The following is a 144,179-nucleotide window of genomic DNA, read 5'->3' on the forward strand; positions in this document are numbered from 1 at the left end:
TGAGAAAATACAGATTAAGAAATAAATCCAGTTTGTTTAGGAAACACTAGACCTTATATAAATCAATTACACTGTGAATACTTTGCAGTCTTTACCTGACTCTGAATGAAGCTCAGCCAGCTAGATATGTTGAGCACCACTTGAAAACGTATGTTTGCTTGCAGATTGTCTTACCACTTTCCAAAACCACTTAGAAGGGTTTGTAATACATAGCTAAGTTGGATTTCAAAGCCTTAGTTGTGCATTCATTGAAAATCAGTAAGAATGAACACTGTATTTCTTGAGCATTTTCTAAAAGAAGTCTTGTATGGTTCAAAATTAAAAAAGAAAAAAAGAAAGAAATAAGATAAAAAAACAGAAAGAAAACCCAATTTAACATACGATGCCAAATGAACTGATTACATTACACCTTCCAATCCAAACCATTCTATGGTTCTGTCACAGAAATACAAAAATATCCAAGATCTCTCTAGCGTAATAGGCAAGACAATACCTCTCAGGTCCAATTCCCTTATATGAATGCAATAATTTGTGCTTTAATGAACAGCAAATATATAATGAGTTTTCTTTGTCAGCAAAGTGTGTGGAAATTGCATGTAATAAATGACGTGTGTTTTTTTTATTCCAGTAAGGAGATTTATTATTCATGATGTAAAACAAAAGAAACAGTGATTGAGGACTGTAATCCAGATGTATATTAGTTTTTCTTTTTTTATTTTTATATATTGGCAGTTCCCATGGACAGTTAATAGCTTCCATGCTACAGTGCTGCTCATATGCCCTAGTTTTATTTCACCTCTTCTGAAAGCCAAGATTTTACACTTAGAAGAGTCAGCACTTCCCAGGTGCTAATAAAATATATCAGTGTTAAAAATACCTTTTTCAAGTCAAATGAAATATTTCTCACTACTGAACAAACTAAAGGAGCTACCTCCTTTTAGCAACAACTTTACCCTTTAAATATGCACGAATATGTAGATGCACACCAATGGCCTCAAAATTAACAGCAATGCTTTCCCTGTCCTGCCAGCACTGTTAAACTATTCACATTTTTACTAATTATAGCAAGATGACTACTGAAGGAGCACTTGTACTTTGCAAGTAGTGCAGGATTCACTGGCAGAGCCTCTCAAATCTGGTTCTGGGTATCTCCAATGTTTGTCCTACTATCACAGAGATGGTCTCTATGCTGCTATTTTGTTTTGTTTTGTTTTACTATTCTATCAATTTGAGTGCAATCAACAGCAGCACATGACAAAGTCTGACTGAATCCTAGCCAGAAATCCAAGCCTGAGAAATTTCTCTCCCTGTCCCAATTCCAAGTGTCATCTTAAGCCTCATTCAAACAATTTCCCCATACAGAAAAGGTGTTTATACAGAGAAGACACACCAAAAAGTATTTTTTCCTCTGGGCAAGACATAGTTATTGATAATAAAAGGAACTTCACAGTCACTTGGACCAAAAAATTTTCATTTGTAGCTCTCTCACCTCTCAATAAGATGTGAATTAAATAGAACTCAAATCCAGATGTGTAACTTTGGTATAACAATCTATTACTCATTCAGTTAAGTGGTCTAATAATAGAATTCAAAATAAATAATTTAATGTTTTAAATAATTATGGAAATTCATATTCCCATCAGCGAAAACAAGCAGGTGTGGGTCAAACAACAGCTCATTGTATTTCCACACAACTTTTGCAGCCTTTTAACAGTATGGAGTATCATTCCTTTTCAAAACCTGCTTTCCATTTCTTTGTACCTTCCCAAAGAATATGTGCATGAATGTGTACCCATATATGCATCCATAACCATGGCTGTTATAGCTTAATGCCAAGTGATTACAAAACAACACACTGCATGATGGAGACAGTGGAACAGGCTGGCCAGGGAAGTTGCGGATACCCTATGGCTGGAAATGTTCAGAATCAGGCTGAATAGAGCTTTGAGCAACCTAATTTGGTGAAAGATGTCTCTGTCCACAGCAGTGGGTCTGGATTAGATGATCCTCCCTTCCAACCTAAATCATTCTTGTTACTCTGTGAAACACCTGGAAATACCAGAACAGGGAGTCAATCAAGTACAGCTGGTTGTTTTCAACACAAATACTGCACAAGCACAAGTGAGGATGGAAAATTAGGTCCACAATCTAAATATATTAACCCTTGCAAGATTATTTGCTTAAAAGAAGTGAAGAATTTCATAAAGAATCAGGAATCAAGCCTGCAATTGTAAAATAATCTTCTGCCTTTTCTACAATAACAAACCCAGCCTTAACTCTGCTCAGGTTTGAACTAATTCCACAAAAAAATACAAACAGTAATTGCCATCATGCAAAATCACAATTCTTACAGGCCCTAGACATCTGTTACATGTATTTTTGGTATACGAGAACTGCAGATGTACAAAGGCCACCAAGTTGCTAATCAATTACTTAGAGCAACATGACCATGTTGTTCTGGTTGTGCTCAATGCACAAAGACATTCTTAAAAAAAAACCAAAAAAACAAATCCAAACCCAACCCCAAAGTAACAACTTCCATCACCTAAAGAAATAAGACAAAAACAACAAACTAAACAAATCCAAACACAAGCTTAGGCTCATGCATAAGACTTAGGGGATGTGAAGGGAATGTAGTAACTGTACCAAGTGTAGTGTCACCTCACTCCCTTCAACTACCAAACTAGTTTAATTTGAATTCCAGTTTATTCTTCATCTGCATATTAAGACCAATCCAAAAGAGAAATGGTACATTATTAAAAGCATCTCAGTATCCGTAATTTGTCTGACAATGGCTAGTTTGGGAAGAAAAAAAAAAAAATCTCATTCTGCCAGTCTTCACTTTCCCCTATGGGAGACATGATATTTTTTTGGCTCCCAATTCAGAAGCTTCTTAAAAATCCTACTTCAGTTCTTGGACTGAATTTTCGAATTCCATGTAGCTTTGCTGGAAATTGAAAGCAAAAACATGGTCATAATCAAAACCAATTTACAGAGTAATAGGTACACTCACACTTAGGTATTAGGCTCTGAAATATTTCCTTAATGGAGTATTGTACAATACTCATTCTGTAGTTATCATAGAATACAATAATAGAATAGTTAGGGTTGGAAAGGACCTTAAGATCATCTAGTTCCACCCCCCCTGCCATGGGCAGGGACACCTCACACTAAACCATATCACCCAAGGCTTCATCCAACCTGGCCTTCGATACTGCAAGGGATTGAGCATTCACAACTTCCCTGGGCAACCCATTCCAGTGCCTCACCACCCTAACAGTAAAGAATTTCTTCACTATATCCAATCTAAACTTCCCTTGTTTAAGTTTGAACCCGTTACCCCTTGTCTTATCACTATACTCCCTGATGAATAGTCCATCCCCAGCATCTCTATACCCCCCCTTCAAATACTGGAAGGCTGCTATGAGGTCTCCATGCAGCCTTCTCTTCTCCAGGATGAACAGCACCAACTTTCTCAGCAAGTCTTCATATGGGAGGTGCTCCAGGCCCCTGATCATCCTCGTGGCCCTCCTCTGGACTTGTTCCAACAGTTCCATGTCCTTCTGCTGAGGACACCAGAACTGCACACAATACTCCAAGTGAGGCCTCACGAGAGCAGAGTAGAGGGGCAGGATCACCTCCTTTGACCTGCTGGTCACGCTCCTTTTGATGCAGCCCAGGATACAGTTGGCTTTCTGGGCTGTGAGCACACGCTGAAGCTCGCTCATGTCCATTTTCTCATCAACCAACACCCTCAAGTCCTTATCTGCAGGGCTGCACTGGATCTCTTCTCTGCCCAATCTGTAGCTGTGCCTGGGATTGTTCCAACCCAGGTGCAGGACCTTGCACTTGTCATGGTTAAACTTCATGAAGTTGGCATCAGCCCACCTCACAAATGAGTCAAGGTCCCTCTGAATGGCATTCCTTCCCTCTAGCGTATCAACCGAACCACACAGCTTGGTGTCATCAGCAAACTTGCTGAGGGCACACTCAATCCCACTGTCCATGTTACTGACAAAGATAGTGAACAAGACTGGTCCCAGCACTGATCCCTGAGGGACACCACTCGTTACTGGTCTCCAGCTGGACACTGAGCCATTGACCACAACTCTGCGTGCGCCCATCCATCCAGTTCTTTATCCACCTAGTTGTCCACCTATCAAATTGATGTCTCTCCAATTCAGAGACAAGGATCTTGTGTGGGACAGTGTCGAATGCTTTGCACAAGTCCAGGTAGATGATGTCAGCTGCTCTACCCCTGTCCATCAGTTCCATAGCCCCATTATAGAAGGCCACCAAATTGGTCAGGCAGGATTTCCCCTTAGTGAAGCCATGCTGGCTGTCACCAAGCACCTTGTTGTTTTCCATGTGCCTTAACATGTCTTCCAGGAGGATCTGCTCCAAGATTTTGCCAGGCACAGAGGTGAGACTGACTGGTCTGTAGTTCCCCAAGTCATCATGCTATGTTTGTGTCATACAAGGAGTTACAGAGTGTTTCAGGGACATGACTATGATTGTCCACCAATTAAGTGCTGAAATTAAAGCCCTTCACCCTGATTCACCACTGTTCTATACTCTCTGAACTGTTGACCAAGGAAAGTAGGTTTTTCTACTTTAATTAAAGCTAGTGAGATTTACGTGCTGGATTACATAAACCACTGTAGGCAATTTTGGGGTTTTCATATTATTAAAGATTATGGTCTTCATATATGCACCACCTTCCTCTAGGAGAAGATGAATAAAATCTCTTCCATAAACAGGATCACTTTATATTGATTTGCCACTTTTATTTTGTATTGCCTACGTTGCTACATGTCATAATGGCTGATGTAGCTTAGGCCCCTTTGCAGGACAGGTCCACCAGAGCTAACTAGCTGTTCACTGTCAGAGCAGGAGCTCATGTTCATCTGCGTGGAACAGATGACTCACTGGTATTCAGCTGCTTTGGTTCGATCTGATTAGAGTGATAATTTTCAGCACTACTTGCATTAACAGAAATGTAACTCTTAACCAGAGCAGGAGCTTGCAGACATGGAACAGGATTTTTCATACCCTTCAAGTTTCATTTATCAGCCTGAGATATAGGCTGAAGTCTTCCATACAACCATAACGAGCAACTAAATTACTTACATTTTATATGTTTCTTTCTAGTTATTGATAAATATCCAGTCCTTACTGAAACCAGTAAGTTCAGAGACAAAATTATATTTAAAAAAAAACAAAGAAACAAACAAAAACAACATAAACCAAACAACAAAACCAAAATTATAATAATGTTTAAATACAGATTGTTCCCTGAAGGTTATTACATAAATCTTATGTACCACAGGAATGTCAGTACTGGTACAGTAAAAACTGCACCTTTCTGGCATGCACACATGTGCTCACACATGTTTGTTTTGGATGACAAGACATTTATCCCCAGTTGTTTTGTAACATCACCTATGTTCACCAGGACTAGCTAATGTTCACCATGAGTTAGCACAGCACACGCCAACAAAGAGGCTGAGTTAGAGTGTCTGCATTGCAGGACAAAATCTCTAGACAACAATTTTAATGCAGGTAGTTAAGAAAGCTGCCCTCAAATTAAATAACCTGGGGAATTAAACTAGTGAAAGTGTAAAAACTTCAACTGGCATTTTGTCCTAACAGCAGGATTAGCACTCCTGTCCTAGTGAAGACTTACAGGTTCTTTAACACCCACAGTGGAAGCCATTTAGTTTTGAATTTCATCTGTAAATGGGTCAGTCAGCAACACAGTGCCCTCTAAGCCACACTTGTGCACTGGATCTGCTCCTATTTAAACATAAGTGCTGTCTGACACACAATTTCTCCTGTCATTTTTAGAAGGTTCAGGAAACAGCAAACGGGTTGATTTGGTTATTGGTGGTTGCTTTTGTTTTGGTTTTGGATTTTTACCTCCCCTCCCCCAAATTGCTTGTCTGTTTTGCCAAGTAGAAGTCACAGAATTATAGATGAAACAAAGTTATCCTTCAGAGTCCTTAAGCAGGATGACCAGTGATTTTAACCAGCTGCAAAAGAAAACTATTAAAACTATTACATTGTTTCCAGGGGTCCATCTACATTTGTTTGGTTTTGTTGGAGTTTTTTGTTTGTTTGTTTTTAAAGCCACACCTTAATTTGCATTAGGACAATAATGTACCATATCTTCTTCAGAAAAGTCTGAAACAGCCTGTCAATGGCAGTGGAGTAGGCTAGGGAAGGCTTTGGGTTATTTCTCTAAATCAGTCTTTTCACCTTTGCATTTAGGCAAAATGCTAAACATATGCCAAAGTTTTAAATTAATTTATTATTTCCCTTGAAGACAAACACTGTCATCCAGGAGAAAGACAATTATTGCAGACAGAAGGCTCCTGTGTTTTCACATAAGTGTACCTGATTGACTGCAGCATGGAAGTAAAGCTTTGGAAATTCAGGAGCTATGCTTAGTGTCTTGGAATGAAAAACAGCATCTGTACCTTGAACAGAGGCAGTGATTTTATCACCTGTGTTTTCTACCGTATTTCTTTTGATCCTGAAAAACTAATGGGGCATTGATGTTCAAGAAATTGGATTTATCTGAAACCCTAATCTGAATGATGAACTACATTAAAATGTAAGAAATGTTCATACTGCTTTACAGAGACACACTCAGAGAAACACATGCAAGGGTGTACATTTGCCACATTTCACTGGCTTCTGTACCCTGTTCTCCTTGTATCTTGTCACTCGTGTACACAACCCAGCCTCTCTCTTTAACAGGCACACACAGACACACGCATAGAGGGAGGTTCAGGACCACCTTGTTTTCAAAGGGACACATTAATGAAGTCATGCTGAGGAACTCCTTGCTTGCAAAAACACTGGATTCCAGACCACAGGCAGTGCAATTGGTGAAAATGTGGTATGAACTAAAGGCACACGTTCACTAGGAAGGAATCCACGGGGGTATGCTAGGAGGAAATGAATAGAGGATTCATTTCTGGCTGTGCATTATTTACAGCGTCCTTTACACAAAGTAAAGTTGGGTCACTGCTTAAGCTTTCACAAGCAGCTAAAGGTACATCTGCAATTGGTCTTTTCTGCTGCCATTGCAATCCTTGGTTATCATGCAATATTATAGACATGGGGACCAACAAGATAACAGAAAATCCAACTCGGATACCAAGCTTCATGTTCTTCACATACAGTTTAACACGACATGCTTTTTGTACAGAAAGGCTCACCTACGTGAGTTGAGCCCCAGGATTTGCCTGCCATTCCTATTAGAAGGCATCTGCAGACCATTCTCACACGCACAGCGGGCACTGCCAGCACGGCCGCACACCACACGTTCACAGCGCGCCGCTGCCTGCCCTGCCTCTGCTCTGCAGCTCCCTCCCGCACTGCTCCCTTCGGGGAGCATCGCGACCCCCGCCACCGCGGGGAGCAGCCTTGCCGAGACCTGCGGGAACTTTCACACACACAAATGGCCCCACTGCCACAGCACTACAGCACACAGTACTCCGCACTGCTCCGAAGGCGGCTGTGTTAGCAGCACCGCTGCCCACCAATATCCACGCTGCCACGTATTTATAAAGTGTCATTTTATTTAAGCCTTACCTTGGCTGACTTGCCCTAACTGGTGACAAGGCACTTTAATCTAGAGGAAGCACTGGGGACTTTCCGCGGTGCTGGCGGCACGGCTGCTCCCCGTCCTTAGAGGCACCGGCACCGGCACCAGCCCGTCCCCGTCCCCGGTCCCGCGGCCCTCCCGGCCCGGCCCGGCCCGGCCCCGCCTCGCCCCGCCCCGCCGCTCCTGCAGCGCCGCCGGCCCCCGCCATTGGCTGCGCCTCCCGCCCTCCCTGTCCCCCGTCCCCCCCCCGCCCCGCCGCATCTCCCGTTCCCCGGCACTTCGGGGCTCTGCCAGCCCCAGAGCTTGAGAGAAGGAGCCATCCACCCAGCCCCACATCCATCCCTCCGTCCGTACCGATCTCATCGGTCCGTACGCGCACAGGCGCATCTTTATCCGAAAGCCCCCTTTCCGTGGTACAGCTGCTGAAAAAGGACGGCTCCGACTCGGCGACAGCTGGCCTGGGAAGGGGGTTCGGAGCCGGGAAGTGGGGCAGAGAAGCAGGGCCGGAGGCAAGACGGCTGGGCGGGCTGCGGGGAGAGCAGGGAAGGGGCGCACCGCCGAAAGCGGGTGGCGCGGCACCGGCGTGCCGAGCCGGCGGTAAAATTCCCTCTTTCCGTGCAAAGTCGTCACAGGCTGCTGAGCAGCGAGCTGCCGGCTCACTGTACAGCAATCCGCACGATGCAAATCCAACGATGCCTCTCGGCGCCTCCTTCCAGCCCCGCCGGAACACAGGAGGTCCCACACTGGCCACCTGCCCCGTGGCAGATCAGCCCCACTCCTTGAAAGATTTCCTGCCTTGTAACACCCCTGTATTTACATTACTACATCTTATACTGTAAGTTGGTGGAAAATTTATGCCCTTTCAGGCTGGTGTGGTTCAAGGCAGACTGGCTGATGCAAAAGTAATTTAAAGAGCTGGACCTCCTGCAACATCTTTGCTGCAAACACACCTTATGTGGAGTTAAGATTAATGGCATTCTTCTGGTTCAGGGTCTTGGTAATGGAGCAAGCATGTCAGACTCTTCTTACCCAGCCTGCTAAGGCAGCGTATTAAAAAGGTAATGAACATCCAAGTGAAAGCCCCAGCACATGCCCTGTTGGTGCAGAAGTCTTCTTTCTGGCAAGCAGTACAGGTGCTCTGGAATGAGCCCCAGAGCCCTGTCAGGATGGAAGAAGAGAAATCTACTGGTTACCAGTGCTACAGGTCAGAAGCAGTACCCAAGGTATAAATGATCTAGGTTGGGAAAGAATAGCTGGAAAGAGTAATTCTACAATTTAACATAACCAGAAGGGAAGCTGTTACACCAGATAAGGTGGAAGAACAAGACTGCTCACTGAGATCACTTGAATCAACGTCAGAATAAAATATAGTGCTCAGTTTTGAGGAACTTCTCAAACAAAATCACTCTGAGCTGTTCAGCTACACACATTCAAAATGATTTTGCAAGCAGGATAGGGAACTTAAGGCAAGAAGCAGCTAGTTGTTTGAATTTGGGAGATGCAAGCTCTGGAGAGAATGAAATAGAAGCTGTTTCAATTTGCTATTTATATGTCCTCTGGCTTACAACTGCAGCACATATGAATCAATGCTTTAATACACAGTCTTCAGAATGTTCTCTCTCCTGCAACTTCTGCTAGTTTTTGCATAGCTCCGGATTCAGATCTCATGATCTGGGGGATGGGTTCCTTTTATCCAGATGCTTTCACTATTTGACTGCATTAGAGGAGAAGCAAATTTTGAATCTCCTTATCAGGGAGGTGGTTACATTTAGTAACATCGAAGGGAAAGAAAAAAGGGGGGAAAAAGGGATGAACCAGCTCCCGTTTCCTTTCATTCTTTGAAGGTCCATACAATTTCACATGGAAAAGAACTCACGCGAAGCCACCCCCCAAAAATGCCCTCCTCACTACTGAAAGAGGCAAAACACAGGGTTATCTATCAGCCTACCAATCACTGGATGAAATGCTGCTTAAGTGTAACAATCCAAGAATACAGCTGAAAACAAAACATTTTTTTTTTCAGCAATTTTCAGTGAAATTCTGAATATTCACCAGATACTCGGTGTGTAAGTCATCAACTCATTTGTTTCTGCAATAAGAAGTATGACAAGCAGAGGGAAGTGTTGATGCTCCAAAAAAGCATTCAAAAAGTAAAAATCTATAGAGCTCTTTCCTCTTTTATATATATATAATAAATACATGCATATACATTAATATCTACATATTTAAGAGACTTCTCTTAATTAAGAGAGAAGAACATCAGTGTAAAGAGATTCTAACCAGTATTGCAGGCTGATATGGTACAAAATGGTCACAGATTTTATTAACAAATCAAAATTATGCCACTTCTCAAGGAAGAAGCTGGCAATTTGGAAAAAAAAGTAGCTTCACTGAACTCTGACATTTCTTCTAAGCTTGTATCTTAGAACTAAATACTGAGATTTGGTGTTACTGATGTTAGGTTGATCCTTTCATCAGTTTGAATGCTAAAAGAATCTAAATGTGTCATAGGGTAAAAAAAGCTTCATGAAAAGAACCCCAAAAATGAAATTATTGTCTGGATCTGCAGCAGTATTGCCAAAGGAATTCCAGAGACATATCAGTATAACCCTTGAAGTCACTGTGTGCATAGGGTTTACCTCAGGAGCCCAGCAGAATTCTAGCAGCATATCAAAACACAGTGCTTTGCCAATCACATTCAGAAAGTTCTCTTCCTAGACTTGAGAACTTGTGACTGTAATTACTGGGGGCATAAAAACAGAAGGGGCTTTTTTTAGTACCTTCCAGCTTGTGGACTTGTATGTTAAAAAGCAATACTGATGTGGAGGTGGACTAGTTATGAAGAAACATATTTAGCTATACCAAAAAAATAATCAAGTTTCTACAGATTTAAAAGAAGAAACAAAAAAAAACTATTCTGTATCTGCTGTTGAAATTTTCCTTATTAGATAACAGCTCAAGTTTATCATTTTTAGGATATACCTGCAAAGTCTCTCTTTGTTGGTGCTTAACACGCTAAATGTGTATTGATCATCTTGCAGGTAATGGCTAGAGAAGTGATCATTCAGCTAACATTCAACCTGTTATAAAAAGACTACGTGGTTCATTAATAGTAATGAAAAATCTAGGTCATTTATAGGTTACAAATTTCTTGTACCCTAAATGGTTAATCCTTATCCCTTATCAGGATAAGGATGCTGCCAAGTTCAGTCCAACTCTTCCTTGTTTTTAGGCAAGTGCACTCTAACAGCTGCAGTTGAAGAAAATGAGCACAGTTGCTGCCAAGAACCTCTTCTCACACACTGAGAAGAATTGTACCGGGAGTTTTCACGTTCTTGTTCAAAAGCACCAGGGAATATCTGAGTTTCCCCCACCCCCAGCAGCAACTTTCCAGTCTTATGAACAAATGATGTACAAACTGCTTCCCTTTTTTTTGGAGTGAAAGGGTAAAAAAACTTATTCTACCATTGTGTGCCACCGATTTCACAATACATGACAAAGAACAGCACTGCCACTGAAAACAAGTAGCAGTTAACACTGACTGCATAGCTGCTTGTGTTTTCTTTTGTTTTTTTCCTTGTTAACTAGATTAAATAATTACCTTTGTTCTCAGCTGCAGTGCAGAAGAACCAGTCCCAGTAATATGCCTGAGAACGATGACACTCCCTCCAATCACTATTTCTCCTCTTATTCGATAAATATTTTTTATTCATAGTTATTACTATTCTTACTACTATATACAGAGATACATTTTCTTCAGTGTTTGTATGTGATCTACTAATGACAGCTCTTTACAAACTATAGCCTAAAAAGGTTTCAGTAAGTGCAGTCAACAGTTTAAAAATAAAATATGTCAAGTAGGATTTAAAAATAATGTGTATAGTTTAGTGATGCCTCATAATTGGACATAACTGAATCACCATATCACTGCTATTTCTATGTAGAAGATGACCTAAAAGTAGTAAAACATATAAAATGTAAGTAATTTAAAAAGTAATTTTGAAATCAAATGCATTGAGAATATTGTTACTTTCCTATGTTTAGATTTATAATAGAAAAACATGACAATATTGATCACAGCAGTCAAAATTTTAATTTTTAACCAAAAATGGTTAAATGGTGGGACAGGAATTTGTAACTCTGTCTGGTGGAAGAACACACAACTAAGTCACGCTCATGTTCCTGATGAAGAACTGTAGGTTCTCAGATCCTGCCTACTGTATATTGGATTTGGGTTTTTTTTTCTTTGGTAATGTAATGTGCACAAACATTCAGAGGGAGTAGGATTAAACCATATATATTCTCTAAAAAATTAAGAGTCAATTAGAAAAAAATAAAATTTTCATACAGGTTAGCAAATTCTACACAATAGGAATGGCAGAGGGAATGGCAATGCTGCTGATACTGCCTTGGCTCCATCTACACTAAGCATCACTGGAGTATTTTCTAATAAAACAACAACAGCTGTTCCTAGATAGATGATGCCAATAACAGTTGCCAGTCACAGAAAACCTGTGATAATATAGTCATTTGCCTTTAGTATTACATGAAATGACAGGTAAAACATACTGACAGGACTTGGAGAAAACAACATAATACCTGGCATTTTGTTGTTACCATAAAACTCTGAGCTAATCAGTCCCTTTGCAAATGCAGGAAAGCACAGAAAATGCAAAAAGGGCAAAAAAAGAGTAGCATATTGTTTCAGTCTCTCAGTGTCTGCATCACACCACCAAGGGAAAGAAAAAAAAAAGAAGTATCAGCTAAAGGCAATGCAGTGATTGACTCCAGACATTAGTAGATCTTTCTGCCCATGCTGTGTAATTTCTCACTAGCATATATAGTAGACACCATTCAATCAAGAAACTTACTTAATTGGGATCTTTCCTAGGAAACCAATATAACCTCGTCCGTAACTCTATATAATGCAGTGATCACTGTAAAATGAGATGCTTCCTGGTAACTATGTAAGGTTTACATGCAACAGGCAGCATTTTTCTAAGTTCAAGCCTGATAAGGAAAATATTCTGATGTTTCTGAAACTACTACAGACAAAAGTAATCTCTTTTTCATTCGCAAGCTGGTAGTAAATCCTGACAGGTCAAGATTCTCTCTGGATAGTTGCAAATGGTTATTTATATACTCTGTTTTTATATATCATATCAACTGATTACAAAGATGTCTCATTTCAAATTATAAACCTTGTATTGGGTGGAATTTGATGGCTCTTACAGCTGATAACAAGATCCTGTCTTCTTCCCCACTTTAACAGGAGCTTTAATATTTTTTTTTTTTCTTAAAGGTTGGTAAATACCAACAGGCGAAAGCTTCTGAGACATTCTAAAGACATATTTTTGTAACATCATCATAAAGAACATTATTTCTGGGGCATGTTATGTAGTTTTTGTCTTTATTAAGATAAAGAAATTGCTTCTAAACTCATCATTCAGTAGGCTAGCAGCAGATCAGAAAAGAGAACCCTAATATGTTACAAGATCATGATGATGATATTTTTATTGAAGTGAGAATATGCTTTCCATTGAACCATAATGCTAAAACATGCTGAAGCTATGTTAAGGAAGATATGAGTAATTTTTGATATAGAGTCTCCACTGGAACTCAGTTGTCCTCCATGCTTCATCTGTACTGTATGCCATATAAGCTATTATTTTTTACCACTTCTTACTACTATGAGGATGCATCCAGATGTTGTTTTGCTCCTTGAAAAAATGTACAGGATCAATATATTTAAATATAGCAATATGTGCCCACTGCTTCATGCCCTGACAGTGGGCACCACTGGCTTCCTCTTCTTGACCCTCACCCCTTCACTGAGTGTTTATACATGCTGTTCAGACTTACCCAGCCCCTTCTCCAGGCCAAACAGTGCCAGCTCTCTGCTTCACCTGACATGATGGATGTTTCAATCAGCTAATGATCTATACGGCCCTTTGCTGGACTTGCTCCAGTACATGAATATGTGTCTTGTACTGGGGAGCCAAGAACTGGACTTAGCACTCCAGATGAGTCTCACCAGGGCTGAGGCAATGGATGAGCTCCCTCAACCTACTGGTCATCCTCTTCCTAATGCACGCCAGGATGCTCTTGGTCTTCTTTGCCACAGGGTACAAACCTGCACTGTATTTGTAGTAATTATATTTTATAGCTATATTTATATATATATATTTATATTTCATAATTATATTGAGCACTAACATAAGACCAAAGTTGAATTTTGAAAATTACTGCACTATTTAGCAGAGCCAAATCACCTACAGCTTGTGGGACAACTGTATTTAGTACAGGGTTGTAGAGTCAATTGACGTCTAATCCCAGTGCTTCTATTAACTGGATTAACCTAGTTTCTGATTAGATCAGGAAAAAGGATAAATCTGGGTAGGTTTCTGAAAGAGGAAGAAGCTGAGGATAAACTCAGTCACTTCCAAATTCTTAGATTGTCAGTATTTTAATTCATAATGTCAAATGAGAAAACAAGGTTAAAGAACATACAGCATAGTTCCCAAAGGCAGGCTTCCTGCACTGTAGCCAATGGGGATTCTCTGCCAGTAAGGGCTGCTGTATAGGCATAGTGCCCTTCTTATTCTGCAATGCCAGGCTTGGTGCTAGTATGACCTCCTCTAGTGTGATTAGTGCAAGTGGGAAATTTAAAGATTTTAGTGAAGTTTTTTAAATCTCAATGGAGAAAAATCTCTGATATCACCAATGTAAAAGTTCCCCCTCCATCCCTGTTGTACTCCTCTAGCCATGCAATGAGACAACTGAAAAAATTGAAACAACAGTCAAGAAACAATTTGATTCTTATTCTCTGTGTTTTTATTTGAAGAAACATACCAGTTCCACCAACCAACTACATTCTCATTTGGGAAATGCCATGACTGCCATTTATTTAGAGTTTTTTAAAAACAACACCTACTGGAATGATACTCAGGATGTGCTTTTCTTCTGCCATGTACTTATACTGCTCACTAGAATTCTTTAGAATTAATAAAAAAGAAGAATATCACTAGTATGATCTGTTCCATAGGCTAAATAAGCAACAAATAAAACACTTATGCTAGATGAGGCCAAACAATGAAGCAGAGACATATGTTTGTTCTGTTCCCCAAGCATAAACAGAACACAGAGTTTCCCTGACTAATAAATTTACTTTCATTTTAATTAAAACAGAACATTTAGTTACATTTCCTCTGTTCTGTCAAAGAATTAAACATATAAATGGCTAGCAGGGGAAAAAATGACAACATTTTCTTTAGTGCCCCAATTGTATGCATAATCGATTACTACCCATCTGTTCACTAGAAGGTGTAGGAGACACATCATATAAAGCCTTATTTCCATAAAAAGCCTTGCTAAAGTACTTGGCTTTTGGTCCCATATCTTCAAAAATGAAAGGAATCTTTCACAAACCAGAATCTGTCAGCTCTCTTTTGGTTTAACATTAGATAAATTATTATTGTTTTTATTCTTCTGATTCTTTCCACCATTAAATCAAAACTACTGAAGAAAACTACTTTCTCACTCTGAGAAAACAATCACAGCAGTAACTCCATGGATTGTAACCAAGAAGGAACAATTAAGTAACAGAGTCATGTGCAAGACAAGACAGAAGATTCCACTCACTTTCTCTGGTAGCAAGCCTAATGACCTAGGTTTGATTAATGTGTATGGTCCAGGAAGGGACTAGCTTTGCTTTAAGGAATTAAAGAAATGGATTATCAGCCACTTCCCTTGGCAGTTTATTCCAATGGTTAATGGCTTCTGTATTTGACAATCTTCATTTACTGGCTTTCAGTAGTTTTTAAGAACATCTATTCAATTTACTGATAATATATTCTTACTTCTCTTTCAGATTTGTTAGAGATATGTAGGTAAACAAGAAATACAAAATAGAACAGGAAGCATTCGGCAGTGTTGAATGGAATGACTGCCATCACTGGGGACATACTCCCTGCTAGAGGATCATAGAACAGTTTGGATGGAAGGGAACATTAAAGAACATCCAGTTCTAACCCCCCTGCCATGGGCAGGGACACCTTCCACTAGGTCAGGCTGCTCAAAATCCCATATAGCTTGGCCTTGAATGCTTCCAGGAATGGGACAGCCACAAATTCTCTGGGCAACCTGTGCCAGTGCATCGCCAAGCTCAAAGTGAAGAATTTCTTCCTAATGTCTTCTCTAAATCTACCTTCTTTCAGTATAAAGCCATTCCCCCCTTGTCCTATCACTACATGCCCTTGTAAAAATATCCCTCTCTAGATTTCCTGTAGGCCCCTTTAAGGTACTTAAGGTTCAGCCTTCTCTTCTCCAGGCTGAACAAGTCCACCTCTCTCAGCCTGTCTCCACAGGAGAGGTGCTCCAGCTCTCTGATCATTCTCATAGCCCTCCTCTGGACTTGCTCCAACGGGTCCATAACCTTCTTCTGTTGGAACCCTAGAGCTGGCCATGGTACTGCAGGTGGGGTCTCACAAAACTGGAGTAGAGGGTGCTAGAATAACCTCCCTTGACCTGCTGGTCATGCTCCATTTGATGCAGCCCAGGATACAGTTGGCTTTCTGGGCTGCAAGAGAACATTGCCAACTATTTAAAGAAGAAGAGGAATTCCCAGCAACTGAAGAATGGCAAACTGTGTCCATTCAAAAGAGAATAAAGCAAGATCCACAGAGATACAAGGCTGGTAAGCCTCACTTTAATATCTATCAGGTTTATAGTGCAAATCCTAGAAGAGATTTCCAGGCTCAAGGATAGCAACAACGTCACTTGGAATAGCAAGAATTGATTTACAAAGAGAAAATTCTGCCTGACCAATTTGTCATAGAATCATAGAATAGTTAGGGTTGGAAAGGACCTTAAGATCATCTAGTTCAAACCCCCCTGCCACGGGCAGGGACACCTCACACTAAAGCATGCAACGCAAATCTTTGTCTAACCTGGCCTGGAACACTGCCAGAGACAGAGCATTCACAACCTCCCTGGGCAACCAATTCCAGTGCTTCAACACCCTTACAGAGCTTCCTCCTTATACCCAATCTAAATAACCCCTGTCTAAGTTTTAACCTGTTACCCCTTGTCCTGTCACTACAGTCCCTAATGAATAGTCCCTCACCAGCAAACCTATAGCCCCCTTCAGATACTGGAAGGCTGCTATGAGGTCTCCACGCAGCCTTCTGTTATTCAGGCTAAACAGCCCCAACTTTCTCAGCCTGTCTTCATATGGGAAGTGCTCCAGTCCCCTGCTCATCCTCGTGGCCCTCCTCTGGACTTGTTCCAACAGTTCCATGTCCTTTTTATGCTGAGGACACCAGAACTGCACACAATACTCCAAGTGAGGTCTCACAAGAGCAGAGTAGAGGGGCAGGATCACCTCCTTCGACCTGCTGGTCACGCTGCTTTTGATGCAGCCCAGGATACGGTTGGCTTTCCGGCATGCGAGCACACACTGAAGCCCGCTCATGTTCAGTTTCTCATTGATCAACACCCCCAAGTCCTTCTCCACATGGTGATCTGAATCTCTTCTCTGCCCAGCCTGTAGCTGTGCTTGGATTGCTCCCACCCAGGTGTAGCATCTTGCACTTGTCATGGTTAAACGTCATGAGGTTGGCATCAGCCCACCTCACAAGCGAGTCAAGGTCCGTCTGGATGGCATTCCTTCCCTCCAGAATATCAACCAAACCACAGAGGCTGGTGTCATTGGCAAACTTGCTGAGGGCGCACTCAATCCCACTGTCCATGTCACCAGCAAAGATGTTGAATAAGACTGGTCCCAACACCGATCCCTGACGGACACCACTCATTACTGGTCTCCAGCTGGACATTGAACTGTTGACCACAACCCTTTGCATGTGGCCATCCAGCCAGTTCTTTATCCACTGGGTGGTCCACCTATCAAATTGATGACACTCCGATTTAGAGACAAGGATGTCATGTGGAACAGTTTCGAATGTTTTGCACAAGTCTAGGTAAATGACATCAACTGCTCCATCCATGGCCATCAGTTACGTAACCTCATCATATAAGGCCACGAAATTGGTCAAGCAGGATTTCCCCTTAGTGAAGCCATGCTGGCTGTCACCAAGCACGTTGCTCTTTTTCATGTGCCTTAGCATGCCTTCCAGGAGGATGTGCTTCAAGATTTTGCCAGGCACATAGGTGACAGTTACTGGTCTGTAATTCCCTGGATCATCCATTTTCCCCTTCTTGAAAATGGGGGTTATATTTCTCTTTTTCCAGTCATCAGGAACTTCACCTGACTGCCATGGTTTTTCAAATATGAAGGACAGTGGCTTTGCAACTTCATTTACCAGCACCTTCAGGACCCGCAGATGGATTTCATCAGGTCCCATGGACTTGTGTACGTTCAGGCTCTTTAAATGGTCTCAAACCAGATCCTCTCCTACAGTGGGCCCAAGGTCTTAATTCTCACAGTTCCTGCGTCTGCCTTCCAAGACTTGGGAGGTGTGGTCAGAACCTTTGCCAGTGAAGACCGAGGCAAAGATGTCATTCAGAACCTCAGCCTTCTCCAAGTCCTGGGTAGCCAGTTCTCCTGATAGCTTCTGGAGGGGGCCTATGTTGTCCCTACTCTGTTTTTTAGCTGCTACATACCTATAGAATCCCTTCCTGTTATCCTTAACATCCCTAGCCATGTTGAATTCTAACTGGGCCTTAGCTTTCCTAACCCTTTTCCTAGCTTCCCAGACAATGTCGCTGTATTCATCCCAGGCTGCCTGTCCTTGCTTCCACCTTGTATAAGCCTCTTTTTTTCCTTTTAATTTTTCTCAGCAGCTCCTTATCCATCTAAGGAGGTCTCCTGGCCCTCCTGCTGCACTTCCTTCTGGTTGGGATGCAACACTCCTGAGCTTGTAGCAGGTGATCCTTGAATATCAACCAAGAGTCTTGGGCCCCCTTGCCCTCTAGGGCTATATCCCATGGAACCTTACTAAGCAGGTTCCTGAAGAGGCCAAAGTCTTGTCTCTTGAAATCCAGCACACTGAGCTTTTGAAAACAAAAATAGTAGGATCTTGCATTTATTACTAAAGGTGCCAGACACAGCTATATGCATATGATAAAAAAGATACTGGGTTTACAATATTGATTTTTGTTGTATTAGAAAATTATGATCTAAACCCATAACAATATTTAAGATTACATTTGAAAAGGAAGAATTATGATTGATAAGGAAGAATTAACCAGATGATATTTGAAGAATTTTTAAACTAGAATTATTTAACAGCAAGTTTTTCAAAGCAGTAAGATTTTGACTATTTCCTTCCAGTCTTTTATAATACAGGGATATAGATTACTAATCCTTTCTCATTACTCTAAATGCTTCAATAAAAGTGAAGTTCTTTGCTGTAAATGAACACTCGGTATATAATACGCATTTATGTATCTCACATTTCACTGCTTGTATTTTAACACTTGCAGTATGTGGGCTGGTTTATGTTCAGATGACTCAAGTTATTACTTGTTAATATTAATTTAATAGTAATTTCATTTTGACCTTACTTGCATGCTACATTGTACCAAGTCTAAAAATATTTATATCAGTGGCATTTAATGGAATCAGTACATCACCATAATTTAAATGAATAGACTAAAACTGACCTTTGCCACTTTCCTGTCTTGTCCCAATGCAATATCACTATTAATAAATGGACATTATTAAATTCCATCACAGACATTATTAAATTTAAGTTTTTATGTCATTGGTCAAGACCTAAGTCCTTTAATATGCCTTTTAATTAATAATGCATTTTCTAATTTCATTGCTTGTATTGTAGTGCACGTTTCTAAGCCTATCCATTGTAAAAGTTTTGTAAGTATTACTGTGGTTGGAAGATGAACTGCTCCTTGGCTAATATTATACTTATTAACATGTTTCTATTGCTTTTACGAAAATCTAAGTCCAAAGAGCCTTTAAGAATATACATTTTCTAAATTAGTTAGGGCAACTCAGACTTTTCTGTTTGGAAACAGCATAAAGTTTTCTCTAAAATACTCTTACTCCTGAAGAGAAAGAAGAAGGATCCAGAAGTAGAAACACTCCTTGAGAGCAGCTGCCTTCCACAGCTGTCCAAACTTTTCCCAGACCTAAAGGGGTCAGCTGGAGGATGTGCTAGGTGCAGCACCCAGCTGCACTGGGATGATCCTGAGGGGCACTGCAGGAAGCCTTGAGGACAGCAGGCTACCCACAAATCACACAAACTGCTAGCAGTGCATGTATTACACCAGCTACCACAGTCTAACCCAGGAACAAGACACATACAAGCAAAAGAAGCTTGAACTTCAGTGGCTTATATATGCAACACAATCATCTGATACACAAAACTTTTATTCTTCTTTTCTTTTTTTCTTTTTAACCTGGTCACACCTCTACCTCTGAGCAGCACAAAAGGACAGGGAAACAGGCAGCCTTTGGCATCTTTGATGGGTGAGCAAGTGCTGAGGTCTTGCTTTGGGGGGAACCTAACAAAAGGCAAAACTTTCAGACCAGCAAAGACCAGCTTCAGAACAGATACCTTGGTTTTAAACTGCTGATGGTACTGATAAACATTTATATGAATTGATGAATTTCAAAATACTGCAGAAGACCAAAAGCCTTGGTAGAACTTCAACAAGGATTAGAAAACGGAATCTGAATTTTTTTTTCTTCAAAAAAAAGTCTAATTTCCTTCGCTAAAATCTTCTCTCAAACAAAAGCAGTGATATATAATGCAATGAATTTGTAAACAAAACCAAACACTAATGCCTGATACAGATAATAGAACTATTTTATTATTAAAATTACATTCATTTAAGCATTGAGAAAATCTTAAATGCAACTAAAGCATAGTAATAACTGCATAGAAATCCCACCTAAACAGCAAAATCTGCAAATGGAAAAAAAAACCCCAAAAAAACCACTGAATAGTTTTAATAAACACATTTGTTTTTTTTTTAAAATAAATCACGAACAATAACCTGAGAAACAGGTTTCCTTAGTTATACTCAAGGCAAATGTTAGGTTTATTCTGCAATGGAAAGAAAGCCAATCATCTGTATACTGCAACTGGTTCTGGTTTTGAATCCACAATCTCCTTATATGTCTTCTCTCTTCAGTGTTGTACTGTTATAACATCTTGTATGTTGCATGGCTTATAAAAACAGTATCACGCGTCTTCATTGTTGATACTATCTTGTAAGTTACCTAAAACTTTCTAGAATAGACCAAACTATGAAAAAAAAGGGTGATAAATGTTTATTGATGCACAATATGCCAAAAATTAGGACTACTAAATTGATGACCTGTGTCAGTTTACTGTGATTAAAAACTGTTGATTGACTTGTAAAATGGGCAGTATTTCATTATGTCAGGGAAATAGCAATAAGTAAGAAGCAGTCATGACTGATTATTTTTGGAGACTGAAAGCTCATTAATGTCCCAGACATACCACCATTCTTTGCGCACACCGAAGTGACATCCCATGTGGCTCATATTTCTTGAAAGAAATTTCTGGCTTACCTTAAAAAAGAGAAAATTTCTTTATCACACGTTGCAGGTTTCAATACAATTTAAGCACCTGTCTGTCTTTTAAGCTAGTACATTTTATGTGAAGAGTAACATGTTCAACTGATGTTTTGAGTGAAAGGTTCTAGAGATAGAGTGATCAAAATGCTCTTAATTGACAATGCTTAAAGGAACAAAACCACACTGGAATGATTATAGAGATTACATTCCTGCCTTGCCAGGTAAACTGGATATAAATGCCAAAGTTGAAAGATAAAAAAGTTTAGTCCATGTCAGAGATGTCATCTTCAAGATTTAAGATACTCTCCCCTATGTTTCATAGTTGACAGCTGAAAGATGTATGAACATCAACATTTTGCTCTTTTAGAGACAGTTTGCAGATAAACTCTCTGAAATCATTTTCTTTCCTCTGATTAAGGAAGAAGGCAAAACACACTGTAAAAACTACAGTTATGGACTTCTTATTTCTATGCCACACTTTGCTTCCTTCTCTTCCATCCTTGGTGGTATTGTTTGGTTTATCAGAGTATCTTTGGTATCTCCTGAACTCCACTGCTTAATAGCAAATGTGAGCTTTAATATCAAATTGCTTAATGGAGCACATAGTCATGATATTTACCACTTTAGGGTTTTTTTAGTTTGTTTTGGCAATAAAATGAATTTATATGCATTCCACTGATTTCAATGCAATTGAAATGCCTTCTGCATTTCAATGTACAAGGGGCATGTACTTTTGAAGACTGATGCTTTACGAAGTTTTAAATTTGTGATCATAAAACTAGTTTAGCCCTCAGATTCTGCAAAGATTTGTATGTACAGACTAATTACAGTGAACAGCTTCCATGATTACAGTGGGCAAAATTGGGTCTCCATGTCCTTTTAGGATTTTTACAATGTTACTGCTGATCTGCTTGCAGTAACACATTTTTAGAAGTCTATATATAGTAGATTTCACAAATATTATCACGTACTTCAAGTTTCAGAAACACACCTTTATTTCTCAACTAATTACAATACTGTTTTCTTTAGCAGGAATCAACTGTGATAAAAATGAGTTTTTATTGGAATATGTGTATTTCCTGCAGTGCTAAGAGAATAATTAATACACTCTCCAGCAGTAATCTGGCGATTGTTTGGCAATCTACACTAGAGATATACTAAATTAATTTATGTTAAATGTTTCACAAACTCAAGATCAAGTCCTGTAATGTATTATTGCACTGAGGAGCCTCATAGCACATTCAATTCTCTGTTAATTTCACTAAAGCTACAGTAAGCAAGAGCTTATAAATTCTTTACTTCACAACCAAGATTTAAGTTATCTGCTTTGAACTGTGTCAACATGATTAATTACATAAACAACTCATTAGTGGAACCTTTTAAAAATACAAAGATAAAAGGAGTGAGAATTGGGAATTAAATTCTGCTACTGTTAACAACTTTCACTACTGTTTCCAAACACTACAAATTTACATTACAGTCGATGGCCATCTAGCAGTTGAATCACTACAGAAAGATGGCAATTTGCTAGCAGATTAAAGATAGATGAAACAACACTTATGCCTTCAGCATACCATTTGGATGTAAAATACTCCTACTGTGGAGACTTATTGTCTGTGTGTGAAAATATTACAATGTTCTGCACATTCTAGGAGTAAACAACCGTCAGTCAAGGTAGCTCTGGAAGGGTATATATGTATCTGGCTGCTGAATCAAGAGAAAGATGCCTGGTCACCACAACCCATTAAGAAGAAGATTTCTTAGATACACTGATACAAGTGATTCACTGAAAGATTCAAGTTCACTTCTCTTCATTGCTGTCAAAGGCTATTATGCAAAACAAAATATTTATTTTTTTTCCATCCATTTTAAAATTTAAGCTTGAACTGGTGTTTTGAACTACACACTCCCTTCTCTGGTTTTATTTCATATAACCAAAAAAATATTTTTAGAAGTCTCTCTCTGCAATTTCTCTGTCTTTCAAGTGCGTCATATTGTGAGATTGTCCATAACACACACATATATATATATACACACGCATATACATATGCATGTCAAAAAAAAAGCTCCTGTTTGGGAAACCACAGGATTAGACCCCTCTATCTCTCAGGATATGATTTTTTTTTTATTCTTGTCTCATTTCTAGGGTTGAAACAGAAAACCTGTGATATATTTGTATTTTATTCCCTTGAAAAATTATCCCATTCAATTCCCTAGCCTTTCTCTTAATGGCTTCTTTTTGACAGAAATAGTAAGACCTTATTTCTAAGCCTTTTTGTCTGACACTAGCTCTTGCAGAATAGTAGTGTACTCCATATGACCTTACCAATAGTATTTTACCTGTATCTTTCAGCTTTGATGCATTTAGTAGGTATTAGATAAGGTAGGTTCAGAGTTTTCAGGTATTATTTTTATTCATACTATACCCTTTTTGTCTCTTTTCAATTTAACTTCAAAAGTATTTGATTTTTTCTCTAAATTTTTATTTTTAATTCTTTCCTATTTGCATTTTCCCTTTTGTTTTCAGTATGGAAAATGAAAATTTCAAAATATTTACTGGTTTTTGGCCATTTCGTATGATTTTACATTTCTAAATTAATGTAATTTCTTAAAATGCATTTGCACTGCTGGTACAGTTTTTACGTATTTTGTTTCCTTCCCACGTAAGATTGATATAACACTATTATGTTCCTTGAAGATCAAGAAAATGCCTCTTTTCACTATAAAGGCTGTTTTGGAATAAAAATCGTATTTTTAGCTTCTTACATATGGTCTTCATTTTCAAAGGAATTGGTAGATTAAAAAGTTAAAAGAAAAAGGTTCAGTCCCTTTTCCCTCTTTGTAATTTTTGCTTCAAACAATTATTGCTGAATACTGAGATTCTTTAAAGTTGCCTATCCTGAAAAGGGGAAGAATGTGATTGACAATGTCCCTTTCTACTGCCACAGTAGAGCAGATTCTCTGTGGTCTGTGCAGAGCTTTCTTGAGTATTGATGGCGACCATAAACTGAACTACTACTTTTATTAAATTGCACTTCAAATGCAAGATGATTTTTTTTAGCTACATCTTCTCTAATATAAACATAAGCCTAAATTTACTTGTGCATTTCTACACAAAGTAGTACATCACATACATGTTTGCAAGATAATGAGCGACAAAACAGCAAGAAAGACTGCTTTCTGGTGTAAGTGTAGGCTAATAAAAACATAAACACTTGTGAAATTAGTTTAGGGATAATGGGTTTTGGAAAATGTTCTGACTGTTCTCTATCAGAAAAACATATAAAAATTGCCATGAATTCAGAAAACATTAAAATTTTTCAAGGGAAATAACTGACTGATGAGACAGGAATGATACATATTTGTTTCAAAGGAAAGGAAGAATATTTGTTTACAATGATCTAAGGAAATAAGAACAGATTAAGTCACCCCATATGAAACATTCTCTGAAACAAATAGAAAAGCGAAGATCCCAGCTTCCTCATTGTATTATTGTTTCCATTGCAACTGAACGTGACTGACCACTCAGGCTTGAGTATCTGTTGCCCACTTTACACATATATAACAAAAAGGATAAAAAATTTATGATAGAACAAACCATTCCGATTTAAATGGAATAACTGAAGAGTATGCCCTTTGATAGTGTGGCTTACCCTGTTCTTCAGATGAAAGCATGCAACTCAGATGGTTTGGGGTATGTACTATCGCTTAACTCCAAGTTACTAAAGCTCATCACTTGAAATAAATTGGATTTAAGTATTTCTTTAAATTCTTTGTTGAAAATGCAAATGCATGTATTTTTTTTAAACATACTAGGAAAAACATCAGAAAAGGAAAATAAAAGGCATCTTCAAGAAAGTCTTTATCAAAATGAGTGTTAATTCACAACTAGTTATACTTAACAGGAGCTAGCTGAAACAGCTAAATGATATAGTGATCAGTAAGATGATATAGTCATATTTTAATAAGTAGTTTTTGGAAGTTTTCATGCTTCCAAAGCTCAAAGTTATCTTATCTATGTATATCAATACCTGGACAGAAGGTGCAAAGAAGACACAGCCACACTCTTTTCAGTGGTGTCCAGTGCCAGGACCAGAGGCAATCGGTGCAAATTGAAACACACAAAGTTCCCTCTGAACATCATGAAACATTTTTTTACTGTGAGGGTGACCAAGCACAGACACAAGTTGATCAGAGAGGTCATGTAGTCTCCATCCTTGCAGACACTCAAAAGTTGTCTGGACATGGTCATGGGGAACCAGCTCTAGGTGGCCCTGCTTGACCAGGGGAACTAGGCCAGATGACCTCCAGAGACCCTTCCAACCTCAGCCCGTCTGGGATACTGTTCTTTGATCTACAACATATTATTTCTGTTTGTCCCAAATATGATCCACTCTAATCAGTCTTAATGTTCTATTTATTTAATGAATTTCAGCCATCATATTAAAGACAACCCCCTTCTGGGACAGTCCCATGACCTGTGGTGTGGTCTGTGTCTGTTTTGCCTCCTTGTTCAGCTACTATCTTGTCTCTTTCCCAAATATGTAAGGAAAGAACTTCAGCAAGTATTCCACTGCATACTGGTAAACCACTACCACTTCCTGACACTCCTCAGCTCTCATGATTTCAATGCATTCGCACACCACTGATGCTAGCCAGTCCTTATTCTTTATTAATTCCTCCATTTCCAGCAGTGCTTATCCATCAGTTTCCCTGTAAAATCCACTCTCTTCTCTCTTCTCAGGTCACTTGCACATAATGGGAACACCTGAAATTCAATCAAATTAGCATACCAGTTCCCATACTGCAGATGAAATGCCAATAGAGGAGGTATTTTACAGTGGGTATCTAACAACATTCCTTGCATGCCCTATTAATTAACGCACTATTGACTGCACTGGGGGCAATGAGGGCACAGACAAACAAGGCACCTCCTTAAAGCTGAGTAAGTGAATCATAAGCTTAAACCTGAATCTTGAAAGTGAAATACTAATTTTGAGCTTATTCTCCATATTCTTCCCTCTGCCCTACTGACCTGATATTAGGAAACTCCAGCAAAATGTTTTGAGAAAGAGATATGTCCTCAAAATTTCTGTTTTGCTTCAGTGGGGAGGTATTTCCCAGTCTCTCTTTTCAGGACTGCTACCAGCTCCCTTGACCAAACTGCCAGCAAAAGTTGTCCATTACCTTTTAGTCTTTAATCCATAATCTTTTTCATACGTTCTGTGTCAAATTTTATTAATTTAAAATATTTTATATATAGCTGTATGGCTACTGCACTCTGATGGAACAAGGACAATTTACAAACAATAAACAAGACTAGGATGGAAGGTTAGAAAGGGATTGCTTATTCAGAAAATCTCCAGCTGCAAACATTCCCTCTTATCCAGCTCTTGAACAATTAAGAGGGTGTGAATTTCACACAATCTGAAAGGAAACTTGAAATACGGCACTGGTTCTTTAGGAAAGCTACACCATCTTCTAACAGATGGTCAGAATACTTTAACAAGCAAAAAGCTCTTACAGTAGAGAAAGTGAAGAAAAGCAAAAAGAACACAGAGATTTGGGGCACTAGTCAGCCATATTCCGTATTTCAGTGATGCTGCTGTAATGACTATAGGTTGAAGAGCTGAAACCTGTGGGCTCAAGCTAGCAACCAAAAGCACAATAGGAAAAAAAAAAAAACAAAACAAACAAATTAGAACTAGTGCAAACAGAGAATGAAATACTCACTAAATTGCATACTCTGAGCACACTATGGCTGCTTTGTAGATCTGCATTGTCACAGTCCAAAAGGAAACATTTGATTTCATAATCCGACCTGCTGTAAACTGCAGATCAGTGAGTGCAGGATGAAGCACAGGAGTCTGAACTCCTATAAAACAGAGCAAAAAGGGGAGAGCTCTGGGATCCACCAGGAGCTTGATAAGTTCACTGCACAGGCAATTGATTAGATATACTCGGATAGCCCATGAGGGCAATCCATATCTGGGCTGAAGAATGCAACTATTTATTACTCCCTCAAGGTTCTTATACAAGATGAGATGAAATAAAATTATCTTCACTTTCTAGCTGTAAATCTGGTCGTTAGCATGATCCTGGATATAGAAGAAAGATACAAAAATGGAAGATTTGCCATGCCACTTCAGAGTATGGGACCAACCTATTCCATGGAGATTCTGTACAAGAAAACCATGGAAAGTCTTGGGGAAAACATATGTCCGTGCTCAGAAAAAAATGTCTTTCATTGGTTGTGCTTTAGAAACTAATCCTCCTTGAATACAGAAAATAACTGGCTAAAGCCCTGAAGCCTAGACATGTGATTACGGTGTTCTTACCTAATGAGAGTTGGAAGTGTTTTGATGAGCACGCGGAGGCAGAATGGAGTGAAACTGTTTTTGTCTGGGCTTTTGAAGAATGATTAGAGTAACTCAGATACTTGTGAAGTTCTAAGTCTAGAATGATAAACAGCGCTATCCAAGCCAACCATCTGCAACATTCAATTCAGCAAGACTTTTCAGAAAATTAAAAAAAAAAAAAAAGCATGTAGGAAAAATCAAGGAAAAAAACCCCGTAATTACACCCCCCCCCAAAAAAAAATCCCAAAACCAACAAAACAGAAGACACAAATAATAGATCAAAGCTTTTTTTTTTTTTTTTTTTTTAAACATGCTACATCTTTATGGTAGCAATATGCTTTTTCCTACCTTTATTAATTGAATTTCATTAATTATCCTGAGAACTAGAATGCATATGGTAGTAATATGGTAATTTTTTACAACCTTCAATCAAGAGTAGTTACACTTTTGTCACCAAGGCTGAGAAAAGCCTTTAATTTTCAGCTATCTTGTCTTTTGATATTGTACCTATATTGAAAACAATGTTGAAATAAATTGAACTCTTCAACTCTCATTTCAGAAGACTTGCTTTTGTCATCTCGGTTAATTCTTTTGCCTTCTTTTTATAAGTATTGTCTAGCTCTCCTCACATCTTTTTGGCAATAAAACCATCTGAACTGGTATGATAAAAGCAGTCATTCTATGTGTACACAGACATAAGGTCACCTTCTCTTTTCTTTGGTTCCGTTCTTACACATTCAAGGGACAATTCAGTCTTTTTTGCCAAAGTAAGGTAGTAAAAATTCTTTTTGATGCAAGTTTTTACAATGATTCATTAGCAGTTTACTGAAAGGGTATTTTCAGAAAAAGGGCTGCCACTATAACGAAAAACTGGATCATAAAAGAACTTAATTTTGCAGTATTAAACTTCCTTCTGTTGAATTGCTCCATTTTCATTAGAAGATAGATTAGAGCACCATGCTATAAGCTATGCCTTGCCTTCCTCATAATTTACTATATAACCAATATATATTTCATCTGCATACTGTCCCAGTATTTATGTGATCTGCAAACTACCATTACAAGATTATGGACTAACCTTAAGTATTTAGACTTCTACTAAAAGTTATAAAGTGGCCTTGACCCTTAGGCAAATTTTTTTTTTCTCTTTCCCCTCAGGTAGTCCTGAAGTCACCCCTTTATTGAAAAGCTTTTATTATTTCATTTTTTAATCTGCCTGATATGAGACAACAACTCCATATAAAACAAGGTTGCTTGAACCAAAATACTGCTGGTAAAGCAAGTAATTAAGAGAATTTGAGTATGCTGTATAAACTCATACACATGTATTAATCAGATGTTTGAAATGGATAGCAGAAAGCCTTCTTTATGAGGACTAAATTTTACACAGCTACAGTGGGTTCATACCAGTAACATGCATACAACATTTTCTAAACTGCAGTATGACACACAAATGATTTCCTGGAATTTGCATCAGACTAACTAGTCTATACAGATCCTAAAGCTTTATTCCTTTCTATACTCTCCCATCTTTTAAGTATTTAGCTTTGCTCAAAAAATACTATCAGTTTAACAACATTCGAAACACTCTTGAAAGACATGTTCTCATGGGCTCTTGTTCTGAATAGCATCCTCTTTTACTACAAATGAACCTTTTCAGTCATCCAAGAAAGAGAAGGCCTGTGCTTGTGCTCCCATATGTTTCTGCTTAAAAGAATGAGCAAGGGGGGATAGTCTACATCTGACTACTCAGTCTACGTAACAATTACGGGATCAGAGTAGACTCTGGGTTTCCCTTGGTTTGTCCAGCATCAGTGCAGTAAAGCAAAATTTAATCTTGGCCTTAGGCAGGAAATAAGACCAGCTGTCAGTGCAGAGATGAAATAAGGATTTCTAAGTGGGAGTCAGTTCCTCTTCTGTTTGAAGAAGACTGCTGTAAAAATATCCTAGTCCAACATATTTCTGTTCCAAGAATGCATAGTTTTTAAAAAGAGCTATCATATGAAGTTGAGAACACAGTTCTATACGAATTTAAGTAGGCAAGCAAACAATGCAATTAGGATTTACAGTTAGGATAAATGTTATGAATGGCACATCTGTTTTCAAAATGTGTTGACACTTTGAATGTAGAAATAAAAAAACCTGAAATCACCATATGTATGAATGCTATATTTAGGTGAAACATATTTCAGATTTCAATAAGAAGAGACATAAAAAGCTGAAATTAAATTTTCTGAAGAGATTGCCCCCTGTGCTATTAACAAAAACCAAATTATTTTTAATGTGAAGAGTTCTGTAATTTTTTTGTAGTAGAACTCAATTCAGTCTTCAGTCAGCTAAATGATATTTAAAAACAGGATCTGCAATAATTTTAAAATTATAATGAAGTTCCACATAGTAAATGTTGTTTGTACCAAGCTTGAATGAAATTAAGGATTAAAATATGTACAATAGCTGAAAAAAACACTGCAAAAAGGGGATGTATTGGACTGAACTATCAGGGTTTCTCTTCTCTCTATTCAACTTCTATAAGCCAATTTCTGCCTGTAAAATATGAAACACTGAAATCCAAATGGACATCTCAAGATGAGTGCTGGATTACATATTCCTAAATACAGACTCAGCTGTTAGAGAAACTCAAACTTTAAAAAAGTATGCATGCACTTGGATTTTAGCCACAGTTCTGTTTTATTCCAGCACTTCTTAAGACACATTAGTCCCTTTCCTGCAATTTATTTTCTTGATCATCTCTCACATTCAGCTTCATATTTCTTAACTTCTTGACTTTGTGTGTTGCAAGAATAAATACTTTCAGGCCCATTTGTTTGTATTAAGTTTATTCTACATGGTGAAATTTACACCATCAGCTAGGAGAATGGTGTGGGTTTCTAATATCAACTGTCCAGTTGCTTGTGGAACTTCTTTTGGTAGATTCAGCTTTCATTTTTATGATATGGAATGTGTTCACCTTTCATAACTTTTGTGTGCCAGATATTTTTTCTTTTTTTTTTTTTTTTCCCTAGATCAGAAAACACAGTTATAATAGATGACTTTTCAGGGCTCCTTAAACATTGTAGGTTTTCACTGTACTAATCTAGTGTCTTAATGTTGGGGTTTGAAATTATTATTATTATAATTAGTAGTAGTAGTAATATTAATGTAATTCTAAGAATAATACTGCAAAAGCAGTAGAGGGTAGGTTCATTACCTCTCAGCACAAGTAAGGGTGGTTGTTACATATTGCTAAGCACCAGATGGTAGCTGGCTTTTACATTTGTAGACAAGTGAGAAGTTATTAGGAGCCCTTGTTCTCTAGAGAGCACAAGGACTGTCTATCACTGCAGTGCCTAGCTTCATACAAGGAATGACATGAAGATTCAAACTTTCCCATTTAGGTGGAAAATAGAAAAGATATGAAAACTCCACTGCAGATTGGTTTGACTAAAGTGTTCTGATCCAAGCAGACAGGACATCTTGCTGGACACTGACTTCAAGATTAAGAAAAAGAAGACAAAGAGAAAAAGAGAAAGATTATGTTCTTACAAAAGTAACAGAGTCTTTTCAATGCTGCACTTCCCCATTTAAAAAAAAAAAGGCAATATAGCATACATAGCAGAAATGTTCTAAAACCAACGGGCCTTCATCGCTTCTCAGACGTGAATCTGCACCCTACAAGCCCAGCTGACTTCCTAATATTCTTAAGTTTATTCCTTCTCTTTCTTTCCCTTCTGGTATCCTGTAAATGGAGAAAGTGGTGAGGAAAACTGTAACACATCATCTCAAAGCAAAAACTGCTGCTAGATTAATTTGCAAAAAGACTTGAGTGTGCTGTTGTAAAAGGTACTATTCTGAGTTGATACAGAATAATGACCACCTTTTAGGCATTCATTTCATCAAAACCCAATGTTACCAAATGTTCATACTACTTTAAGGCACAGGAACTACAGAATCTGCTGAAGTTGTGGCTTAATATTGTGCCAGTATAGACATCAAAAAATAAAAACAGGAGAACAAAGAATATCAAAGTTCTGAAGCTTAACTAAACAGCTCTAGTCCAAAATTAAAGAAAGCAATACAACATATAACCGCAATTACAGAGAGGTCTAAAGGCACATAAGAAAACTTCAGATAATTGGAGAAGCCAGCTGGCAGCCCTTTACATCCCCCAATCCCAAACATACAGTTCACACTTGTTAAACAGCTTCTCCTTCTGCTACGTTGCCAAGGCTCAGTGAAAGGAGCTGCATTCATCTCAAGAGTGCATGCTTTGAAAGGAGTATCTAATTCAGATATTATGACTTGAGCACATAAACTTCTCTACCCTCATGTCCGACTAGTCCAGCCTTATGCTCTGGAGTAAGCCATGAAGAAGAGATCTGCTTCCTACAGCTTCTTAACACCCTGAAGATCAGGAAGATATCAGGAAATGTGAGAATTTAGGAAAGCAAGAGTATGCTAAGAAATTACAGCTAAAATTACAGCATTATTTAAGTGGATGCTATTTCTGACACCAACAACAATAGAATGGAGATTGTACTTCTGACCATCATGGCCAAACTTGATTAACGGTTAGATATTTACACAAATATCTCGATTTGAAGAGGTACCAAATACCCACTGACATTGAATACATCTGTCTTGATATGCACATGATCCCTAGTTCCACAAGGTGTCATCTTTACAGTCCTCTGTGCATTTGAACAGTCTATCAAGCTTTGCCTGTTCCATTTGGTACATAGGTAACAAGATGATAAAGGAAGACAGAAAGGTGAAGCATTTGTGCAAAGTTCAAAAAGAAAACCTAAGGAAAGCCTGTTCCATCAATCCCTCAGCTAGCTTTCTATCTACCAGTTATCCAGTTTTTAGTGAAGAATGCTCAGTAACTCTTAATACATACAGTTGTAGAGATGTTGGTTTAGGTTTTAATGCTTTCTTTAAAGTATAACCAGCTCCAGTACTAATTTTCTATTATTTGGGGTAAATATCCTCCATGTTTCCACAGTGTCAGGCTCCTGCTAAAGAACAGAATTCTTCAGGCAAATATTTTTTCTTCTCCTGAAGGAAAGCTGGAGCTTCAGTGTTCCTCAGGTACTACCCAGAATCAATTTAACCTTAAGCTTCTCTTGCTCCCTCTGACTGATAACTCTTGTTTTTTGGCTGAGAAAAACAAACAAACAAACAAACAAAAATGAAACAAAATGTGGCTGATTGATAGTCATGCAGGTTTATTTCATGTCACTGAATTCGGAAGTGGCTTTTAATCCTTATGAATTTATAGTGTAAAACTGCAAGGATGCCCAAGTTGTTATATGCACACTTAGTAAATAAAATATAAAAGCATGCTGATCTGTGCCACTCAGTGGTATAAAATGTGGAGCAAAAATTCTCCCCTTCACATGATAATGATGCAACCCCAATGCTTTGATACAGTCATGGTGCAGCTGAGGAGACAGGCTGCACATGACAGCTGGGATTGAGGATTTAGGGAAGACTGCTGAACTGTGCTTGGAATAAATGGATTGCTAATGCTCAGCTCAGAGACAGAAGTTGGAGGTTAAAATCCCTATAGCTCCTTCCTAAATTATCTTGTCCAATAAATGTGTATCTACATACAAAACCTCAAATATGAGGAAATGAAGAATAAAGTTTTATCACCCAGGTTTGCTCCCAAACACTCCTGAGAGCTCCCAAATTCCTTCCCAAGAGAGTAGCAGACTTCAGCAAATCTATCATGTACAATTTAAATCTCTGCTCCCTTCCTACAATTTCTTTCTCAAATCTAGTGAAAACCAAAAATTATGCTTGAATAATGTGATTTTCAAAAAAGTTCCAAGAAATTAATAGAATTTTCTAAGAATCTGAGTTTGAAAAATTGCAAGAATGTTCTTCCACCCTCTTGCTATTTTTTTGTCATTTTTCTAGTCCTGAAATTGTTAGAAATGTCCCATTTGATGTATTAATTGTGAAGCTCATACCCAGTACACTTAAGCACAGCTAACACTCAGAAGTGCCATTGCCAGAAGATAAGTATCAGAGCATGAAAAACAGCATGTGGAAGCTGTGATGCCTCTGCTTGCACAGAAACTTCTTCACAGGACTGAGCCAGTAGACAGCTCTGCTGTCTTTGGGGACAGCTGAAAATTAACCTGTGCCAAATACTGGAAAAGACTACTTTAGTTTTTTCAAGGTGAACTTCAAATGCATTTTAAGATGCAAACTGTCTGAACCAAACTAAAAGTAACTACTTTTTCTTCCTGCATAACTGGGGCACTGTCAGTGTTAAGTGAATTAAAGGCATAATTTATTAAGTTGTCTCTCTGAGCACTAAAATCTATCAGAATTAAAACAGTTCCAGTTTGCCATCATTACTTTGGAAGGAGACTGCAGAGGTTAATTTTATTTTTTTTCTTTTTTTCTGTTCAATGCTGTCCACAGTACCATTTTCACAACCAGTGTTGTGTAAAAAGCTGCTCTTTTACAAGGGAAACTGAAGTATGTTTTATTCCCAGGATGCAAAATCCAGGGAATAACCTCAGAAGAGCTCAAGGAAAGCATTCCCAAAACATTTTGTGGGCATCATGTACTGATTGCCTCATTCAAAAGTAGCTATGTGTTGAAGACTGAGGTTCAGAATTTACCCCAAATTCTTACTCTATCTGATTCTCAAAAGCAAATTTTAGCCCTTACTCCCACAAGCCAAAGAAGGTAACTTCAATGGAACAACTCTTGAAAGCAATAGGTTTCACACTAACCCCTGCTGACAGTGGCAGGAGTAACATTCAAATAAATGTAAAGACAACGCAGTGCCTTGAGCCATGTATTGTTTTGATGTAAACAGCTCTTACAAGAGACAAATACTGCTCACACTGATGGCAAGAGAAATGTTTATTACTGGTTTTAACTTCTCTAGGATTATTTTGGTCTCGCTGTCACGTAGGTAGACCCTTGCTGGTGCTTGCCCTCATGAAAGCAAATACTTTCCCACAGAGGACTCCCTGCAGAGGTGACATGCTGGGGTCAGCAGCTAGCAAGAGGAAAAGAAAGAAGGGAAACATACTAATTCAACACACATCTTAGTTTCCCTTTGGGTGGCACCCAGGAGGGCTGAAATTGCCTTCCCTTGCTGAAATCCCAGTCTTTCTGCTGTTGGCCTTTTGCCACCTTAGCTGATAGAGAGCAAAACGATGAGCTCAGATCACTGATCTGTTTTCTAATGTCTCAAAAAAGGCAATAGATTTTTGGCCTTTAAGACAGACAGTGAAAACAGGCACTTGGTTTGAACTTAAAAGTTAAATTTCTCAGTGCAAGCTCTAGCTTTAAAGGATATGCACACAACCATACACCATTCTTTCTGAAGAGAATCCCATTCACATTTTGAGGTAAAACCATTCTATGGAAGAAAAATATATGTGAAAAGGAAACTCAAATGCAAGCTTAATATTGTGTGTAAAGCTGTCAGACTACAGAGCTCAGCAGTTTTTTAAAAAACCCCACAAAACAGAGCAGAGGAAGGAGGACCAAAGGCCTCAGAAGTTGCATTTAGGTGCTGTCTCTTTCTTTCTTTGTGCTTATTATATACAGCCTTCTTCCATTGCCTGGCAACACTCCTCAGTATGCTTATTAATGGGGCAGTCAGTCCTGCAGACTCAAGTCAACTAATTGTGTGGAGACAACTGCTGCTTACAACATCTGCACACACCTCTGGGGTTTTATAAATCCCTCTCAGGCGAGTATCCCAACTTCCCAGATGAAGAAATGAATCTTGAGTGCGAACAGTTCTTATGACAGAGGCCATGGTAACTTGCTTTGTTGTGTAGAACAGCCACACATTCTGCCCTAATTACAAAAAGGCTACCTTTACCACACAGTTATCATGTTCAAAAAACTTCTACAAGAATTAATGGGTAAGAGGAGGTAAAATACTTCCCCACCCACACTTCTCCCTCCAAGAGATGCAAATGCACTGAAATTTATACTGGCTTTTACAGTGTGTTTTTACACCAAATAGAATAGTTGGAAGCTCATATTTACCCACTGACAGCCCAAGGCAGCATTAAAAATGTACCAGTCAAGCAGAATTGTGACAATACTCTTATTATGCCCCAAACATGATAAAGCAACTTCTGTAACCTCCTCCTCTACCCCTATCCCTTACAAACACAAAGACATTATCTGGCATTTTGTTGGTAGAGAGCTTCTCCTTATTTTGAGGACAGCAGGAAAACAGGGTTGTGGGATTTTTCTTTCTGTTGTTAAAAAGGGAAATCTAGAGGACTCTACAAGGGCATTTAGAAAAAACCCAATAACCTTCACACCTGAAGATGAAGGCATCTGAAGTTTTAGCAGAATTTGTGAATTATATAGAAAGAGCAAAACATTATCACCAGGTTATATTCAACTGGCTAAAAAGTAATCAAGTATTTGTGTGTGTGTCTTAACTACATAAAATAACAATATTGTTATGAAGTGATCTTTCATTTAGGCAACTTTGGACTATTTCTCTCCTGTTGAATTCCTCTAAAGAGGACAACATCACACCCTCTGACTCCTGTCAATTCAAGCTTTTTTTCTTCAATACTTGACCAACAAAGTACATGTACTAGCTCTTACCTATAAACAGCCATACATACAAAATTAAATGCCTTCTCTTTCTCCCACAAAATGCAGCATTTACACAGAGCCCAATCTAATTTCAGTGACAGATTTCTCCTAATTTTTCTGATAAGCGATTTTATGTCATTAAATATACAATTTTTTACCACCATTTTCACTTTTTTGTAGGCAAATGCTCTTACAGTGTTTAATTAGAACCACAGCTGTAAAGGGATGAGTGTCCAAAAGTACTATTACTTTTAGACCTGGGGGCTATTAAACTCCATAAAATTTGCATCCAGACACTGTAGCTTTTAACACAGCTTCTGATTATCTCTCTTCCATACTTTGTGAGAAACTGACTGAAACAGGAATCAATCACATATTGCTTCAGTTACATTGTCACCAGCATGCCACACCATGCTCTGGGCTCAATCAGCTCCATCACATAACTTGATAAAGTACAAAATACTTCAATTCATGTGAATTTTACCATCAGTCACTATTCACACTGAAAGAGTTAGAAAAAAAAAATCAAGAAAAAAACAAAATTCAGTCAATTATGTATGTCAAAATCACAGTGCATTTTGCAGTGTATTTTGCAAAACAACTATTTTTAGAGCATAAAGCAGTATCTTCTATGTAACATGAACTCTGTAGTGACTTATGAAGATATCGCACAATTAATTTTCTTTTACATTTATCTCCCTGATGTATTTATTTAACCAAATAAAAACATTTTTGACGTTTAAAAACTGAATAGTTAAAAAACAAAACAAAATAAAACAAAATCAGTGCACATCCTCTGAGATACAGCGTTTCTGCTATCAAGTAAAGCAATAACACTGTTATGAATTTTAATAGACATTGATTCAATAAACAGTAGCATTCCAAATTCTGGATGCAGTGCCGCAACTGTAAAATTAAGCAATAGATGTGAAATATGCTTTTAAATTTCCATGTATTAACCTATGGAATGCTCTTCAGAGATATCAGAATGGTGAAGCTTTGCCTAGTAAAATCTGAACTTCAAAAGAGAGTTGAACCATTGCAATTGCTTAGAACTCTACAGCAGCCCCACAGTCTGCCCATCTGCAGAACAGAACACTAAATGCCTGCCCCAGTGTAAGAAAATATGGAAATAAAATACAAAGCAGCAGTCTGGTAACTGAGACAGAAGATACTGAATATCACTCTAAGCTGTCATGTGACAGTTTAACACAGATTGTCAAGATTTGTAAAATCCTTTCCTGGGAATACATAATCACATACATGATTTTTTTTTTTCAGGCAAGGAAACTCTGATCTTTGAGCTGCTTCTGCTGCTGTTGGGCAGTTCCTGCTGTCCAGTTTTCTCTCTGTTCCTGTGTAACAACCAACAGACACTATCTGAACCATGGTGACCGAATTTGCAGAAACAATCCAGAAAAAAAACAAAATTAAATTGGGAGGGGTGATAGAGTTTAGTTTTTTTTTTCAGTTTAGCTTTTAAACCATTACAGTGTGGTGCCAGAGGAATACCAAAGCCAGCAATGAGGAAAGTAATGCAAGAATGAATATGAAGGAGGAATAGTAAACTACTTGTTTTCAGCAGCAGTGCACAATTTACTCTCAGTTGTGCTGTAGAAGTACACCAGAGAATGGTCAAGTACCAAAAGACAGAGAAGGAGCTAATGTTAAGGAGAAATTTCTCATGTCAATTCCCATGCTTTTACTACTTCATTTTGCCAAACTTAAACATATATTTATTTAATTTTTCATAACTAGGCTCTACATTTCTGTGTTAGCAATTTAATTATTTAACTGTATTTTTACAAATTATCGCAGTATTAAAAATGTAACATTTTCTATATTAGTGTTTACTTCAGGCTAAGTAAATTTTAAATGCTCTGAGCACTGAGGCATGAGTAGAACTTTCCTGAAAAAGGTCTTATATATATGTTTTATATAAAACTAGACATGTCAATACTTCATTTTCTCTATGAATTGACTGATGTAGCATACAAAGAAAAAGATCATAGTAAGTAATATGAAGCAGCTGACTTATGAGGAGAGCAGGGGCTCTTAGGTTTGCAGGTACTTGGCAGTGGGTGGACACAACCACAGTTCACCAACTTGTGAATACAGTGTGTAAGTTGAATGCATACCTGTTACATATCCCATCCTTACAAACCAAAAGAAGTTGGTGCCTGACAAACTGATCCAGCTAACACGTATTGATGCAAGTGTGGAGGGGAGCAGCCCACAGGAAGTGGCCAGGTTCACTTGCCTTCCTCTCTTGCCTCCCAGATTCATTCTCCTACTGTCGCAGAGAAAGCAGTGGTACAGGAAAACACTGGCACCTGTCATGAGCCCACCCTCTGGAGGTAAAACACTTAGTTACAAGGGAGCAATGGTCTGGCACAGCACAGCACATCATGCTTTCTCATCTTGTTCTACACTGCTTACCACACCACTGGATTACTCTTTAATTGTTAATTTTGTCAAAATGCTTAAATGTTTTGAGATGTGAAGAAACAGAGAAAAAAGACTGGTACTTTTTTGGTAAAAAATTAAATTAAAACTTTTTATTGTGAAGTTGAGAGGCCAGCAAAACTGCATGATGTGTTCCTATTTGCATTCAATTAAGTAATTTCCTAAATTCATTCATTGATAAGATGCTGCTATAAACTGATGAATAGTGAACTATTATGACCTTATGTTTTACATTGCAATGCCATGCCATGGCCAGAAGATATTCTGTTCCCCTGCTGTAAGATATGACACCATCATCTAAAATACAAACCTTCAATACTATTACTGTTTTTAGACATATGTAATTTACTCATCTTATCAAGTTAATATATGTTCTTGTACAGAATTTAAATTTATTAAATGAATACCTACCTATGACTGAATTGAAGCTGCTTTTGAAGTGGCTGATCTGGTAGAACACTGAGCTGAATTGTTACATAATCTCAGTTGCTAAAAATGACATTATTTTCTAGTTCTAAATTTTGTCCCAAGAGTGATTGGACAAGCATATAAAGATAATGCTTGTCGTGGTTTAAACCGCACAGCTCGTTCACTCACTCCCCCCCCTTGCTCCCCCAACTCCTGCGGAGTTGGGAAGGAGAATCCAAAGAGTGTAGCTCCCACAGGTTGAGATAAGAACACTTTAATAACTAAGGGATAACACAAATCACTACTGCTACTACCAATAATAATAATAATGGGAAAGGAAATAACAAGTGAAGAGAATACAACACCTCACCAGCCACCGACCCATAACTCACCCTACCCTGCCTGACCGAGCACCGACCGATACCTCCTCCATCCCCCAGAGTCCCAAGCCTTCCGGATAACTCTCGGTTACATCCTGGGCATGACGTGCTATGGTATGGAATACCTCTTCGGCTAGCCTGGGTCAGGTGTCCTGTTTCTCCTTCCTCCCTGCCTCCCCTCCTCCCTGGCAGAGCATGAGCTCAGAAAAGGCCTTGGACAAACCAAGCATTTGAGCAGTAACTCAAAACATATTTGCTCTCAGCAACCATTCCCAGCCCAAAAGTCAAAACACAGCACTGCACCAGCTATCAAGAAGAAGAGAAAATGACTGCTACTGCTGAACCCAGGACAATGCTCAATTTCCAATCCTGATTTAAACACATTCTTACAAATTTCTTCAAGCACAGGAAAAGTGTGAAAACTTCTTCCCAGAGGTCACATTTCTCAGTCTTCCAGAAATACCCAGGAATGTCAGCACTGTTTTTCTAAGGCATGTTTATTACTGTTTTACTGTTCTCAGTTAGAGTTAATGATTTCCGTTTACTTATACCCCCCCCCCCCCCCCCCCCCCCGGGCCATACTTACCAAAGGTATCAGAATATGACAAAATTAAGCATAAAAAAAAAAAAGCATCTGAAATATACTTAGAAGCATTCCAATACAATTTTTTCTGCTTATCTATGAAATTCTCAACAACTAAAGGACCCAAAAATAGCAATTAAAACCAGGGTCTGCACTGCAGATGTCATACCAATAAATAAAAAATATTTGCCCTGCAGAGTAGGACTTGGGGATATCTTGAGGGAAACTTAACATGAGTCTGCAGTATGTACTCGCAGCTCGGGAAGCCAACTGTAATCTAAGAGTACAGCAAAGGCTGGGATCTATCTGGCTAGAGAGCAGCTTTGTGGAAAGGGACCTGGGGGCCTTGGTGGACAACAAGGTCAATATGAGCGAGCAGTGTGCAGCTGCAGCAAAGAAAGCCAACAGGTTGCTCAATCACATCAGCAAGGGCATCACCAGCAGAGGTAAAGTCATTATCTCACTCAGTGCTTGTGAGGTCACGCGTGGGATACTGTGCTCAGTTTTGGTCTCCACGATACAAAAAAGATGTGAGCAGGCTGGAGAGGGTCCAGAGAAGGGCCACAAGGACGATGAAAGGATTGGGAAGCCTGGCATATGAGGAAAGGCTGAGAGAACTGGGTTTGCTCATCCTAGAGAAAAGAAGACTCAGAGGAGACCTATCAGTATGTTACAGTATTTAAAGGGTGGATACAAAGATGAAGAATCCCTTTTTACAAGGAATCACATGGAAAAGATGAGGGGTAATGGGCACAAGTTACTCCTGGGGAGATTCCAGTTGGATACAAGAGGCAAAATTTTCACAATGAGACCAATCAGCCACTGGAATAATCTCCCCAGGGAAGTGGTGGATTCCCAGTTCTGGACACCTTTAAGATTCATGTGGACAAGGTGCTAAGCTATTTTATCTAGGCTGTGCTAGATGAGGTTGGTCCAGATAATCCCTGAGGTTCCTTCCAACCTGGTACTCTGATTCTATAAATTCAAATGTCTAGAATAACCAGCATATGAAAACACACCTAAATTTTTATTTCTTGAAAGGAGAACGACACATTAATTGTCTGCATGCTTTTTAATTTACAATATATTATGAAAGTAAAAATCCTGAAATGTTATTTTAATTCAGTAAAATCATAAAATGCTAAATTATGTTTTCTTGCTATAATTTACTGTTTTGACAATAATGAAATCTTTAATGGAAGTTCATAACTATTAGGAGCACTTAGCAACATTAACATAGCCCAGACAGGATAACCTATAGAAGAGCAGGAACTCCAAGAATGTATTTTCTGTGTTTTCTGAAGTATATACTCAATATGCCAACTGAAAGTTGGGTTTTCCTCACTCCTTCTTTCCCACTGATATTTATATACACTATTTCCAAATCTGCACACCTCAAGGACTCCACCACAGGTTAAGGATTATTTCTGCATCTAATCCTTGGTACTGTTTATATTATAGAGTACAATTCTTGTATGAGTTGTAACATGTAAATTTCTATGAAACCACAGAAATTGTGACAAACTGTGTCATAAGTAGTACTCATAAGATGAAAGCCATTGCCATAAATAATAGTTGAACAGCTGAACCTTCTTTTGGTATGTATTTTCTTCTGTCAATGTGCTGCAGTGAATTACGGTGCTCAAAGAAATATGCTGTGAAACTATGAAGCCCAAATATAAAGCCCAGAAGATATAACTGAAGCAGGCCATATTCTACACACAAGCTTAAGTCACGTAGAAAATTCTGTCTCCACTGCTGTAGGAGGTAATACAAGGTAACATAAGGGAAAAGCAATTAAAAAGTATTCCACTAGCAAATTCAGCAACATGACTGCCTATATGGCATATGTGCTGCTCAACTGCACTTTCAACAGAAGAATGACCAGAAGATACTAAATGATAACCCAAAATGTCTCAAAAGATTCAGAAAACAAGAATTTAATTTTCACCACTTTTACTGTGTTTAATAATTACACTCAAAGTTGTCCAAAGAGATTGAAGGTCAAATATCAAAATAAAGAAGGGCGTTTAATCAATAAATTACCCACAAAATTGCCTCAAACCACTGCAGACTTCTGTATTTTTCTAGATCATTAACGAAATGCATGTTAGTGATCTGAAACAGTTAACTGGCATAAAACAAACATTTTCAGAAGTTTTATAACATTTTGCTGAATATTTCAATAAAAGCAAGAACACTTACTTCTGATATCAGCCAAATTCTGTTCTTGCTGAGCTCTAAAGGCAAGCTGTTAAATTTTGTCAATGTAGTGATTCTGACTATCAAAAGAAATTTACAATCTAACTAAGATCAGAAAAAAAACTTTTGTTAATGGCATTCCTTTAAACTTGTATTGATACAACAGGATTAGAATGTGATCCTAGGGTTTATGATCACCCCAGTCATCATTGGCAAAAAAATTTCCTACACAATATAATTAGCATGAATCCAATACCATATGAGAAGACTGAAGTGTATAAATATCCATTTTCTTCCACCTCTCTAACCAAACCACAAATCTGAGTTTTAAAAGATGATTGCTGAAATGACATCTCCTGCAATGATAGCCTTTCTCAGGTGAAATTATGTGTATAATGTCAGAAAGCAGCATCCTGCATGCTTGAACTTAAAGTAGTTTGATGCAAATGGTAACCTGTGTCTTCACTGCTGTCTTGTGATCCACAAAAGCTATGTCAGTTCACATCTTGTGATTAAATTACATCTGTGTATCTACAGATTAATATGCCAACCTGATCTGTTTTACTGGCTTACATTTACCCACCATCCAGTTGCCATGGGGATCTCAGTTAAACTACAGCCTCCATCAAAGGACCAAAACTTTACACTGCAATAGGGGTAGATACTGCCAGAGCCCTGCAGGCACCAACAGGCCTTAATTGCCCTGACCAACTTCACCAGGGATCCCAGGACACCTACGCAGCCATCCAATGCACATAGGTCCAGTGGCACTCAGATCCAAGCTATGCTGGAGGAACACCTCTTCCCAGTCCTGTTCCTGCACTGTCATTAGGATTTCCCAGACTCACCTCAGACCTGACTTGTTAGCTCACCTTTTGCTGGATCTCTGACTGCTGCACTGTCAGTGGGACCTGCCACCAGCCCTGCTCTGCTTGCCCAGCTCAGGTACTACAGGTTGGTGTCCCACTGGCAATGGCCTTGCTCAGCCTAAGTGGGGGTCGCATCCAGACACCCATAGCTAACTCCCAAGCCCATGTTGGAGCAACATGGAGCTAGATGGCCTTCCAGTATAGTCTATTTTGTCATTGCCTCACAAGGTCTTTCACCATTGCTAATATATCCTTATGCATCATGTTTTCAATGTGACCTTTCTTGATACAGAAATCCTCATTCACTTCTGTGTAAAAAAATCCTTTCATAAGGGAAGGTCTACAATATTTGTGAAGTCTTTGATTTGTTAAAATGTACTTTTGATTCTCACTTTACATCAAATATTGATGAAGTACATGACAGTAAATATATAATATTTAAGCCCCTTGAAATTGCAAAAGAGATTTGCAGCTATTTTCACATAAACCCCACACTGAAAGAAATTGAAAGTTATTGGTGACCTTGAGCAAATATGTATTAAAAGGTTTTCATGCAAACTGCATAGAAGTTACAAAGAATTATATAAGCACTTAGAATTTTTTATAAGTGCACTTAATAGATAGTTTAAGAACATCTATATTCAAGAATCTAAGCTACTTTTATGATGATGAATAAGAGTTCTAGTGAAAGAAAGAAAATGCTATTAAGATTTGCCAAACTTGCAAACTCTTTGTGTCCTACTTTCATATATTACAAGTATCTAGCATCACCTTACAGCTGAGGCTAATAAGGACCATGCAATTCATGAAATAAATTCATTTGGAGAATGAAACAAATTTAATTCTGAACAAAACCCACTAATTTCATACAATTTACCAGAAATTGAAGAAGGGAAAACATAAACACTAGAATTCAAGTTTGATGTCTCTGTACAACTACTCCCAACTCCACCATGCTGTTCTCTGGGCACTTTCATAGAAGGAAAAAGGGATAAATCTTTTTAAGACACTGTCCCCAACTTCCCAAGATAATTTCTCAGCACAATCAGAACACTAGTGAAGAACCTTCAAATGTGACTATGGAGAAGCAGACAATACTAGGTGGTAAAACTGTCTTATCTGCAGGAAAAGAATGTGAGATAAATAGGCAAAAAAGATATGTCATACAACAGATGTATGCACTGTGATGCTTACATTTCTGGGGTGTACAGAAGCATCTTCCCTGTCTCTACCTGCTCATGCGAATAGACTCTAGAAAAAGACGATGTTTTACGGTCTAATCTATCTCTATGTTTTCACAGATGTTCTAAATCCCTTACAGCTTTCTTTAAAGACAGGCATACCTAGTATGCCAGGGACTGTAAAATTTCTGTAAGATTTATTGGGCATTTATGAGCATCCTGATCAGACATTTCAATCATATTTTGTAGTAATGGTAAGGAACATCTCTAAAAGAAAAACCAGCAACTAGGTACTTAGTTCCTACTTCTTGCATTTGTAGATACAGTGTTCTAGAGGACTAGAGAAAGAACATCATCCTACTAGGCTACAAACACAATTTTTCTTGGGGTACCCAGCCCCTGAGCTGGAAGACAAGAGATGGAAAGCATCATCAAGCCCACATAATCCATGGGGAAATGGTCAGCAAGCTGCTGACCAGGGTTCAGCTGCAGCAGTCATTTTTCTCCTTCTTAGTAGCTGGTGCAGTGCTGTGGTTTTCACTTTCAGCCTGAAAACAATGCTGATAACACTGATGTTTTTAGTTGTTGCTAAATGATTACTCCAATCAAGGACTTTCTGAATCTCATGCTCTGCCAGGGAGGAGGGAAAGCTGGGAGTAAGCAGAGACAGGACATCTGACCCAAACTAACCAAAGAGGTATTTCATACCACAGCACATCATGCCCACTATATAAACTGGGGACAGTTACCTGGAAGAGCTAGATCACTGCTCAGGTCAGGATGAGTATCAGGCGGTTGGTGGTGAGCGGCTGTATTCTCTTCCCTTGTTATTTCCCTTATCGTTATTATTATTGGTGGTAGCAGTAGTGGTTTGTGTTACACCTAAGTTACTGGTCTGTTCTTATCTCAAACCCGTGGGAGTCAGATTCTTTTGATTCCCCTCCCCATCCCTCCAGGAGCAGGGGGGAGGGAAGAAGAGCAGGAGGGAGCGAGGGGCTGCACTGGTCTGAGTTAGCGGCTGGGCTTAAATCATGACATCTGCTAACCATGTAGACACACAAAAGTGTATAGGTATAGGGCCAGATGGGACTGACAGGCTTGACAAACCTGATCTCCTCCTATGACAAGGTGACCCACTCAGTGGACGAAGGAAAGGGTGTGGATATTGTCTACCCAGACTTCAGTAAAAACCTTTGACATCATTTCCCACAGCACTCGCCTGGAGAACAGGTTGCTTGTGGCTATGATGGGTGTACTCTTTATTGGGTAAAATAATGGCTGGATGGTAGACCCCAGAGTGATGGTGAATGGAGTAAAATCCAGTTGTGGCTGGTCACAAGTGGTGTTCCCCAGGACTCAGTACTGGGGCCAGTTGTTTACCACTTACGTGGATGATGGGATTGAGTGTATCCTCAGTAAATTTGCAGATGACACCAAGTTGGCTGAGAGTGTAATCTCCTCAAGGGTAGAAAGGCTTTACAGAGGGATCCAGACAGGCTGGATCAGTGGGTCAAGGCCAGTTTCATGAGATTCAACAGGGCAAAGTGCCAGGTCCTGCTCTTGGGCCACAACAACTCCATCCAATGCTACAGGCCTGGGGAAGAGTGGCTTGAAAGCTGCTCAGCGGAAAAGGACCTGGGGGTGTGAGTTGACAGCCAGCTGAACATGAGCCAGCAGTATGCACAAGGTGGCCAAGAAGGCCAACAGCATCCTGGTCTGTATCAGAAAGAGTCTGGCCAGCAGGGCAACGGAAGTGATAATCCCCCTGTGCTGAGCACTGGTGAGGCTGCACCTCGAATACTGTGTTCAGTTCTGGACCTCTGAGACGCTGAGGTGCTGGAGCATGTTCAAAGAAGAACAATGAAGCTGGTGAAGGGTCTAGAAAACAAGTTTTATAAGGAGCATCTGAGGGAACTGGGGTTGTTTAACCTGGAGGAAGGAGGCTCAAGAGAGACCTTACTGCTCTCTACAACTGCCTGAAAGGAGGTTATAGCAACACAGGTGTCAAGTCTCTTCTCCCAAGTAGTAATAAGTGATAGGAGGAGACAAAATGGCCTCAAGTCGCACCAAGGGTAGTTCAAGTTCCTTCACCAAAAGGGTCGTCAAGCACTGGAACAGGCTGCCCAGGGAAGTGGTGGAGTCACAGAATCCCAAGGGTTGGAAGGGACTTCAAAAGATCATCTAGTCCAACCCCCCTGCAAGAGCAGGGTAACCTAGTGTACATCACACAGGAACTTGTCCAGGTGGGCCTTGAACATCTCCAGCATAGTATTTAGAAGATGTGTAGACATGGTGCTCATAGACATAGTTTCGTGGTGGAGTTGGCCATGCTAGATTAACAGTTGGACTCAATCTTGTAAGTCTTTCCCAGCCTAAACAATTCTATTATTCTATGAGGAAGCAAAATAAAATGAAAAAAGGTTGTTAGTCACCCTTTCCTCTTTTGACAATCATTTCTTCTCTTAAATCTATACTTTCTTTTAGTGTTTCGAATCCTTGAGGATTTTCTGCGAGATCATTCCAATACCATCTCCAAGAAAAAATTTACAAGCATGCTGTGTTCTGAAAAGTTGTCCTGAATTCTATATGAAATTAATTTTGTCATAGAGATTGTTTCAATTTATAGTCTCCATAGTTTCAAACATACTGAAATGACACTGTGCCACTGCACTGAGTGATTAGCAAGACCACATGATGCTTAAAGTCAAGCTGGTAACTGTCAGGAAATAACTTGGCAGTCATTACCACATGTAGTAACTTCAGCAACCCATTAATGGAATAATCATAGAATAGATCAGTTTCACACTTCTATCAGCCTGGAAAACATGACATGATCTTCACACAATTACTAGATACAGAAAATCATAAAAAGATACGGGTTGGAAAGGACTTCATCAAGCCTGCCCTCTGCCCCCCAGCTCAAAGCATAACACAAAACATAAATCAACCACAATTAGTGATGGAAATGAGGACAACAGAGCATTTAGACTTGCATTTTGAAAATGTTATATTCTACAGATGCAAAATAGTAACAAGAATGTAAAATCTATCTTCCTAATTTAATCAGGAAGTGAAAGTCCTATCCTGATCTCATTAACTGGTTAACCCTGATTGTAAGAGCAGAGAATGCACTACACTGTGCATCTTCAGTAGAACTGAATATGGAGAAAGGATCTAACTCTTCCTTGGAGTACCAGAGTCAGCTAAACAAAGAAAGATAATCCCACTGGAAATAGGTTCCTACTGCTCTTTTAGTACTTATGCACGATTCCCAGCTCAGACTGCTTCTGATTTCTTATAGAGTACATACTGCTGGTTAGCTGAAATTAAATTGAAGCAATTTAACAATTAATGGGTAGTTTATTATTTTTTTTAAATCATGAATCCCTCACTAATAGATAATAATATGTGACTACCAGCACTTAAAAAAAAGTCCAGTCTTAAGCAGATGTTTTGAGGCAGCTAATGCTTCAGTTTCTTCATTATGCTTTTATCCACTGAGTTCTGTTCACTGACTGCTAATACACTGGCTCTACTGCTGGTATTCTTCCAAGCTTATTTTACTTTTACTGATAATGCACTTTAAAGCAAGACCAAAAATAAATACAAATTCCAAATTTTTTATGCAAACTCTTAAAAAAAAAGTTCAGGAAAGAAACTTATAGTGTCCTAGGGAAAAAGTTTAAGATTAAAACATTTACTAAACACTACTTGCACTCCTCAGAATGATGATACTGTGAACACAGAAACATTTCAGAGATTTGTGTCTTTAAAATATGTCCAATCCCAAGTGGATGCAATATCATAGCAAAATTGAATTTTTAATTTACAGTGACAATTTTAGTCTTCGTATGTGAAACAGTTACTGAGAAACTAAAACATCAAAATGCCAAATGAACAAACCAAGCAAACAGAGAAAAAACCACAAACAAACACCGAAATACTCCTTGAAATTTGTAGTGTGTGGTAGCAACAGTAAATATTCAAAATAAAAAATTTAAAAGATGCTATTATTCTCTAGCAAACAAATGATTATCACTTACAGTATAAACATATGAGCTTCAAAAATATACCAGAATTATGCTTTATGTATTATCAGCAAATACAACCAATATTTACAAACAAAATAAAATTTACAAAAAAAAATTAATCTGGTTATTCAAAATTAGGATCCAGACAATGTTTCTACATAGAAATGGTTGCAAATTTGTTTACTATTTTATTTAATACAAAGACTAACCGGAGTTATCTGCTGCTGCTCTTGATAAAAACTTTCAATGAGTAAGAACATAAAGGAAGCTCACTTCTACTGTAGCACATCCATAGGCATCTATAGTTGAGGATTTCAACTGCTTTTGTTATCAGTCAAGCAGTAGTATGAAAATAAAATTCATCACTGGAAAGAGGTTAACATGAAGCAAAACACAAGCCTAATAGAGGTACCTAAAAGGTATTCATATTAAATGGATAATACATAACCAAAACCCAGCAAACCTTAGTCCCTAGCATTTTATTCCAATGCACTTGCAGAATGTCTCCTATCATCGGTAGATGGTCAAGGTCTACAAAACATGGTTACCACAAGTGGTCCTTTTACCAAGCCCAGTCATCGCCTTGCTGGTTGAAGCACAATGTATTAAATACTCAAACTCATGTATCCAGGAAACAGGAATAAAAGTATCTGTAGTTACACATACATTGTGATTAGAAAGCACTTTGAGGTCTGTAAATAAGGATCCATTTGCTATAGCAATTTAATAATAGCATGGTTATGGCAGGGAAAAAATGGGGATGTTCAGGCCAATGAGAATTGATGAACATTGTACAAGGGAAATAAAAGCTTTCAGTAGTTAAGGAACTTCACTTACAGACTGCATGATAGATTCTTAATTAATTTCTAAGACCACCTGCCTGGAGGGTGTAATAGTAATAACTGCAAATACTGGCTGCATTAGATAATAGAATAGAAGCAGATCACAGAGTGAAGGTATAAGCACTGTGCTACCTAGACACATTTCATGGGATCTACTTTTAATCTGGTCCGTGAATGAAGGGTCTCATAACAGCCCGAAAATATGAGTCCATGTGCTCCCAGAGCTCATCTTCTGGTTTATTGTTCTTTAAGAAGGAATAACCTTGAAAGTGAATAGTAAGCTGATACCTACCTCGAGTAAATTTATCTGTAATTAGTGGGACTGAATTCTGTCATTTTTGTAAGAACAAAAGAAAAACTATCTATGAAGACAAAAAAATAAGGAAGTTGATCATGTCGAAGAACAGATCAAGGACTACCAAATTATCAGTAGATTTGTGCTTAAATTAGACTGAAAATGCTGAAATGTTTTGCAATGACTGCAACTGATCTCACTGATGGCTTGTAGTATTCCAATTCAGCCACTGAGAGGAATAATGTAAAATATATAACACTGCCAATATATTTAAGAAATCCTGGAAAAATAGTCAGAATTATTTAAAATTATCTTTCTATAACATAGTTTAGAAAATTAATAGACATAGCTGGGGTTTTGCAGATGCTGAACATATGAATACTGCCTAGAGGTTTGCAATGTCTACAGTAGAAAAAAATCTCTGATAATTTTTTACATACTTTTTATGATGAACATTTTTATAAGACAAGTTTAAACCTAAGTTAAGACTTTAAGACCTAATAAAAAAAAATAAGTATTCTACACTACAGGAAATTTCCATGCACTTCAGCACATACCTTTTGCTATTAACAAACTAATTTTAAAAGCAGAATGTAGAAGCCTAGATAGTATGGTTATTATGCATGACACAGGAATTCTGCAGAAGATTCAGGGAAAACCTACTATCTAAAATCAAAATTCCAGATTGCACAGAATCCTTAGAAGTAAAACATTAAATAACACAGAATTTTAGTTTTGATCTAGTTTTCAGGTCCTGATCGATTCGATTTTGTTAATAGTGACTCTGAAGGTATGTTCATTCACCTTGGTTATATGGTTTCGCATCTATATAGTTATGTTTTGGTTTGTCTATAATAAAACTATTTGACTATGTAAATATCATATTTTTAATTATACAGAAATACAAAGCATTCTGCACTCGTATGCACGTGTTTCACAATTATCTGTGAAAATGTCACATTTTCACAAGTGAAACAGTGCCATCTTGTGTATTATGTACTTTTTTTTCTTGCGAAAGTAGGAATAGTCTTCCCTAGGGATGTTCAGATTTTTTTTTTTTCCCCCTGAGGAAGATATGAAGTGCCACAGATAAAGTTTGCAATTTACTGATGAAAATAGCTGTTCAAGTAATTCATAAAGCCTGTTAAAATAACTTAATATCTTCCAATGATGCAAGCAAAATGAAAAACAGGTTTCAGATGAAACATCACCAGAAAGTAGATGCAGTTCTCAACAGATATTTTTTTTCTGTAATATCTTAGACTCAAGTCTCTCTGTATAATGGTTTAGATTCAGTTATAACAGCTTTAGAATTTAATTTATATTGGCTGAATCTCCATCTGTTTAATGCCCCTGAGTACCTAAGTCCACATCATACAGTTTTAAAAGTATTGACGACCATCATTAAAATGAACAACATAGCTTACAAAATTTTATTTTCATTTTATAGATACTACTCAACTTTTTTTTATAACTGGAAATAATTATTCGGTATTATAGCATTCTAATCATATAAGAATAAGCAAGTAACAATTTTAATTAACAGTTCACATTTGCATGCATTTGAATGCTTGAAGAAAAAAAACCAGGAGAACTGTTTAATAAACACTAATATGGATATAGAGTAATTAATAACTCTAGAGCAGCTCTTTATGAATGATTTCATAATTTTAATATTATGGTGACATGTAATGGCTATAAGTTGGGTAGGCACATACATAAAATGCAGTTCTTTTATAGCTGATAATTCAATGCCTTTTGCATCTACAAAATCATCAATTCCTACTGTTTATCTCTAATTTTGCTCAGAAAAGCAGGCTGAAGGACATCACTGTTTATAGTACAAGAAACTCAGCAGCAGTGATAAAACGTATATTCAAAGTCCATTTTTTAAATAATGACATTTATTTGCTTATTTTTTGTTAAAGAGTATGTCCCAGCCTTTCTGTAAGTTGGCACAAATATTACAAAGCTTTTAAAACATAAATAGACAATTTCTGAACTCACAGATAAACACACTGGATTATGCAACCCCATACCTTAAAAAAATAATAAGCAATCAGTTGATAAGAAGACTTCGGGGGAATAAAATACTAGGCACATGGCAACTGTCTTCTATGTAAGATTTCTACTTTCTATGCTGATAATGATACAAACATCACTGTAAGGTCATAATAATTCTCACAAAAATCTGTATTTCAGGGCCAAATATAATTTGCTACACAGTAAAGAATTTTGTTGAAATTAAGGAATAAAGGATAGAAAACCCTATATCTTCTACCTATTTCCCATGAACTGTATAATGTTCCAGACTTCTTACAGCTATTTATACGAGCAATTCCAAACCAATGCAACTAAGGCAACCAAGACTCATTTTCTGCTCATACCTTAGTTTTCACTCACAACCCTGAAGGTGTTCTAAATTTTTTAGGGAATAAATGTATCATCTCACTAAGGAGAATAAGCTCTCCAAAGGTTCAAACTGCTATTAATAAACTTCAAAATATTAAATATGTCACTCAGCAGCTAGAACCACTCCTGGTGGTGGGAGTCCCAAGCCCCAGAACTACAGAAAAGCCCCAGTACTGAGATGGAATATTTATATGTATAAAAAAAATATAGAGGAAAAATTATATAAACCTAAATTAATCTTCTCTGTGCACAGACTGGCACTAGGGAAAAAATATACTGAAGCAGAGTAATGCTGAAATTAATAGCAAATGCAGTTAATAGGGGGAGGGTTCTTAGGCTAGGTAAGTAAAATTGCTGCCTATGGAGGAGATGATGGACTTCAGGAGACATTTTTCTCACTACATTTGACAAAATCACTCTGTTTATTTCTACATATATGTAGATTTGCACATACATACCCATGCACAAACATATATATACACATCTGTTTTCTGTGTATATGTAACATATGAAATTAAGTCACAACATTGGAAATTAGAATTTTCAAGCAGAGCTCATTCACTTGAGCAGAAAACCACTGATCATAAGAGTTCAACGTGGTTCGGATAACGAGTCTGGTATTTTACCACCCTCCCTGTCCTACCTGCACCTCTAATATCTGTTTAGTTAATTATTTTGGTGTGTGTGTGACTCCAACACAACTGTCATAGTAATCTTATGCAAATTTGATGATAAAAATGAACTACAATAATAATGAAAAGGCAAACAAGTCCACAAAAAAATATACTTTTAGACAGGGAAGAACAATTTTTAAAAAATTGTTTTGCGCATGACTAGATCAAATCAAAGAGTGGTCACTAAAAAAATTATCCATTAAAACAAAGCAGAAGCTCACCTGGAGAAGTATGATTTTAATTTTAAATCACATTTAAACAACTTCCATAGAGGTGATGTGATTGTCAAAAAATATTGTACAAAAATAAATCATTAAGGAGTAAAAGACAACTAGGTAAACAATGCGGATTGTTCTAGCTGTACTGCATGTAGTGTCGTCCACTCCATGCTTATCTACTCAAGCCTCTATAAGCAAAATAAAAAAAATATTTCTAAAGCTTTTAGTCTTCCAATATTATCAAACACTCTGCTTATGTAAATAAGTTATCTAATGAATTGCATTTTAAGCACATTATTACAATATGCTTGCTTAGTTTGCATGCTACTGTTTGGAAGTCACAGAAATAAGGGTAATTCAATTATCTGACTATCTGTGATGCGTAACTTGACAAACGTCAAAAGTACATTAGAAAATAAATAGGTGCTACTCAGTAAGCATGTAGTGACTGCACTCAAGACTTCAGACAAGCTAACACAAAAATGAGAGCTCCACGTTATAATTATAACACACAATGTTTCCTATATCAATCAGCTGCAAAATAAGACTCTATCAAAATAATAAGCAGAAGACAATATTTTAAGCTCAAAGAAAAGCGAACACATAACTGGGACCTCAAAACATGACATCCAAATATTTGCACAGTTCCTGATCAACCTAGTGGTTCTGTATCTGGTATATCTGTTACTTAAATTTTCTACATATTACCTGAAACAGCATCAGCCATTCCTTTGAAATAAGTCAAAATATTAAAACGGATGTGCAACAGCTACTCAGAAACTCAAGCTGTATCTTTAGAATTGTATTATTCTCTTTTTTGTTTGTCTATCATGGAGTAAAGGCTTCTGAAAGTAGAAACTGATTTTGCTGTAAGAGGAATTTGTATATACTTAGGTTACCAAGGATCATTTATTAGTAATTCCTAGATAAATAATTCAGGTATTAATCTAATGTTCACAAAAAAAAAAAAAATCTCTAGGATTTCGAAGTTGATTTAAAAATAATTTTCAAAAAGTTCCTATTATTTCTTAATTTTGTTTTACATGTTTCAAAACATGAAAAAAAATCCACCCTGAAAATTCAGGGCACTTAAAGATAACCTATAGTAAAGCTGGTGTCTGTCTCTTCTCCAAAGTAACAAGTGATAGGATAAGAGGAAATGGCCTCAAGTTGCATCAGAGGAGTTTTAGACTGGATGTTAGGAAAAAATTCTTCACTGAAAGAGCTGTCAAGCACTGGAACAGGCTGCCCAGAGAAGTGGTGGAGTCATCATCCCTGAAGGTATTTAAAAGACATGTGGATGTGGCGCTCAGGGACATGGTTTAGTGGTGGTTTTGGCAGTTAATGGTTGGACTTGATGATCTTAAAGGTCTTTTTCAACTTAACCAATTCTATGATTCCGTGATATCAAGGTAAGATGAGGCAAATTGCATCAATTTAAAAAAAGTAAGAATGCACCATCTGACTTCTCTGTATCTTAGCTACTACATCTGTTTGTGCCATCTCATACATCTTACATGAAGAGTTCACACAAGCTGAAAAGGTGTGATAGTAAAGGAGGAAATGAGGCTATACCAGCTAATGGAATACATCCTCCTTTGTCTTAATTTGAATGGCAAGTTATCGGTAGATTGACTTTTCAATGCAGTTTAAGCATTGAATGATAAAGAAAGATTATTTACCTCCAACTAATTTAGTAACTACACACATCCACTGTGCTCATGGCTAAGGCAGACAGCTACTCTTTCTCACATTTTCTAGGTTTAAGCTCCAGTAAAAACAAATTTTTTAACTAGAAGATTTTGGGCAGGAGGTTAGTAGGAGGGAATGCTATAATATTTTTCACATGTAATGGAAATGTAATCTTCTTTTAGCCACAGCATGTAAGAGCTCAGTTAACAAAACTGTACTGCAGATATTGTGAAAACAGATTTCAGTGCAGACTGGAAATAAAACACACATTTCAGATGAAAACGTGTAACAACACTGAAATCCACTATATTTGGAGGAGAAAAATATTGCCTGTAACCTCACCTAGCAGTCCTAGGGGTACTGATTAATGAGACTCAGTTTTAACTTTTAGATTTGGTTACTTATTTATAATTAAATTATTCATTATTTACAATATTGTTGATAAACAAAACCCTAAAATTGTTTTGAAGTCTGTGAAAAAATAAAGATATGAAATAAGGAAGGCAATTTATATACTTCTAATAAATAGTGCACATTCCTAAGGAATTCACTGAATAATTGCTGGAATGGTTTGTCAGAAACAATATCCACTGAGAAGACTCCTAAAATTATAATAGAAATAGCATCCAGCTTTTCATATACGGTTTTTCTTCAATATTTATCTTATTTCCCCCTTATGGATCATAAAGCACTAAGAAAAAAAAGAAAATCCTTTTTTAAAAAAAAGAAATCCTTCTGCGCACTGATAGTCTACTCAGTAATGATTCTGCCACACCAGTTTATATAAATTGGCCCCATTTTATTACCCATCATTAACTCCTTTACCCAGCACATAACTCCTTTAAATTTAGCTCATTCATCCAGAATGGAACGTTTTAGAATCAGGCAGTTCTGTCATCAGCAATGATTCCCAATATTCATTGCTATAATACCAACAGAACAAGAACTGTGTCTGAGATAGATAAGAAAAGTTGTACAGAGAGTAACAATTCACGTGTAGAGATACTTAAAGAAAAAAAGAAAAAACAATCCTAACCAAACAAGAAAAAGCAAACAAAAAAGACCCCACACCCCCCCAAAAAACAAGAAGCCCATTGTCAACAGATATAGCCTAGTTTGAATGGAAGATCAGCACTCAGATTTACTGCTCTTTCATTAAATATTTTCCTGCAGGAAAAATGATGAAGTTGCTTTTTCAACCCAAATAAAATCTTTTTTATCAAAATCAAAATGTGTAAGCTGGATGACTGCTATATTACTGAGCAATGAAGTCAAAGTGTGTGAAAATCCAGTAAACATCACAAATGACTACTGGGGAAGACCCACTTCAAGAATTATCAGTGTGATTATTAGGGTGAGAGGGAAAAGACTGGTAGCAGTTCCAGTGTTTTACTTGTGCAGGAACCTGACCTGAGCTTCTCAGCCTTCCTATAGGAAGTTCACCTCAGTAAGTCCACTATGTATTGATGAAGAGCACAACACCAAAGTTCCCTTATTTCAGCTAGATACTGTCAGCTTTCTGTCAGCTATGTCTGTCATTTCTGTCACTGACCAGCAGGTTGAAGGAGGTGATCCTGTCCTTCTACTCTGCTCTCATGAGACCTCACTTGGAGCATTGTGTGCAGTTCTGGTGTCCTCAACATAAAAAGGACATGGAACTGTTGGAACAAGTCCAGAGGAGGGCCACGAGGATGATCAGGGGACTGGAGCACCTCCCATATAGGCTGAGAAAGTAGGGGCTATTCAGCATGGAGAAGAGAAGGCTGCCTGGAGACGTCATAGCAGCCTTCCAGTATCTGAAGGGGGGTTATAGGAATGCTGGTGAGAGACTATTCATTAGGGACTGTAGTGATAGGAGTAATGAGTTAAAACATAAACAAGAGAAGTTTAGATTGGATATAAGGAAGAAGTTCTTTACTGTATGGAATACTCCATCCCTGGTGAGGCTCAAGGCCAGGCTGGACAGCGACATGATTTAGTGTGAGGTGTCCCTGCCCATGACAGGGGGGCATTGGAACTAGATGATCTTAAGGTCCTTTCCAACCCTAACTATTCTATGATTCTATGATTCACCTTTTACACATAAATATCTTTCAAAATGAAGAATAATCTGCACATAAACCTTATTTTCTCTCTGGATTTGTCTTTTCACTAACACAGTTATCAGCCAGTATTATGGTACATTTGATCTGACGTTTAAAGATTTTCATGAGATGCCATAGAGCTTATACACTGAAGATATTAAACATAACTGAGTCACTATTTCCAATCTCTTAATCCATTATTTGCTACATATCGTGTGATGCAAATATGGCACAGTATTATACATATAAATTAAACAATTAAGATCAGATTAGTTCTTAGAACAAGCACACAAACAATTAGAACAAATATGCTGATTATTTGAAAAGTATCTGGGGGGGGTGTGAGGGTGGAAACAAGTCATGAAATAAAACTCTACGTAATCGTGTACTTCAAGCATTTTTGGCAGACAAAATGAAAAACATACACACAGTAAGCCTGAGACCAGTACTTCTCTTAACTTGAAATAAGTATCTTGTGCCTCAGCAGAGGCTGCTGGGTTATGTCACTGAATACTATTTTATCCTTTGTCTTTCTAAGGAGACTACTTGTATAGACATTACAATGAAGACAAAAACCTACTTATTTTAGATGCAGAGGGAAGCAAAAATCCCCAAGTTACTAAATACACTTGTTAACATAAAGTCTTTTTCATCTTGAATAGATATACTTGAACTAAACCCAAAGAATTTCTCCTCTTACTGCTTAATTTGAGGAAAATAGGTCTAGTTTTTAAAACTGACATTTAGAGTTGCTCTTGAAGTACACAGATGCTGGGGTGCTTAACACAGAGCAGAAGTCATTCCTCTGGTATTTCAAACTGTGATCATTATTTTTAAACATAGGCCTTAACCTCATATGAATTGTAAAATAATACTGATACAGCATAGATGATGTTTTGAGAAGGGTTCAATTAACTTGAGCATTTCGTAATATCACTTCTTGGACTCAAATGACTGACATTTATCTTCTGCAGCTATGAAGCTGGTTCATCTTCTATCATCTCAAGAAATTTGCTTCTCCACAACTGGAGAAGCCAGATTTTTTTCTAGGCTCATCACACATCATGACACATTCCTGAAGAATGATGCCAGAACAGTATCTTCCAAAAAGAAGTGCTATTTAACAGAAAACCAGAAGGATGAATCTCAAAACATTAAGTGAGATGTTGGGGGTGGCAGTGTGCAGAACAGAGAAGGGAAAAATATAAAAAGGTGATTCAACTTTTGTATTAGAATTAAAGGGACTAGCAGCTCCAGAATATATAATGGAGATGAAAAGAATAGGTGAAGGAAACTGAAATGGGGTAAGAGATGTAAAGAGGAAGATACTCTTCACACTGATGCATTTCAATTACAATTATACAATTTTATTCATTAAAGAAGAGCAAGCCGGTATTCTACCTGATATTCAATTGTGTCTCTTAAATGGCATTCATGAAATGCTATTATTCAGGTTCTTGTAAATATTCCAAATACATGTTGCTTCTAAAAGGATGCTTCTGCCACTTTATCATCTTTGTACAGGATTTTTTTTTGTATATTTTAGGGGCTGAAGTTAATAAAGCAGGCCTCTAATACACCATAATCTTCAAGTTCTCAAAACATATTTGAAGAGCTACAAAATTACCATAAACAGGTTGTTTGTTCTACTTCACAAGTAGAAGGGGTTCAATTATTTCCTTAAACATACTATCATAGCCCTTGTTGGGGGAAGTGTGTCTTGATACTCAGCTTTGTCATTCATATTTATAGAACCATAGAGTAGTTAGGGTTGGAAAGGACCTTAAGATTATCTAGTTCCAACCCCCAACATTTCTGCAGTGTGCCTCAGTGTTTAAATATCAACCTTATTAGTCCAAATGACTGCTTGTTAAGAATCTGTTGTGCAAATGTAACTGCCTAAATCCACACTTATTTATCTCATTCCTGATTAAGGCAAGGGACTGCTGGCACTGGAACAGCTCTAGCAGGCAGATCTAGTAAGATGAAGTTCAACAGATCTACCCATTCTTTGGGATCACTGAAAGCCAATTTTAAAATACTCTGAGGTATAGTGGCATGTGACAGAACACAAAATAAATCCACTACACACGATCAACATGGCTTCTGCAAAAACTTACAAACTTAATTAGACATGTTCTGATGTGCAGCAGTGGCAAAAGCACATTGTGCTTCATTATAAATAGTTAGGAGTAGTAATCAGAGGATAAGCACATTCTGATCAATTTTACGCACTGTGTTTCTATTTCATTAAATCCTTCATACCAATACTTGAGGAACAATTAAATTTCCAAAACACAGGTATTATCAACATTTCAGCTACCCAATGTCTCAGAACTGCTGCTCCAACAGGGCACGGCCACACACAGACCCTTTGTCATTTTAGTCCCTCCCTCCCCTGTGTGGACGTGGATAACTGAGGGTGCCCTGAATGACACTCAACAATAGCTAAGGATCAATGATCTCAGGGGATCAATGCATCTCAGTACTGGTAGGGAGGGTAATGAAGAAGACATTCTCATAATTCTCATAATAAAGAAAACAGTACCTGGCTCTGTTCCTTGATGCCCAGTGACAGGCCAACAGGCAATGGACACAAGGTGAAATACAAGAAATTACATTTAAACCGAAGGAAAAAAAAAGTGATTGAACACTGCTATGGGTTATGGAAGTACTGACATCCTTGGAGATACGCAGAGCCTGAGCAAACACAGCCCCAGACAACCTGCTTAGTTGACCCTGCTCTACATTTTCTATTACACTTTTTCTCCTTATCCTCTTTGTGTTTTATTATGACTCATAAGGAGATTTGGGCACTAGCAGATGTGAAACTAAAAACATAGGAAAGGAATTCCTGGCATATTGAGAACTCCTGAAGCAGTATGTGAACATTAGCTAGCTTAATTCCATTACTCTAGGAGGTGGTCAAACCAGGCAAACAATGTTTTTATTGCTTCTTCAAGACAAAATTCCCCAGCACTGGTACCACAAAACACTCTTCAGAGTGAAGAGCTGTAAATTTAGGCCTTGATGACATAATTCTGTAAAACATATGACAAGAACTTGTCAGTTAATATTTGCCTTTAATCTTTATCTAATTTTTATCTAATAAATATCTAATATTTATCTAATCTTCTTATCTTCTTCATACAAATAATAGAATGGCATTGCTTAGAACCTAAATTATGAGGTAATAGGTTTTGGTAGCTTGTTAACAAAGCTATTGCACAAAGACAGGCAGAATGAGGCAGAATGTGATTTTGTTCACTTTATTTCAGTGAAAACCTTTTTATTTTTAATATTTTCAGAATTCAGTAACATGTCTCTAATACAGTGGTACCCCACCTCTGCTTGCCACTGCTTTGAAAACTCACTAGCATTTTAAATGTGGATCAGTGAAAAACAGCAATGTATCATGTCAAAAGGACATGTCTGGTGAATGCTGCTGGGATGAGTGCTGGGTCATGTTTTAATTAAATTTCTCATTAGTGATTTGAGAAAGAGTATAAAGAGCATGCTAATGAGATTCACATATCTAAATTGGAAGGTGCCTCACAGTCCAAACAACACAGCAAAGTTTGAAATGTGGGGGAGGAAAATCTCCTGCCCTTAATTTGGAAATTTTTCCATCTGACAGGCTTAAAAACAAAAAACAAAACCAAATAAACAAATAAACAAACAAACAAACAAAAACCCAACAAATAAATCAAGTGCAGAAATGAAATTTGATCTCAGATGTGGGTTTGTTTGTTTGGGATTGTTGTCTGGTTTGAACTCAGATGTGGATTTGGTTTTGGGGGGTTTTTGTTTTATTTGGTTTTGTTTTGGGTTAGTTGGTACTGTTTTAGCTTTGTTTTAATGAGAAATGGAAGGCTGTTGTAATAAATGGTATCTTGGGAGACTGTAGTGGTGAACAAAGTTAGGCATGATTTTTTCAGTGCCATTACATTCAGACCTGGACACAGGCCAGACCACAGTAGAGAGAGGAGGGACCAGCTCACTGCTGGTCATATGCCCTAACATTATGCAATTGAGACCATGCATACCCTAAGAGAGTGGTACTGTGCAGAGATTAACCTCCAGAGTCACAGAACTTATTAGACTGGAAGGGACCTCTAGAGGTCCACCTAGTCCAGCCTCCACTGTCCTCTCCCACCCCACTGATCCCCAAATCTGCATCACAGTAGCCAAAAGGCAAAAAACCCTATGCACAGGCATATGGGCACATGGACAGTACTGCGGAACACATAATTTGAGACAATTCAGCAGAATTCTAAAGTCTACCCCTATTAGTTTAATATATACTCAACAGTAATACTGTATTAAACAGGAACTTACAAACTGAACGAAAGTAAAATGACCAAGAAAAATGGTTAACAGAAGGGTTAGTGTAACTTAAGTATAAGGACAGCATAAAAACTTGTCGTAGATTTAGACTGACATCATTGAACAGAGCAAGTTTATAGCAGTTTAAGCAAAATCCTATTACAGATTTCAACGTCTTTTTTAACCTTACAGGGAAGGCATAAAATACTTTTGGGAACTGTTTGTCAAAATATGCTTGAACATAATCATGGGAGAAATGCTATGGGAACGGTATGAAAATACTGTCAAAGGTTAGGTGAAAAGCATTTTGTTCTCATTCAACTGTATCTAAGTGTATATTTAAAGTTACAAAATCAAACCAAACCAAGAATGAGCATTTTTAAGAGACTAAACAGAGCATCTATATTTCCTTATCATCAGTTCATTACGGTATCCAAATATTACTAAAATTGATGGTGACATTTTAGCTGTGCTGAAGTCAAGGGTAAAGCTTGCTGGCTATTTGCTTTTTGTAATTTTCTGAAAGTGGTAATTTAGATGAAATACTAATCTGGGCACTAAGAACAATCAAAGGCGATTCGTTTTTTCCGTATATACTAAGCATATATCTTTTATCTCAGTTCAATTTAGGAATTTTAATGAGAAAAAAATAAAATTTGAGATAACCTAACATCCATGTCAGTTTTATCAGCATTTGTAATCATATTAACCTTTATGTCTAACAAAATGAATTACGTAAGGTATGAATCTGTATGAATTTTAACAACTACACTGAATTATTTAATGTGTGTTTACTTTTGCATGTTTTGTACACAGTTGATGAAAATGAATGTTAGAATTTGTCAGTTGGAATTTAAGCAATTTCTTTCATGCTACAGGACTATGGTAAGTGCTTAATTTACCCTAAGTAGCAGCTAAATTTCTATAAGCTTTGCAGTTCTGTTAACACTTTTTTTCTAATCAGGAATCTTAATGTATTTCTCTTTCTACTACTAAATTACATGGATCTGAATTTAATTATGGGAGCAGTTAATTTCTAAATGAAATAGCATGCAAATGAACTCCCATTTAACCTTAACACTGCTTGAAAACTATAGATGTCAAGGATGAGTAGTAAGTGTTCAAAGCTTCGAGCTTCTTCCTCTAGAGCTGCTAAAGCCACTCTATTATGAAGAAACACAATGAAACACTGTTAGGATTTGGAAGACTACACAACTGTGACCAAATTATTACTTGCTCTTCCTTGAGCGATTGATCGTTAACCATGTAACCTATCAAAGCTTAGAATATACAGGCAATTAAAAAGTACCATGCCGCAGAATTTTCTGATCACCAGAGGAAGACCTTGGTGAAGGGTCATTTTACCTTGTTCCAATATATACCATGAAAATGGAAGCCTGGACATTCTATGCTAATCAGAAAGCTCTCCAGTAACAGAGTAATACAGAACTTTTAAGAAGTGATTTCATTAAGCTAATTTAACTTTCAGAGGTTTTCCTTAGTATGTGCATATTTTACCTTTTTCCTGCCTTTGCAGTAAACATAACAAAATAACTTAAGCAATACAAAGTACCACAGATGAGACAGAATGAAATAGTATTGCTGAGAACATGGTCTTCAATTCCTTGGACTTGTTTTATTCTCTGTAAGGTAATTATTTAACTCTGCACCACTATCTCATTGTAATGTACAGATGTTCCTATCTTTAAAAAACCTGAGATGAAAACAGACACTCCTGGCATGTTACACAAAGAAAAAGCCAAATCTAGTCGAATGGAACATACAGTTACTGTCAAATTCCAAAATCACTGACCTTATAAAGAGAAACTTCCTAAAATACAGAAATACTAACAAAAAGGTTTCAGTACAATAAAAGTTTTTTTTTTCTCAATTAGAAATTATCTTTATACATGACATTAATAAACAACAAACAATATAAACAAATATATCAGAACATGCTTCCTTCAAACTCTGTTCCCTTCTAAACCAAATACCTCATTGCAATTTGCAGGGTTGGGAGAATAGGAACTAAGAAGGCCTCTGCATTGTCCCTGGAATACTAACATGCTCAAAGTTCTCAAACGAAGAAAAAAAAAACAAACCACAAAACCAAATAGGGATGTAAACAACCCCCCTTTATCATCCATCACTTGCTAGCAAGCACCTCACCTATAATACATAGTCATTTTAAAAATGATATTTGAATGTTACCTGTAAACAGTAATAAATACATTCCTGAAAGATTTCTGAGATGGACAGATACTCTTTTTTCTTCGAGCACTTCAGCTACAATGTTCAGTCAGTTGTCAATTATCAGCTGTCAATTATTGTTGAAAGCATACGCTACCTTGGTTACAGGAACAGTGTAGGTATGTTTCTGCAGCAAAACTTTACAAAACCTTGAGTAGGTGCTCTCTTGGGGATGTTAACATTCTACCCCCATCTGCATCACTGACCTTCTGTTTCTCTGTTAAATCCTGTATGTTTATTCTTACAGACTTTAGTAATATGCTATTATCCATGCTTCTGTGCTTCTTGAATTATCAACATACTCCTTTATCCTTTGCAAAGATTGATTAGTCTCCCAAAAATATAGCCACTCAACCTTTCCCCAAAAAGAGAGTCACAGCTGTAAGATGCTATATAAATCGTCTTGGACACATGCTTTAAACATCGGTAAATCTTTTTTTCTTTTATTTATTTATTTATTTTAAATTTACTCTAAACATCCAGAGTAAAACCAACTTTACATCACATTATGGAAGACCCCAAGAATAATTATTTCTTGTAAAATTTAGAAATTCAGATTTACACTACAGGATCATTATCATCTGCCAATGCTCAGCATAAATCTATTTAATAGGGACTACACGTCTATCAGTGGCAGAACAGAATATTAAACACTTTATGAATAATGCTTTTTTATTTTTTCAAATCTGGATGATTTATCAGACTCCTTTTGAAAATTATTACTTTTGTGTATCCACTTACTAGTCTTGAAACATGAGGTCCAGTTGAATGGAGTGGGACTAAGAAGATGGGAAATTCGGTCAGTGGCTTCCACCTTCCAAACATCAAGAACTGTTTCACTGGTGCTATATAGTATATTGCAGGGCTGAACACTGAGTCTCCCAATTCAGGCTCACTGAGGAATTTTAGGAACTAAACCATGAAGAACTAAAATTCCCTACATACTCTGAAAAAGCTGACAAGAACAGAAATAAGAAGTTCCTCACTGCAACTATTTAAAAACCAAAAACCAAAAAAAACACACAACAACAACAAGAGCAAAAAAAAAGCAAAAAAAAAAAACCTTGTTCATGAACAGATCACTGGTTTCATTCAATTTAAAAAAGGTATTAAAACATTCAGTGAATATTTTGGCATGCACTTTTTTCAACTAGAAAATCTTCCTTGCAACAAGGAGAGATGAATTAAGATACAGGTAGTAAAAGATGTTAATGAAAGACAGCTCAGGGATCATACAATTACTTCAGAATTCACCCATCAATGAAAAAAACGAAAAATTCATGTGAAGAAACAGTCCCAACTACTGCAAAGTATGCTGTCAGTAGAGTCCAGGAAAGCTAAGAGCTGCTAAGGAACTAAAACTCTGCACTGGATTTTGCACTTTGGAGAGCTGTACTGCTACTGGCCAGTCAACAACAAGGACACAATGAAGAAATGTCAGTAGAAGCGAGTGAGCGTGGAGTATCAGAAGGAATCCTCACAGATGAGGAAGGATGAGGGGCTGACGTGAACCAGGGAGTTCAGGAGTGGGACAGTGAAGATCCCTTCAAAAAAAAAGATCCTTTAAGGGATCTTTAACCACCCTGCTGTAGAAGGTGGTTAAAAAATTACAAGCTCATGTAGACAAAGAAGCCTACATGAGTCTGTAGAAAACCTGAAAGTAACAGACAGCTTCATTTCTGAAATACTGGTACAAGGTCTCCTGAATAAAAAGGTTTGTAAAAGATCAGTAAAACCTTGCCTGAGCAGACAAGTGGATATTTACTGGCGGTTGTCAAAGATCAACAACTTCTCCACTTCAACACACATATGCTTCAGAAATGAAAGAAGGGAGAGCAAGACACTATCTAGCTCTTCCTGGGAAGATGATTAGTAAAACTCTTCAGAGTACAAATGTCCAAATATTTATGTTCATCTCACTGGACTGTATGAAGGCTGAGGCTTACCTCTATCCATTAAAAGGCTATCCATTAAAACTCCTGTATGACTGGGAACTGTTGGAGGCAGCTGTCTTTCACTCACAGCACAACTTCTGCTCACAATTTTCATTCTGAAAGCAAGTAAGATAAAACCTCTGGCTGATGACCAATAAGGCGATTTGTCAAGGGTTGCTAGTATCCACTGCTATGTTTTGGGTTTCTTAATAATTCCAGTGATTTCTAGACAAACCCATTGCTTAGAAACACATGCAGTTTTAGAAGAGACTATTCTGTAAAGCCTATGTTTTTTACTTAAATTAATTTCTGCTTTCTCTGCTTGAGGAAAATTTGATGCATTCAGATATGGTATTGTGCTACATAATAACAAAATGGATGCAGCCACTTGTTTTAAATCTCTGAGACACACCTTGTACCTTTCTTCTACCCTTGTCAGATCAGGTGCGCATAAACCATTGATTTTGTTCATTACAGCTTCTGTATCAGTTTGGATTAGAGCTTGTGTATCTGATTTTTATTTTGTCAGGAGCAGGATTTCATAGGACATCACTACTATTTCCTACAACAAACCTGGCACTAAGACCTCTCAACAGAAGTAATTTCAAAACTAACACAGCTGTTAAAACAGAATGTCAGTGCATTTCATGAAGCTCAGAAATTACAAATGGCAAATACATGAGATGAAAGGCTGTTTAAAACAGCACCACAATGTTATTTCCACCACCTTTCCTAATTTATTTAAAGTATATATGCAATAGTCAACTGTTACTACAGATATACGTATGAGAATTCACTCCACCTGCACTAAATAACATCAAAATGTTAGAAAACCTTTTACATGTAGCATACGTGAACTAAGTTCCAACTCACAACTGTAATAGAAATTTCAGAAACTCAACTTTTGCACCAGTATCATTCACTACAAAACTCAACAAATTTGTTTTCTTCTTCTCTCATAGCTACATATTTATTGTGCTGCTGCAGCCTGCTTCTACAATCAGTGTGAGTTCTTAAACACCTATCTGACCTGGTTCCTTGTAATCCTCCCTTAAGTAAAAGTGATTTTACAACATCCAGCAGTATCTCTCAAGCACAAATGTATCCTAAAACATGCAAGATCAGAAAAGTACACTTCCTCAGTTTTTCGTTCTTGACAACAAAAATCCTGAAGTCTCAAAAAGTCATGTTTTTAAGTGTTCAATCTTATAAATTAAAATCAGTGTGGGGCAAATCTTACCTCCAGAAAGTGTAAGAAAGTGTGAAAAAAAGGCATAGACTCCCTGAGAACAAAATAATCAAGAGTGCTAACAATGGCATCAAGCTCTTTCAAGCTGCACTGTACAGAAACTCAATTGTAATACATTTTATAAAGATGAGTTAAAGGTTACTGCTGGGTTGTACAATTTTATACTGGATCAACCTTGTATGCTCAGTCTGAAATATGGCAGCTATTTTTAAATTAAGAAGAACCATTCTAAGCTGTGTCCTTTGCTGCATTTATGAGCTTCCTATGTGTAAAAATATGTGTAAAGCACCCTTCTCATTTATTCTTTCCATCTAATAAGCTCTCTTTGAATAGCATGCTCTTTGGGCACCCACTGATCTCTCATGCCAAAAACTCTGTGCGCTTGGCTATGCAGTATAATAGCTATCTTCTTGCTTCATCTCAATGCTTTTTGCCTGAATTTTGCCTTAGTTTTTTTTCTGCCTGAGGATTTGAAATGCACCATTATTTTACCCACATTTGTTACTGTCCTAGCCTAGTCCTGTCATTGTTTCTTTAAACAAAATCCCTTAATACATATAGGCTGCAAGCGTATCAGTGCTCCTTCCACCTTCTCCCTGTGCTCTTCCTTCCCGTTAGTCTCCATTTCATTGCTGCCTTGGTAAATAATTCAGCCAATATGAAGTCTATCACTGGTTTAATTAGTTACTTTTCTCTGTCCAGGAAGTGAATTTTCTATGTGTCAACATCTTAATCCCTATTAGAGAACAAAGGAGAAGGTGACATCACCCAGGAAGCTAAGTGCTGATATCAATCAGTCCTGTGACCTAATTACAGATCCATTAAAATTGACACAGAATACAGAACATAGAGAGTTGCTCTGTGTATTGCATTCATTTTCTTCCTGGTTTTCCCCTTTTCCCCTCAAGTTAATTGTGTGTTATCTATAGATGGCTGGGAACGTTATCTCAAAAGCAGGGCCTGATCAGCTTCAGTATTCGAAAACTGATCCATTATAAATAAGCAGAAAAAATTCCATCGAATGTGGGACAGATCTGGACACTGTAGAGTCTTTGGAAGAAATAAAGTTAGTCTGTATTCCTGTTCAGGCAGCCTTACAGGTTAATTTAACCACTGTTTTGTTTGAGATTTACTGTCTTCTAAAACTAAACTCATTTCATTGTAAGAAACAGAAATACCATTTACTCTTTCTTGCTGAAGCAATGTTCTTGCTTAATCTGCATTTTGAAGGAGTTATACTACTCTATTTAGTGTTTTCATGAAGATTCTGTGTAAAAAAAAAAACCAACAAAACCCAATGTAACAAGAAGCAGGAATCAAAAATCACAATGATAATCAAATTTTTGGTGTGTAAAAAAATTTGCATTGCTACTAAACCCACAGAATTAACAGAAGACAGAAATAATAACATTTTGGGTAAGAACCAATACCTGTGTATTTCTAAGTCCTAGTTTTTAACTACTGTTAGTGACATATGTTAAGCTCTGCTCCCATGTGTTCTGAAGGAAAAAAGGAAAAAGGCTTTTGTTTCACTTCCTGGAATTTCACTGGAGAGAGTAAAACCAGTAATGGTTTTGAATTATACAGATTATAAGAAAACTGGCAACAGAAGTCTGAATTTCAGTAGAGTTTTGGATCTGTTAGATTTTAAATAAATTCTTATAAACAAAAGCAAACAATGTGCAAATACAAATGACAGCTTAGAAGGTGCCAGAGCTAACCAACTGTAATTAAACTCCTGTATACAAAATAACTGATCCCTTGCTGATTAGATCACACCTAATGCTTGCATTGCATGCAAGAATGCATGCAACATCAAACACATCTTTCACTCTGAAGCTGCTTCAAAGGGGATGGCTTCTGCAGCTGCCCACCACTGCCATTTGCCAGGGCCCTGGTTCACCTCCCCCTGCCTCAGGAGCTGCCTCAGCCCTGATGCAGTGGGACTTCACCTTTGAGGAAGGAGAGGGCATGGCCATACCAGCCTCTGGTCAGCTGGTGCCCTGATACCGTGCCATGCAGATATGCCTTCTCTGGACAGGAAGGTTGGCAGCTTTGCCATTTCAATTAGAAATCTTGAGTCACATCCTTCAACCAAAGTGATAAATGCAATTAATTCCTCCCCTTCCTCCTGATTCCTCATGCTGCCACATTTCTGGTGCAATCCTCAGCTGTAGTTCCGCTGATTTAGTTCTAGAGCAGAAACTACACGCCATTAAATTCAAACTGGAGAATAATCTGGTGAGTATCCAACCATTTTCTTTATGACATGAAAAGGAGGCACATATGCCACATGAAGCTGAGATTAATTTAGAAAAAAAACAAGCAAAATACATTGGATTTGTACTATTGAATAAGAATGGTTGCACAAAAGCAGCTACAAACAGATTTCAACTAAACCACCTTCTAGTCCAGACTGGTGACAATAAATACTGACCTTTGGCTCTTTAGTTTTGATCTTATGTTTAGAAATTTACTTCAAATGCTTCTAAAATATTTGGATAAGATGGCTGAATATCAACTGTTTATATAACTTCCAAGAACAGTTGTGCATTGTGGGTGTTAATGCAATCAAACTAATAGAAATTCCTGACCTGCATAATCATTCTGAAACGGTCCCAAAATAAATTTTTAAGACATACATGGTGATAATTTTCTGATTACTGCTTCTGCATTTTACACCATTAGCTCAAATGTAATCAAAGCCTCTTAGTGATAAGCAAAATGTAGGTCTGTTTATACTGATTCTGAAGCCAGAAATATGGATTTGTGAAATAGTTTTGCAATATTATTTCAGTTTTTAAAACTAGTTTCAGAGCAGGAAACCTTGAAAAGCCCAGAATATTCAATTTTTATACACTCAGATTTTAATTTGGCTTTTTTGATAACTTTCAACCAACTTCCTGTTTTAAAATGTTTTTCAACTTAATTTGACAAAACACTTAAAACATTCTGTGATGTTTCTGAATTTTCACAGAAGCAAAACACCAGCTATTCTCAGAGTAGTGAGGCTAAAATCCAATTGAATAAGAACCCATTTCTTTAGGCGATTAATTTCTGAGTTTGTATCTTGAAATGTGAGGCCAACATCCAGCTATGCTGAATCTCTGTTATGCATTTCAAACTTGCAAGAAAGGTGGTTTCTTTAGCACCATCATGAATATATATATGTGATGAGGTAGCTCTGAAACATACATTTGCATTTATCAAGTCAATTTTTTACATAGATGTACAGAAGGTTATAAAAATTTAGGGTGCTGTGTGTATAAACTCTTCATGTATTCATTTCTAAAAGGTAGACACACCAAAAGATTTCAGAATGCATTTTGTACTATAGCAAATCTACGTAGCATGCTTTATGTGTGTATAGCAGTATATAAAGACAACACGTACACAGGACCACTGGGAATATCAGGTAATTTAATTCTAAATCTAGAGAAGTAAAATTAAATAACTGGCTGTTTTTTTTTTTTTTTTTTATTTTCCACAAGTCCTGCTCTAAAAGTTGCCAGAATATTAAAAATAATCTTGCAAAGAGAAGCCTAAGGGTTCAGAAAGTCTCTGAGCTCCGCATTTCAGAGAACATCTTATGTTCTCTTAAGTGCCTGGAACAGACAAATGTAAGTTGGACTACTATGCATGGAGCAAACTACCAGATATATAAAGTACATACAAATGTTTCACTCTCAACATCTGGTACAGAGCTTCTGTACGCCAACAGTAACATATACTTCAGGTTAATTAGGAACAAGAATGGTTTCAATGCATTTGCAAGATTCCATTTATTTATTTCATTCAAATTTATTAGTAAGGCAGACAATTTCAAAAGTATCAGCATGAAATTATAGTAGTTTCTTGCACTGTTTGCTAGAGAAGACCTGTATGACCAGGAGAAAATACTAAAGTACTGCTTCAGGTAACCATAAAACCATCTTTTAAAGTCTAATGTGACTCTGAGGAAGGAAAGAAATCTTTATAACTATATATACCTATATACCCATATATCTATATATATCTATAAATATAAACACATCCATATATCTATATTTAGAACAGCGATGGGAGACATTACTGTGGGGATCTGTTACAGACCACCTGATCAAGAGGAATATGTGGATGAAGCACTCTACAGAGACAGGAACAGCCTCATGCTCGCAGACCCTTGTCCTCATGAGGTACTTCAACCACCCTGATATCTGTTGGAGGGATGGTACCGCCCGGCACAAGCAATCCAGAAGGTTCCTTGACGGTGTGGGAGACAGCTTCCTTCTGCAAGTACACAGGAGCCGACAAGTAGAAGTGCCATGCCTGACCTCATGCTAACCAAAAGGGAAGGGATGTTTGGAAATGTGATGCTCCAGGGCACACTTGGATGCAGGGATCATGAGATGGTCAAATTCGAGATCCTCAGGACAGTGAGAAGAGCGTGCAGCAAGCTCACTGCCCTGGAATACAAGAGAGCAGTTTACAGGTTTAGATCATGTTTTTCTGCTGCACCAAACATTAATATTGTAAACCCAGTACCTTTTTTATCACATGCATATAGCTGTGTCTGGTGCCTTTAGTAATAAATGCAAGTTCCTGCTATTTTTGTTTTCAAAAGCTTGCTGCCCTGGACTTCAAGAGAGAAGACTTTGGCCTCTTCAGGAACCTGCTTAGTAAGGTTCCATGGGATATAGCCCTAGAGGGCAAGGGGGCCCAAGACTCTTGGTTGATATTCAAGGATCACCTGCTACAAGCTCAGGAGTGTTGCATCCCAACCAGAAGGAAGTGAAGCAGGAGGGCCAGGAGACCTCCTCAGATGGATAAGGAACTACTGAGGAAACTTCGAAGGAAAAAAAGGGTTATGAAAGGTGGAGGCAAGGACAGGCAGCCTGGGATGAATACAGCGACATTGTCTGGGAAGCTAGGAAAAGGGTTAGGAAAGCTAAGGCCCAGTTAGAATTCAACATGGCTAGGGATGTTAAGGATAACAGGAAGGGATTCTATAGGTATGTAGCAGCTAAAAAACAGAGTAGGAACAACATAGGCCCCCTCCAGAAGCTATCAGGAGAACTGGCTACCCAGGACTTGGAGAAGGCTGAGGTTCTGAATGACATCTTTGCCTCGGTCTTCACTGGCAAAGGCTCTGACCACACCTCCCAAGTCTTGGAAGGCAGACGCAGGAACTGTGAGAATGAAGACCTTGGGCCTACTGTAGGAGAGGATCTGGTTTGAGACCATCTAAAGAGCCTGAATGTACACAAGTCCATGGGACCTGATGAAATCCATCTGCGGGTCCTGAAGGAGCTGGTGAATGAAGTTGCAAAGCCACTGGCCATCATATTTGAAAAATCATGGCAGTCAGGTGAAGTTCATGATGAATGGAAAAAGAGAAATATAACCCCCATTTTCAAGAAGGGGAAAATGGATGACCCAGGGAATTACAGACCAGTCAGTCTCACCTCTGTGCCTGGTAAAATCTGGGAGCAGATTCTCTTGGAAGGCATGCTAATGCACATGAAAAACAAAGAGGTGCTTGGTGACAGCCAGCATGGCTTCACTAAGGGGAAATCCTGCCTGACCAGTTTGGTGGCCATCTATGGCGGAGCTACAAAAATGATGGACAGGAGTAGACCAGATGACGTCATCTACCTGGACTTGTGCAAAGCGTTCGACACTGTCCCACATGACATCCTTGTCTCTAAATTGGAGTGTTATCAATGTGATAGGTGGACCACTCGGTGGATAAAGAACTGGATGGATGGCCGCATGCAAAGAGTTGTGGTTAATGGTTCAATGTCTGGCTGGAGACCAGTAACGAGTGGTGTCCCTCAGGGATCGGTGTTGGGACCAGTCTTATTCAACATCTTTGCTGGTGACATGGACAGTGGGATTGAGTGCGCCCTCAGCAGGTTTGCCAATGACACCAGCCTCTGTGGTTTGGTTGATATTCTGGAGGGAAGGAATGCCATCCAGACGGACCTTGACTCGCTTGTGAGGTGGGCTGATGCCAACCTCATGAAGTTTAACCATGCCAAGTGCAAGGTCCTACACCTGGGTCGGAGCAATCCCAGGCACAGCTACAAGTTGGGCAGATAAGAGATTCAGAGCAGCCCTGCAGAGGGTTTTGGTCGATGAGAAAATTAGCATGAGCCAGCTTTAGTGTGTCCTTGCAGCCCAGAAAGCCAACCGTATCCTGGGCTGCATCAAAAGGAGCTTGACCAGCAGCTCAAAGGAGGTGATCCTGCCCCTCTACTCTGCTCTCCTAAGACCTCACTTGGAGCACTGTGTGCAGTTCTGGTGTCCTCAATATAAAAAGGACATGGAACTGTTGGAACTAGTCCAGAGAAGGGCCACGAGGATGATCAGGGGACTGGAGCACCTCCCATATGAAGACAGGCTGAGAAAGTTGGGGCTGTTCAGCCTGGAGAAGAGAAGGCTGCATGGAGACCTCATAGCAGCCTTCCAGTATCTGAAGGGTGCCTATAGGGATGCTGGGGATGGACTCTTCATTAGGGACTGTAGTGACAGGAGAAGGGGGAACGGTTAAACAGGGGATGTTTTGATTGAATATAAGGAGGAATTTCTTTACTGTAAGGGTGGTGAGGCACTGGAATGGGTTGCCCAAGGACGTTGTGAATGCTCCATCCCCAAATGTGTTCAAGGCCAGGTTGGACAGAGCCCTGGGTGACACGGTTTAGTTGGAGGTTTCTCTGTCCATCTCAGAGGGGTTTGGAACTAGATGATCTTAATGTCCATTCCAACCCTAACTATTCCATGATTTTACAATTCTGTGATTAACAGTTGTCCTATCTCTTTCCATACCTTAATCTTGCACTAGGCTTTAGTGTCTTTGAATAGTCATCAGTAAAACAAAAGCAGTCTTTGGAAATACGTAATTTTCTATGCCTGGAGAAGACTGCATGGAGACCTCATAGCAGCTTTCTGGTATTTGAAAGGGGCCTATAATGATGCTGGGGAGGGACTCTTCATTAGAGATTGTAGTGATAGATCAAGGGGTAATGTGTTAAAACTTAAACAGGGGAAGTTTAGATTGAATATAAGTAAGAATTTCTTTACTGTGAGGGTAGTGAGGCACTGGAACAGGTAAGTTGAGAATGTTCCATACCTGACAGTGTTGAAGTCCAGGCTGGATGGAGCCTTTGGTGACATGGTTTAGTGTGAGGTTTCCCTGCCCATGGCAGGGGGGCTTAGAACCCTATGGCCTTAAGGTCCTTTCCAATCCTAACAATTCTATGATTCTATAATTCCAAGTTTAGATTGGATATAAGGGAGAATTTCTTTACTGTTAGGGTGGTGAGGCACCCAAATGGGCTGTCCAGGGAGGTTGTGAATGCTTCATCCCTGGCAGTGTTCAAGAACAGGTTGGACAAAACCTTGGTTTAGTGTGAGGTGTCCCTGCCTATGGCAGGGTGTTTGGAACTTGATTATCTTAAGGTCCTTTCCTACCCTAACTATTCTATGATTCTATGATTCTATATATCTATTTAAATATATCTGTATCTATATATAGATAGGTAATGATATATGTCTGTAAAGGTGTATGTGTACATAAAAATACAGATACATATAGATATGTATGGATATATATAGATATTTATATCTATCATCTATCTCTAGAGAGAAAGAGATAAGAACAATTCTTGGCTACAAAAAATATCTTTCCTTTTCTCCATTTGTTATAGAACAGAAAGTTTTTCACATGAGAAAGTCAAGAGTCTCCTCCACCACCAGGAACTATGTTTACCATGGAAACCACCATTACCAAGAAATCCGAATTCACTCGGGTACCTGACTATTACAACACTCTGTAAAGTGTCCAATCTATTGAACTGCATATTAAATAATCCACTTGAAATCCTTTTGAAGTCACATGGTAACCTGGCCACCACAAAACTCTATGAATGACAGAAATTCTAAACCCAAGAAGATTAAATAGCCTGGTAGGTTGAATGAGACATGTTTTCCTTCTTTTGTTTTTCTTCATAATATATTAATTTTTTCCTGGTGCTTTACAATTATGTCTCCACAACTGAAAGTGAAGATTTTATAAAGGCTTGAAAATTTATATAATAACAAAAACTGCACAGGAATGTTTAGCCATCAGGCTAGGCACAAATATATCAACTTCATAAATACATATGAAGCTAAACATACCAATTAAATATTATTAAATGTTTAATTTGGTGTTTTGCTTCAGCAGACCAAGTAAAATGAAATCCTTTATTCTTTAAATGTTTTTTCTAATGGCTGAATATAAAAATATTGCCATAATATGCTTCTGTATTTAACAGTGATACTCTGAGCTTCTACCCTCAGACTACAAAGCAAATATAATCTGCGAGTCAAATTGTGCCCTGAGGAACAAGTATGTGTCTGAATGGGAGTCATGAAAAGGCAATGCAGATTTTTAAGTTCTTAAAAAGCACTGTTCTCAGATGTCACTGGCACATGTGTAGAACCTCATCAAATATCCAGCAACATTTTTAAATTCCAATATAAAATGTAGGTATGCTGTCAGATAAGAGTAATAGGTTAAATGTGAAAATGTATTTGCTGATTTCTTTCTTGTCATTACAGTAGTTCAAATACTGCTTCTCCAAGAAAACAGAACTGACATTGAAAGAGAGTTATTTGTGGTTACAAAGACTAGGAGGCAAGAAAGGTGCTCTGAATGTATTCATTGTGAATAATATTATACAAAGACAGTTTACAGAACTCAACTTCTCAAACCCAAAGGCTGCAAACCTTCTATTAAACATCTAAAGCAAAGGAAAAAGAACGAAGTCTAGAGGTTAACAGTCTTGGGCTGGGAGGTAGTTTTTAAAGAAAGCTGAAATAAATATAGTCTTTGAGGAAAGAGGAAACGTAGCAGTTGAAGGGTTTTTATACCAGAAGATATATTTTTAGACAAAGAAGGCTGTATCCACTACACACCTGCATTACTTAACAAGTCATTACTTAATCTCATGTTAAGTAATGTCAAGTCATTACTTAACATGAACTGGCTCTGTCATTAGCCAAAGCTTCTATATGGTCTACAAAGTCAAACATGAATAAAACTGCCCAGATCTGACAGCAATGTAGAAAAGACAGCAGTCTATGCTGGTGAGCTAGACCTACCTGCAAAAAGAAGTGAGCTTCAGGTGGGAACTGAACAAACCAAAGATGGCTGAACTTGAATATTACTGTTGTGAGAAAATGCCTCCTCTAAGGCAAAAAAACCACCACTTTTTCTTTGAAACACAATATATTGAAGAAAAGAGAAAACTAGGGTTGGAAGATGATATAGAAAAGTTAACAACCTACACACTAGTGTTTCTCAAGTGTACTAGAAATAGTGCTTTCTGGGCCCCAGTCTCTTTGACTGTATGAAGACCATAATTTGCTCTGTTAATACTCCTGAATGTGCTAAGTGATAACTAGACCTAAAACAAAATTAACATCAAGTCCATTTACTTGGTATACCACAAGCTTTACTAAATTTTCAAAAGTGGAATCCAACTTATCGAGTTAAAACAATTTTTGTAACTGAGAAACAGTGTTGGTTAGGCTAATTTTAAACCAGTGGAAAGGCAATGGTGTCCTTAGTGTAGCCTCTGTTATTCAGTCTACCTACTGGTGACTTTCTGTTGTTTCCCCTATTATTTGTCATTTATTTCTGTATTGTGCTTTTCCTTACATCTAGCTGACAGAAATGTTTCTTGCATGGAAAACAAATTAATCTATATTATTTACAAAATGGAAAGTGTTTACAGCTTTATTCAGAACATTCTCAACTGGAAATTTTTCACAGTAACTGAAGTCAGAAAAGAACAGAGAAACTCTAGAGTTTATAGCTTTGCATCTGACTATATCTAATTTTCTAGACAGAAAGATAGTGTCAGATAAGAGAGAAGCAAATTTATAACTAATTTCCTTGTTTATCAAAAAACAACCACAAAGAAAAAGAAGTTTGTTTTGGAGTTTCCTTCCAAATCAAGCTACATCTGAAGATGTGAAAAAGTCACCTATATTCAAAAGCACGCACTGCTACTCTTATACTTGGCAGCAAGATTAGTAAATAATTATCAGCATTTCTAAACCAAACATACCTCAAAGACACTGTTGTGTTAATTCTTCCAAAGAATTACTAACTCTGCTGCCTTTTTGTCTTCTGGTCTGGAATTTGTTGTGCAGCCTAGGAAAAATAAATCTCAGCTTACTTTTAAACTGAAAGCATGAGGCTAGACCCAAGGAAAAAAAAATAGCATTGCAGTTAAATCCTCTATAATCTTACCTCATTATCTTAAGCAAATAAATCTCTGAAAAGGACTGCCTTATTAAAAGCAAATTAGAAAACTGAATGTCATCGGTGCAGGAAGACATTCTTTTAAAATGCAATCAGCAAGGGAGCTCATAAATAGGACACTATATAAAAATGCTCCTATAAGGCAATCCTTAGTAGATTTTCAACAGATGTGTATGAAACTATGATTTCACAAATTCCTAAAATAAAATGTGTCGACATTGTTCACCACAAACATTTAAGAGTCTAAAAATATGTGCTCATTTAGATTCTACAGAAAAAAAAAAATTATATATAAAATGTAGCAAGAGTACGTACTGAATTGTCATACCTCCCACTCTTGCATGTCATCATGTTTGATTTACTGAAGAGAACTAAAAAAAAAAAATTATTTATTATGTTTTGCTTTTATTTCTATAACCATGTAAAACTCAGGAGGCATAGCCCCAAGGTGCATCATAACACTCATTACACATTTTTAGAATTGCACGTGGAGTGTATAAGTAGTGAAGTAGTACATGCTATGAAATCAGAGATAAGCTGTTGCAGAATGTTGTACTTTTTTTTTCTCAGAAAATGTTGACAAATTATAAGCCTTTTTTTTGATATATCAGATAAAAATAGAAAACATGGGTTATCAGATCCTTGGGAAAAAAAAAACAAAACAATACTATTACAACCAAGATTTTTTTTTTATTATTACAAAGTGACAAATTTATTATTATCTTAAAAATAACAGGTACATGTAGAAACAAGTTGGCCTTTGCATTTTTAGCTTTTAGCAATTGAACTTCTATACTGGACTTGGCTGGCATGGAGTTAATTTTCTTCACAGTAGCTAGAATGGAGCTAGGGTTTAGATTTGTGCTGAAAACAGTGTTGATAATACTGTGATGTTTTTGTTATTGTTGAGCAGTGCTTACACAGAGCCAAGGCCTCTCCTACTTATTACACCACCCAATCAGTTAGTAGGCTGGGGATGAACAAGAAGCTGGGGAAGAGACCCCAGCTGACCAGAGGGATATCCCATACCATATAACTTCATACTCAGCACATAAAGCTGGGTGAACAAGAAGTAAAGGAGGGATATTTGGACTGATGGCATTTGTGTTTCCGAGTAGCCATTATATCTCATGGAATCATTCTGTCCTGGAGATGGCTGAACATCTGCCTGTCAATGGGAAGTAGTGAATGAATCCCTTGTTTTGTTTTGCTTTACTTGTGTGTGCAGCTTTTGCTTTCCCTCTTAAACTGTCTTTATCTCAACCCACAAGTTTTCTCACTTTTACCCTTCTGATTCTCTCCCCCATCCCACTGGGGGTGGTGTGTGCAAGCGGCTGTGTGGTACTTAGCTGCTGGCTGGGGTTAAACCATGACAACTTCTCAGCTTCACTTCAAAATACTTGTCCTATCTTTATCACCCTCTGAGTTTTTACTTCAAATTACTTTGTGTATCTGTACCAACACAACTGAGGATATTTAAAACACAACCCAGAACACAGCTTGCTTGAAGTGCATGCAAGGATACCAAAACTAAGTGAACCAATCTCTGGAAGATGACTGCATCATATGAAACCTCAATGCAATGTGGAAAAAAGTAATGAAGAAGGTATTCAAAGGCAAGTAATAGAAGGCAGACAAAGCCAAAATACCCACAAGCCATCATGTAGCTAGTCGGAAAGAAGTCAGAAAACTGATTTCTGACAACAGCTGGTTCTAAGTTCTTTACTCCGGTAGTTCCCCCCCCCCCAAAAAAAAAAAATATATATATATATAAGAACATAAACATGAGTTTGGATACATAAAAGCCAATACACGCTATCAAAACTAAAATAAGGCATCCAGCATTCACAATAAGATCTAAGAAGAAGTGGCATGTATCACATTATCATGTAAGATTCTTTAAGAGATAGGAAACTGTATTTCAGCATCACAAAATTAAAATAATCACACTGCTACCATTAAGGCCAAATCTTGATGTACAAATATTTGTAAGTCAAAGTGTCCTTGACTTGAGTTTTGTATTACTTTTCAAATGGTAATATAAATAGTCTCATACAGTTTTTCATATTGCTCCTTTTGATAACAATTTCTGAGATAACAATTTCAAGCTGAACAGGTATGTCTTCATTCAAGGGCTATTTTCATCTGAGTGCTACAACAATGAAAATTAGATAATGGAGTGAAAGTGGTGAAAATAACTCTTGCTTGAATGAATCACTTTTAATCAATGTTTAACTGAAAAGTGGCAACACATCCTTTCTTTCTTAATTTTGTCTTTCTTTTTCTTATTTAGATACATTAAATTAGAAGAAGTCTTCAAACATGCTTCACTGAGCAAAAGCACACATTTAAAAGTTGTTTGTAGTCTCTCACACAAATCCTTATACCTTCACATTGCTAAACTAGGTGGAGTATTTAATCAGATTTATTGATTTTATGTTTTTTGCTGAGAGTTGAGAAAATGTCCAATTCTTTCAGTCTGCTTTTTGGGGGATTTTGTTTGTTTTTTTTTTTCCTGTCTCTTTTTCTCCTGACTTCGGTTCATTGGTTCTTTGGGGTTTATTTTTTTGTTTAGATATTTTAAAGGCTCCTGCTAAGTTGGCATTTTTGTTATTCACATATTTGTTCTCAGCTCTGAAATCTGATGTTTTCTTCTCTATTCTGCTTTAAGAACCACAATTTCAGTACTATATGAATCTGTATTTGTCAAATATTTTAAGAAATATATTTATTCTCGTGACATCAGATTGAAAGAAATCCACCAATTTAGTCTAGTCCCTCTAGATATTTGAAGGTCCACATTATTATAGCAACCTTCCAGTATCTGAAGGGGGCCTACAAGGATGCTGGGGAGGGACTCTTCATTAGGGACTGTAGTGACAGGACAAGGGGTAATGGGTTAAAACTTAAACAGAGCAAGTTTAGATTGGATATATGGAAGAAGTTCTTTACCGTGAGGGTGGTAAGGCAGTGGAATGGGTTGTCCAGGGTAGCTGTGAATGCTCCATCCCTGGCAGCGTTCAAGGCCAGGTTGGACAGAGCATCGGTTGACATCGTTTGGTGGGAGGTGTCCCTGTCCATGGCAGGGGAGTTGGAACTAGATGATCTTAAGGTCCTTTCCAACCCTAAGTATTCTATGATTCTAATTATCATCTTTGCTCTTCCAATATTACAGCTTTAGGTTTGCTTTCTCCAGTGTTTTATTCCTGGAGTGCCTGCCCAATTGTGTGCAAGGTTATAAAGAATTACTAACTGATGTGTACCTCAACATTCAAGAACTTGAATTTAGCAGCACATAGAGCCCTACCTTCTTAAAGGGAAATCTCTACTACAAAGTCTGTAGTAAGAAAAAATTATTTTTTTAAGAAAAAAACAACAACAGAACAGTTTATTCATGAAACACAGAAACATCACTGGGTCAGTGATGTTGTGTTATGAGGCATGGACATATGTAAGTTCAATTCTCATCGTTGTGCTAGTGACACTATTCTATGAAATAATCATTTACATTAAAAAATCAAATGAAAAACAAAAACAGAAACAAAAACAAAACCACAAACTTTTCTCGCAGATTTTCCACTGTTTTGTGTCATGTGAAATGCAAAGTTCTGGCTTCCAAGTTAGAAACACTACTATGAAAAAGGACAGGCTTATTAAATTAATAATAAATTTATTTATCTGTACAAAATGGAAAAAATATTTAAAAAAAAACCCAAACCAAACAAAAAACAGAAGATAACAAACCTGATCAGTAAACTAGCCACCTTTTTATTATTTTGGTATCTTGAGAACTTACTAATGTCACTAGGTATTAGTGTTATTGACTTTCTCATTAAGGCTCAGTTTGTTTAAAACATCATGAATGTGAACTGGTAGCTACTATTTGTGTTTGTGTCACAATACCCAGATGAAAAGGATTTCCCCATACTCACAACACTCAAAAAAGAAAAGACAACTTTAGCACATTGAGTTCCTTTGTTTTCCAAAAGAGATCAATATTCATAGTTTCACAGGCCACAAATAACTACAATATGTCACCTTGATAACTACATTTTCCAAACAGCTCAGGCTTCAAGTTAAGTAACCTTCTTTCCACCACTACCACCCCCACAAACCCCACTCCCCTTATTTTAGATTTTATAACTAAGGACCTTTACTATATAGGGCAAATCCCAGTTGACTACTATTTGATCTCTATAAGGCACAAAAGTCTCCAAGATGGAAAAGTGCTGTCACTCCTACTTCCTGACTGAAAATGAATGCAGCATTCAGGATTTTACCTGTAGTATCTATTAATTAATCCTTAAATATTTAGCAGCATTTCTCTTCACTGTGAAGAGCAAATCAACAAACACATACTTATCTTTCAACAAATGTAGTATTTCTACTTCTGAACAGGCAATCTTAAAGGTATCTTCTCATATACCTGTTTCTGTAAAGACCCTTAGAAATACTCAGAAAATATGAAAAATAACAATACCACTACACCAATTAAGCTTTAAGTACATGAGGTCTGGGACAAGATGTTGGTGAATATAAATGTCACTATATCACTGAAGCATATGCATGATTCAAAAGAGTAAATGAAAGGTTCTTGAAAACCATGTATACAGCAGCTCAAATAGAATCTGAAAATCAAGTGGACTGGTAACGGTAAACACATTTTGAGGAGAAATAAAAACTTTGAGAGTATTTAAAAAAGTATTTATACTTTATAGCCTCAAAAACTGAAGGCATCACTCCTTTTTTTTTTTTTTTCCAGAGAAATCAGGTAGGCACTACAGTTTTCCTACAATTTTTTTTTTTAATTTGTATCAGATTTGTTAGAACCCAGTTCTTTCATTGCCAAACACATAGCCTTGCTTTCTTTCAATTTATAATGAACTTTTTTTTTTTCCCCTTAGATTGAATGAAAGAATTGAATTATAAGGAAACTGTGTACTGAAAGGCAATCACCCCTGAGTAAAGAGCAGTACAGTTATTCAAACTGCAAAACAAACCTCAGCCAGAATTCTGCCTCAAATTTGGGTGGCCATTCCATCTCTGCTACCACTCCTATTTGTGCCAAGGGAAACTGCATTGATTTTTCTGTTTTGTTCCCACACACAGGCTCAGATTTATACTAAGAGGTATGGATAGGAGAAAAGACTTGGAGGGTGAAGGAAGGAAATGCAAATAAATCTTTAATAAAGTAGCAATTAAACATGATCATTATATTGTTTTTTTCTCAACAAAAGCAGGCAAAACATGACAAAAGTCTTAGAAGCTCACTCTTTTAAGTCCTTAATGGCAATTTACTGTTTATAAATCAATTCTAAACAGTGAATTAAAAAATGTTATCTCTAGTTTTACAGACATCTCTATTATACTTCCTTCATCATTTTAATTGGTTATGATTTCAAGACCAGAATAAAGCATGCTAAATACCATCCTCACATCCATTTTCTTAAAAGAAATTCCACAACCATTTTAAGTCTATACTATCAAAGAATTCCTAATAGTCTATCCAAAGATCGCTGGGTAGAAAAATGTGGAACATAATGTGAGTATACACAACAGGTATCTGTAAGGATGACAGAATTTACTCAAACAGTGCTAAGGTCATTTCCCTGGTACTTACTCATTATAAGTATACACATTAGCAAACAACCTCTAGAGACCACATTAGAATTCCATTGTAAAAAGTGACCCTTCACTTACTGAAGCATTACATCTTATTTACAAGGAAAACATAATCAGTCAGCTAAATCTCTGGCCAAAATAAAACATAGCTGTGTCTCACCAATTAACCTTTCAATGCACAAACCCCCCAACAGTTTGTAGTGATTCTGTATGCAACTCATTGTAAATGGAAATCATTCATTCAGCACAACTCAATTACTGATCTCAATTAATTAAAAAAAAATCAAAAAAGAGATGGATAAAAGAAACGTAGGAATATATTTTAATGTTTTGAATAACATCTCATTTCTATTATTTACACTTATCTAACTAAAGTAAAAATTTCCAGTAAAAATATTGTCAGTGTGAGGAAACAATCAAAGTATTACTAATATAAACTTCTCAATAAATGAGAAGTTTATTGAAATGCTTTTTGTCAATTTACACCTTGTGTGCATTATAGATACAAGCACACATCTACAATTAACTATTCTATTTTTATATACCTTATGTGTTTAGTAACAAAGTCAGAAGAAAATAACATTCAATAATTCTATTATCAGAATGCTTTGCACCTTCTCAAAACAATATTTAATCAAATTCAGTGTCGCTTGCTTTAGCAAAGTTGTGTTGGCTGACACAAATATACTCTCTTGTTAAAATTCCAGACAAGTCTCACCATGACTTACTCTCAATTCAGACAACAGTCTCAGATTTCTGGCTGCAGTGACATTTTAGTTTATATTACCAAAAGGACAAAACTAAATGTCTAGCACCCAGAGAAAATCAAATTTACTAAAAAGCAAACACACAAGAAAGAGGAATACAGTCATATTAAGCAGAAACAGGACAAAAGAGAAAGCAGAGGAACAGCTTTAAGTTCACCCTAGCAGCACCATAAATTTTCTTCATAGAATGATAGTGAAAGCAAAAATTGGTGTGAGCTTATTTTCCTGTCAAACAATCAAGAGTGACAGCAGATAGCTCCCCTTGGATATACAGCAGTAAAGGCTCTGCTTTCCTTTGGACTGCTTGAAGTCTAATGATGTTCTTCACATAAAAAGAGACATCCCAAGATAAAGGAAGCTAACAGTATTTTTAAGGAACCACTTAGAAGACAATTTCTGAGCTCACAAAAAGTCTCACAGCATATTCTAAATTACACACTGGCATACAATCTTTTCTTCATAATCGCGTCTCAGTCTGTTCAGTGAGGTTCCAAAGCAATTTTCTATTTCCCACAAATTGACTCTATGCTGAAAACAATCTATGTCTTGAGGGAGAGGAAAGGTCTTGAAACAACTGAAAGCTTATTGAGTGTACAGTGCTAACTACAGTTGTCTATTAAGAGAGCAGAACAGCCAGCTAGTCTGGTTTAGGAGCAAAAAGGAAGAAAGAGGGGTGCAACAGTGCTTGCAGTAGAACATCAGAGAAATGCTTTGTTTTCCCCAGCTGAGTTTTAACTGTGACTATGGACTTCAATTCCCAAACTACTGTAAGTAAAAATGTAAAGAGGAGATGAAAAGACATCTTTGTCAACTGGAACACAATTTGAGGTGAGAGAACTCAATGATTAACAGTCTGATAAATCACGTACTGCTGTACGATGATGGGCAGTTCAGGCAGATTTTGCCTCAGTTTTCTAGCCTATCAAATGTAAATAGCAGCATTTTTTCAGACAATTGCCAGGGTCTCTGTAAGGTGATACTAAAGGACTAGTCTTGAAGTTTCAAGCGTATCACATTCAACAGTATATTACAGTCAAAGGATGACTATATCTTCTGACAGATAAAAAGACTATTCAATGCTTAAATGTAAGTCAAACCTCAATGTTAAAAAAAATGATTAAAAATAATGATCTCCTTCAATCTGATATATTCAAACTTTTTTTATAAGCGCACACACATTTGCAACTAGAAAACAACAAGTACTGCTGTTAATTGCTTCCCATTCAAGAAACTGTAAGTCTGAAGTGGTACAGTGCTTATATAGTAAGCATCCTGCCTGTAATGGGAAGGGTTCTTGACTTGTTTGGAAGAAATTAGGGTGGATGGGCTCAAAAACCCCTCCCATACATAAACCAAAACTAGAACCAAAGCAAACAACCCACTAAATTAGAAAACTTTTTGAGAGAGAGAGAAAAAAAATCTTATTAATCTTTAAATTTAAGAAAGCTTTGTTTTACTCCTGGAGAAACACTCCATTATTCCATACCAAATGAATCCAACCTGCTTCTGTGACCAAAGGAATATTCTATGTGTTCCTTTCCCAGATAAGCTTTGTATGTTAGCCCTGCACCATTTTATCTGTTGGCTTTATATTTGTTTGTATCCGTCTGTACACATTCTTTATATTGATCTGTTTATTTGGGTTATCCAAATCTGTTGCGCAGGGTACACAATTCAGCTTAACAACTCTCCTAAAGCAGCCCAGAACACAAGCAGGCTTCTTGGTGCTTCACTTTGCACCAGGACCCCCAGGTCCCTTTCTGTCAAGCTGCTTTCCAGCTGGTCAGCCCCCATCATACCCTGGTGCCTGGGGCTGTTCCTCTCCAGACACAGGACTTTACACTTAGAATCGTAGAATGGTTTGGGTTGGAAATGACCTTAAGAACATCTAGTTGCAAGCCCCCTGCCCTGGGCAGGGACACCTTACACTAGACCAGGTTGCTCAAGGCCCTGTCCGACCTGGCCTTGAACACCGCCAGGTGAGGTTCCTGTCAGCCTATTTCTCCATCCTGCCTGTGTCCTCCTGGATGGCAGCATGACCTCCTAGCCTATCACCACTCCTCCCAGTTGTGTGTCATCTGCAGACTCACTGAGGGTACACTCTGCCACATAATCCAGATCATTAATGTAGACATTAAGCACGACTGGACAGAGTTGACCCCTAGGGTACACCACCAGTTACTGGCCTCCAACTAGACTTAATGCCACTTACCACCATGCTCTGTATACAGCCATTCAGGCAGTTTTCAGTCCATCTCACTGCCTATTCATCCAATCTATACTTTATCAGCTTCTCCATGAAAATCTTACCAGACACTATCAAAAGCCTTGCTGAAGTTTAGGTAGCCTTGTTGACATCCACAGATCTACACTCATCTATCAAGACAGTAATTTCCCCATGTAACGTTATCAGTTTGGTCAAACATGACTTCCCATCAGACTCCATACACTTATGTATGTCCAGTTTGCTTAAGTATTCTCTGACTTGATTCTCTTCCAACATAGGTACGCTTTACCTGCTCCAGCCATTCCTCTGTCTTTGAGGCCTCAAGGCTGGTCTTCCTAATAAAGATTAAGAAGGTGACATTCAGAACCTCTGCCTTTTCTATGTCCTATGTCACCAGGTCCCCTACCTTCTTTAGCAGTGGGCCTTGGCTTCCTTTTGTCACTTATGCACATACAGAAGCCTTTCTTGTCTTCTTGGCCAAATTCAATCCCATTTGGGCTTTGACCCTCCTAACATCATCTCTGTAGGCTCAAACAGTGACTTTATATTTCTCCCAGGTGGTCTGTCTCTACTTCTGCCTTCTGTAAGCTTCCTTTTCTGTGTCTAAGTTTACCCAGGAGCTCCTTGTTTATCCATGCAGTGCTCCTGGTGCTTCTGCTTGATCTTCTGCTTGTAGGGATGGACTGTCAACAACAAAATATAAAACTGTTAAGTATTTATTAAATAGTTTTCTCAGCAGTGTAACACACAGGGTAGCACAAAGACTGTGTTTCATATTATTTAAGTAAAACTTGTAGGAAAAAAGACATAGGCAGGATGTAGACTATACAGTGATACAACTGTTCTTGTTCTTTTCCAAAGTCAGTTACAGGAGAGAAAGGCTGTGGCTGCTAACCAGATTAAGGGAATATAATAAATCTGAAATGGTTTGAAGTGTTGCCTCTTCCATCTTCCAAAAGCCTTTATTATGGTGTTTCTATGAATCACTTATTTCCATGGAAAGTAAAAAAAGACCTCTCTGAGGAATGGTAAGCTTCAACAACTGCTACCCTTCTACCCAAACAGCTAAGAGCTTTCAGAGAGTATGTAAAGGAGAAAAATTTTGCTCTTTATTAATAATTCACCTTTTAAGTGCTTAACTTATTGCTGTTCAGACTGCAGGTAGCTAGTTCAATTCTCCATAAAGTAAGGCTTTACGTACTTTGTATTCAAGAAGTACTTAAACTAAAGCAACTGATTTAATGCTGCTGTCTTGATCATTAGTCTGCTAGCAGGAGACTCCCAAATCACTAGTTTAAGAACCAATACTCAGTCTTTAAGGATTTTTCAAAGTGCTGTACCAGCACCGAGGGAACTTCAAAACATAAAGAACTTGTCCTGTACCTGGGTAGCTGCTGACACTTTTCAATTACTGTGACGTTTTCACGTTTCACAAAAGTGAAAGAACTGCACAATGTGAGGAACAAGGAAAACGTCAAATCTTCAGTACTCATCAACTACTGTAATTGTACCAATTGCAGTAACCCAGATCATTCTGTCCTGAGGTGATTATTTAACTGCTCCTGAAAGATACACAATATTTCAGTAACGACTTAGCACTTCAGCCAGACTACTGAGTCTCTTTTGGGAAGGACAAAATACACATACAGGAGAGGCACAGAACACAGCTAGTGCCTGTCCTCTAGCAGAGAGCATTTCTTTCATTTTAGAATTTCCTTTCTTGGTGTCCATGTGTAATCACATCCTGAACATAAGTAAAACAAACAAACTGTTATTTGTGTAAACACATCCTCACATGCTTTACACCATGCACTCCCACACTTCTATAGACAGCATCTTGGCAATTATGAATGAAACTGTTGGCTTTGCGTAAGAAGAAAACTTAGTTTATTCATTTAGGTAAGTAACATGGGGCTAGTAACCAATTTTATTAAAAATCATATATAAAATTAAAAGTATTAAAAACTTGGGGAAAAGCAATCATCACCAACGTACTGCACTGGACTCTCTCACGCATTTTAAAAAGTGATGGCTTAAACCAAGTATTTAAATTACTATGTAGGTTAGTTAAGTAAGTAACACATTTTCTCACTGGTTTCCAATTTATCTGTCAAATTGTTGACATCCAAAATTCTGCTTTTGTATAGTCTCCATAAAATCTCTGTGTACTCTACAAGTTGGTCCCCTCTGCTCTGAAATAAGAGTAGGCAACTTTCAGTCACAGCAATTCCAAATTCTTCAGGGATGACGACTCTGGAGAGAGAAGTTCTTTGGTTTTCACTTTCAATTAGTAGTCTGAGTTGCCATAAGAGGCTGCTGCTTAGGATAGCTTCTGACTTACTCATGTGCTCCTGGAATACCATTAACTGATAGAAAGAGAAATTAGGTTAAGGTATCAAGCACAACTTTCTTGTTGAAACAGTTCTTCATTTCCTATGGAAGAATACAGAAATCATAGGCCGAGAGGCTGTGCCACTGTTCTGCTCTTACATTTGTCATAATGGAGTAAAAAATTTTTGAGGACGTATACAGCAATGTGAGTAATTTCTACCCACAGGGGAAAAGGGACTGAAAAGATAGCAAACCACATATGACGAACAGTAAAATATTAGAAATCTTCCTCTTCCTCCAAGAAAACTGAAAGGTAATGAAAAGTGAAATTGCAATTATGTAGAAAATGTAAACTAAATTATGACATCTCAGTAAAATACTGTGTGTCTGTTAAAAAAGGAGGATGAAACTTCTAGATTCATTCCCATTTTACTAAGAATGTAAATCTCCCAGATTATTTTACAGTAGTTCCTGCTTGTGGGTGACTCTGCCCTTCATACAGCACCATAAGGACTTGTTACAGTCAGTGCTAACAAGTTTTCTCAAAGTTCTCATTGGTACTGAAATAACTGAAATGTTCTTTAACCAAATCTTAACAAATCTTAATAAAAAATAAACTAAAGTGAATTTATGAAGTGGTTCTAAAAATTTGTTTCCTTGTCACTGCAGCTCCTACATTTCATAGTGTGTTTATCTTAGGCACTTTTACAATGTCATCATACCAAGTATCTGAATTTGCTCATAACAATGAGCTTTAGCACATGCAAAGGGTTTGAAAATAAAAGCTGGTAAGAGTTAGGCTGACACATACACTTTTAGTCTCCATGAAGTATTTTAACAGATTATGGGAGAATTAATCTGCTAAAATTTAGATCTTTAAAATTTCTTCCATCAGCCACTTAGGCTCTCTTTAGGGAAGGAGGGAAATGGACATCTGTGCAGCTCACCCTGATCTAGACATGTGTAACAGGTCAGACAAATGACTTACTTCTTTCCATCAACTAGAAAAGTTAACACCAGTGAGAAAGATTTTTTTGGTGAATGTTCTGGTCCTTATGCTAGATTCTGGAGACCTTGTTAACATGTGAAGTCGAAGTTCAAGCTCTGCCTCCTAGAAACTTCAGAACAATGTCATACCCACAGTTCTGATACTCTGTATTGCCTCACAACTGGTTCAAAAGCTTCCAGAACTGAATAACTGAGAGATACTCTCTCACTTGTACTTTACTGAAGCTGAAGCCAGTCTTGGAAGGCAAACCATATGCAGACAAATTACTCCACCAATATCACATACCTTGCCCTGCCTCTGAATGACACAAATTCCTAGAATTTTTCTTAGAGTAGTGATCCCCTCACTCCAATCTGTCTCTCTCTAGCGTTATGTTATCTACTTTTTTGATAATATTCAAAATATAATTAAACTAATGTAAAATGTATCTCATTCTATAAATCTTGCATGCATATCTAGAAAGTTCAGAACAAAAAGTGGCTAATCAGTGTATTACTTTAGATGGGCATACAAATCTGCTACAGCAAATAAATTTTATAGGCCTGTTTTCTTCTTAAATTACTTGGCGTGCCCAAGAAAAGCACAGCAGGCTTTTTGATACCTGTACATTACCCAGTAATCACTAAAAACACAGTGTGAACAAGTTGTTTCACAAATAGAGAAAAAAATCTGAGTTATTCTTCCTACAGATGTTTGTTTCTATTTTTATGACAATGACATCAGTTCCCCAACATCCCTAGCACACCCCTACTAAACAAAAGATTGCACATGCTGTGCCTGCAGCTATTTGTGCACTGAAAAGATAGAACAAATAGGATGACTAGCTGATTAGCTGCAACAAACAGCATGTGTGATGCTCAAGTCCTGTCCTGCCTGCTCTCACCTCAAGGGAACATTAATGCTGCTTTCCCATTCAACTCATTAACCAGATTTCACACAAATATTGTACAAACATAATGATCTTTGAGACTTCTTCCTAACTTTCACCTTCAATAATAACTGGCAAACCAATTCAGTAGTCAGGAAGGAGGGACTGGCAGACAGAAGCAAGCAGCCTCATTAAAAGACATTTAAAAAGGGAAACAGGCCAAGAACAACCTAAGCACATAATGAAAATACAAATGAAGAACTCATTTTCTGTAAAAGTAGTAAAAAAGCCATCATAAATTAAATTGTAGGACAATACACACTGATGGACTATAATAGATATGCAGATTATGTTCTGCCACTCTGCCAAGATGGTGTTGATTGACTGGGAACAGTATAGCACTGTGCATAAGAAATAGCTACACAGAATTGTTCTTCACACTATGCTTGCCATATGTGCAGGCTTTTTGCTTAAATAAGCTATATGAGGTGTCAATACAATTTTAGCACACTTGAAAACAGAATGCAAATTCAAGGCCTATGTTTGTATCCATATGACCATATGGTCAGAACCGCGGAGTATGCAGAAAAAAAATGTAACAGGTAGTGCAATATTTTTCCAGAATTCTAACATTAACATGAAAAAATAATCATCTATCACTTGAATTTTAATCAGTGTTATTTTTATGGAATGGAACAGGCATAATACAACATCCTAAGTAACAGAACAAAACTTAGAAGAACAAGTACAAATCATAGAATCACAGAATGGTTAGGGCTGGAAAAGACCTTAAAATCACCTAGTTTCAACCTGCCCTTATCATGGGGCATAAGGGATGTCTCACATTAGACCATGTTGCCCTAAGCGTCTCTCAAAGAAAATGCAATAAACTGCAAAGGTTTACAAGAAAAAATAAAATCTATTTTTCTAATTTGTAAGGCATCAATATTATTTCTGCTGTTTCTTAAGTAATCTTTTTTTTTTCCCATCAATAACTTCAGCTGAATTTTATTCCTTCATAAACATTTTAAGTAAAGGGAGTTCTTTCAATTAATGGAAGATTAATTTTGTGGAACAGCATTCTCATTTTATACTTCAACATACAAGCTAAGAAAGATATATTCATTAAGAAACTGAAAAGGAAGAATGTTTTCTTCACTTGATTTTTTTTCCAAATTATTGTCTTTATTTAAGTCAATACCAAGTGCACAGTCTTCAGAAGCTGCAGCTTTACTTGATCTGAATTCTTCAAGAATAAATAAATCACTTTTTAATTTTCTTCTCTAGCAGTCTGGAGAAAGACGATCAAATATTAGAATGGAGTTGGAAAGTTATGTTTTTCATTAAAATTATCTAAGAACAAAACTATGCTAATGCTATGCAGTAGCATGGTAATGATTTTATATGGAGAAGATTTTTATCATCATCACAACCTGTCTTAGAACAATAAAAGTGAAACTGAAGAGCTGACTGAGCTGAATTTAAATGGAAATCTACCAGGGAAAATCTTGATTACTGAAAACCACATCAAAAACATATAAATGGATAAACTTACAAGATATATTAGGAAAAAAAACCTCTCATTTTTAAATAAAAAAGTACGTTTTAGATCAACACATTTTTGTTCACAGTAATGAAATGAATGCTAATTATTTATCAGTATCATTTGCAAACTGTGTGCAAAGAACATCCCAGTCAATTATTTAAGAAGCTGCACACAGTTATCAATGTACCAGTCTATTCCCTTTAGAAGTTTATCCCTTTAGTAATAATGAAAACTACTCTTCACAACCACTGAACAACCAGCTTCTTTCAGAAACCATTAAGATCTCCTAGATTTTATTTCTATGTGATTACAGCAGTCCTTCTTTGGACAAATAGGGCAGCTCTGTATTTTCTTGTTCTCTTCTTGTAAAAGGAAATTTGCTCTCTAAACCCATTCCATCTTCTTATCATTACATCAAAGGTGAAATACTGGCTTATTTACTTCTCCTTCCAGTTCACAGACCTTGCAAAAGATACTCAAAGCTGTTTCCCTCCCTGGACTGATTAATCAATTCACTGAAAATAAAAAAAAAAAAAAAATCCTAGGTAGCATTCTAATAATATCAGAAGTAAATACAGTTTGCCAGACAATCTTGATAACGCTTGACTGCATCAAGCGTTAAGAAAATATTCCAAGTTCCAAATGCACCAATATCAACTTGTTAAGTGTCAATATTGCAGCCTCTCACACGACAACTATCTTCAGCTGCTTCTCAGTCAGTCAAAGCTAATAACTGTCTTTCCATTGGAAGAAATATTTCCTATGCCGTTATCTTACAAGCTTAAAATAACTGATTAATACTTCATAACTAATAAAAATAATATACATTGACATTTGGGTCTAAAATTGGATTTTTGGGGTAGCTTATGCTTAAATAAGCACATTAGAAAGAAGTTAGATGGAAAGTAGACATTTTTGGCAGGAGTCTTGACTCCAGAAGTACCTTGCAAGTGGTATGTTTATACATTACCGTTAAGCATAGGGAGACAAAATAAGCAGTGTTGCAAGAAAAACAGTGAATTTCAGTAAATAAGTATAACAAGGATCACAATTATTAAGACTGACCAAAGCTGAAAAAAAACCCTCAAAGGATAAAAGAAAGAAAAAAAGAAAAACAAAACACAAAACCCAAAACCTACCCAACCAACTAAACACAACCCTCTCAGAAAAAAAAAAAAAAAAACACCTACACTTCTATCTTGAAACCAATCCAGAAAATTTAAAGTAGCTTCCTCCCTTGAGACACATTATGATAAGGATAATGAATGCAATTAAACCCTCTTATCATCCACCCAAGTACTCCCTTTTCCAAGATGTGATACGCAGTTGTGCATATTCAACAGTCGTCTGAACTTCAAATCTATGGCTCAGTTAAGTAACAGCATACAAGGTGTGGAAAGCATTCCCTCAATTTTGCTACAAATGATACACAGCTGGCAAAAGAATTATCAACACCTGCAACTAAACTGGTACAGAACATGATTTTACTTTGTCTTCCAGATGAATCATACATAGAATCTAACCAGCTGCAACAGGATTCTTTATTTTGTACTACACATGACTTAAATACAGGTTTCTAGTTTTCAGCGAAGACTGTTTCTGTATGTCTATATGCCTGGCTGGAATTAATGAGCATAAAATACAAATGATAACTAACCAAGTGCATGAAGCTAAGGCATTAACCCTGATTGCCCGAGTTCTACATTCTCAAGTCTCATGAAGGAAACATTGATGACTGCAATTTGCAAAGGACTGGAACACAACATCATGGTCTTTGAAAAATATATGCAAGACATTCTCGGCAATACCTATGATTCATCTCATTTTATGTAAGGCTGAGTCAGAATAGAACTGATGAATTAATTTCCCTGGATCATTACCTATTGGAGAAGTAGTCTACTGGGCAAGATTTTCTTTTTGGATTTTTTTTTTTTTTTTTAGAAATACTGTTCACTAGAAAACACCACCAAAAACCCCCAATCAAAACAGTTGGGAAAAAATAAATAAATTGAATGGGAATAGCAGCAAACTTCCTCTTTTATCCCCAACAGCACTAATCATAGAATCTGGGATGTTAATCAAACAATAGCAAAACTGTCATTGTGTTTATTTCTGCTTTGCAGTTTGATCACTTTTATATATTGTGACCTATCACTGAAGAATATTTGTTGAATATCAGTAATTAACATGTATTTTATCATTTTACTCACAATTTTGATGCAAAAGCATAAAAACATCAACACAAGTTTTGCTAAGCATGCCTATTCTTAATTTCCAATTAATGTGTTTAACTGGCAGCTCTCAGCTCTTCAGCTGAGAAGAAAAAGCTCTACAGCTTAATTAGAAACAAAATTAGTTTCTACACACATGCAAGTATCATTACTCCAAAGCCCTTAGACACAAGATTCAGATACGTAAAAGTTCTTCATACTGTCTTGGGTAACAAATACTGGACACTGAACAATTAAATTAACTGTTGTTTTTAGCTTTGACTAATGAATTTATCCTTTTAGGAATCAATGACAAAAAAAAATTACATGTAACTTCCTGAAATTCTTAATACCCAAGATGGGTTTCTGGTTTTGAAATATAACCATTTTTTTAACTATTACCTCAAATTGTTAATACCTATTGCAATTTTCTATTTGAAGCTTTGTTTAGTGTGTCCTATACCTGCCTGAAAAGTTTCTTGCCCTTCCAGCACTGTCTCAATGTTGGAAGAAATAACACATGCTTGACACTGATACTTGGTCCCAGCTTTATATCTTTAGTGTCATTAATATTTCTCTAGTTATAAAATAGGACATTTTTTAAAAAAAACAACACGTTGATATAGCTGCCTTCTTGCATGTGACAATTTCTTACAGATATTCACAGATACTGGGAATCTACATCTATAAAACAGGTTAATCTGAAGACCAGTATATTTTTACCTACTCATCATTGATGCAACAGCTATTTTAACAAACACCCAAAGCCCCATCCAGCAAGTGAAAGCTAATATAAAAATTTCCCAGTAGCTCAGGCAATGCCAAAGCAAGACAGGTCCACGAACTGTGCTCTTTCAAAGTGTCTATGTAGGACATGAGGGAAAGCGTGTTGAACCAGGTGCTGTTGCTGTCACATGAATTTTCATTACCAGGTTCATTTACAAGGCTACTAAATGAAAGAAAGAAAAGAAAATGAAAAAAAAAACAACCAACCCAAAATAACCCAGCACAACTAATTTTTCTGAATTCATTCCCCACAAATACATGAATAAGAATGTGTATTATGTTTTCATAGATATTGGAAGACAAGTGTATGAAATAACTTCTCTTTCTATAGCTAAACTAAGTGTAGTTTAGTGTAGAAGTGTAGAAAAACTAAAATTCTCCCACTTTTCAAGTGACTTGCTTGGCAGTTTACCACACCCAAAGTTCTTTTTCTAAGTATTCTAGGGAGAGAAATTTTCAATCTGTTCAAGGTGAGTAACTGGTGAACCAGAACAAAATTAGAGTTACTATTACCTGATTAGGAGAAATTCTGAAGAATTTCTTTAGATATTACTTCAAGGTTTCATTACTTCTGAATTCACCACTTGTAAACTCTTTGAACATGTCTTAAACAATCAGTTTGATTCATTGGTCCCATTTTTATTTCAAATGGGTATTTGCCTTTTGCATCTGCTAAATTTTCTACAGGCAGTGATACTGAAATTCTTCTAAATTGTCAGTGTTGCACAACACAGGATTCTAAAGTAACTAGCGTTTCTCCACCTACATTTTATCTGCCTAATTACAAAAACCAACCAAGTGCTAACAAATAAGATGCTGTAGCTTAACATTGCTATATTCATAAACAGAATGTCATGGATGTCAAAAGCTCCTGATTTATTTTTCAAAGGAAATACCACTACTGACAGAGGAGGAAAGGCCCATATTCTGTTCAAAGAATCCCCAAACTGCCAAATTGTAATAAAAGGTAACTGAGATAGAACTATGACTTTCGGTAAGTTTATTGTTCAGTTATGCAAAAAAAACCCAACAATGTGTTGCATGATTCTCCTTAACCAAATATAGCCCTTTACAGTCATCATACAGTCAGTCAAAATATCTGGGAACTCCTGAGAAAAGAGAAAGACCAAAGAAAACAGAACTTAAAACTTTTTACTTCCTCCTATACACAGCCACCAGGCATTTCAGACATAATTATGCAGACACTACTGAATATTTAAGTGTATGTATAAAGTAGCACAGTGGTCTGTCTGTGGAAAGTAAAAAGTTCAACGTGTTGCTGTAACTATTAATCTTATCTCAAGGTGGTATGTATTATTTTGATGAACTGCAAACAGTCTATTTGGGTTTGCTTCTACAAAGCTGCTGGTTTTGACGCCATTATATCCTAGGAGATAATGAATTCAGTAAGCACGTTACTTGCTCTGATATGTAATCTGAAATTCTGCAGAAGTGAGTACACTAAAGAAGTACACAAAACTGAGACCATTAAGCAGAAATCAGCTACCCCAGTGCAGGTCATTCTTTACTTTCTGGTGTTAACTGGCCAAAAAACGTAGTGAGAATCTCAAATGTTTTAAGCTACATTTTATTAACACTTCAGAACAGAAATATAGATGTATCACTTGCTCTGTGTACAAAGGAAAAACAAATTATGCTACCTGGATGAGCCCCCAGAGTACTCTAAATGGTCATTCATTTGCAATTTCCTTCTACTGTGCTATAATTTTTCATCTTATCTACACTTTAATTAGAAACTTTACCTTAAAGAAAGGAGTATGCCAGCAAACAAATAAATAAAAAGAAAAATCAATGCCTTTATACAAAACACTGGTGCCTAGAATATTCTGCACAGCATTGCTCAATCTGCCCAATGCATTTGAATTGAAATAAGAGCCCAGAAAAGTCAGTAATATATTAATGGAATTGCAAGGACTTTTCGTGCAAGAAAACTAAAGGAGCTTAACGTCAAGGCCAAGAGGAAAATTACCACTCTAGAAATTCACTAAGTGCTACAGATTTGGGACAGAAGAAAATTATTTAAAGTAATAGACAAAAAAGACAGTTAAAGGTAGTTTTAAAAATAGGTTAAAAAACTCCCTATCTCTCACAAGCAGAATTTCCAGGAGTTCTGCATGGACAGATTCTGGCTAGAAGCCACAGTCCTTAATGCCAGGTATCCCACTGCAGCAGGACACTTCACTGGCTGGAGAAACCACTTGAACACCTACAAACAGTGTATTAGTGTTCTTGATTAAACTCAGATGTTCCCATATCTACCCAAAGCCATATCTAATTCAGACATGAACACTGACTTCACACAGTTTTGGCCGCGTGTTTAACTGAGCATGTCGCCCACCCATTGCCTAGCTACTGGCCCATGACAGTACAATAATGAAGAACTCCTTTCCTCAGCATCTCTTCCCTCTCTTGACACTGGTCTTGGCAGGCAGGCTTTGCTGCACACTGCCTCCAACTCTGCAGCCAAGCCCCTGCTCTGCCTTGCAGTTCATGAAGTGCACTGTGTTCACTGTGGGAGCTGGAATCTGCCCACTATATTCAGGACAACCGAGCTGTCCCTGGGGCTGGTTGCAATAGCCAAGGGCATGGATCCAAAAAAAGGATGAGAAAAAGGCACATGTTGCAACCATCTTCAAAAAGGGCCAAAAGAACCGTCCATGAAACCTACAGGCTGGTGAAACTCAATTTCATCCCTGGGAAAAAAAACACATAAACCAAGTCCTCTTGGTCAGCAGCCCTTCTTCAGCCTTCCAGACTGAGACTTGGGAGTCCAAAGGATAGGAGAAGGGTGAGGAGGACATCAGAAAAAGGAGCAGATCCTTGGAAAGTTTGTATTTACTTAACTGAACAAACTGAACTGAACTGTTACAGTGTTAGCATTATTGCAACTAATTAATAATAATCTGCTTGTTAGACTAAAAATCTCAACAAGATTGTCACTCAAATTGATGGGAATGAATTCAAGCAAGTTGATCAGAAAGTTAGATGCAACAAATTGGTAACAATTTTATAATTATCATTTTCACTTCAGACTTCACTGTCTTCTTCAGAGAAAAAAAATAAACTAAGTAATAACAAGACAATACTGAAATGCTTTATCTGTACCTGATAACTTCTCATTTTGTCAGATATTAATTTCCTGTATCAAAGCTGTTTCAATGAAGACTATTTCCTTCTTATAAGTACATATTTGATTTCTGATAGCTTGAAAGAGGCAAATTAATTTAAATACTTTTCAAATGTTAATCATTAATAACTGCCTTATCGTACAGTCAGGTCTTACATATTTGTTCCAAAGCTGCTCTGACTGCACAGGGAACTAAATATATGCTTGTATGGGGAGGTGGGAAAAGTCAGGATTTTGTTTCAAAAGTGACAGCAACTCCTGATTTACACAGGGGAAGGATACTGCTGATTTGCTCAATGGCAAAAACCTGAAGACTGGGTAGAGGAATCCAAACACTGCTGCGTTCAGAGATTATCAAGGCGTGCACAGCTAAGAACTGCTGCCTGACAGAAGCATGGAATTCTTAGTGAGGTAACTGGGACACATTTGAGGATAAGCTATGGTAGGCTGGAGAAGCTGGTTTTTTTGAGGGTCAGGGAACCTTCAGAAAGGCCAGGGTCTGGTTAAGAGCTCCATCCCCCCTTGACCATTACCAAACATTACAGCTCAAAAACTCTGCTTTGAACAAAACTGTGCTTCAGCATTTGCAGGAACTTTGTGGAAGAAACACTTCTTGTTGACTTCCAATAGACTTAACAAGTAAGGTGTTTTCCTCGTGGAAATTAATCAAAAGACAGACAGGAATTCAGTCATGCTTAATATTAAAAATACCCAAACCAAAACAGAACAACCACCTGGTAATGAAACAAGGGGAACACAATATCACAAAATGGAATATATAAACCTTTAGAATTAGTTTTAAGCAATGTTAAGTTTCATGGCTTTGTAACAGTAGCAATGGAAAATTACTGAGGTGCATGACACATAGAAAAAAAATAGAGTACAGATAGAGAACTTACTGGCACAAGCTAAGTCGTTATAGTGGAGATAGTTTTAAGAAAAACAGTCTAGAAGAACAGGACACAGGGATAAGGAGTATCTGGGAACAGCAGGTGTCCAGGATGGACTACAGTTAAACTAACTGATAAGTAGGAGGATAGGAGGATTATTATGTCTCTGGTGCTAATGAACCAATTAAACTGGTACAAGCATCTACTGCGCGTGCTTCAAAGGCTGCCAGAAGTGAAGAAGATTGTTGGAAGAAGTAAACGACCCTCAGAGACCACCACCACAATTCTGTACGCATGCAGGGAGCTTTCTGGAAAATAACGTAATCCATACATAGCCTTGTGAATATGTATGTATGCCCAGGGACTATATGAGGATGGCTTGTCTAGCAATACAGAGACACATGTTAGGAGGAGCTATCCCCCGTGTCTCCCGACACCACAATAAAGAATACCTGCTTGTCAGCTTGAAAACTTTGTTGGCAAGTTTGTTCCTCGAGTTTTCTCTGATTCAGTAAAAAGGATGACATGGCAACAGCTCAAATACTGTAAGTATGCACACATACGCTATGCAACCGTCAAGTTTCATTTCACCTGTTGTTCTTACATTTTTAAGAGAGCGATACTAGCGTTCACTGAGGTCAAACATGCTATCTGGCATCTAGTACATCTTGCTTAATTTAGCTCACAACTGTACAAAAGCACAAAATATCTCCTCTTTTCCTTTTAGAAACAATCACACTACTATAAAAAAGACAGTTTATCTCACTGAATGCCAGCATTTTTCACTGGGAGAGATTCCTGTCTCTTTAAACTAATTAAAAAAAAAAAAAAAAAAAAGAAGAAAAAAAAGAACAAAAACCAAACCAAAAAGAAATCCCAAGCCAACCAACCAACCAAAAACCCAATCCCAGCTCAGTAATGCCTAACAACAAAACCAGTTAACACACAGCTCAAATGAAATTATGAACATGCTCATGAATATTCCAGGCAAATTTCACTGTCAAGGGGGAAAAAAGTTCATGAAATTTCACAGCCTGAAGACGTGATTAACTTTTAGAAATAGCTCCCCTTCACTGAAATACAAGAGATTAATTCAACATTGTAATATGGAGCATTTTAATGTGAGAACAGGGTTGTTCAAACTACAGGATGGTACCCATTTGAAATCTCTAACAAAAGTCCTGAAGCCAAAGGATGTGTCACATCACTGCTTAACCACAGTAATGGCAGTTATTTCAAGGCATTACTGGGGATACAGACTTTCTAGCCTCACTCCCCACCCTGTGAAGAGAAACCCAGATGTTAAGCAAGTATCTACATTCCTCTGAAACTGCATTCACAGTTAAAGAAGGAAAATATTTAAGCAACAGAAATTTAGGTTTGCAAGGCATTATTACTGGTTGTCTTCAGATAGAATTTGGAATGGTCATGCACCATAGGATCAGGAACATAATGAAGTAGCTGCAACCTGCTCTTTGTGGCAGAGCAGCACTGCAGTCCTTTGAAATCGTAACATGCTAAGGAATTTTCTTTGTCTGCCATTAGCTCAGAAAAGCTGACTTTAATTGTAGACTGAAACTTATGTGTTTTCTATAATGGATTTAAAGGGAAAAAAAATCAAGCGAAAATCAACTAACATTCTGCTTATAAAGTCTACTCAGTGAAATTCCATAAATCCAAACATCTTCAAAATTGGTGCCTCACAATCTGAGTGCTCCTTTTTTCCTTTGAGATTGGCCTCTTTTTAGAAACTTCAATAAATTTGAAACTCAAGGAATGTATCAGTGCTCCTGAGAAGCTGTGACACTTTCCCATCTGTTGAACTGGGTAGTTTATTTTATTGTATGTATATATAGGCAGGAGACTTAAAGCAGTTTGGGTTCCAATGTTGATTTTTTTTCCTGTACAAACAGAGCTATATATTTCTCCTTTTAAATTGCATATGATTTCTTCCTTTCATGGAGATATTTCTTTCTTTCCTGAGCTATTCCTCTAACCACTTTGAACAGCTGGGTTCTAAAGGATTTTTCCCCTGCTCTTATTAGGTTTTTTTGCAACAGAAAAAACCCTAAAAGCTAAATTGAGCTTGCTTAAATCCAAACAAATTCACTTTTATTTCTACTTTTGAAGTATGTATTAGAGAAAAGGAGATTGTATTATTGATTGGAACAGATGGCAGTTTATCTTGCCTTTTTAATGTATTCATATTTATTGACAATTATAAATGACTCCTACAATGGGAACACATCACCTGGTTCAGGCACAGAAATTCACCATTTCTAGTCGAAAACAACGATAGAATTTATTAATAGAAATATGTTATTAATAAGGTTTGAATTAAATTATCCACAGATACATTTAAAAGAAAGTATTTTACTATCCATATGTTTGCTTTTGATTTTGGTACCAGTTACTTCTACCACCAAATGTAACTTTTCAAAAATAAGTGCAAATTTGATTTATCTAGAGGTATAATTCGTGAAAAAGATATAGTCAGTATAATTCATGAAAATGCTTTGCAATAGTTTTTAACTGCAACATCCTGTAAACATTTGAGTTTTAATTCCTTTTTCAGAACTCTCAGGAATATATGTGAATGTGCTAACAGAGGTATCTAAAACGGAAAGCTTGCAGTTTCGTGAGTTCATCTTTAAAATATCCTATGCTGCCTGAAATACCATTATTAATAGGACACTTCTATGCCTAACAGTATCCTCATTACTCTTCATTTATGGTTGCACTGAAATAGTGATCTTCATTTTTTGTGTAATGGAAACAATAGTGCTTATCACATTTTCTCTGCTCCAGTGAATAGCCCTTCTCTGATATGAGTTAGTTGAAATGAAAGTTCTTTTGTTTATAGTGGCTTGTCTTTAGGATAATTCAGTGACAGAATTATTTTTATTGAAGAATGTTTAATCAACAACTCTTTCTCATGCAGAACTATAACTGCAGGAGTAAAAAGTAGAAGATACAGATAAAATGAAAGGAGGAAAAATCACACAATTGATGAGAATATTATCTGCAGAATTGGCATGCCAGCCATTCAGTGGCCTATTTTAAATACTTTAATAAAATGGAAGGTGAAGGACACCTCATTTGTGCTGCCCTGTTTGGAAGAAGCTCCTTTTTCTTACACACTGAGTCATGTTTAACAAGAGTTCCAACCCAATACATAAAATCACAAGTCACACTTCACTGAACTTAAACCTTCTTTTGAACCTGTGCCAAGATTGTTTTCATCCTAAACTGACAGGAAGCCATCAAACCTGATGAGAGGTTGACAAAATGTTTTCATTTTGCTACTTATCAACTAGTATTCTATGATGGCAATTATCTGTTGCATTTGATGAAATCTTTTCAGTGTATTTTGGAATTTACTGGAAAATGAATATTAATTAAAAAAGATCTTGTCTTGACTGGGAAAACCCCTAAAACATACTCTGATAAAATTATTATCTTAATTGAGCCATTTATTCATCTAAGTGGTTTTCCATTTAAAAGCACAATAAGCTGCCCTCGAAGCAATAAAATCAGGAATTATTCTATTGCTTTTCTGCTTTTGTTGCAACTTCTAACTAGAATCATAATCTAACTAGGATAAAAATTATGAAGACACATTCCAGGTACACAAAAAACAGCCCTGATCTGTGAGACAGAGAAGAGTAGATTAACACAGGCATGAGCCAGCAGTCCTAAACATTCTTTTGATAAATTGCTCCTTTAACTGACTAGATTAATTTTTTATGTTTCCTTTGTGTGAGTCTAGGCACTTTACAAGAAGCTCTCAAAACTGTTTTTTATTCATCTATTATGATTTAGTATTCAAGAAAGATGTTTAGGAGAAAACCCATAAATTAATAATAATTAGTAATAACAGAAAGGCTAGGTACTAAAGCTGAGAATTTTATCTCTTTCACTTGAAATTCACAGGCTATTGATAGACACACATTGATCTTCTATGAAAACGGTCCCTTGTGCAGAGCCCACGTACTACACTTGACAGGCTGACCTGTATTTCTGCTGGTAAAACTGAGAGCAGACATTTCAAAAATTAGGTTAAGTGCCCTGCTGTCCAGTGAAACTCATTGTGAAATAAAACTAGTCACAGCAGCAGAAGAGAGAATTTAACCTGAGATGTATGTGCCAGACCCTTAGGGATGTGTCCACATATTCAGGGTTTATTTACTCCCTGCAATAACAATTATACAGCATACAAGAGGAAAACACAACTATTCATAGCTGAGGCAATGCAGTTGTACAAGTTCTCACCTATAAGATAACAAAACCCCCTCTTGCTTTTCCTCCTCAACATAAAACCCTGAATAAAAGAAAATAGATGGGTCCATTTCCACATAGGTTACTTGCTTCTGTTTGCTGAAGCTCATTTTGAGATGCAAGACCTCCTTCCCAGCAGATTTATTTTTGTTCAGTAGTGCCTTTCCAAGTATACTGTGTGGGAGATGTACAAAACTCTACAGAACTTCCTCACTGGTTTTATACTTATTAAATGTTAATTCCTTAGAAATATTTATCTAAAGCCAAAAGAAGAAAGTACATACACATTCGATAAGGTACTCATACAACACATGTTCATTTTCAGAAACAGAAACTGCATCTTCTGAGAATTTAAGGTCCTAACTGTTAGACTTGTTACAAAGCTATTCCCTTACTGTTTTAAATATTTTCCAGCTTCAGAAAATTAGTCATTTGTGCCTCTGTTTTATTAAGTATTAGATCATCCTAAATAATTGTGCTGTTATAACATATATGCTAAACCATACATTTCAAATCCTGTAATTTATAAAATGGATTTGACATTTTCACAAGAACACATAAGTCTCATACTGGGTTTACGCTAGTTCTATGAAACAGCAACTGAAATCACTGAGACAATGAAACTTCCAGCAGACACAGACTGAACTTGAGACTGCTAATACAGGTCTCATTGCCCCAGGGCATTTTGGAAGCCACAAGTATAAATGGGTTCAAATTCACAAGGACAACACTGTCAGTGACTATTAATATTGCAGACCATTTTCACAGAAATCCAACAATGTATGGAGTACAGGAGTGACAACATATGAGGAAGATCCCTTTATCCATGCTCTCTTCTTATATTCTTCCATAATTATAGAATGGTTGGATTGGAAAGGACCTTAAAGATGATCAAGTTCCAACCCTCCTGGCCATGGGCAGGGACACCTCACACTAGACCAGTCTCCCAAGTAGTGTCCAGCCTGGCCTTGAACACTGCCAGGGATGGAGCATTCACAATTTCCTTGGGCAACCAATTCCATTGCCTCACTACCCTGACAGTAAAGAACTTACTCCTTATATCTAACCTGAACTTCTCCTGTTTAAGTTTGCATCCGTTATCCCTTGTCCTGTTGCTACAGTACCTAATGAAGAGTCCCCCTCCGGCACCTTTGTAGGCCCCCTTCAGACACTGGAAGACTGCTATGAGATATCCACGCAGCCTTCTGTTCTCCAGCCCCAACTTTCTCAGCCTATCCTCATATGGGAGCTGCTCCGGTCCCCTGACCATCCTCATGGCCCTCCTCTGGACTTGTTCCAACAGTTCCATGTCCTTTCTATGTTGAGGACACCAGGACTGCACACAATACTCCAGGTGAGGTCTCACGAGAGCAGAGTAGAGGGAAGGATCACTTCCTTCGACCTGCTGGTCACACTACTTTTGATGCAGCCCACAATATGATTGGCTTTCTGGGCTGCACACTGAAGCCAGCTCATGTTCATTTTCTCATCAACACGCTGAGACATCTCTGAGACAAGACCATCACAAAAGATAGACATGTTAAAACTATATTTTAGCTTTGCATAGAGGAACAACTTCACTGGGAATCAGAATATGTCTCAGTCAAGGGATATATCAGTTTTTTTTTCCTGAAAAAATACTTCAGTGATTTTCAACAACATTGAAAAGTTAATAATGATCAAGCTCTATAAAAACAGGATTAAACTGTCAACCTCAAATGTTCTGCTATTAGTAAGTGTCCTCATTATGAAAGTAACCAAAGTTTCCAAAGGAAATCCAGAGATTCAACAGGCAACACAGAACAGTTAATATTACAGCTGAAATACTTAAGTTATATACTTTACAACAGACATTCAGTGATGCTGTTAAAATGTCCCATTATAGACAGAAAATACCAATACTGTTTGCAGTTACCAGACTATACTGTCAGAGCTGTCAGCATTTAAAATCAAATTAGATTTGACAATCATAATTTCAACTGCAAACTGATCTTTGGTAATTAATGTAATTAACAGTCTGAGACACAGAGAATAATGTGCTAGCACCATGAACATATTGTTTGCTCAGATGAATGACTTGCACATTACTGTTTAATTGATGTGTCTTTTGCTTCAGCTACACTACAGTTACCATGTCATGTAACTGACTGAATAGATAGGGGGAAAAAAATGGCTAAATTACTATCTTTTTTTAAGGACAGAATTTTAATTAACAGTAAAAAAACCTCCCAGCTCAATAATGTGAAGAGCTGCATGAAAATGTTGAGTATCTAGATCTAACTCTCCTATTTCAACGTGAAAATACCAAAGCTCGATTACTTCTGCCAAACATGCAACATATACAGAGCATTGCAACCAACCTACTCCTAGAGAGTACAACCTCAAAGAATTGACAAGATTAACCATCCTGTTGGAGAAAAGTTATTTCAACAGTACTTACGATTCCAGAAAATGGAACCAGAAATCTAATATGGTTGTTTAAGCCTGACTACAAAGACAAACTAAATGTTGTTGCCATCTCATTGCTAGTCAGCGACAACTCCCAGCAGTGTGCTAACTTATGGAATGCCCACAAAAGAATTCCAGATCCCCATAATGCATCCTTCTTGTTTCCTCAAGAAAGGAACAACACAGTGTGCTGCCTAAGTCATATGAGCAATGCAAGTAAGATTTGCTTCCACAAAGATCTTTACTAAATGATTTTCAAAATGCTACATTTGCAATCACAGTAAAATTTGCTCCACAAATCATCACAGGGAGTAAGTCAGTCACAGCCACAAAGCACTAAACCTCTGCAGTTCAGACTGAAGGAAGTATTTCTGGAGACCCAGGATTTTATATCATCAGAGAGGGCCAGGACACAACATGATCAAATACAATTAATTAGTTCTGACTAAGAGCTTTTTGATAGGCAAAGGTCATCATATACAAGGGTTGCCAGTCTGTCAGGAAAAAAAAAGAAAAATTGTAAACCAGAATGGAATATTCTACTGAAAGAAAAGCCTCCAATGTTGCTGTTTCAGCAGCTCCTGAGAAAGCATAAATCCTTTTACAAAGCAGGGGTAATAGGCAACATTTGTATCCAAAAAGTTACCTTTTGTTCCTCCCTGTCTTTTCTCCAGCAACTTTTGATGACATAGAAAGCATATAAGACCTTAGTAAAAAGACAGCAAATCAAATCCAATAAATACATAAATATCTTTCTTAACAAGAAGCTATGAACACTCTAGGAATTTTTCATTAGCTTTCAGAGAATGTACAAGGTTTTATTCCAAATCCAAGAATGCTATAGAAAGTAAGAGCATCTTCAACCTGGATTACAGACAGACTTTTTTTTAGAAATTCAGAGATTTGTGTTGCTTTAGAAGTGTGAGCCTGAGAGTCTAAACAGATACCAAACTGTGTCAACACCAATCAAAAGAATGAGACATTTTAAAATAGGATAGTATTTCATAAAGCCCTGAATTCTACAATATTTCCTTTCCTAGACATAATCTTACATACTGCTACAGCATACCACTGCTCTTCATGGTCCTTCTAGATGGCCTTCATTGGCTTAAAATTCTATTACTATGAACAGGAAACCAAAATTAGTTATGCAGCAGCTACCTGCCTAGAGCTCTACATGTCTGAGTGATGTTGTCCCAACAGACAGCCTGTCACCTGGTGCCCCTCACAGAAACTGATGACTCAGCCCCCAGCACTGTACACAGTCTGTCCTTCTTTCACATAGCAGGAGCCCACACTTCACTGGAGACCACACTGGAACGACTTAAAATTAATCTTAATTTCCTTGCAGTAGTCATTCGTTATCACAGCTCTCCATGCTAATAAGCTGTTGCACACAATGCAGACACCCTTCCCGTGTGCCATGTAGTTCCACATATTTGTGATGATGAGTTTAACAGGCCAAGGATTCCTCCCGAGTCTCTGTTTTGACAGTAAATTTTATCTAGAGATTAAACGTATTGCTGGTCTGAGTGAACAGGCAAGAAAAGAACACTGTAGAGCCACTTTGAACTGTGCAAATTAAAAGAGCAAAGAACAGTTCAGGTCAGGCAAGACAGCAGGACAGTGATGGCATAAAATGGTTGACAGCTGGGAGACAATTAGTTCTAGTAATTCCAGCCATATCATGCATTCCAGAAAGTAAATATTAAAATAAAACCCTTGAATTAAGTAACTAAAAAACAAAACCCTCCCAACTATATCTAATTTTCTCAGAAGACTGAGATTTTGCAGCAATGGCAAGATGAAATACCCTACAGGAATTGGAAAGCTGAAATACTAAATTGGCTTTCCTCAGTGTTGTCAGAAGCCGATTTTCATCTCTTCATTTTGCTGATAAAGAAAGGTTAGAAATGCCTATTGTTTTCCACACACAGCTTGAAAACAAGGCAATTTGAGACTCTGAAGTCAGTGATTTTTCTTCCTATCACCAATGATCTATAAGTTTCATTACTCTATGATCCTTGATTCCTGAGGCAGAAGTTCTGTTACATAAAATAAGCTTCCCAGAAACTGAAACAAAACCAGACACGCACAGAATTCCAAGCAAACAAAAACATCTCAACACAAAGCTTTATTTCAGTTTATCTACTTAAGTGTGCTCTGACTGTACAGCTACTACCTATTGTTGACTTGCCAGCAGTTGTTATACTCATTTTTCTTCTCTAAAAAAAAAGTCCAAAAATCCTCCAAGCTCCTCACAGTGAAGAACCAAGCAATCCAAACATCTGCCTCTGGCATATAAGCCTTTATTTTTTTTTTTTTTCCATTGGCTGACATGCTGAAATCTGGTTTTCATACTCCTCATACATTTATTTTCTTGCTGCACTGGGCATAACAATGTAACTTACTGAGAACTTCAGTATTTTTTTTTAAAGAAAATAAAGCTGCAAAATAAGGGTTCTATGTTATAAATTTTCCTAAAGAGCTTACGAAGAACGGATCCCATTGCCCCTTTTAACAGGTTAGCTCCATTAGAAAGTATTTCCTATCCTCATTCTTGAAGTGCCATCATGAAAAAAAAAAGGGGGGGTTGGGGGAAATATGTTAACAATTCAAAATGAGCTGTTTGTTCCCAATGACTTAATTCACTGTGGCCTTATTCACAGGTTGCTGCCATGATTAGTAAAGTAGCTAATTTCTTACTCTTTTCAGCTTTTGTTCTCTGGGGAAAAATAAATTAATTCAGTAGTTATAAAAATGTAGATGGATAAATATAACAAACTGTCTAATAGCCTTTGTCAGGTATACTGACCTAGGCAGGGGAGAGCTGCTTTTAAAGAAATGTATGAGAAGGTAAAAATATGACAGAGGAAGGATACCTATTGAGATCATAATTTTAGAAATATTTCAATTACACAACAGAAGAACTTCTATGTAGAAACAGTAGTTTTGCTAGAACAGGAAGATAGCTCAAAGTAGGCACGTTAAAGTACAATATGTTGTAACATAAAGCAGTTTGTGACAACAGGAAACAACTAGTCCATCCCAGGACTAAGAAACGCATTGGCCATTCCCTGAAGTAGCTCCAAAATCCAGTAATTTTGTTTCAAAAGGGAGAAGAAAACACAAATTAAAAAACATTTTGAGATACTGAACGTTGTAATGAACAAAAAAAGGAAAACACGCCAGAAACTAACAGGGCTTGAGACAATAAACTGGCCTGGAAGACATTCGATTCAAACAGCTGTTTGCCTGCTTTGGTATTGCTAATTTGAACCTGCATTTCCCTACCTACAGGAATTTCTTAATCAGTGTCATTGTTTAAAACGAAGCCGCACAGAGCTCTTTCACTCACTCCCCCTTTGCTCCCCCACCTCCCAGAGAGTTGGGGAGGAGAATCCAAAGAATGCAGCTCCCACAGGTTGTGATAAGAACACTTTAATAACTAAGGAATAACACAAATCACTACTGATACTACCAATAATAATAATAATAATAATAAAGCAAATAACAAGTGAAGAGAATACAACACCTCACCAGCCACCGACCCATAACTCACCCCACCCTGCTCAACGGAGCACCGAACCATACTTCCTCCAACCCCCCTAGAGTCCTAGCCCTTCCGGGTAACTCTCAGTTACATCCTGGGCATGACGTGCTATGGTATGGAATACCTCTTTGGCTAGCCTGGGTCAGGTGTCCTGTCTCTGCTTCCTTCCAGACTCCCCTCCTCCCTGGCAGAGCATGAGGCTCAGAAAGTCCTTGGACAACCATACATTTGAGCAGTAACTCAAAACATACTTGCTATCAGCAACCGTTCCCAGCCCAAAAGTCAAAACCACAGCACTGCACCAGCTACCAAGAAGGAGAAAAAATGACTGCTACTGCTGAATCCAGGACAATCAGAGAACATTGAAGTTACTTTTTTCCTCATTCTTACTTAGTGTAACTATTATAAATGCTATTAAAAAAAGAAAACCCCAGAAACATAAACAGTTTGATGGAAAGGGGACATGATATGTGTCATGGTTTAAATCAAACTGTTTTGTACAGCTCGTCAACTCACTCCCCCACTTTGCTCTCCCAACTCCCGGAGAGTTAGGAAGGAGAATCCAAAGAATGTAGCCCCCACGGATTGAGATAAGAACAGTTTAATAGCTAAGGTATAACACAAATCACTACTGCTACTACTACTACAAATAATAATGATAAAGCCAATAACAAGTGAAGAGAACACAAAACTTCACCAGCCACCGACTCATAACTTGCAACACCCTGCCCAACTGAGCACCAACCGATACCTCCTCCATCCCCCCAGCGCTCCCTAGCCCTACCGGGTAACTCTCGGTTACATCCTGAGTATGACGTGCTATGGTATGGAATACCTCTTTGGCTAGCCTGGGTCAGGTGTCCTGTCTCTGCTTCCTTCCAGACTCCCCTCCTCCCTGGCAGAGCATGAGGCTCAGAAAGTCCAGTAACTCAAAACATACTTGCTATCAGCAACCGTTCTCAGCCTGAAAGTCAAAACACAGCACTGCACCAGCTACCAAGGAGAAAAAAATGACTGCTACTGCTGAATCCAGGACAATATGAAAAAAAAAAACCTACTAAAAAGATGAAAAAAAACCTACATTTGAATCCTTATTCTTTCTGACTCAGAGCAGAAAACTTGAAACTGTTTGCAAGATTCCTGCCTTGATTACTGACTGTTTTAGTGTGTATGTAGACTTTCCATCTAGAACCTAAATATATCTTTTGAACAAACCCATTCTTTCCTCTTTAATGCTTCTAAACACCTTTTCTATCTATTTATTTTTTTTCTGCCTTTTGTCCCCCAATTTGCCCACTGAATAGAGGGAAAAAGGCTGGCTTTTCCTTTATTAATATTTTTTTTATTAAAATATAAGTGTTAATTCCAAATATTCAAGTGTCTATCGAAAATAAAACAAACACCCACCCAGTTACTGACTTTGAATTGCATTGAATTGAAGCGGAAGTATCTGTAGTGCAGAAATACTAATCTAGAAACAAAAGTTGCTGCAGCTATTACTCTCATAAAACGCCATGCTTAAATATTAGTAACCAAGGGAAAGTACCTGATTGAATTTGTGAGAATGTATTTCCCATTACAAAATATGGCAAACACTTTATCAAAAGTAAAACATGAAAGCGCATTCAATATGAGACCTGTTCTGTTTCTTCAATAGTTTTTCATATAAATGATTCAGCAGACCTATTTTATTCCCACTGTTTTTTTGTGAAAAAAAAAAATACTTACTGCACCTTTATAAAACTAATGGAGCTGGCTAAGAAATCTGAGCTTAGTGCATGGTCCCTAGGGCAGCACCAGCCCTGTCTGTCCCTGCCCATTCCTCTGAGCCTCCCCTCACCCTACCCACAACCAAGGACCCAATTTTAGCGCACTGGGCTGTCAGTCCCTGCCCCAGAGATGCTTCAGAGTGCCTGATCCTGTCTCCTGTGGTTCTGCTCATAGACTGGTTTTCCTGTAAAGATCCTGCACCTCCACTGAGGACAGTTTTGTCTCCAGTCCTACCTCTGAGCTTGCCTCCTGCTGTTCCTGACCAGATTCTGGCCATGGCTCATCACCCTGACTGCCTGAGAGGGTTGACAGTTCCTCTCACCATCTCCAGTCCAGCCCTGCTTGGGTGCTGCAGGACTGTACCCTTTCTGTGACGGCTCTGCCAGTGCTTGTGGGTGCTCCCGGTGCCAAGCTCATTCACCCTTGTGGAGCAGCCTTGCTCTTGCTGCTCCCAAGTACTCAGATCTCCTTAAGAATAAGTTACTATATATTTAATTAAACCTGACATGAACAATGGACTAAAAAATAAAACTTCTTGGTCATTAAACGCTGTTGATGTGCAAAGTGCTTAGGAACAATAGGACAAAGATAACTACATTACATTTCCTTGAAACTGATACATAGAAAGAAAAAGGAACCTGGACACAGATGAAGTAAATAAGAATTCCTGCCCCTGAATTCAGTTTGATCATAAACTCTACACAGGACTTAATATCAAAATAATCAAACCTTAATATCAAACCTAGAGTTAGCTCCCAGTTTTAGCTGAAGCTGAAATCAACTTATTTGGGTGTAATTCCACTGTTCCTCCTCTAAATCACTTGAGAAGTTTTCCTTGTAATCCTATTATTATCATATTTTCAGGAGGCAGTAAAAATCTCAATAATCAGTCCGAACAACATACAACTATGAGAATAGTTCCAACCCTCTAATTAAGAAATGAAATTGCTTTTGCTGTCTATCAAAAGCTTCATGATCACTTTATCCAGACTTGACATGTACACTGTGAATATACTGCTCTCTATTTCTCTACAGTAAGAATGGCCAGCAAAATCTTTTCATAATTGTATTTCAATACTAACATCACAAAATGGTTTTAAAGTCTTGTTTCTATCTTTTAAACTGTAATTATTTAAGGTTCCAAATAAAATCTGAATAAACTCTCCTGGTGTTACTTTTATTGAACAAAAGCATCGATAATTTAAATTTTTAGTTACATTTAATAAAATGCAGCTATGCAGAGAAGATACTGGAATAATACTACACTGCTATATTGTGAAGCACATGCCTTTTTCAACTTAACACTTGGAAAATTAATTCAGAATATATAGCACACTCAGAGATGTATGATAAAATGTCAAAGGTTACATTTCCAAACAGCTGCTAATGTTACATGGACATTTTTGTCCCAGATGTCAGTTACATACTCACACTATGTTTGCCCAGGCAAATGTAATCATTCCTGCAGAGAATTATAATTCCCACTTCAAACTTTCACTTGAAGAAATGCAAAAACGCTGCACCTTTTCTCTCAAGCTACAAATGGGTGGCTAAGTGGCCTTCTTGAACACAAACAGGTAGGACAAAGTCAGCCCCTTCCACAAAAAGAACTGCAGGTACATCTAGAAGCAGGGGCTTCCCTGTTTTTTAACCTATGATCACCCATATGAGCACTTTTTCATATGGAAATGCCTGATGCAAGCAGTTCAAGCAGCTAATGGTCCAAAGGGACAAAGTAACCTTTTATAAAGTCAGACTAGCTGAATAAGCAAAACCAAGTCCAATTGCAGACAGCTGGGCAAGGCAGTGCTGGTGAAGGAAAGAGCAAATGGACAAGTTCATCAAGAGACACTAGAAGGCCAGCAGACTGCCACTTTGGAGAAGACAAATCTCATGGCAGTGGAACTTGAGCTGTTGATAGAGCTGCTCCATTGTAAAGTGGTCCAGTACATGTTGATGATCTAAGATAAACCCTCAGAGGTTACCTTTCTTCCATTTTTCTTAATGTAGTTTCTCATTTGTCTACCACTCTATTACTTAATGAAACAGAAGGAAAAGAGACAAAAAGACAAAGCTATACACGACGTGCTGTCAAACAGTGGCAAAACTGAAAAAAAAATAGATTCTTCACAGTCTTTCAATTGAAATACTAACAGCTATTGAGACATACCACATTTTAATCCACACACTGACAGTCTGTCTCAAACTATCCATTCTATGACTCTTCAAAGGAAATTTGACAATTCTGCATCCTAATATAAAGGGAATTGAAATTAAGCCCTTCATACGAATTTCTACCAGATACGACCCTACATTTCACATACTTGCACTGCAGCACCCTTTCATCCCACAGTCCAGCATGTTTGATAGTGCTGGCTGACCCAGCTGCAGCCTGGAAACTCACTGTGCCAGGGCAAGGCACAGGAAGGTCACCCCAGTGAGGTGCAGCAGCTGAAACCACACTCATAAGGTGAGATGTAGGCTGAAAGCCAGTCCATAATAGGTATTATTTCTCCACTGTACACTTATGTTCTGTTTTCTTAAATGTCTCAGGAAGACACGCAAACTCAACATATGAATGCACAGTGATCCACAGGTCTTGCTGCCCCAGTGGTCAGGTGCTACTCTGTCTTGTGGCCAATAACGCAGAAAGTGTAGAGTCAACATTTACCAATTGTGTTATGGTATGTTTATTTCGAAGCAGGAAGCACTTAAATTGCAAACCCAATTCCAGTCACCAGAGGCACAAAGAAAGGGGGTGCCTCAAAACCTGGAGAGTGCTATATTTATTACATGATTTATGAGCTTTTCAGTGAAACCTTTACCATTAAGAAAAACTTACTAATCAGATCAAAGGAGGTGATCCTGCCCCTTTGCTCTCATGAGACTTCACTTGGACTACTGTGTGCAGTTCTGGTGTCCTTGACATAAAAGGGACATGGAACTGTTGGAACAAGTCCAGAGGAGGACCACGAGGATGATCAGGGGACTGGAGCACCTCCTGTATGAAGACAGGCTGAGAAAGTTGGGGCTGTTCAGCCTGAAGAAGAGAAGGCTGCGTGGAGACCTCATAGCAGCTTTACAGTATCTGAAGTGAGGGCTATAAGGATGCCGGGGAGGGACTCCTCATTAGGGACTGTAGTGACAGGACAAGGGGTAATAGGTTAAAACTTACACAGGGGAAGTTTAGATTGGATATAAGGAAGAAATACTTTACTGCTAGGGTGGTGAGGCAGTGGAATGGGTCACTCTGGCAGTGTTCAAGGCCACGTTGAACAGAGCCTTGGGTGACATGGTTTAGTGTGAGGTGTCCCTGCCTATGGCAGGGGGCTTGGAACTAGATGATCCTAAGGTCCTTTTCAATCCTAACTATTTTATGATTCTATGCCCTTTACATCTCTAAGTCAGATAAATTAATGATGGACAGAAAGCAAATCTTTCCAAAACTAACTAATTACAGAGACATTTGGCAAATTTGGGCTTTTAATCTAGTCTAAATCTCAAATGCATTAATTTCAATTTAATGTTCACAAAGACATCCACTGTGGTAATTTATAACCTTGTGGCTTAATGGTGGATCTTTCCAAATTTAGGTATCTGACAAACTGCAAAAGAAGAACAAATACCAATAATATGATGTGGTACTCTTAAAATATAAAATATTGATTTGGACAGGATGGATCAATGGGCTGTGGCCAATGGTATGCAGTTCAATAAGGCAAAGTGCCGGGTCCTGTATTTGCACCACAACAACGCCATGCAACACTACAGGCATGGGGAAGAGTGACTGGAAAGCTGCTTTGCGGAAAATAACCTGGGGGTGCTGACTGATCGCTGCTGAACATGAGGCAGTTGTGCTCAGGCAGCCAAGAAGGCCAGCAGCATCCCGAGCTGTATCAGAAATACTGTGACCAGCAAGGCTAGGGCAGTGATCATCCCCCTGTACTGTACTACAACTACCTGAAAGGAGGTTGTAGTGAGATGGGGGTTGGTCTTTTCTCCCAAGTAACAAATCCATAGAATCATAGAATAGTTAGGGTTGGAAAGGACCTCAAGATCATCTAGTTCCAACCCCCCTGCCACAGGCAGGGACACCTCACACTAAAGCATGCCATGCAAGGCTTCATCCAACCTGGTCTTGAACACTGCCAGGGATGGAGCATTCACAACCTCCCTGGGCAACCCACTCCTTATATCCAATCTAAACCTCCCCTGTTTTAAATTATAGGACAAGAGGTAATGGCCTCAAGCTGTGCCAGGGAAGGTTTAGACTGGATATGAGGAAAAATTCCTCCACAAAGAGGATGATCAGGCATTGGAACAGGCTGCCCAGGGAAGTGGTGGAATCATCATCCCTGGAAGTGTTCAAAAACTGACGCCCTCAGTGATATGGTTTAGTGGTGGTCTTGGCAGTCTTGGGGTAATGGTTGGACCTGGTGATCTTAAAGGTCTTCTCCAGTCCAGTTTATTCTATGATTCTAATGTGAGTTTTAACACTTATTTCTGTAATTTCCATGAAAGCTGGGAAGACATGCTGTACAGGAAAGATCAATAATGCATACAGTACTGTGAAAATGAGTAATATGAAGTAATGCATCCAAAATCCACACATAGTTTTACATCTGAAAACTCTTCCAAATATCAGTGATGCATGAATTTATCACTCTCCACACAAAGACTATAGACCTTTTTTAACTCCTGTACATGTTGTCCTATAAATAAATCACCTACTTAGAAATTTATTAGGTGTTATTACCTGTCACAGTTACACCCTCAGGCTAGTTTACATGCTGCTTAGGAAAATATTTTCATTCACTTGAAATGTGATGCATTTATTGTAAAGTATTCCACCTATAAAGTGCAAAAAGGAGACTTATTTTGTGGATTTTTTGGTAATACATGAACTTCTGAAACAGCTACAGCCTACACTGAAACTCACAGTATTTAACATTTCAGTAATAATTACAAAAATAAAATTTTCCTACTTGTAAAATTCAGCATAAAAGCAATTGAGAAGACAATTTTTTCCATTGCCAAAATTAAAAGTCTCTGGGCAAGTACCTTTTAATCAACAAATATAACTTCTAATATGTGGAATATATTTTAAGATCTTTCAATTGCAAAGTGTAATCATCTTGTGGGCTCATGCTTCATTATTTCCAGGCATTCAATGCTGACAAAATGAAGTATCTCTTCCAATTCTGAAACTGTTTTGGCAGGTGGGGAAGAATGATTGAAAACTTCAGTTACACAACCTTCAAGATCAAATGAAGATTTATCTCTATTGTACTTCACTATATTATGCAGTACAGAAATTGAGCAATTAACTGTAAGCAAATATTCATTATAATTCTCCAGTAATTTATAAATGGAATAATTTCTCACAAACATATCAGTTTGATACTCTGATCATAAATCTTTTTTATATTTTTTCCACACCTTCACTGCTGTCTTGAATTTTCTCAGCTATATTCCAACATAAAAGTCTGAAATATGTTTAGATATAAAAGGACATTCTTTTTCATTAAAATCTATCATCATTTTTGTAACTAAAAGAGAAGCTGACATGCTGTTGGTAATACACAAAGTAGTTCCTCCCACATATACCACACAAGGTAATTTTTTCATAGGTGAATGTCAGAAAACAAAACTAATGGTTTTTCCATCTTAATCAAACAGCCTGTTTCAGTGAAAAGTTTTCACTGATGGCATAAAAAGCAGAGGAAAAAGAAGGAAGATGGAAAGGAATGGCTCACCTGGAAATGCATCTTAACCAACTAAATCTGAGCAGTTTTTAGGCTCGACTTTAGGATCAGAGTGCTGAACATTTTTTATGGTAGGATAATATGAAATGTATTGTATGTCTGTATTCCATTATACAAATACTTAGCTGTGCAAAACATGCCATATAAAATAAAAAGTCTGATCACATACTATTACTAATCTTCTAGGTGGAATAAACATACGTTTTGAATTAATTTTTCATTTAAGGGTTAAAAATCCTTACGTTTCTGAGGACACAAAGGAATCTTTGGTTTTAAAGCCACTTTGTAAGCACTTATTTGAAGTCCAGGAGATGTAGTGTACTGAGCATCAGAGAGTGATTTTTGGGAAATGGCAAAGTAGCTCCGACTCATTTATTCAGAAGTCCTTCAGAACATGTGAAACCTTACAGTACTGTCCTCCATTATTCCTGATTTTTTTGTATCATGACCTAACTTTTGCACTTCACAAGCAATTTGCCCAGTTTAAGGTATACACCACTGCCTCCAGTTTTGGAGAGATTCCTTCACCTCATTCGTTTTTTGATGCTTTCACCAAGTACATATCTTAAGGTCAAAGGAAACTAATTTTTTGTCACAGTTCTACTGCATTGCTTTAATATCCTCCTATATTCTTCTCAGCACCTGGAAAACATTCAGATCACATAACAGTGATACCGGGTAGCATTTCTCTTCATTGATACGCTGCTGAGCCTGAAAGAAAATCTGCAAGGAGCTCTAGTAAGACCTTCACCTAGAAAATTCCAGGGTCCAGAAGGAAGCTCCGACTTGCTACCCACATTTAAAGTTCCTCTCATATGCAGACTACTCACTGAGTGTCCTTATATAGGGAAGTATTTGTTGTTAGATATGTATTAATCTTCTACAAGTTGTTTTCTTGGCATGTCATGTCCTGATGAGGTAAAAAGTGCAAAATTAGGCACTCAGAGAAAAAAAAAAAGAGCATTTTAGGAGACAAAGAGTAACACTATGCTATGGCCACAATTTTATTTCAGTGCAAAAAAAAATGTTTGATGCTGGAAATGCTAAATGGCAACACTCTGTCTCTTTTTTTTTTGTTGTTTTTGCCTTTGTACTTTACAAGTTGCATGCTTTGTTAAAAATAAGTTACTTCTGAGGTAATAATATGCAGAAAATCTGTCTCAACAACTGTCACTCCTCAAAGATCTGATTAATCAATACAGCTTTCCCTCAATTATGTAATTGATGAAATAAATAAGGATTGTCTTCAAAAATAAGGGACACTTAATAGGCTTAACAGATTTAAGGACCATCTCAGCTACTGCAGGGACAAGTATTTTTTCAGCAGATCTTAGGGCTGGGATGAAAGAAAATTTCAGAATGCATACCTCAATTCACTAACAGAACAACAAAAAAAAATCACCCATCATTTCAATCTTTCCATCTTCTCATATATGAAACCTTACACTGACGCTCTCATAAAAAAAACAAACCGCAAAAAAAACCACCAAAAACAACCCCACACCACACCCCCCCCCCAAAAAAAAAAACCCTGCAAAACCAAAACAAAAACAAAAAAATTAAGAAGTACCTACTTTCCTTTTTCCAAACTCATCCATCCTATGGATGTTATTTACAGTTCTGTATCAGTTCGCAGCTACATCTGATACCCACAACTCCTCTTTAACTGTCAGTCTTGTCCAATACAAATTATTTCTTCCTTTCCAAAGGCCAAGAGACCAGACATTCTCACCTCACTATGCCTCATCTCATTCATGTCCAGATTTTGTTGCTATTGATTTTGTATTCTTCTGTGTGAGCTAGGATTGTAACAGTTTCTTTCAGAATATCCTTGTTCCTCAACAAGAAGAACTGACAGCTAAATGAAATGTAACTCTTGCAGGGCTTAAATCATGGCAAGATATTATTTTACACTGCTTGCTACAATCTGAAGAAACATGAACACAACAGTAGAAAGGTGCCCTTTTTTAAAAGCATTTCATTCATTGTGATGTGAAAAATGTCTCAAAGACAGCCTTATTACATAATATTGGTACTGATACAGTTGTATACAGCACCAATACACAGCCTGTGTACAGGCCAAGTCCATTGCAGGACTGACTTTGCATGCAAAGTGACTCTCTTCAACTACAGTAGAGGATAACATCTGCACATGAAGAAAATTAATGTTTGATAACAGACAATTAGGTAATGAGACTGGATTACTTAGTAAGAGTAACTTTATACTATTCACATGAACATTTAAAGCAATTAAAAAATAGAATTTGTATGTTAAAATATTCATTAAATAGCATTTAAAGTAATGGCAGGTTATGACGCAATCAATGCAGACAGACATCTTGTTTACAAACTTCTTTCAGCCTTTGACTAAGGCCTTTTCAACAAACAAAAACACAAAGCAAGTCATTATTATTACTGTAGTCCTTCCGCTTACTTAAAATAGAGAATAAAATCTCTATTCTCCTTTGTCAACAGTGAAAAACTCACCACCTTCAGGATTAGATGATGTCCTCTGTGCAAGTTAGTCTGAATTAAATTCTACTCAAGTATTAGTTTAGCAGTATTTCAGGTCATATTTTGTTGCTTGTGGCTTATGTGAATGGTCCTTAGTTACATATAAAAGCCATTTCTAATAGTAGATTCCCATGTACTTTCTTTCTCAAGCAAAAGGCTCCATAGTCTTTCAGATAAATTAGGAAAGCCTGCAGAGGTCACAAAGTGGCAGCTGATCACAGAAGGAGCATGCTTCACTCAGATGACTTTCCAGCATCTCTCAGTGGGTTATTCACTGTATTTCCTTTGGGAAAAGCAGCTTCTGACTTCACCTGCTACTACCAGGTCTGCTCTGTAAAAGACTGGAAGTGTTAATCTACTCTGTCATCATTAGTGCTGATAAGGACTTAAGTAGCTGAACTTTCAGTGAAAAAGGTAACTGAGTGGGAAGAAATTCACTGTGCTTCTTTCAAATTTTTAATCAACAAATCAAATCAGTCTCTGGTCTTGACAACCATTGATAGTGCCTAAAATTTGGGATTTTTTTTTTTGAATATTTGGATTTATGCAATATACATTACTGAATTTAATTGCTTTTCAAAATATTGCCAAAGCTTGAAAATTCAATCAAGTATTTTTCTACATTGATGACCTTGGCTTGCTGCTAGATACTCAAGCAACTGCTTACTTACTCCCCCTCCTCAACACAACAGAGGTAGAAAATCACATGAAAGAAAGTTCATGGATCAAGATAGGGTGATCACTGACCAATTACTGTGACCTGCAAAACAGACTAGACATGAGGAAAAGTAGTTTTAACTTGTAGCAATTAAAATAGAGTAGGATAGTGAGAAACAAAGACAACAGCTTCCTTTTTTTTACCCCAGGCTCAGCTACACTTCTATTGCTCCCAATTACATCTGTCATTTTTGTTTATATTCATCTTCAGGGAAAACTAAAAAAAAAACCAAACAGGTCTTTCTGAATAGCTAATAACTAATATTTTGTTCCCAGACTCTCTTCTTTTGTCACAGAAAGATACTAAACACTACCAAATAGAAATGAAAATGCTTTCATACTGAATACCTGCTATTTGCAAGAGATTTTTGGAGAACTAAAGCTACTTTCAATTCTTCCATAGCTGATACAAACATATGACCTTAAAAATCTTTTCTTCTTTAATGTGTCGATTATGTAAACAAAATAATCAAATTCAAGTCCAACTTAAAAGCAAAATGCTTAATAACTTATATTTATTTCAATCTATGAGTTTACTTTCTAAGTAAGTGTCAGAGAAAAGCTTGACTAGAGACCATCCAATAGAGATTATTAGACAGTAATTGAGTATTGTATTAAAGCTTGGCAGAGCCACATGGCACACAGACAGAGGAAAAATTCTGCAGAGATAATGGGTAATTTGTAGAAATATGTATCCATTTAGATTCTCTTAGAAGTCTCTCAGTTGACGGTCAAACCACCAAGTTCAAAAACAACACCACTTAAATTGTAAGATGAAAGTAAATAAACATAAGCTCATGGATCAAAGTGTTGTCTTCAGTCAGTTTTGCTTTTCATCCTTGTTATACTTTACAGATCTTGCTGAACAGCAAAATGTATTCTCATTTTTTGTGTAAAAGACAACATTAAAATCCCTTTCATGAGTATTACAGCCAAATAAATCTTTTCAAACAAAGCAAACCAAAATAAACTAACCTACAACTGAAAGCAATTACTTTCTAAAATATGCATGGATTTTGCTGATTTTTCTCATCTCTGGGCAAAGAGCTGAATAAAGCTTTGGCAGGAAACTGAGTTAAGAAAAAATAAGTTATCGCTCTAATAAAAAAAAAAAAAAAAACAAAAAACAACAACCCCCTCTCAAAAAAAAAACCAAAACAAACAAACAAAAAAGACACCAAAGAAGGAACAGGTCCATTAATAATTCTCCTAATGTTTATCAAACCATTACCATAGAGATCCACAAATAATGACAGTTCCTTAAATAAGGAAAAAAAGGGAAAACAGAATATCACTTCATTGCTGATGAATGGCTTACCCATTTTTTTTAATTGTATTTCAGCTTAACAATCAAAATGTCTACACTCACCTAAGAAGTGGCCTAACATAATATATCCAGAACACAAAGCACTTTTTACAAAAGACATCTTGTAAAACAATTAAAATGGCACTTTGACAGTTTCATAGCTGCTATCTTTTACCATGCACACTGAAAATAACACTACGGGTTTGCATGGTGAAGCATTTTTGCTTGTTTTCAATCCATCGTCTAACAAGTATTTGGAAGTCAAGAAGTGAAGAAATCATCAGAGAACACCAGAGCCAGCAGATACACAGTACTGCTGCTTAGAGAAAGAAGCACTGACAGGACTGATACAAGCAATCTCCAAACAGTGTTATAAATATTTTAACACAAAATAGAGTCAAGATTAGAACAAAACAAACAAAACCCCCTAATGAATAACCACCCTGAAAAACAGGCACTGAATCTGCACCTGACAGTTTTGGGAGATGTTTAAAACAAGACCAAGATCCAATTTACCCTCGATTCTGCCAAAACAAACTCCAACCGAGTAAGATTTGGAAAAAGTGAAATTAGATTTATCAGTAATAGAGAAGTATAGCTAATCTCTAGCTTTCAGTGAAAAGCCAAAACTATAAAACAATGTGAAGACTAGAACAAAATAAATTCCGCATATATAATTCAAGTGCAAATGTTATTACTATCTGGAGTCACAAATCATTGTAAAACAGCGCAAAAGGCATGAATTTTGAATAAGTGAAGACAAATACTTGACTTGAATAAAATGAAATATGATTCTCGCCAGCACTGTGTGTATGCAGCTTGAAAGTACGCAATTATTTCTTTATCATAATAAATTACCTTTCTAGTAGATAACTACAAGTTTGTTCATATAAATGAAACAGTAAATGAAAAAAAAAAGGTGTAGTGCACAGAAATTCCATAAGCTGGAGCAATGGGGACTATAGCAATACAACAAAGTACATCAGTCTTAATTGTCTGTAGTATCTGCAAAATATCACCTTCATGGTGGGTAGATTTAACTATAGGACACTGTAAAGACACTGTACCATGGACATGGTATATCAAGAAAATATTGGATATTGGGCAGCTTCTCAGAAGTCAGGCACATCATCTGTATCACCCTTAAAAAAGAACTGAGTTTACCTCTAAATAATGCCTGGAGTCATGAACACTGCAGTGACTGCAAAGGGCCTTGTTATTTCATGTAGCCATTAAAAAGGACCTTTAACAAGTAAGTGGTCCCAATCACTTTCTCCTGTATGCAGATTCTACTACTGCTTCTCTATAAATGAAGCTTTTTCTAAGCTTTTGGAAAAACTTATGAAGTTGAGTCTGCATTTGATTTCAGAGCTCCAGTAGCTATATTTTACAGCTTCTGTACAGTCACTGCCCCACTGCAGCCAGCTATCCTCTGTATGTTGAGATCACACTTTGAAATGAAATGTTTGGAGATGACCATCTCCAGCTGTACTGCCTCTTATGCACCATGTGAACAGCATCATTTTCAGTGCTTTTTTCTTATGATTACATATCAATCTCAATACTCACAAAAAGGTCCACTGATAAGGATGGAAATGTTGTCTATTGATGAAAAGGAATCACCATTAAGACAAAGCTGTTCCAGAGTATTTTTATACACCTGCAATCTCTGGATATTCAGTATTAATGAATACATGCATATAAAATTAGACCACACTAAACACTTAACATTCTACTTAATAAGTCTGACATTTCAGAATCATATTGAAAGATACAAATCTGCCATGAATAATGGGCATAACTCAGATCTAGCAATGGACTAAAAGCAGAAATCACAGAAGAATACAAAACTAAAAATTAGAGGAAAGAATGGACGCAACCCATATATGGGATTTCACTAGTGCACAAACAGTATGTGTTAAAAGAGGACAACACTGATGTATTTTGTACAGTTTACTACATCACTGTTTTTTCATGCAGCTGAACCAAACATTCTACTTGTAGCAAGTACATTTTTCTATTGTCTGTCTGGTATCTGCAGAAATCTAATCAATCTGATGAGTCACTAGGCATTTTTATGCAAAAAAGAAACATTTTAAAAGTATCAAAATAACTGAATTCTGTCCATGTGAATATTACTATGGTAATTTTATTGTGTTGTTGAATGAGACCTACTGGAGGCCACTATTAAATTTTTTATGTTCCACTGCTGTATTTCCTTTGCCTGACATTCGAAAACTTCTGTATTTAAATGGGTCAAAACATATCAGATGCTTTATACTGCATAGTACCCTAAAGGTCAATAGAAATTAAACAAAACACCTACGTTAAATAAAGTTCCACTGAATTTTGTTAGAAGGAAAACCGAAAAAATATGTGGCAGAAGCAGAAATGGAAAAAAACTGACTAAGAAGGCAAGGAAAGTTCTGAGCCATATCAGCAGGCAAGTGAAGCTGAAATGCTCCACCATGATACCATATCAGTATTTCACGTGGTTCTGCAATTTGTCACCTAATAGGTGCTAAATTATGTGATGTTTTACACAGCTGTCTAATAAACTGCATGGACGCTTTGAAAAGCTTAGGCACAAACAGAAAGATCATTGAACATGAACAGACTGACAGCTTTGAGAGCAGACTGCAAGACATTTTGAAAACTCTAAATTAATTCAGTATTTAAACCAGGGTGACTTAATTTGTGACTCAGAATTGCATTACTGATGAGAGAAAAAAGAAGTAACTTTTCCTTCCCTTTTCCTCATCTGAGTTCTACATAGAACACTGTGAAGCTTTGAAAAGTATATGTCTTAAGGCAGGAATACCTGTGTAATTTCAGGCTGCCTTATTGCAAGACAGGTATGTAAGGAGAGAATTCAATTTCTGAAGATTTGCAGATCTGCAAAAGACCAGCAAGGTACAGCATGAGAACTTCTGAAATCTAACATCAAATAACATAAATAAAAATAATAATAATAAAAAATATTTAAATGCAGATCTGACTCAAAGAGTTATACGTTTCTCTGCCTATGAGACAAAGGTACTGTCTGTAAGAACAATGTCTTCAAGGGAAAATAAAAATCTAATATTTAAACTGCTCTTTAAAAAGAAAAGGCCCATATAGAATCTTAGAAAGGATTGGAAAGGACCTCAAGATCATCTAGTTCCAACCCCCCTGACATGGGCAGGGACACCTCACACTAAACCATATCATACAAGGCTTCATCCAACCTGGTCTTGAACACTGCCAGGGATGGGGCATTCACTACCTCCCTGGGCAACCCATTCCAGTACCTCACCACCCTAACAGTAAATAACCCCAACACCACTTGTAATCATTTATAAAATTCAATGAAACAGAGACAAAGGAGATGTATTCCTTGAATCCAAAAAACATTACACTGGAAGTGACTAACAAGTCAACATGCTTACCGGGTAAAGCAAGAGAGCCTACTGGGTAGACTTTGATCTCCAGCAAAGAGGATTCCAGCCAGCTTCTAGATAATGGGAATGAATGTTCATTATCATTACACTTAGCAAGTTTTCCCTAATGCCAAAATAATTTATTTTCCCTGGAAATCTGAGTTCATTGTGTCTTGTTCTCTTACTAGTAGACATGAAGAATGCTGATCATTATTTCTTCTGCTCCAGCAGTTCTCAGTGGGTTGCCAGGCACACATACAGGCAGCCAGTCACACCACCAGCAGAAATACTGATTCCATAACTATATTTCAAAAATTCTTTACTTTCAGGGTTTTTGCTTCAGAATAAACAAATACAGTTCCTCCAACTTTTTCTTAGTAGCTGATACTTTGCAAACATCATTCTCAATGTGTTCATCTGTATGTTCTCCAATTTGCTTTCAACTTTTTCAAGTATAGTGCTCTGTTTCATACAAATTTTACAGACTAATTTGCATGCATTCCCCACCAATATGTTGCACCTCAACTTCTGCCAGGCACGTGCAAGGCAAGAACTTAATAGCAGATTAAATGAAATCTTAACAATTTTATTAGCTAGCTATTACTAGCCCAGATTTAATTATTATGAATACTTCTGTTATATAAAAGAGAATCTCCAAACTAGTAACACAATTAAACTTAATATACACACACTTCCTTGTATTCGACCCCTTAGTCTCTGATACTAAACTTAGTCTTCCCTGAACCTCTCAGGATTATGTGAATGTGAATGGCTGCTTCCTCCTATCTTGGGATTATTTTTATATGACTTCTAACATACTACATATCTTGATTTCCAGGATTATGTGAATGTGAATGGCTGCTTCCTCCTCTCTTGGGATTATTTTTATATGACTTCTAACATACTACATATCTTGATTTCCTCATCGATTCACAATTCTGTATTACATCTAAATGTATACTATGAAGCATGCTTTATATTATACCATTACTAGTACTATGTTCCATCTTTGTTTACCAAAAGTGGTTTTGCCAAAGTTGTATTCTGCAGTAATGGCCCGCTAGTGAACTCATCCTAGCCTTGAGGACTCTAATATTATGCTGTTCCTTTACAGGAGGGCTCCTCTTACAGTTCTACACCTGTACTCTTTTATCATGTGTTGCTATTTGCAGCTCCTAAAAAGGACATTCGGCATGGAATAACTACTGGTTAGTATTGTTTATTTGCTACAGAAATATAATTACATTATTAACAATAGATGTTGCACCACATGATCATGTAATGCTAAACTAAAACTGAAAATATTAGGTAACAGTTATCTGATCATTAGACAACTGCTAACATAAACATAGTTTAACTTAACATAAAAGCCTGCAAACAGCTATTAGCAACATTAATCCTTACTGTGTATGTAATACTCCAACTGAAATATTGTCAGAAATCAGAAGTCAAAATAATTCTCTCAGTTATATTGTACATGATGTCCATCTTTCTACATTTAAGAACAAAAACACGTATTATTCATACTCACTGCTTATTATATTTGAAAATCTAATTTGCGATTTCAACAACAAATACCAAGCCCAAGCTTTCTGGTCAACAATTAGTTTGTGCTCTGCAACAGCTCCCGGAGTGTTTTAACCAGTACAATTTAAATTATTCCATCCAAAGTAAACAGCTCACCAGTCTCTAGAAAGCAACGACTTAAAAGTAAAGCAATATCTATGCCAGGGAAAAATCACATCACACAGACTGCAACGATGCTCTCATGTAAAAATATGCAATGAAATTCTGGCATAGCTTTCAAAAGAGCCAGAATTTCTTGCCAAGTACAGTTACAATTGTCATTAAAAACTTTAAGTAGGTATTCCTACCATTAAGGTATTTTTTTAAAAAAAAGTTCCAAATCCCCTGCCAAAAGGAAAAAAATACCCAAACAAATAAATAGAAAAACACACCACAAAATCGAGATGCATACACACACCTACCTGGAATCTGTTTATAAATTCTCTCCTATATGTTAAATGTACACAGTTGTGAATTTCAGGTTATCTTCTATCTGATCATTAAAGTGAAAACAAAAAGGTAAGCGCCATATGATTTCTTCAAAGGTACTTAATATTTAACTGCTTAATTAAGGTTCAACTTGTACCATCCGCTTACCAAATATTTAAGGGCTAAATACTTGGCTATATTATTCAATTGCTGAATTGAACATTGAATACAGTATCCTGCATTTGTATTCCACAAGCATGAATGGCTTCCACTGTTAGGTGTAACATGGTTTTGTTTTTCAATCTGGAGTGAATTTTTTTTCTAATGAGTCAATTAAAATCTTAAAGATACTTCTAACAAACAAACAGTAGGTTTTTGCCTCATTTGTTTCCCCCCTGAAGTGAAAATAAACATCAGATCTGACAAAGGGAGGCTGGAAAGAAAGTTCTCTTTCAGCTGCAATTTGATGATTTTTACCGTCATTTTATGTAACAAATATTCCGGCACTGCAAGATCTTAGTGCACCAGGTACATTCATGATATCTTCAGCACTTCCTACTTCCTTTCTATAGAACATAATACCCATGACTTTCACTCCTTTGCTTTAACAAACTAAATACTTGTTGAAATTCCATAGTAATGTAACTGGAGTACGTTTTATGTTCCCTGATGGTGTGTAAGTGACCTAGGAACTTTGTTAAATTAAACCTTCAGTATGCATCTGCTGACGACTGCACTAAAGTCCATCCTGTTATTAACTTTTCATTATTATTTACAGCTACTTTAGGCCTGATTTTTATTTACTTCACCCCCTTTTTTTTTTTTTTATACCACACTGACCAACTTCCTTAAGGTGACTTAGACACCATTTCAAGGCCACATACCTTACTACATTAGTACAAGTGGGCTTAATATAAGCATTCTTTTATGTTTATTTAAATGCTATCTTTAAATAAATAAACTCAATAACTACACAACCAACATATATCAGTTAAGTAGAAGCTAACCCCAATTTAAAATTAAAACAAATTACTTAAGACTTCCTAATTCTTTGAATGCACGGTTTGCTAATACTTTGGAAGTATTAACAAAACATATTTCAGAACAAGCCAAAGGGGAATTATCTATGCATTTATTGGTATTTAGGGCTACTTAAGTTTCTAAAGCTCACCTTTAGCATTACTGAGGAGAGTTTATTAACTTGAAGTGTGGGAGAAAGTCTAGGATATCTAAAATGCTTTTACTCCAGCAGTGCCAAATTATAATCAACCAGTACAGAATAGCAAATATGTATAATCTGCATCCCTAGACACACAGCAACATTTTCTATAAACTCAGAAATTATATTTCTTGACTATCTTCCAAGTTCTCCTATTCTTTCATTCTTTCGAGAGGAGTTCTAAGTAACTGCAGATACTCAAGATCAAACTGCTTTATGTTGAGTACATTTTAATTATGGTATTTTTATATAAATACATACTTTATCTGTAACTGTTTTTTAAACAATGGCTCATTATGACTGACATATACTTCATAGACCATACGGAAATACTAAGCTCTTTACTACTGTAACACACAAGTTCTGGCTATGTGACTGTAACAGGCTGAAATGTAAGCTTAAATTCAACAAATTAATACTGCTTCAGTAGTTGTCTTTGAGAGGCTCACACATAATGGGACTAACTAATCCAGCAGGGCTGCTGTCTATGGAAACAGGGTTTGAATTCAAAAGGAGCTTTAGAAGATAATTTGAAAATGATTCACTGAAAAGGAAAGCTTTAATGGGTAAAGTGTTATCCTTATCCAAATAAAACTAATACCAAGCACTATGAAGAAAAATGTACTTCAGGAATGATCACAAACTAATTCCCACAGGGGAAAAAAATACCAACAGTCTACAGACTAATTATTAAAAGGAAGAAGAGTCCCCAGGTAATGGAGGCTTTGTTGAATGGTGGGAAGCAGTAATTTTGGAAAGCAGGATCAGAACTAGAGCTAGAAGGGATAGTGCTGCACGTGACTACTCATCATGTGAAATTAGCAAACTTGTTTCAAACTTACAAAACTGAAATTACACTTAGTGCAATTTTTTTCCCATGATCTGTAGATGTTGGAAGACAGCACATACATCAATTGCAAAAATATCTTATAAGTCCTTTGTTTTCAAAGAAAACTGTTAAAAAAAATCTGGCAGATAACAGCATATTCTTGTCAATTTTAGAAACCCCTTACAATTCTTAGTTACATGCAAAGAATTTTTGTAAGTGGAATTAAAAGTCCTAAAGCAACCCATAATCATCATCTAAATGGAAAGCCATAAGCAAAATATATAGACTAATGCTAATATGATCTATGCTTCTGTGTCATGTATGACCTAGTAAATTAATAAAAATGACACTTCTATTGAACAATTTCAGCTGTATACAATGTATTTAATTTGATTAGAACTATGTTAATTTCATGTTTTCTACTACAATACTTTTCTCATATTTTGCATGTAATTGCCTCTGCATAGAACTTACTGTCCTATGTATTAATTTTGCTAATTTTCAATGAATTATGAAACCAGTTAATTGTTTTCTTCTAATGTTACAGAGCAGCCAGCATAACCTGTTAACCGCCTCCTCAGAAAATTAACTGAAGTGCAGCATCTGGTTCACTGAAAATAATTACTATTTTCAATGGGGAAAAAACATGTAGGAAACACAAAATGATTAACATAGCATATCTGTGATACAACAAAATAATTACTTAGCAAAACATTACAAGACAAAAATTTAAATTTTCCTCCTGAATTAAATGTCCAAATGAAGTTATATATCACTCTAAGCACTTCATTAATTTTGGTAATTAATTCCTTTATTGAATGCTTTCGGTATTCTTCATTCTGAATGTTCAGTGGCATTTGCTACTTAAGCATCACAATAGTAATACACCTTAACGGTCAAATATGAACTAGAAACAAATACGAATCTTGAATGCCTTATGCTTCTCATAGAATCACAGAGTAGTTAGGGTTGGAAAAGACCTTAAGATCATCTAGTTCCGACCCCCTTGCCATGGGCAGGAACACCTCACACTAAACCATATAACCCAAGGCTCTGTCCAACATGGCCTTGAACATTGCCAGGGATGGAGCAATTCACAACCTCCCTGGGCAACACATTCCTGTACCTCACCACCCTCACAGTAGAGAACTTCCTCCTTATATCCAATCTAAACTTGCCCTGTTTACGTTTGAACACTTTACTCGTTCTCCTGTCACTACAGTCACTAACAAAGAGCCCCTCTGCAGCATCCTTGTAGCCCCTGTTCAGATACTGGAAGGCTGCTATGAGGTCTCCACGCAGCCTTCTCTTCTCCAGGCTGAACAGCCCCAACTTTCTCAGCAAGTCTTCATACGGGATGTGCTCCAGTCCCCTGATCATCCTCGTGGCCCTCCTCTGGACTTGTTCCAACAGTACCATGTCCTTTTTATGTTGAGGACACCAGAACTGCACACAATACTCCAAGTGAGGTCTCACAAGAGCAGAGTAGAGGGGCAGTATCACCTCCTTCGACCTGCTGGACATACTGCTTTTCATGCAGCCCAGGATATGGTTGGCTTTCTAGGCTGCAAGTGCACACTGAAGTTGGCTCATGTTCATTTTCTCATTGACTAACACCCCCAAGTCCTTCTCTGCAGGGCTGCTCTGATTCTCTTCTCTGCCCAACCTGTAGCTGTGCCTGGGATTGCTCCCAGCCAGATGCAGGACCTTGCACTTTGCATGGTTAATCTTCATGAGGTTGGCATCAGCCCACCTCACAAGTGTGTCAAGGTCCCTCTGTATGGCATTCCTTCCCTCCAGCGTATCAGCCACACCACACAGCTTGGTGTCATCAGCAAACTTGCTGAGGGCACACTCAATCCCACTATCCATGTCACTGACAAAGATGTTGAACAAGACCTGAGGGACACCACTTGTTACTGGTCTCCAGTCGGACAACTAATGCGTGTTGCCATCCAGCCAGTTCTTTATCCACCGAGTGGTCCACCTATCTAATTGATATCTCTCCAATTTAGACACAAGGATATTGTGCGGGACAGTGTCTAAGGCTATGCAAAAGTCCAGGTAGATGACGTCAACTGCTCCACCCATGTCCATCAGTTCCATAGCCCCATCATAGAAGGCAACCAAATTGGTCAGGCAGGATTTCCCCTTAGTGAAGCCATGCTGGCTGTCACCAAGCACCTTGTTGTTTTTCATGTGCCCTAGCATGCCTTCCAGGAGAATCTGCTCCCAGATTTTGCCAGGCACAGAGGTGAGACTGACTGGTCTGTAGCTCCCCAGGTCACTGATTTTCCCTTTCTTGAAAATGGGGGTTATATTTCTTTTTCCAGTTGTCGGGAACTTCACCTGACTGCCATGATTTCTCAAATATGATGGCCAGTGGCTTACCAACTTCATTTACCATCTCCTTCAGGACCTGCGGATGGATTTCATCAGGTCCCATGGACTTGTGTACATACAGGTTCTTAAGATGGTCTTGAACCAGATCCTCTCTTACAGTGGGCCTAGGATCTTCATTCTCACATTTCCTGCGACTGCCTTCCAAGACTTGGGTGGTGTGGTCAGACCCTTTGCCAGAGAAGACCGAGGCAAAGAAGTCATTAAAAACCTCAGCCTTCTCCAAATCTAGGGTAGAGTTTTCTTGATAGCTTCCAGAGAGGGCCTATGTTGTCCTTAGTCTTTTATTCGCTATGTTCTTATAGAATCCCTTCCTGTTATCCTTAAAATCCCTAGCCACTTTTAATTCTAACTGAGCCTTAGGTTTCCTAACCTGATCCCTAGCTTCCTGGACAACATCTCTGTATTCTTCCCAGGCCACTTGTCCTTGCTTCCACCTTTTATAAGCCTGTTTTTCCTTTCAAAGTTCCCTCAGCAGCTCCTTATCTATCCAAGGAGGTCTCTTGACCCTCCTACTGCACTTCCTTCTAGTTGGGATGCAACACTCCTGAGCTTGTAGTAGGTGATCCTTGAATATCAACTAACAGTCTTGGACACCCCTGCTCTCTAAGGCTATATCCCATGGAAACTTACGAAGCAGGTTCCTGAAGAGGCCGAAGTCTCCTCTCTTGACATCCAGGGCAGTGAGCTTGCTGCATGCTCTTCTCACTTTCCTGAGGATCTCAAATTCGACCATCTCATGATCCCTGCATCCAAGAGTGCCCTAGAGCATCACATTTCCAACGAGCTCTTCCCTGTTGGTGAGCACAAGGTCAAGCAGGGCACCTCTCCTTGTCGGCTCCTCTGTTACTTGCAGAAGGAAGTTGTCTGCCACACAGTTGAGGAACATCCTGGATTGCTTATGCTGGGCGGTACCTTCCCTCCAACAGATATCAGGGTGGTTGAAGTCCCCCATGAGGACAAGGGCCTGCGAGTGTGATCCTGTTCCTGTCTATTTGTAGAGTGCTTCATGCACAGAGTTCTCTTGATCAGGTGCTCTGTAACAGATCCCCACAGTAACGTCTCTCATTGCTGTTTTCCCTTTAACCCTGACCCACAAACTCTCTGTTGACCGCTCACCTGTCCCCAGAGTTCAATGTACTCCAGCCTATCCCTAACATAAATAGCAACTCCAAGTTTTGAAGCAAGTTTGTAGCTCTGTTATTAAGCCAAAAAAAACAAGCAAACCACATCCACCCCTGCAATTATGGGAGCATTAGGTCTGCTGTGCAGAAAGCAGCATCTTACCACCAGAAAAATGTGCTTTATTTAAAGCTTTCACTGTGTGAATATTATTATTTATTTTAAAATACATTTTAGGAAATGGAAACAGAACATGGACAAACAGATACCTCCTTCTGCAGATGATTCAGAATGATGGCACCAGCAGTCTGTCCCATGTAATACTCATATTTGCTTAGACTGATTTAAATTATTTCAGTTATTGAACATAGTAACTGGTGCTGGTTTTAGTATAAATATATGCATTCAGCACTTCCTTTAGAACTGATTTTTTTTTTCCAGATTTCACTAGGTACTCAAACTCCACATCTGCCAGAATTAATTTTCTCTTTCTTTACAGCTCCTACAAATCAGTTAAAAAATTACAAATGAAATAAAAATTTGCAATAAAAATTTACAATAAAAATTAAGAGAAAAGATGCTGATGTAAAGACAGCTAAACATTAAAACAAAAATGCTGTTAGACGAATATTCTTGGAATACTTCTTTCAGCAAGTAAGTAAAGACGAATTCTTACTAAGTCATAGAAGCTGCCAGTCTGTTGAGTTTTTGGGTTTGTTTTGTTTTTTGTTTTTCTTTGCAAGAGAATTTACATGCTTACACCTAGTTCCAAAGGTGATTCAAACCAGCATTAACATCACACCTCCAATGTACCTTATTATACTGTGCAACATACTAAAATATTATGGCAGTGCAAAAAGTAACAGACTTGAAGTGAAAGCTAATTATTTCTCTCTGCCTTCTTCACACCCTGTTGTTTTTATAGCAGAAGCTTGAAAACAGTAATGAAACAACAACCCTTTTATCTTCAAAAGCATCATCATTACTGTGGAAAATTCCTGAGATGCTTAAATGAAGAAAGGTTTTCTATGTAGGGATGTAGCATTGTATCATGCTGCCAACAGTGTTACCTGACAAGGATTCAGCAACGAAACCGTATTTGTCAACAGCATGGCCAGTAATGTGACTTTTTCTGTCCATCAAATTCAGAGATTCCTCCATTAAATTAGCATCAGCGAACACATGAACAGTCAGCACACTGCTGTACAATCCTTCCAGATACTTGACCGTGTTTATGACCCCTGTCTGCAGTTTGTCACTCTGCCAGAACTGCACATTATATGTGAATTACTGAAGAGGAGGCAGCAGCACTCAGTAGCTGGTGACTTTTCTCTTTCCTAAAATCCCGTATCACTGCCCTGCCTCTGTCACAAGACTCCAAATGAAGGTGTACTTCATGTCATCAGGCTAGGTAGTTAGGGACACTTGAGCGAGGATAAGACATATACGTCAACATCAAGTATGAGCTCACAGCTACACACGTCACAAGCCTTCTGTGTTGTCTGCTTTTACAATGGACCCATGTATCCCTAAGGGTTAGTTGTACAAAATTGTAGGTTGTTTCCATTTGCAGTTTGTGCTTTTTAGGGCCCTATATTTTGACTATTTACTAAGTGAGGTGAAGATAACACTCATTTTGCCCTTTTCTCACACTATGATATTTTTTAATTATTATTTATAACAGTATGAATAAACCAACATTTTAAGCAGCAAATGAACTAAGAAGTTTATGAGGCTAAATAGTATTCTTTCAGTGTACAAAGAGAGAGCTGAATTAGTTACTGGTGACTCCTTGGAGGCCAAAGAAATTGTACCTGTAATGACTGCACACTTCACCTCTGCATTCACATCTTCATTTAACTGATTTTGCTTTAAAGTTTTCTTTAATATTTTCAAAGAAATATTTGAGAGCAGACCCCAGACCACTATTACAATCCTTATGGAAAATCCTCTCACCTCAAAAATAAAAAAAAAAGAGAAAGAACAAAGAAAATAAAAAACAAGGCAAAAAATACTTAATCACATCTGATTGTTTTACTCCCTGCAACATAAAGTGACATAATTCTTTCAACCCAACAGTCAACTTATTGGAAATTAATGTAAACCAATGAATTAGATTCACCAAAGGAAGAATTTTATTATTACAATGTGAATAATAATGAAGATCATAATGAGATGTATGATAATCTACAATTTGACTGGAATCATTACTTGGAAGAAAAAGGTAAAATAAATGTTTTTTAAAAAAATAAGAAGAACAAAATTAAGTTTTATTCTTTAGCAAACTGTTCACGAGTCTAAAACCAGTATTATAATGGAGTGGTTGTTCTACTCTAAGACAGTTACAATGACTGTGAAAAGATGTCATTGATTTTCTTTCACAGGTGATCCCTTAGTTCTGCAGGTATGCCCACTACACCATCTAATAATTTCCAAAGGCTCAAAGGAATGCATCAAAGCCTAGTATAGTCCATAAAGGAAAATAGATCACAATCCTGCGGTAATTAGGCCTATCAAACTAGGATGAAGGAAATCTGCCATAAAAATTTAAATAAAATGGGAACATACACACTCATCTGTAGGAGCTCATTACATACTGAGGATTAGCAATTTTGTGAGAAAAATAAATTGAACATGCCCATTGTAATTAAGACCTGTTATTTGTCAAGCTAACAAAGGTATGTCAGAATAAACAACAACAAAAAGACTCCTAATTCAAAACAAAACAATTTCTTACATTCAGATGCACAACAGCAGGCATATCAAATTGATAAGGGCTTTGTTTCTCTAGTGACTGATCTGCAGCTGGGATGCTTGTGAAAGTATCACTAAAATACTGTGGCAATGATAACCAAGAACTTTTTAAATTGATTTGACAGTGATTGTGAAGTTATTAGGTCTATGCATATTCTGAGAAACAAGCGAACAAACAAAAAAAAGATGGAATTTATATTTTATGAAAGCCTAAACAAAAATAATGTAGATGTTGTCTCTCTTACTAGGCAAAGAAGTAAAAATTAAACAATAAATAATAGCCTTACAAAAAGCTACATTCCCTATTACCAGACCAAAGTTGCAATTCAGTGGTAGTGTTCTATAAAAACAGCGTTTTCTAACACTACAAAATCCACATTCTAATTTAAAGTAACACCCACTCCTCACTTCAATATTTATCTTCCTCATGTACCCCAACTGCGCATTGTTCAGCTAGCTATATGGAGATTGTGTACATAAAAAAGTTGTACAAGAAAGATTTTACATACAGTATAATTCACTTCATATAAATCATGCATTTTACCTATTTTATCGGCATATTTTACCATGCTTAAATACTGATCAGTAACTACTTTGATTAAGTGTTAAGATACTGAGAATAACTGAAAATACATCTTTTTTTCTACCATGTTAGGAAGCAAACAGAGCTTTTATGAAAGTAGTTATGTGGTAAATTGCTACGTAAAATTGTCATCAGACAAAAATTGCCCTTATTGAAGTTTATAAATAATCTTCATTGGTAAATGTCTTTAAGGAAAAATTGTTAGGTGTCTGATGGGCTTTTTCGTTTTTTTCACTTTTACAAGAAGAGAAGGTATTTTGCTTTTTTTTTTTTTGACATCTGAAAATATGGCGGTTGCCATAATTTAGTTTTGCTTCCCACACCTGTCTTTGTAGTTATCACCGTTTTGAAACTTGCTCAGAATTCAGAACAGATATTCAAAACCTGATGGGCTACAGTCCTGATCAACCTGCTACAGCTGAATCTATTTTAAGGGAGGAAGTCGGACTAGGCAATTACTAGAAGTGTCTTCCAACCTCAGTAATTATGGGATCCTATTCAACTTAGGGCAGTCTGCTGAAACAAGATATAATTTGTTGACTGGCAGTGGCAGCAGTTACATGATTCTTTAGGCACTGAAGACAAATACATGAAAATGAACATATGAAAACAAATACACTAAGAAACATTAAAAAAATAAAGGTCATAAAAAGGTAGAAATAAAACACAAGAAAGGGACGTGGAATGCTGTACAGCTGCCTTAAGGAAATGATGACACCAGGGAAATCGAGTGTAGGGGTTCATGATGCTAGTATTTTAAATAAAAATAATTTTAAAAGGAAGTTTTCTGGATTGGTGAGAGATGAAAGAATATGTTTGCAGCAAAAATAAAAAGTGATTTGTCAAACACTATTATTATCAATTTCATAAAATGCCCAAAGCACACAAGCAAATTTTTTATGCATATAACATCAACTTTTGAGCAATCTATATAGGGTTTACTTTAATTTGCATGTGTGACAAATTACTACCTTTTGGGGGAGTTGAATTTACATACCTAGGACTAAGGCACAGTTTTAGATCCAACATTACTAACCTACATAATTCTTGAACCAATAGGCTCAAGAATTATACTTTATTAATGACCTTAATGAAAATGCTTCTGAAATCAGACTCTGATTCATATTTAAGGTTATAAAACTGACAGCAGTAAAGCCTGGGATTTATTGCAGTGTGATCTGCTGATATTTCCTTCAACACAGAAGAAAACTGGAATACCTGATGAAGGCTGGTAGTTCCTTACTGCCAATGTAACAAATACTATAGGGACATGAATGCATAGTCCCACAGTCGGTCTTTTATTTTTCTGGGAAAAGAAAGAATGAGGACTTCTGCTCCATTAGGAATAAGAGGAAAATTTAACTCTGTGTTACTGATGTCAAAGAGCAGTGGCTCTCCAGTCTTATGAGGAAAATTGCCCTTTTCCTCAAGAAAACTGCATGAAGCTTTTTTCAAAAATGAGAGTTGGGTGAAAGACTCTGAGAGGGAATCTGACTACTCCCCTGTGTATATTGGTCTAGCAAGATCTCTATTTTAGTTCTTGAATGCAGAGTCCCCACTGCAGAAGAACCTGTGCCAGCAGACACAAAGAAAGCACCAAAAAAACATGTGAAAGTTTAAACTGGCTAAACAGCAACTATGAAAATACACTTGAAAGGATTTGAGTTCTTAAAAATTGCTAGTGCATCATGAAAATCTCTCTGCTAGGGAAGACCACCATACACAGTGTTATGAAGACCTCAAGCACACAGTCTCCCATATTTCATGTATTGGATTACATGAGCTAATCATGCACATGGCAATTTTTTCTCAGAAGTCTCAGGAAGAAAAATAATCACAGCAGATTCAGACAGCAGAGCCCATCGACATCTGTAACAGGAATTAGGGCCCTTACTGTCACCTGGATATTCACATGCTGATGTTTTAGAAAACCACAGGTTCTGGGAACAGCATAATTACTCCAAGCTGTTAAGTGCAGGATGCTGTTGAGCTAGCCTCCTCTCCACCTCCTTCCCCAAACACTGCCAAATTAATAAATCAGCATTCAGGAATGGCAGTTACCTCATTCAGCTGTACAGTGGCAATAGTGCTGCTCAGGCAGGAGGTACAAAGACAATTGAGAGCAGAGGATATCCCTTTTTAGCAGCAGCCTCTAGTTATCTTGGCTTCAAGTGAAGCTATACTTAGAAACTAACTGAAGGTAATTTGTAGGAAGTTAAAAGATATTTAAAAATCTGTTTTATCTAGGATGTCATTACCATTGGTCCACTACTATTATTTTTACATTTGTCTGATAAATAGCAACGTGGGAAAACTTCAGTGATGTGCAATAATTTCTCAAAGAGACATCAAGAAACATAATTAAAGATTTTTTTTTTTATCAGTATGTTTCAGGGATCTCAGTTGATTAATGAGAAATATACATTTCAGAAATGATTCAATGTGATGTTAGCAGCTACCTTCGCAGGACATACATGATACATTTGCAGTTCCTCAGCAGTTACTTCGATTTCTTGCAACTGTTATTACTTTATAACAAAAAACCCCGTATTTCTTGCAAATAACCTGCTACTATTGCCTGTTACTATTTATTTGCAGTCATAATTCAGTTCAGCATTCAATACTGACAACTGAACGCATTCAAGAATTACAGGATAAATTATCGTCTTTAATTAAGAATACGAGATTTTAGACAAAGGTACCTTCATTCTCTTGAACTGCGTTTTGGTGGGTTTTTTGCTTAACTAGTAGTAGTTCATATTTTCAGGCAGCTAGAAACTCAGAGCTTTTATTTTAAATACAAGTCAGATGTGCCTAGGATCTGAAAATTTAAAAACATCATGTTGAGTGACTGACTCATGCTTACTTCTTTAAAGTTGACTGAAATGCCAGAACTAAGATCTATTTGTATTTACTCTGCAATGAATGGCACAAAGAGTATCCAAATGATTTCACAAGCAAAACCTGCTTGTAGTTTTAAATAACACCTCAGGACAATAAAAAGCAATACAAACATACATGTAGGTCTGATAAATCAAAGCAAAACCTTTAAAATTAATTGTGTGAGAACATAAGCATCTATGCAACAATTATTACCAAGTTCACTGGCACTCTGCAGAGGGCACAGTAAAAATTATTTCCCTTCCTCTGGAAACCAAAAGCCAGTCAAATTTTTGCACCATTTCACACCGATTGCATGCTCATGGGACAACCGAGAAATTCTATAGAAGTTACATGTCTGACAAGTGCATTTCCAAATAACAAATCCTAATGTATGATTAATTAAAGTATCATTCAATTTTAAAAGTAGCAAAGGAAATTTTGTGAAGCTATGTAATTTTTTTTTTCTGCTACTTGCACCCTAAATCATCGAACTGTAGTCATATATTCTGAAAACAAAGCATACAACAACTGGTAAAAGTATTAGTTTTCTTAATCTAAAACTCTTAAGGGAAACCAGTTTCTTGTATGTGAAGTTTGACATTGCCACTTAAATGGAAGATTTTGTGTATGTGAAATATAAGGAGTAATTCATTTTGGCATGCGTACATCACTACAATGTCAGCAATACAAGAATAGCATGAAAAGGCTACACATGTTCAATTCATTATGTCTTCTAATCACTTCATTATGGTTTTATGCAGGAACTATCATCATTTACTCAACAAACATTAGCACTCACTTCTGTATGGTCACTATTTATTTTTAATATATAAAATATCTAGCATACACTGAACTCCCCCTATCTCTGTAATTTATTCTATGGGAAATAAAGTAGTATAACATATAAGTCTATGCATTTCAGTACTCATCCAAAGTTTAAAATAATGACCAATGGAGGGATGTGTATTTCTTGGTGTTTCACTAGATATAGCTAGTAACTCTAAGACAAATTAAGTCAGTAATTTGGGTTTTTTTTTACACTCCTTCCTGCAGAAAAACAAACTGTTTACCATTTGGTGTGCCTACATGCGGATGTAGTCACTGTTGTTGAATCTGTTTTATCTAGTGACAGACCTTAATCAACCTGATACAATCATATATACGGGTACAACTGTCATTTCCCAGACTACTAATATAAAACATATCTGTGGCATTATTATGACAGTTTTATTGTTGGTTTGGGTTTGTTTGTTTGTTTGGTTAAAATATGCACACTTAATAAAAGTCAATTGTAAATTGGAAGTGGCATACAAAATCATATATGGAAAAATTTTAATGGTGAAAAGTAGGTATAAGAAGGTCACAGATGGAATCTGTTTCCATCCTGTTTCAGACAGAAACAAGTTGCCATGGTGCTTAAAAACTATATGACACAGAGCTGATGAATATTACACAAACATATTATTACAGGGTCTGGACAATGTAAAAAGCAACTAACTAGCAGAGGAAGTTAAAAAGAGAAGTCTGAACTATAGGTGTGTTATCACTGATGAAAGACTGTGGAAGGGAACACTGTAACACTGCCACATAGCTGGGACAGCAAAACACCAGCTCCGTTAATGAGACCCCATGAATCTTGGCATCCGGAGCATCCTGGCTGCACGGTTCTGCAGCTCCAGCCAGAGCAGTTCCATGAAAGAACTGATTCCTTCTTTGCACCATTTATATGTTCTACTTAAAATTCTGGTTTACGGTAGAGTAGGAGTCTGCTACGGATGTGTTTCAAACATAAAAATGACAAAATATATTAGAATATTAATATATAATTGAACATAAAATTAATACCCAAGTTACTGGGGCACAAGCACTGATCTTTAGAAATATTACAGCACTGTGTGTGACCAGGGAAAATTATTTTCTTTCTACTTGTTTGCAAATCATATGCACTTTCATCATCTGCACAGACTTATGGGAGAATAGTCACATTTTCAACATAATGAGTATATGTAAACATGCACACACACACCCCACTCCTGCCCAGGACAACTAGAAGAGAGTTTCTAGAAGCATATAATGCCAGTTCCTTGCTAACATTGCCTGCTCTTCATATCTTTTATCCCATGAGCCAATGCATGGGAAGTTTTCCCTGGGAAAACAGAAATCAGAGGTTGGAATCAGAGAGTTCAGGAATATTAAACTACAGCTTTCTAAAACTCCTTGTTCATCCCTATTTTTCACTGTGTGCATTATATAACATGAGCCATTTTCTGATAGCTTTCATCAGAAAATTTCTCTATTTAGGTTTTCGTTAGCAGAAAATGATGATTGAACAATATTGGTTTGGCTCTTCCATTGTCTCAGTGAATACATTAAGAAATTTTCTTTAAAGATTTTCATTATGTCTCTTTCCCAAGTAAGTATTACCTGAACTATACTCCTTAAACTCTTTCTCATAAATAAGACTAGTATTATACTTACTCTGTTTATAGCCTAGACTTTGAAGTTGAAGAGTTTGTAAAACATGTGTTTCTTTTGTACTGAGAAACCTGAATGCAACATACCAATTTGATGAAATAGAATCTATTTAGAAATATTTTTGCATTTTTCCTATTTAAAATAACTCTTTACTACCCACAGCAACAGTCTTTCCTACTCATTTGCATTTCCTTCTTTAATGAGTGAGATTAAAGCATTTTGTAGCTGTTCCTTCCTTTTTTCTTACATCCTTCTTTCCATGAAACTCTAAAATGTAGCAACGGATGGTCACACTGAGTTTTTAAATTTTAGTAAATGATAAATCAGAGTAAATTATGAGCGAGATATTAGCACTTATGTTTGTGTAAAACAACACTGATTTTCACAGTCTGCATTGTGGAGATAAGCATAAATTTTAATTTGAAACCAACAGCTATTTACATACAAAAACTTTATTTGCCATTGAAAAACATTTTGCTAGCTTTCACAAATATATTTTTGCTAGATAAATAGTCTGAAAATCTGAATAGAACTCAAAACCTTCTTATTGTAAATTACTGATGAAATTTAGTTATTTTACTCTAGAGGAAAATGTGCATCCTTAGCAGATACAATTCATGCAAGATGGACAAACAAAACTAACTTACCTGACTTTTTAATTTACTCAAACCCTATCTCCAATACATAGCTTTTGCTCCTTGTAAGTTTTCTCATGCTTTGTAACAAGTATTTCAAGCTAAACCAGACATCCAAGGTTTTAATTAATGCTGAATATCATACACAAAGTACTTCAGAAGAAAACAGAAATTATTTTATGAATTAATAAAGCTTAAGTTTCTAAAACTTTGTCTTCCGCATCTTCACACCCCCTCCCCTTCTCTGCTCTCATCGGTCTCATGATGGAATTATCACAAAACATTTAGTAACATAAGAACTCCCCAACTGCATGCACCTAAACAGGTCAAAAGACTTCACGTTATTTGTGGGTTTTAGCTGTCACATCAGATAAACTGGAGATACTTGCTAGAAGGTGCAAGTGTGGGTATAACAGTCCAAGTATTGTTGCAAACACATAAGTATTTTTCGAGAGTTTAAGTGAGCTTAAACGAGACTATAGGGTTCAGAAGGAAAACAAAACTTACTCAGTTTTCTACCAATATTTTTTGTTTAGTGCATGAAAAACTGCATGCATGAAAAAAAAATCTGGGGAAGTAAACACATGGGAACAGCCATCTGAAACAGTCAGATATCATCTTCAGTATCTGATGTACATGAAATATGCATGAATTAGGATCATATGGAAGTACTGAAAACCTGAACATTCTTAGTTTAATCATATAGAAATTTCCCTAGATTTGCAGAGTATATGAATTAATAATTTTAAGTTACAGAATTCATTCATGTTAATGGACACTGAAACAGATGCCAATTATGATACTTTAAATGTCAACATCATTAACCTTGTTAATTCTTTAAGTGTCAAAGAAAGGGTAAAACAAAGTATGTATCATATTAAAAAGAATCACGTAAGCTGCTCTTGCAGACTGCTCCTTAAGGACAGCTTTTATAGTATATGTGAAACTACAGAAGCAGGGACATCCTTTTAATCACATTAATGTTTCATTTTCAGTTATGAAGTATTATTACTGCATTGGAAATTAAAATAAATTTGTGTCCACAACCCTCTTGTATCCAGTTAGAAAGAAAAGCCCATAAACAAATGAACAAAATCCAACAAAAACCCAAAACCAAACCTAACAGTGGCTAGGTCAGAAGAAAAATTTATGAATTTCAAAATAAGTATAGTAATTGGAGTGCATCTAGTACATATATCAGTAAAATAAACAGAACTACAGAAAAATCATCTTACTAGATTCCTCAAAGTCTTAGAGGAAATTCCACATGCACATATAGTTTAGGTTATGGTTAAGGAAAATACACATATACATACACAGCACATGCATTTGTAATTCTCACTTCTCTGTGTATCTCTACACTTCATAGCCTGTCCAACTATAATAAATGAAACCTGAATACACATTAAAAGAAGAGAGAACATCTGTTTGTTCGTCATCACCAGCGTATTACACTGGAGAATCTGAGTACCAAGCTGATGTGAAATCAAGGGGGAAAGGATTCTGATTCATAATCTCACAAACTCTACCTGTATTATTGACACTTCTTAAACTAATGGTCCATCACACTGGGATAATCCTGCCTTCTTCCTCATCCAGTGACAATAACCATTAGGAGGCTTCTAAAAACTGTAGTTAGCACTGCATGCAGCTTTTGTTAAAATGGTGTAATAACTAAGGCTTTTATTTCTCATTACTGATGGGGTGTCATTCAATTTTATTTTCTCCTGCATGTTACTTCCGAAGTTGATAAAGCAATCTTGGATCATTACAAAGTGCACAATTAGTCAAGAGGTTTTTAGTCAAAACATTTAAAAGCCACAAATCCTGAAATATTCTTCTGGACATGCAACTCAATGTGCATCACACTCAAGACGATCCAAGTAGCTTACCTGTGAAGCAGTCCTTACAATAGAAACTTCTGAATCAGAGTAATTAATCTTATAAATCCAAAGATTTAAACTATGCAAAGCCTTTGTTTAGCATTCATTGACTTAGTCAAGTACAACTTGTTTGCTGTCAGAAACAGCCCAGCTATCAAGAAAGAAAAAGAGAATCAACTGAATAGTGAAAAAAACTTGTTACTTTTCATTTACAGTGAGAACTTCTGAAAATAATGTAAACCCAATGAAATAATCTCTTAACGAATAAACCTTCCACTTACACCCTAGTTTTTTAGACTGCTCCTATTGCTGAAACATGGAATTACCAGAACTTGATTATATGAACACAAGAACTTAGAGGAGTATCAATTGCACGTAAGTAGACAAAGGTTAATAGAAATCCCTGCTGCACATCTTGGAGAATGATACAGCTCACTGAAATCTTAGAGATTGTGAAATAGCTAAGTCAAACAGGAGTCCTCATTGAGGACAGAAGAAAAAAATGAGGTGGGGGGGGGAGATGAGGAACCCACAAAACAAATGTCAGATAGAGGAACTTTTCCAGAACATTTTACCAGGCTTTTTAAAAAGAATTAGCTGACAAAAATTTAGTAAAATTAATTCCTCAGTAAGCTTTCTTATTAAATGATTTTATTTTGCTTACTATGTACACAAGATTTAACTGACAGATGCTGAACTGTATTTATTTAGTTGCTTTTCAAAACACATTATGTGCATTAAATCATAATGACATTTAATCAAACGCCATTAAGAGTATGAAGTGAAGGACTACTTTATATAATTGTGATAACTGAAAAAAAAATGAAACATGATCCAAGCCAACATGATTTCAGTGAGTGTGGGAGTAGCTACTTTTTTCTAGCTTGTTTTGCAACCAATATGCATAGACATTTAAATAAAAAACAATTACATGCCCTTACCAAAGATAAAAATGCTTATTTGAAACAACACTGAAAGATGATGTTCTCCCTTTTGAAAGAGATTAATAAAAATAAGACTGCCAGATACAGTAGTGAACACCGTAAGGTAAGAAAGTTCTGTTTTCAATGTCTCTCAAGTCAAGGAAAAAAAATACTTCATTCCAACTCATAAAAAATTTACTTGTGGGATGGTTTGGTTTTTTACTTCTGCATATGTATGCATATATTTGCTTTTGCCTTAATTACTGCAACACAAAAAGTGTTCATACACAAGAGCAATCTACATTTTTATATCCTAAAAACATAAACATAGTAGTACCAGTTCTAGTTGAGATTCTGTGGTGTAATTGTCATGTATGTACTAACAAAAGGTTCCAGAAAGCCTCAGTAAAGTCTATTAAAATAAATGCTGAGTATTTCTATTATATCATTAAAATTCCAAATATGTCCTGTTTAAAGTTGTGACTGACTTCAAATGCTGAGGAATTCCCACAGTAACACCTCTTCAAACTTGAAGATTTTACTTCGTAAAGTTAAACCCCTTGTTTGTGATTCAAATCAACAGAAAACTAACTCTTTGAATTCTCCTCTGCTTACACGACAGTTTGTTCGCTCTCACTAAATCATACGCAGGTGTCATAAAAGTCAAATGTGCCATCAAAATAAGCTAAAATTAAAATGGAAAGGTACTAGTTTTGGAATAAGAGCATTAGGCATGGACATAATCAAAGTAAGTTCATCAGCAAAAACACCATATGTAATCAAGCCCTTAAAATTTGGTTATCTGGTCTACTGG

This window comes from Melopsittacus undulatus, chromosome 1, assembly GCF_012275295.1.
Source record: "Melopsittacus undulatus isolate bMelUnd1 chromosome 1, bMelUnd1.mat.Z, whole genome shotgun sequence".
Lineage (NCBI taxonomy): Eukaryota > Metazoa > Chordata > Aves > Psittaciformes > Psittaculidae > Melopsittacus > Melopsittacus undulatus.